Genomic DNA, 144,179 nt, shown 5'->3' on the forward strand with positions numbered 1-144,179 from the left:
ATACACTCTAAGTGTTAAGAAGCGTCGTTCTTCCTCTCCCTATCACCATGCTAGGTCTTTAAATCACTACGCAGCGTTAAATACTGTCTCATATACGAAGCATCCATTCCATCTCGTTCAAAATTAGCGCATCCGTGATGTATTACAGTTACTCTGAATTTTTTTCCATCCGAATACTTTTCGAAAAACAATTCTGCTCCTCCACCCAACGCAGATACTTCACTGGCGACTAGTTAAAACCGCGTTTCGATTTTATGCCGACGAAAATTGAAGATCGAGAGAGCAAATGAAAAGTTGTGGGAATAACCATGAATAATAATGTTACTGAATATATTGAGCGCGTATTGAATAGTATCTCATTTAAAAATGAAAATTCTCCTATTTTCATCTTATAGCCGATCATCATAGATAATCTAGTTTGTCTCCTGGAAAATTATAAAATTTATAGTATGCATCATCTCACGGGGATGATCGAGTTGATCGACATTTCCAAGTCGCACTAGACAAGTAGTCTTACCTACTCACTTTGTACCGACTCAATCTCAATCTTTCATACCCTCACTACTTCGGCTGCTACGAATGTAAGTGCGAGCTCGTTAGGTAGAGTCGATAGAGCAGAACCCTCTTACGCTCCCAGGTCCACCTGGGCCCACCTGCCCGCCGAAAAATTGTCACAAAAATTCATCTAGGGGCATCAGTCTTTATGTTCTTCAGTCAACGAGCGATATGATAAGTTCCGCGAGTCCCGTGTAGTTACTACCTACTGCCCCTCCAGGGAATGATGACATCGACGAGTGTCAGATCAATGAAAATTATACAAACAGTTCTGACTTCTGTTTTAAACACTTGTGTAAAACTGGAAAGTTATTGTCTGAACCATGCCAGAGTTATTTTACTATTAATTCGTCCTGATTTTACTTTTGTTTTCCGCAAGATTCAATGTGAAATCACAAAAAATTAGAAATACTGTAGCCTCGGAATAGTTGAGATAATCGCTTTCAAATTCTACACAGGTGTTTAAAATAAAAGTGAGAATAGTTTGTATAATTTTCATTAACCTGGTACGATTTCGACCTACACGCCTGTACATTCCTAAAGGAATGTGTCAAACCGGAAGTCATCTGGTCAAAAGGAGTGACATGGGTAAGATCACTATCTAGACTCCAGAGTTTGCGCAGTCAGTGCGGGTCGAATATCTTTGTTCACTTTAATTTTGTGGTTCGCGGTATTTCAACGCGCGTGTCTGACTGTTGTCAATAGTGTTGTCAGTGACGTATGGTGACAAAACTGAACTAACAAAACTCGGTGTTCGCTGTCACATGAGCTAGGTGCATTAGAGCGAAATTTTGAATCTATTCATCAATTCCGTCCGAGGTTAGAGTTCGAACCGGCGTTGTTATTCGTGAATAAATTACGCGTAGAATATTCTAATCGAAATGATTAGTGCGGCCTGAAGCTGATGAAACGGAGCTCGACACCAAAGATCAAAAACCTGGCAGTAGACGGGTGTTCTCCGAAAATGCTACGGAGGGTCCACGGCCTTGCTAATCATCATTAAATCAATCGATCAAGGTCAGTGACTATCGATTGATCGGCTGATTTGCGCCCGCGGAGATCAAACTGGTGCAAAATGTCGTCGGAAAGCTCGCCCGAGGAGACATCGAACGCCATGACGAGGCTTAATATCCGCTCGGACAGCGAAGAGGCCGAGGAACAACAATCCGCCGATGGTGGGGCAGAGCCGGCGGTTGAGTCGCCTCAGAACATGCAATCGTCCGGAGGCATCGCCTACTCGCGGACGCGCCGGGCCCTCGCGAGGATTGTTTGCGAAGAGGACCAGCCGTCTACTTCAGTCTCAATCCCTCAGGTCAGGTGCTCAGAGCCTTCGACCTCCGCCGGTCCCTCTGACAGGTCAGTTCCTCGACGAAGGTACGTCTCCCCCGTTCTTTTCTACTCGGTATCGCTATTCGCATCTGATCGTTGGCCAATTTTCACCTTCAACGCTTAACGACGAGGGTCCTGCATTGATTGCAAGGAATTCCAAATGTGAAAAGTGTTGTCGCTTGACGTGGCCGAGTGTCTGAGAATCGTTATGAACTGTTTGTTTTGTTTTTGATTTGTCATTTCTGCAGCAGACCACCCAGCAATTCTGTGAATTCATTCCACCTTGAAGCTCGACCACAAGGCAGTGTTGTATTGGAATCAGCTTCTCTTCATCGACCTCCTGTGACTACTTACAACTGGCAGGGAACAAAAACCACAATGCGCGAGCGATTTTCTTTCTTGTTTAACAATGAGATATTATCGGATGTGTCTTTCCTGGTTGGCCGGGGGGCTCAGCAGCAACGAATTCCTGCACACAAGCTGGTATTAGCTGCAGGCAGTGCCGTCTTCGATGCAATGTTCAACGGTACCTTGGCCACTTCTGCATCTGAGATAGAAGTACCAGATATTGAACCAGCTGCATTTTTGGCTGTTCTGCTCTTCCTATACACTGATGAAATACAAATTGATCCGGAGACTGTTATGACGACCCTCTACACTGCTAAGAAATACGCCGTCTCACCGCTAGAGAAACACTGTGTTGATTTTCTCAGGAATAATCTAACCAGTGATAATGCCTTCCTTTTACTCACGCAGGCTCGATTATTCGACGAACCTCAGCTTGCTGCAGTATGCCTCGACACTATCGACAAGTTTACCACAGATGCTTTCAATGCGGATGGATTCACTGATGTCGATATTGATACACTCATGGTTGTGCTAGAAAGAGACACCCTTCGCATCAGGGAATCCAAGATTTTTCATGCCGTTGTTAGGTGAGTATCATTTCTGTGTACTGTAAAAGTTGTATTCAATCAGCTGGCAATGCTGTGAATAGTTATCAAAAAATTATATCAGAAACTTTGATAAATTCGCTTTATCTTGAGTAAGAACCCTAACACTTTAAAAACAGCTCACAGTTAAGTGTGAGAACTACATAGTTTAAAAGTTGAGATTGTGGTTTCTGAGTTCTACATTATATGGAACAAAGAATTTTTCATCCTTTGTACACTTGTTTTTAGTGTACATATTCAAAGAAATGACTTTTCAAATATGCGACCAAAACTATTATTTCAATTTTCACTACTATCAATCCTTATGTTCAATGCATATCCACATCCTGTGTAAAAAAACAGGATAAAACATGGCAACTTATGAAAATTAATTTACATATAGTTGAGTGTGCTCTTATTTTACACTATTCCAACATTATAGTAGAACAATCGAATTTCTGGGGTTAGTTCATCTGCCCTAAAGGAAATCTTGGCTTAATATCTAACATCTGTGTCGTTTGCAGGTGGTCAGAGGCAGAGTGTGCTCGGCAGCAGCTTCCAATCACACCAGAGAATCAACGCTCTGTTTTGGGCAGAGCGCTGTCATTAGTTCGATTTCCTTTGATGTCAGTGGAGGAGTTTGCCGGTGGTCCTGCACAGTCCGGTCTTCTCACCGATCGAGAGGTGAGGAACATACTGTGCTTAACATAATTAATGATAGATACTTTTATTCATTATTCCTTACCCATGCAATATCATGTTCCACAGGTAGTTTCGGTATTTTTATACTTTACTGTTAATCCCAAACCTTCGGTTGGATTTGAGGCCATGCCTCGTTGCTGCATGATGGGAAAGGAGCAGACGGTATGCAGATTTCAACAAACTGAGAAAAGATGGGGATACAGTGGGACCAGCGACAGAGTCAGGTGCTATTCTCGATTCTTATTTGGTATTTTGAAATCTCCGCTGTGTTAAATTATCAAAATGATCGACACTACTGCAATGTTGCAACGAATTTTTTCATACCCAGTAATCAGGGAAGAGTAGAGGAACTTTTAATCTGTGAAAGTGAAATATTTACCAACTCGTCAAAGAATGTCGCCTCAGTTCCACAAAACTTGTTCGTATCCTGTTCTGATGCGTAAGAATAAAGTCCGGCGTCGTGCGAGCTCTGACTCACTGATATAAATAATTCTTTTGCAGTCGAGTACGAATGTAATATAAGTATGTATATGTATACACACATTTCTTCTCTTCATTTTATCATTATATTGTATGGAAATCACGGAAAAATTCCACTGTAACCGTGTGAAAGTAATGATAATTTGTGACAAACCTGAAAATGGCACGTTTTTTTCTCAGATTCAGCGTTGATAGGCGAATATTCCTAGTCGGTTATGGAGTCTACGGAAGTATTCACGGGCCTGCAGAATACGATGTTAAGATTGAACTGATACACACAGCTTCAACCAAAGTTATCGCGACAAATCATACCAGCTTCAGTTGCGACGGGTCGAGGTACACCTATAGGCTCATGTTCAAAGAGCCGGCGGAAATTTTGCCCAACACTATTTATACAGCCTCTGCGATGTTTAAGGTTTGACTATTATTATCTAGGAATTGTATTTTTTCAGAATTTCATTATTTTGAGTGGATCTTCGTGTGAAGTACTTTTGTTACAGCTGCTACCTAGACGTTCATTTTTTGGCAGATCCAAATCTTTGTCAGAATAAACGCAGTTTCAATCAATCATTGATTTTAACTTTGTGATAGAGAAAATTAAGACCCAGATAATAAGGATTTTTTTTTTCGAGAAAATTGGCGACCGGTCAGTTACTGTACCAAAATTCTATTGCTAAATTTTCTCCTCAGACGGTTGGGGCCATTATATTAAGGAAATAAATTTTCAGGGGCCAGATTCTCATTACGGTTGTAAGGGGCTTCGAAAAGTGGATGTAGACTGTGGCAATGGCGACGGTAAAGTAAGGTTCCAATTCAGCTACGCGGCTGGTAATAACAACGGTACATCCGTTGAGGACGGACAGATACCAGAATTGATATTCTACACGTAAGCTACGATAATTATAAGCGATTTCTAGCCGAATCATCTGCTTGTCAGGGTGATTTCATCGATCTTATTTAGCATCGATGTTTTTTGGTTTTGTCAAGATAAGCATTTTCAATTGCGGGTATTTAATTGTTCGATTGATTGGAAAAAAGGAATAAAATGGTGAACTAACGAATCCCAGTATTTCGGGAAGTGTTAATCGAGTAAGGATTCCTGGTTTTTCTTAAATGACACGAGATCAGTGTAATATTTGATATTCTGGCGAAAGAAGGGGTAAAATTTTCATTTTTTGAAAGACCACTAATTACATCCCCACAAATTATTCTTCCACTTGAAAACATTCTTTTTATTTGTATGAGTACGTTTGACATGTGCTTGCATATACCTGGAAATTTGAATTTTGTTGCGTATACTGCGTAGATGCATACTTTCAAAGAAAAATCCCCACTTTATTGATATATTATTTTTGGACACATTGCAGCTTGAATTTCGATTTGTTTTACCAATAAATTTTTGATAACTAGAGAAATAATTGACGCTTCAAGTTAATATTTAGATTGTCCATTTATCTTGGCGTGAACGGAGAACATCCAAGTATTTAGCCAAATCGATAGAGCTGTTATGAAATGCAGTCGATCCAGCTTAGAATAGCCTTATCAGCGTTGCTGCCGTAATTCCACTGCATTCCTTCGTACAGGATACGAAGATTCAACGAATCTTGAGCAATCAGCAAATATTTCCGCATGCAGATCGGTTCCGGAAATTTTTCCATGTACTTTTGCATTGTTTAAGAAGTTTCACGTGTCAGAACTCATTGCTGATAAGTTCGTGTAACTTTAGGGAACAATTCGCAATATCAATATGTTCTTGTACGTCGTTTTTAATATATGGTATTTTTAATTCAGCTTCTTATGCGTATGCTGTTATGGGCAACGTAACGCTAAATCCCATTAACAACAATAAATTGGCCCGTTGAAAAGCTGAAGGTTGAACAAAGACTGTAAACAGATAATCGTAATAAATCGTAATTTAATAAGACCTGTACAAAATTTGCAGCAGTCTTGTGCGGTGTTTGCGAATAGTTTCCATTTCCTGGCTAGTGAGACTCCTTAATTGTAGTATTATTAACACATATTATGCTTTCTATGTATTATAAATTAAGTTACCTTATATTATTTCTCAATTAATTACGATCAATAAATTGTGTGAAAAAATTCGCACCAATTCAGCGTATTCACGTTTCTGTATAATCCTACTAACCGTCGCTGCTTAGGCAAATTCGAGAAATTCACCGTGTCAAGGATGTTCGGTTTTTCTTTTTTCTATGCCGTAAAAGGAAATTTATTCTAAAGCGTGTCCGGAGGAAGCCGGACGCATCAAGCACATTAGCAGATTAGCGTCACTCGCAAACAAGTCGTTTGCATGCGCACCGCGGTCTTGTCACTGTAACCACAAACCTTATTATGCTATAATTAAAAAATACCAGAAGCTGCACGCGTCACGAAGAGCGATCTTATCGAGCTGTATGTATGTAAATAGGTATTTCCATTCTTATGTATCAGGGGATATTCTGCTCGCCGAGAGTTTGATGCGCAGACCATTTCTTTTTTTCAGTAAATACAAAGTATTTGCTTTTGAATTTGTATCTCATTCATTTGACAAATCGTGACCTGGGACAAAGGTGTCAAATATCCATTTTAAATAAAAAAATGTCTGACTAAAGCGTTTCAATCGTTACATACCGTCCATACCGTCATATTACAATTCATCGAAACACGTTGCTTGTTTTTACTCGAATCCAGTCTCAACACGTCATTTTATCCGCTAACTGATTAAACCATAAACTGCGATGTGGGTAATTTTAGTTGGTAAGGAAGATTCACTCGCCATTGATTTTTGTAAAATCTCAGTTTCTGAGCTTCTCGCGAAGAAGAAAACATAACTGACGATAAACTGTATTCTTGCAGTTACAGAGGAGACCCGGTTAACTAGCTAATGCTGGGAAAGATCGTATCTGCAAACTGAACTCTGAGGTCACATTTGTTTCGTCCCAACACTTGAATATTTCAAACTGAATGTTTTTCACGTCTTCGCCCTATTCGCCAAACACTCTATCGGTAAGGTCGTTTTTGGCAATTTACTCGTGTCTGTGTACGCGATGTATTTTCCACGTTTAGGGTTTAATGGGGTAAAGTAAGTTTGCTGTACCTTAATCTTCAACATGGGCATGGCTGCGACTCGTGAGACTCCTGAGGTAGATAGCATAATATTGGAAAACTGAGAATACTCGGGCTCCCAGAAAAAGGAGCAAACTTCAAAGAGCGCTGACGGCGCGTCAGCTGCCCAAGAATTTCGTTGTCTGTGCCGCTGTCTGCTTTCCAGTAGAACCCTCGAAAGAGATTCATTCCCATAAACATTCGTAAAGCTTATTAAAAACATTGAATTCTACTTTGCATGGGACAGGAAATATCTTTTGAAAAATAAGTTTGAGAAACGGGTATTACAAATTATTTAACTCTGTACTACAGCTGTGCGAATAATGGAGTATAATCGTAGATGACTTTCGTATAATTGCGTTGATTTCCCAAACTGATCGATTAACCGATAAAACGATTACCCAACATTTCGATGAAACGATTAATCGCACAGCCCCCTATTATTCTACAAGCTAATCCTAGATTTTTGGATGTGCCATCGATTGTGTTTTCTTTGAATGTGCACGTTGACGCTGTTAGTCAGACACGGGAGGAAATGAGGGTGATTCTGAAAGCTTCCGGCGTCCCCAATTTCACAATTAGCCCGAATCTGATGTACAGACGGTCAGGACAAAGGAAACTGTTTTCTGAGGTCGTCGGACATGTTGTTTGAAAAAATTTTACTTCGCATAGGCTCTTTGCCAAGAAACCGAAAGAGGAAATATGGACAATTAATTAAAGTGGAAACCACAACGGATGAAGGAAAAGACGTACAACTTATCACCAAACACACACGGCCCTTGCGCATTCTGATTTATTTTACGAATGATATAATGTGCAATAACATTACATACACAATACACATTCGTAAAAAGCAAACGCCTTGCTATTTTTGTTTTATTACATATTACCTCAGGCACCAGGATGTGGTAATAATTATATCGTTGGGCGCGTTACGAGTTTTGCATTAAATTAATATACGCTTTCGTTCCCACCATGGAACAACTTGTTTTCCGAAGCGAAGAAAATATTGCGTATTTCACCTTTCAACGTCGAGAAAGGGGCGTATCACAGTTGTAATTGTCTTCCTAATATGCTAATTTTCGGCTGTGCGTTTTGCGTCGATGAATGTTTTCTTTGAAAATGAAATCCAAATTTGTAAATGTTCATTTTTCAGACTTGTTTTTATTGATTTACCATCGTATTCGATCATGTAGCGAATTGGACGGGTAAAATGCTCGTGGTTGCAGACGGAATAAGTTTATGTCATAGGGAATGACTCGCAACTATTGAATACGTTTCCGCGATTAAAAAGAATGCAAATAATAAACAACGAAACTATTTACAAATTACACGAAGTGTTGCAGGTTTAGTGACATCGTGGTAGTTTTTTTTCAGAATAGCGTTGTGTAATTGATGGAGAAAAATCATAGTACTATAGCTAAGGAGGCGCTTGTAAAACTCACCCATTATTGCCACGCCAGCTTCAGTAGTAAAGCTCAGTCGGAGATCAGCCTGCTCCAACAGGCTAGAGATCCACTCAAGTCGTACTTGCCGGTGTGCTCATCATCAGTCAGAATTCAACAGCCAAAGTGGTGAATACCGGCTAAGCCAGACCGCGGTAAGAGAGATGTCAAAGTAGTATAATCCCATTTCAGTCAGACTGCGACGAGCGGTTGGAGCTGTCGAGTAGACGTAAAGCTCCGTTCAAGGCAGCTTGCAGCTATATAACGAGAATCGTTCAAGTCAGTCTATGTGCAATGTAATAATCTCTTGAGATCCGCATAATTACCAGACTAATCAGTCGCTTTCTCGTGTCAAAATGTGTGTAAAGCATAAAGGAGCGGCGAGCTAAGCCCCGCAACACTCTAACTAATAATCTATTTGCCTTTATAAATTGAAAAAACATCTTGAAAGAAAACTGCGGATTTAAATTATACAGAAAAAATTACAGATATAGGTTTTGAAAGAAAGTTTGTAAATATTCGTGAATCTTCCCAAAACTTTCTTGAGTCTTGTCTAAAATTTCTTTTTATCGTGATTCCAATCTTTTCACTCGAGATTTTTCCGTCCCCTTGTCGTTCGAAAAATTCATATCATTATCAGGGCGAGTTGCTAAACAGATTTTTGATCGTGGAAGAAGCTATATGATGAGTTTTATTGATAATTGATTCGTTCATATAAATTCAGTATATGTAGATTGATTCTATTGAATTGTACTTAAAACAACTAAGAAGGAGAGTATCAGACCTCCGAATCACGGATTCTACTGAAATTGCCAGGGATGTTTCGTTGTCCCAAAATATGGAGTTTCTGATGTGTAGATACAATCATTAGGCCGTTTTACGCTCCAATTAAGATTGATTATAATAGTACTTGAATGAGTGGAATGCCCTAATGTACAATGCCTGTTGTATATTTTTGCCTGAAATATTTATTTTCATTGTCGTCTTTTGAAGTTGCGATGATAGCTTCTCGTATATTCAACAGCAAACGGATATATTATTATTTCAGAGGCATAGTAAGTATTAACTCCGAACTTCTGGCAAGCTAATATATTGTAAATCGAGCGAAGGAAAGCCCAATGAGTGGAGCTACGTATCAGAAGCTCCTATTGGTTATCTTGAGCCAAAGAAATACCTCTAGATATATCAGCAGAATACGTGGTCTGAAAGTCCGATACACTTCTTGTAATTTCACCTTTTCGGAATCTGAGAAATCGCCTAAAATGCCGAGACGATCATTCGTAAAAAGCGAGATTTTTTTCTCATCGTCAGATTCGATTACAGAAAATCTCTTCCAGAGATACGTTTAAATTTGTGGCGTGTAAGCAGAAAAAAAAAAAAAAAAAAACACCAACTAAAATTTTATACACATCGTATAAAATTTCGAAGGAATTTGAAAGCTTTTCCTTTGAAGAAGGTAACAAAAGTAAGGAAATAAATGTGAAAAATTTATATATTGGGAAGAGGAGAAAAAAAAAAAAAAAAAATGAATAAATAAAAATGCGCAGCTGTATCCGAAAAACAAAAAAGAAAATTATGCTCTGTAAATAATCAGCGACGGTGTTTGCGGAGTCTTTTGCGTTTTTAAGATCAAGAAAAAAAACTATCGATATTCTCTCTGTTACGATAAGAAGTTTAGATACTTTGATTGCAAGCGGCGGGTTGTCTGCTGTTTTTGAATTAGGCAACCTGCCTGTATCGTAGATCCGATCAAGCGAGCTTTTTGAAGGGGTAGGGGTAGACCACGAAGCCTCACCGTCAAAGCAAAAGCCCTACCGAGCCTAAAGGATGAAGAGTTCTGCCGTGGGGCGAATTGCCCTCCTCGCGCAAAGCAGAAGATGCGTGATGCTGAGTCGGGGGCGATTGCGGGGAGGGTTAGATACGGCCGTGTGCGCGCGCTCTTCCCGGTATCAGCCCCCCCACCCCCCTCTACCCTCCCGCCCCTCATCCCGTCATCCCCACCATCCCTCCTCCCCTCTCCGCGGCCTCGTCGGTTCGTCGCAAGCTCGTCGCTCACCGTTACTCGGATTCGGAGCACAGGCACGTCGCGAGCGCAAAGTTGACGAGCACCGCGACGATGGGATCAGAGAAGAACTCGGCTAACGGTCGATTCCGAAAATCATGGGAAAAAGCCGTCGTAACGCCTGCGAAATCGCTTCCCTCGTCCAGTTTTTAGTTTTTAAGTTAGAATTTCCCACCATCGCTTGGAACCCGGCACGCTGGTTCTCTTGAAATCGCAACAGACGAACCGAAAACAAACGTAAACATATAACGAAATACTAGAAACAAACAAAAAACAAACAAACACGTGTATAAAAAACCGTACGAGAAAAAAAACAAATTTCATCAGGGGTGTTAAAGCTTTCGGATGCAATTACGGTTCTGACTGTTGAGTTTCTCTGTACTTTGTAATTGTTTTTTTTTTTTTTTTTTATCTTTCTCTCCAACGTTACATTCTTCGATCGTTCGTACAACGTTCGCTTTGTAAAAGCTCACCGGCAACGAGTATTTGGCGGGAGAATGAATCAGACGACGGGGAGTAAAGTTGGCTTGAAATTCTGTGCCGGGAAATTGAAAGAAGGAGGACTGAGATCGAAGTGAATGACGAAGGGGCCGGGGAGAAGAAAACGTAAACAAACAAACGAGCAGGATAAACAGCGTTTGATCGACGCGTACGATGTCCGTGGGAGCTTTCGCTGAGCGTTCGAAAACTTTGACAAGTTAATCACTGACTGATAAATAAATCGATCGATTGATCCGAGTGAGAATTGTAGAATAAAATGAGCCCGGAGAACTACAGCGACTAACGATGCTCAGTCCAAAGATGCAACGGACCGGTGAGTATGTAAAAAGCACAAATTGTGTACCTGCCGCACTATTTACGCGTGTGTCTTTTTGTTTTTAATTTTTCTTCTCTTATTTACGCTCGAAACGGCAACGCGATTCTTGTCAGCGCCATATTCGTGAAACGACAAGAGAATGAAAGTAACACCCATTGAAATATTCACATCGCTCTTTGACAAATTGCCTTCGCTTCTGGCTGTCGCTAGTTTGTCGAATGAATTTTTGAGAGAGTTGTAATTTCACCGAGACCTCCGTACCTGCTTGTTTTTGTGCTCGAGCCTCTTAGGGGTGTAATATTATTCGGCCTTGAGTGTACGATATGTTTCGATAAGCGATTACCGTCCAGAGAGATAATGACGAGTCGGTGTCCGAAGTTTTATTTGACTAATGCAGCAAGTCACATAATGTCTGCGTTTTTTAATTGCAGAAAAAATATTCAGTCGCATGTACGTCGTTGAGAAAAGTGTGCGTTATTTTATTTCGTCTGTATCGGGCTGCGAACGTGAAAACACTTCCGATAATCCATCTTAGGATACAAATATTTTTTCTTCGTGTATTTATACAGCGAACCGTAGAAAAGTCATTTGTTTTAACACGGAAATTTCGTTTATATTTAATCAAATCCTGAATTTTAAAGTTTATCGTTTAAGGTAAATCGATCAAACAACAGACCATTTTATCATCGCCGGTGATTTTTTTTACTGATCACGACGATGAAAACTTTGTGGTAGTAATATGAAAAGGAATTTTCTAATTAATCATGTAATCCAAGGTTACGCGGGTAAAAATAATTTGATATTCAATTTATAACATTTGTATGAAATGCCGCTGCGTAGTCGTACATATGTGCCAAGTTAATATCAAACATCCGAACAAATATTTGTCAACTTCGAACCAATTTTTCTTCTCTGCACTCATTTCTCATTTCTTACAGTTACTACAAAATTCTAGTAAAATCGGTATCGCTACAACAGCGGTTTGAATATTGTTGGAATTACATGAAATTCTACTACAAGTGACTGTTTAGTATGATTTCGGTTGTCAATACTACATTTTCAAGTATAATTGCGAAGTTGCTTCAATTTAACTACATTTTTCACTGGAATAAAACCTTAACATCAATTTCTTGTTGCAAATTGAGAATATCAATATATTCAAACTATTGCTGTAGTTACAAGAAAATATAGTACGAGTGACCATAATCAAAAAGATTAGTTACCCGTAATTATACATATCTTGGTTGCAGTTACAAAACTCATATTAATTCCATAACCTTAACAATGTTTTTCATCTATGTCAATGAGTGAGAACGTATCGATGACTACAACGTAGTAAAAAAAACTAAAAATTTCTCTCGATACGATAATTCTAATCGAAGACAACTCTCCGAACTTTCACAGCAGTTTTGAGTAATGAAGCGGAATGTTTTACTCACCTGGAGTGTAAATACTGTATAAAAAGTACAGAAGAGTCCGCAAAAGAGTGGAAAATTATTCTCGGGGAAGACGATGCGATTCTGATCGAATGAAGAAGCCTTTCCGTTCGACGTAAGATTACACGGATAGAAGCGAGGGAGCGGATAAGGACGAAAAAAAGGACGCGGGGTTAAGTGATCGGGGAAAACGTTAATCGGAAATTAAGGACCGGTATTTTAGCGACAAGTTGCGAATTCACAGGGTCCGACTGGCTCGACGCGAAGCCATCGGCCTTTCCGTCGGTCCGCAAACGGGACAGGTTCGTTTAATTAGAGTATTCAAGGGAGGGACAAAACGGTGATTACCGTAGCGCCAGTCGGTCGAGTATTTCAAGTTTCGCATTACCTGGCAGCTCACTCGCGTCTCATTTAGTCCATTAGCGTTAATCTGCGAAAAAGGCAACCGTGACGCCTGGAAACTTGATTTAGATTCGAGGCAGCTCTGAATCGCGGACCTCGAGGAGATTACTTTGCATTTATATCGAGAGAGATTTACCATCGTGGTTACTGAACGGCCTTTGGCTATTACATATCATTCCTTGGCGCGGCTGAAGAACTGCACTAGTGATTTGGATAAAAATTAAAAATATCAGTTTTGTCTAGGTTTGATCAGAAAATTCATAAAGATATTTGTCACTATTCTTTTTCATTGTTAAAAATTCCTATACGGAACCTCCCCCGCTGTATTGGAAGTTTAGAAATGTATTCACCGTACGTTTACTGTCAATTTACAAATTCGAATCACTTTTTTGTATTTTTATTACGAAGGGCGTAGCCGAGTAAGCATGCCAAAAGTGTTATTATTACTGTACATTATGATGAATTACCTGTACAAAATTTTAACCTTCTTATTCCATTTTTCTCGAAAATATCGCAAAAAATATGATTGTCAGTTTTTTCGCGAGAATTCTGTTATTTCTAGCCGCATCTTTTTTTTTTAAAATCACATATCGAGGAATTATCCAGATTTTTCGGGAGCATACTCGACCTTATAAAATTTTCTGAACAATTAGATCACCGTTTTCCGGTGGATTTTCAAGAGGTACCACCTTATTTTTTCACAGTACGAACACTTGCTTTCATATAATTTTCCGTAATTTTTTTCAGATTTTTTCAAATGGTGCGTCATTGTCAAAAAAATCAAAAACTGACACGTTAAACATACTTTTTCACCAAATGATTCGCGGACGTCGTTTTATTCCGAAGCAAGTGATGTACATATTTTTGCATGTATTTTGATCACGTCTTCTTTTGACAATTTTTTTGAGGCCATAGCTCTGTCGTTAATACGGGAAAAACTGTATCAAACTTCTTTCTTTCGTTGATTTTTCAATTGTTTCATTTGGATTAACATTTATTTTAGCTTAAATCACAATACATTAGGATGGTCCTTATTTGGGAGTCGGAAAATTTTTTGTTGGGACGTTTCCCAGATCTGTTCTAAATCATTCCTAAAAAATCAGTGTAAAATTTCAATCCGTTATGTCAACTGGAACACGTGTCGCTGAGCTCTGCAACTGTTAAATTTAAAATACACGTAGTTTTTATAAACAGTTATTCAGTTTTGTATAACTTTGATATAAATTGAGAGACCGATTTGAAATTTGGCAGAGTTGTTGCTTATAATCATGGATGCAAACTCTGAAAATTCCAAAATTTTATAATTATTTTTCCGATTTATATAATAAAAGTAATGTTACTAAACGTATATATGAAAAGAAATCCATTATAAAATGATGATAAAATTTTGGAAATTTTGAGAGCTTGGTTCTGTCATTATAAGAAATAACTCTGCCAAGTTTCAAATCGCTCCCTCAATTTATACCAAAGTCATACAAAACTAAATAACTGGTTATAAAAAACTACATGTATTTTTCATTTCAAACTTTCAGACCTTGGCGGCACGTTTGCCGGTTGACGTAAAAACTTTACACAGATTTTTATTCAATGATTTGGAACAGATCTGGGGGGCTCTTGCAATGAAAATCTTTCCAACCGTCAAAGAAGCACGAACCTAATGTACTGTAATTTAAGCTAAAATAAATGGTAATCCAAATAAAAAAATTGAAAAATCAACAAAAGAAATAGTTTGATACATTTTTCCCATATTAGCTATTGTGCTATGGCCTCAAAAAAAAAAAAAGTTCTCAAAAGAGGAGGCGATCAAAATACATGCAAAAATATATGTATCACTTACTTCGGAATAAAACGACATCCGCGAATCATTTGGTGAGAGGGCACTTTTGACATGTCAGTTTTTTACTTTTTTCACAATGACGCACTATTTGGAAAAATCTGAAAAAATGACGGAAAATCGTGTGAAAGTAGATGTTCATACGGTAAAATAAAGCAGATGATACTTCTTCAAATTCCATCGGAAACCCGTGTAATCTAAATGTTCAAAAAATTTTACAAGGTCGAGGCTACTACAAAAAATCTGGAAGAATTTGAAAACTGCAAAATACTGAAAATTACATTTTTTGCGATATCTGCGAGAAAAATGGAGTTAGAAGGCTAACATTTGGTATAGATCAGTCAGTTACCAACAAAAAACAGTTGGTCACCAGCAGAATTCGTTTCGAGAAAGGGAACTTTTGGCGTGCATACTCGCCTATGCCTTTTCATCAAAATCAAAAACTGTCAGGGTAAACTTAAGAAATATGCATGGTAATTAGGTAATTTACGTCACTGCGCGAAATTTGTAAATTTGCAACCTGATTTCTTAAATTGAAAATTCTTCTTCACAGTAAATGTGTAGTAAATTTACAATCATTTTTAATAGTGCTTATTATCGTCACTCGTAACATATTTTCTTAAAACTATTGCGACAATTCAATGCTGGTAGACCAATAAATTGATGATAAGACCAAATTTAAATCAAAAAATGTAGGAAACTGGAAAAAAAACGAATCAATTTTACAATAACCAGAAAATTCATTATCGAGAACCTTGCATGTAATTACATGCCGAATATTTGTCTTATTTTGATGTAATTTCAACAATATTTAGACCGTCGTTGAAACGATATCCATTTAACCAGAACTTCCTGGTAACTGTAACAAATAATAATTTTTTCTGGAATTCAGCGTACCTTTTTTCTGGAGGACTAGTTTACTCATGCATCGTAATCATGACCGATTTCTATTTACAGTTGCAAAATTAACCATTTTGTTAGCTGTCTGGAATTTGACTTGCAGAAAAATGATTTTGTCGAATGTGAAAATTTCTTTGGGGAAAGGGTGAAAAGATTTTAGTGAAGAGTACGAAACTTGTGAATATTATTAATTAAATTCGTTCATTTATTTCACCGCAATGTTGCAGGGATTCCAGATTACATTTTTTCGTTCTTTTCAATAAATCTTTTTTTTTTTTATTTTACGTGGTTAATCCATTTAGTAATATGAACATGAGACTGAAACGTGTGGCATTCCTTTTGTATTACATTTTTCTATCTCCAGATAGCATAAATCCGAAAAATTTAATTACGGAGATTTGCTAGAGAAATCCAATGGACCTGTTTCTTCGAATTATAGTCCTCTTAAAGTAAGATTCAAGCTCAATTCGAAACTGAATCCCATCTACCTCTCTTCGGACTTTTCATTTTTCACTTGCTAAAACCGTTTAATTTCATCCCCCTTTTTAAGGGTAGCTGAAAGCGTGGTTACTTCTCATTCGGAATGATGCACTGGAAATGCGCGACTTCCAATGTAACTGCACTTAATCCATAATCCGCTTTAATAACTCCAAGGAGCCCTCCTTTGCTGTTTAAATTATGGCACTAATCTGATTCAGCTTCTCTTTTCTGCTTTGAAATGAGAGATTAGAAAAGAGGGAGCAATGCGGTTAATCCGAACAGACTTATTGTTAACTGTATTGACCTATTCGATTATTATCTAATCTCTGACGATTTTCTTTGTCAATACAAAAATTTGAATTACATTTAACTTTGCACTTCTGAAAGATTTACTGATATTATTTGTGATAAAGGGTACATCGCAACATCGCGGAAGCTTTCGTAATAAAAATTGTCTACTTTTTTATTCAGTTCAATCCAAGATTTGATACGTAATTTCGTAGTATTTCTTTTCTATGGTTCACTACCTTAAATCGAGAGACACGTATTTTTTCAAAAGTGCCGATATTGACGCCGAACAATTTTTCACATAAACTTTTGCGTAAGAAGTGACAATTTCGGAACTCTGAACGATCGTCTTTAATTATAGATTCTTTTTTCAATTATACTTTAATGATGCAGAATATGGTTGTTATTTTTAATTTTTCAACATAAACATGAATTGTAACAAAAGTGTTTTCACGACATAATTAATCTAAGAGAAATTGCACTATTCGAAAATAATTACAACAGGCATGCAAATTCAGTGATTTAAAGTTTGTAGCTAAAAGATTGCTGGAGCCTTAAAGTTGGTAAGAAATTGACGATCTATCGAACATGAAATCGGTTGGCGATTTAATTCAACGTGTGACCTGAATAAAGGCATCTGTCGGAAAAAGGGGGAAGGAAAAATTCAAGCAGACTGAATGTATTCATGAAATGATTAATCTTTAACTGGTTCATTTCCATTTTGAAGGGAAGAATTTCACGCGCATTTTTCGCGTAAATTGAATACGTAATTATTCTTCCCAGTATATATCTGTATGTACATACGTACATAACTTTACTACCGCCCGAGGTAATATGTTGAAATATTTCTCTGCATTAGATACTTTGCAAAATATGTACTAAAACCGTTACAGTGAGAGTTCTGTTAATTGCGAGACTGTAAACTGAAATGACTAATATATTTTTAGATATTCTAAGCAGACTTCTAAAATTTCCCGTTCATTAGTATAAATTTCCCTGGAGAATTTATGGAGTTATAAAAATTTACTGAATTCTTGTGTGTGATTTGAAAAACTCCATCGATCATTTTCCAGAAATATAAGTTTAGCTTGTGCGAGATTTGTTGCTCGAAATAAATTCACTAAATTGTGTAGCGAATAAAGTTACCGCGATAAAAACTGGCTAATAATAACACTAATCAATGTTAATAAAATATTTTCAAATTTGGCAGAGAAATGAAATGATATTCTTTGGAAAACTTTCTAGAGGAAAGTTCCACCATGTCAAAGAGTAATTAAAAAAAAAAAAGAACAAACTGAAGTCATCTTTTTTTTTTTTTTTTTCCTCGTCAACTTTTTCGATTTTAGCTAGTAGCAAATTGCAGTATCGAAAGATTTTCGTAGCGAACCGTAATTTGTGTGTCACATAATTTTGAATCGAGCGAAGAGTCGTTCTGTATTTGCATCGTAAATATTGTCGTACGTCCGACAGGTTAATTGATACGAAACAAATCGATATCATTGCTTTTCCTAGTGAGGGTGAACGATGCCCAACTGGTGATGTTGTCGGAGAGGGCACATTTCGACCACTCGCTTGCCGGACACCTTCACAAGCGCACCGCCGATTCCGCCAAATGGCAGCTGCGATGGTTCGTCCTTTATCAGGTAAGCAATTAGCAGATAGACCACTCACTCACTCACTCACTCACTCACTCACTCACTCACTCACTCACTCACTCACTCACTCACTCACTCACTCACTCATTCGACCGGGAGAAAATATTGCAGGGCGTGTCACGTGCGAAGGGGACTTTTTTTTTTTCTTTCTCCCAGAACACGGGTTCGTTCGAAAAAAATTCCATTTCTATTCCCAACAGAACCGAACAGATCGTGTGCAATTTAACTGTCTGTATGGAATAAGGTGTGTTAGCCAAATGAAACATGTGCGTGAATAATGAATCAGTGATTTTAGCTGTGGAGTTTACTTTACGTAACGCGAGGATGTTTTACGCGTCATGCGTGTTTTCCGTGCACAAAGTATCCGTTTCTGTGGCGGTAGAGTGAGTTTGCGAATGCGCATGCGCGGAGTACCGAAAAAACAACTTTTCAGTCTTAGGAGATAAAAGTTGTCTTTCTTGTACTGCGCGCACGCGCTGGTGCAAACAAGTCTGACGTTACGCGATCCTAACCTCAATTTCGCGCTTCGTGAATAAACGCGTAACATACCCTTGTTATGTAAAGAATCGTGTGTAACAAGCGGGCAACGGTCTTTTCGCCTCGCGTGTTTGCAATATTTGCCTTTGGCTCGCCTGCGACTCATATTGTAAACTTACGCTCGGCTCGAAAAGACCGAGTTTGCCTCTTTGTTGCACAGTAGGTACACTAATGTGCTTGAGAAGGTACACGTGAGTATTCAAGAAATGTTCCGATGCTAGTTTTCGGACCAATCCCGAACGGAATAATGGATTAGATTTGAGTTTTGACATTCAACGACTTGCAACTGAAAATCAAAATATCGAGCTTGATATAGGAATTAGCAAATATTGAAAACACTTATCGCACAATAGTATATAAACGGCGTATTTTTACAGTGTTATAATCGAATATGTGTATTCAGCAGCCGTCATTCTATAATATCTAAATTGTGGATCAGTGAGAAACAAATTCCATTTCATTCTTTAGTTCCGGAATAATTATCCGAAAACCTGAAATCTTGATAATTTACTCGAGTACAGTATCGTTATTCATTGTGAAAGTAATCGTCGCTTCAGAAAGGAATATTAAAAAACTTTAGAAAGTCAAGCGTCTCCTAAGTACAGTCTAGCCAAAAAAGTCCCAGAATAATACCAAGAAAACGTATGAAAGAAAGTGTAATTAGTAAAATCAAAGTCAGGGATTTTTAGAATATTATTCGTTCTGTTTCAAAATCTCTTACTTTGTAATCTCGCATATCTCTCTTCATTTCTCACAGTCAACGCGAAGTCATTGAACTTCGTTGAATTTTTCTCTGTGGTTTAAAATAAGAGATCGGTATCCAAGCTGTCGTCTTTGAGTAGAAAGACAAGAAGAGTTCTGTCCCGCTGTCAACCTGCGCATGCGCAACCGCGGAAAATTTGAAATCCGTGATGATGTCACAGCGATTGACCCGAAGGTTAAAAATGTTCAGGAATGTTCTGGTTAACCTTGAGCCGCTTCCGGTGCGATATCAACCACCCTATATTCCACAATTAATGGTTCCGAGCATTGCTTTCGTCAAACCGGATGCTGGTGTGACATCAACCGCGAGACATTCTTTTCCCATGATATCAACCACAAAGCACTTTTTCCCCCCCCACCAGGTCAAAACGGGAAACTTCAGCATTAGTCCGAAGCTGTTCTTCCTGCAAATGAAAAGTACTTGCCAACTGCGTTAATTAAAGAAGCGACTAGAACTGTTATTCAAAAATATTGAAAAAGCGAAACGCCTACTGCGAATCAAATCTGAACTGAATCGTCTCACAAGAGAATTTGGTCAGATACATAGTAACCATTAGAATCATGGATTTCTTGAAATTGAACGAAGTGGCACGGTTCGAGACGATTCTTCCTTTGAAGAAGCTTGCAGATCTTGAAGTCTACTTTGATTATCGAGTGAGCGGAATTCGTCAAGTTAAGACGGAATTCGGTGAAAAAACGGTGACGGATCGGGAGGACGCGTTTACGGTTTTGATCCCAAATCGGTTAGTGAAAGCCTTGGGAAAAGACGAAGGGTTGTTCAAGAGGACGATGACGGCTAGCAGCGACAGTCGGTTGCATCCGCGCTGTCTGAGTGGATCGTACAACAACTTGAATTCGTTTACGAGTGAAAAATTTCAAAAAACCTTACACAACAAATTTTCCACTTGATACTTCTGATATCAAATAAAAACGATAAAAATTGTAAGTGTTTTTCACTTGGCGTTAAACCATCCATCCACCGTTATCTTACCACATGTATCAGTAAATCAACGATCCGAAATCTATGCAGGTTCTATTTCGTGAAATAAATTTAACTCCAAATTGAGTTTTAAATCTACGAAAGTATTAACAGCTAAGGTAAGGTGAGAAATTAATTCATGAATATTTTTGAAAAAAAGCTTTATTGCAAAATATTTTAGGATTCAGCTGAAATGACTTGATAACATGAATATAATAAGCTTGTTTCACTCAACACTATCGTAACCTGCTTCTGCACAATTACATCAATCGCTCAGCATCGCCCTCCCAACAGCATGTTAATTCGGTAACCAATTTTAAAGTAAGATAGCGTTTTGAGCTGCACAGCTTGAGTTGGGTATTGTAAGCTCATCGCATCGTACAGGTGCAGCTGAATTGGCTTGCATGGCTTGGAGCGATGAATAGCCCAAGTCCAGCAAATCGATGTTTCGAACTTTGGGTACAATTTTGTGCAGCCAATCTCTTTTCTCTGCTCATTTCACGCACACAGTGTGAGCTTTGCACAGCTCGTATTCAATTGTCCAGGCGACTTTCTCGAACGGTATATTTCCACAGCTTCGAAGGAGACCGTGAGAATTGCATCGCAGGCATGAATCTTGGGTTTTATATTTAACGTGTAGACAATCCTATTCGTAAGTTGGCTTGAAAGGAAACGTCGAAGGTTGTACATCCGAGTCGAGTGAAATTACAGTCAATTCTTTCAACGCAAAGGTGTTGTTATTGGGTCTACGGAAGCCTTGTACGTAGACGATAAGCTCCATCTTTGAACTCTATGAGATTGCAAGAATGGGCCAGCTTTTCTAAACGTTAGTAAATCTTTCGTAAACCTTTTCGGATCTTTTTATGACTTTTTAAAACTTATGAATTTTTTGGAACTTTTGAAAACTTCCGCATTACCGAATTATCATGTTGTTGGGAGGGCGATGCTGAGCGATTGATGTAATTGTGCAGAAGCTGGTTACGATAGTGTTGAGTAAAACAAACTTATTGTATTCACGTTATCGAGTAATTTCAGCTGAATCCTAAAATATTTTTCGATAAAGCTTTTTTTCAAAAATATTCATGAATTAATTCCTCACCTTACCTTAGCTGTTAATACTTTCGTAGATTTAAAACTCAATTTGGAGTTAAATTTATTTCACGAAATAGTACCTGCATAGATTTCGGGTCGTTGATTTACTGATACATGTGGTAAGATAACGGTGGACTGGATGGTTTAACGCCAAGTGACAAACACTTACAATTTTTATCGTTTTTATTTGATATCAGAAGTATCAAGTGGAAAATTTGTTGGGTAAGGTTTTTTGAAATTTTTCACACGTAAACGAATTCAAGGTGTTGTACTATCCACTCAGACAGCGCGGATGCAACCGACTGTCGCTGCTAGCCGTCATCGTCCTCTTGAACAACCCTTCGTCTTTTTCCAAGGCTTTCACTAACCGATTTGGGATCAAAACTGTAAACGCGTCCTCCCGATCCGTCACCGTTTTTTCCCCAAATTCCGTCTTAACTCGACGAATTCCGCTCACTCGATAATCAAAGTAGACTTCAAGATCTGCAAGCTTCTTCAAAGGAAGAATCGTCTCGAACCGTGCCACTTCGTTCAATTTCAAGAAATCCATGATTCTAATGGTTACTATGTATCCGACCAAATTCTCTTGTGAGACGATTCAGTTCAAGTTTGATTCGCAGTAGGCGTTTCGCTTTTTCAATATTTTTGAATAACAGTTCTAGTCGCTTCTTTAATTAACGCAGTTGGCAAGTACTTTTCATTCGCAGGAAGAACAGCTTCGGACTAACGCTGAAGTTTCCAGTTTCGACTTTAATAACATCCTCACCCCATGTATTTGAAACCTGGTGGAGGGAATCTATACCAGGAATATCACTTAGTTGATATCACATCGGGCTTTCGACTCAGAAACAGTTCTTGGAATTAAGAGGCGTAGGAACATAATCTGGTGTTGTTGATATCAGACCAGCATCCGGTTCGTCGAAAACAATTCTCGGAACCATCGATCGTGGAATATAGGGTGGTTGATGCCGCACCGAAAGCCGCTCAAGATTAACCAGAACATTTCTGAACATTATTGACATTCGGGTCGATCGCTGTGACGTCACTACGGATTTCAAATTTCCCGCGCATGCACGGTAGGTCGAGAGTGGACCAGAACTCCCCTTGTATTTCTACTTCTATAATTTTAGTACGTGTTATTTTTGTACGTTTGTAGAAATCATTCTGGATTACGAATGTGTCGATTCGTTGAATTCTTAATCCGTGATTGTCTTGCGGTAAAATTAATAAAACGCGTCGATTTTTGCTTCCACTCTCGTCCTGCTCATTTCTTGAAAATTTTCTCCATCGCGAAACTGGCAGTGGATAAATCGGGGTATCTAATTCGCGGTTATAAATTTCCGCGAACATATTTGGCACGTCAAGGTATCTGGAGAGAAAGAGTTACGATTACTGCATTAGAGTGGGCAGGGGGGGGGGGATAGAAACCACTGCTGAAACCGAAGCTCGGATGAGAAGGGAAAGTTTGACGCACTAGTTACACATGGAGCACACACGTATATAACGGTATAATACCGAGATATTCCACAATGGGAAAAGTTGCTGACGTGTTTCAAAGGCATTCATATTGTCCCTTTGGAACGAAGTCGAACCGCGGACTGAGAACGTTATGATCCACGCTTCCACTCCATAGTCCTTAGAACTAAGCGGTAATAGTGGTTTCACTGCGGACTCCAACATCGTGGATGTGAGACCGCAAACGATCGTTAAACACCGAACAATTCGGTCAGAGGTAACTCGAGGTAACGGAAACGGCATTGACAGAGAGAGTGAAAACCACTCGTGTTTTTTTTTCCCCCTTCTTTCATGCTGGTATGCAAAGAACGTGCTTTTGAATTACGCACAATTTCCATTTAAAAAAATTATGCAATTATTGCGCGATAAACGAATGAATTAATCATGAATCAAGTCGCTTGTGTAAAATTGTGTAGTAAAATTTCCATTACGCCTGGTTGAATATCTGTCGAATTAATTAACCAACTGACCTCGAATATTTGGCAAACTGATCAGAATGTCGTTGGTAATATAGAACGTGGGTGGTATCGTTCACCGAAGAATTAAACACCATATGCATCGTGATGATGGCTGGGTAAGGGAACCAGCAAATGGACACTCGAAGCAGAAGTCAATTCCCAGTTAATTAACATAAAGGATTTTGCGGTGAGTGTAGGTACAGGAATGTTTGTTCACTGCTCGGTGTTCATTTACCGCAGCCCTTATTCGACCGTGTCTCAGATGAAATATTCGAGTGATCGTGGTTGGAGATTTAGCACACCTGGCTGCTTCAGCTCCGTAATTGTTATTCAAAATTCAAGTATAAACAGCGTACTTCATCCCGTTGTCTCCTCGTCGTTATGCTTTACAAGTTCGCGAGTTTTCTATCTACTGCTTTTTATTGGCAGATATTTTTACTTCAAACGGCAGATATAGCCGGTTCTGGCAGAACCTCGTAAAATTACACTGGTCTGCAAAAAAATTTTTATTCCATTCGCATGGGATGTTTTTGGTAAATATTACACTCTTACAAAATGGTTTTCGAATGTGCTGAATATAAAAATGACTTCCATTTCCCTCCGTCGCGTACAGTATTTTTGTAAAATAGAAAGTGTTTGCGTAAGAGGAGCGTAACAATAATGAAAAAACCAAGATTTCATTACAACGAACTGTGGAATATTTCTTATAAAATTAAACTAACAATTTCGCCGTGAAACGTACATAACATTCCGTGTTTATTCCTTTTGCCTATGAAACCTTTTCTTCTTCTCTTTGATACTTCTACGAACACGTTTAACTTTCCATTTTCTGCTCCACTGTTTGCATTTATTCTTGAGTCCTACTCTGACGCATATTAAATGAAAGTAAGAAATCGCATTTGCATAGGATTTTCAGGATCAAGAACAGGATACCATATTTCGAGTTAAACGGGAGTTTCACTCTAAATGATACTATAAATTTATAAGAGTTCAAGAAAAAACCTGACGTGATGGCATTTCTTGAGGATTTTTTCCCGGATTCAATGAGTGAAAACTTAAAATAAACAGTACAAAAAACCTGTGCAGTTTTTTGGTTGCAGATCTGTATTATTTTCAGAAATTTTTCCAAATAGCGAGAGAAAGAGAAAGAAAAAAAAAAAGAAAGAAATCTACATTGCAGCGAAGATTCAAGAATTTCCAATATCTCTTAAAATTATAGGAGGAAAAAACTCGATTGTATCGTTAGAACATAGCAAAGTTTACTTTTTTAATTCAATCAAGCTGGTATTCAATTTTTACGAAATGCGAGAAAACGTTATTCACATTACTCGATCACGCCGTAAGAAATTGAAAGTGTTTTATAAAAGCTGATTCCGTAGTCACCATCTTGGAACAAAGGACAATTTCAGGGGTTCATGGACGATTCATTTCCATTTTTTTTCATAAGACGGTCGGGTCCAATGATATTTATAGTTCTTGAATTTATATTATGAAGTATAACAGTATTATCTTCGTGATTTATCATAGAATGGAAGTCATTGTTGATTCAGCAACCCTTGATTAAGCTGTTCTCTGTAACTTCTTTTTCCCCTTTAATTCTAGTGGTGGGTGCGGGTCAAAATTCAGTTCGATCATAATGACTTCGAATTTTGTTTATCCGAAGGGTCAAAACTCCGAATGCTTTTAATTAGTTAGAAAAGTTTGCGTAACGCGTGAAGAGTGTGGAATTTTCGTGAAATTTAAAAAAATTGGAGCTTCGATCATTCGGAATTTGGATAAACCGCGCACGTGAGATTTGGCATCGTGGTCAGTTTTAGTTGAAAAAAGAATCGTTATTTTCGATGCGAGTGGGGTACAAAAATGCAAAACACCAAAAAGTCGACGGTATGAAATCCCGAAAGTCAGATTACCGATAATTAAAAACACAGAAAGATCGTAAATACGAAAAGTTGTCGTGTACAGAAATAAGAGTTGAGAATGCAAAAATGTATGAATAAATTTATATCGATTTTGTCATTCGAAAACGGGCAAGACTGCGAAGTTCAAAATATTGAATTGCAAAATTACCGAACAGGCAGAAAGTCGAATTTTCAAACGTCAGGCTCGGGCCTTTTTATAAAATTCACGAATCCGAATTTAGCAATAACGAATGAACAAAGACTCGAAAGGTTGAAATTCCGAAACCCACTAATTGTAAGACAGAATGGACAAAATACCGAAAGCTTGCAAGGCGTTAGAAACACATTTATTCTTTCCATCGTCACCAGTTGCAGCTTGTCAAGTGACACGAGGGCGCGTACGTGAATGTGGAAGAGGATTTAATGTAATGATGTCTCGAATAAATTGAACGTACGGGAAAAAGATGTACTGTATGAATATTATTAAAAATATGTTGCCTATTCCTTTGCGTTCTTGTTTTCTTCGATGACATTGACGATTGTTTAGACAATACAATGAGATAATTTTGATAAAACTAGCATCGAGTTGAAGAATTTTACAAATTCGAAATTTTCAGTAGATTCGGTATTTCGTCTTTTCGAAATTCTGGTCCTTCAGCATTTTAGGAATCGAAATTCTGCTCGTTCTGAACTCTAATTTTCGACAAGTAATTTTTGCGGTTTTTTTGTCTGTTTGTAGTATCAGCCGCACTAAATTTTTCATTTCGAAACTTACATTTTTCCATGTCTTGACATTCGGCGCTTTGTTCATTCGGAATGCAGATTGTTCTAAAAATACTTGTTCGGTTGAAAGAGCGTTTGGTTTCTATAAATTTTCAGGAAAACAGTTATTCCACTTGTTAATTTATCGAGAATCTCAATTTCCACACGCCGATCATTCGTTATTTCAAAAATCGTATATCAAGAATTTCGGTTTTGGACCGGTCAAATTTTTGCTATTTTATAATTTCCACCCCCACCCTTCGATGCCTCGGCTGCCGCGTTTTCTGCCAATCCGCATCTTGATTATAACTTACAGAAAAATGTCGCGTCTGTCGGGTTTCATCATCCACAGTATTTTCAATCGGATGATCGACGTCCCTCCATTTGACCACCGGTAAAACAACCACTCGTGTTTCGCGTCCGGATTGTTTCGGCTCGGACAACCGTGCGCGAGGCACTCGTGCCTATTTTTGTTTAGAAATTTTTCCCCAGGGGTCGTGACCCGTGCAAAGCGAGGGTGACGTAGGCGCGTATGTAAGCGCCTGACGTGTGCGGGGATTTCAAAAAGCGTTCTCCCGATGTATTCAGCCGTCTTTAGGGGCGAATATGGATCCCCTGAATGGCGGAGCACGGAGCGAGCGGATTTCTTCGGCACAAAGCCGACCGTCAAGCCTCTGCCTCAGGCCCGGATTACGGGGGCTGTTCTACAAAAAAATGCCGAATGTCGGTCCTGCAATATAGTTCAATAGGTTAGGTTTGAAAAGTGTTGACGGAAAATTATATATTATATAGTTGGGAAACATATTTTCTATTACGACATTGTGTAATTACATTTCATATTTTTTTTTTATTTTCTCACCTCAACGTTGACAAAATCATCCCCTAAATTTTCATAATAAATTCAGGGAAAAAATTACGCGATTTTGTGATATTTTCTACACGTGTGTACAAAGTTTTCGAACTTTGTACAGGAAATTTTTTCGAATGGGATTGCAGAGAGACATTGATATTTATTCGATCCCTTATCGGTAAAGATAACGAGTTCGTATATCAGAATTTTGGTAAATTTAAGCGGTATTTTGAGAAATATGATTTTGATAATTGAAGACCCTTTTCACCCAACGCGAAAACGTCCACGCCTTCTTACCGCTCCTGCAGGACGTGCTCTACACATTTTGGCGCATAATTAAGAACGATGGGACGTAGAGTCGGGTCGAAAAAATGGGTGAAACGAAATTAGGACAAAAGAAAGGCTTAGAAAGTCTTACTTGAGCTAATCTCATTACGTTAATGACTAAAAAAAATTCTGGGACGCAGGGAAAACTATCTGAAACGTTGTAATGTGAGCTGAAATACGTTATTTTTATTTTTATTTCTCATAATATATAATTTTACAACATTGCACTGATATTGACGTAGTATATTGTATCACGAGTGCGGAAAGTCGGCGATTTCGGACGAGTTCTGTATTCACACGAGACAGATATCGCGCATATGCGCGTGTGCACAGGATACTTTTTCCAACACCTGTAAAGGAACGTTTTATTTGGGAAGCAAACTAATGTGATATAATAATTAAAATAGAGTAGATCAAGGGAAATCAAGAGAGCCAGAGGCATAGGCTTTGACGAAACTGAACCTAAATGCGCAAACTTTAGATCGAACTCAATGACGCCATTCGCTGTAAATAAAGTCCGAGCGTAAAAGTAAGTTATTGGAACGTGCGCATGCGTCAAGGAAGCTCTAGTGCGTAAAATTGAGAATTTGAGCCAAGCGCATACGCTAGCGTCGTTTTACCGCACTGTTCAGAAACGGGGCATTTTGCTTCGAGAATTCAACGTACTAAACAGGTGTTAAAAAAAATCTGCTTCAGTGAGTTTGTCGAAAATAGTCTTCCGAATAAAACGACCCGTCGTGGATATGAAATAGAACAAATTTACTATATCCCAAAGAATTTTGAAGTGTTTCGGAATGAAGCATCGGTATCCAAGCTTTTGTTTATTATTTCGGTACTATCTATTTTTACATATTTAAAGCGATTTTCGAGTCTCGCGAATACAATAGTCTTGTAGATATTTAATATACGACTATCTCGTGATGAAATTAATAAAGTTTATCGATTTTTGTCCCACCAGCCTCCTTAATATATCCTTATTAACGGGCTACGGAGCAAAGCGTGCAGTTTTAATTCTCCCTGTAGCTTTTCCTCGCAAATTTCCACTAGCGTAATTTGACGAGCGTCAGCTTGCAGCTTACGGGTCGCCCTAGCTTCGAGGGGGGCAAACGGGGCAAGTTCACGACCTTGGGGAAATTCAGCTCCTTTGAGTAAGATGATGCTCGTACTCCAGAAATTTGTTTCTCGTCGTATGTTCATATGGCAACGAAGATCTGAAACTTCAAATTACTTGATCCTTGCGGTGTTTCCTTCCGAGCGAGCAAGTCAGATTCGAAACTAGTTTATAATGATTGACTACATATAAGATTAGGTACTGTAAAAGTTTTCTAAAGTGATATTTTTTTGTAAATATGTGACACGGTTTTTTATTTCTATAATTCTGTCACCATTTTTACCGCGCTTAGTTAATAAGTTTGTCAAGAAATTAGTCAAATGATTTCGATTTTTCTTAAAGTCTTTTTTTCGTAAATAACAGGTCTATTATTCTAATTTTTTTTTTTTTTTTTGTGAAATTTTGTTCCGTGACCGGATACGCGTTTTTCTTGATATTTACACTGAATTTGGAATTGAAATCGTACAGTCAAAAAATACCGTCTCAAAGTTTCTCCAGGAAAACTTCTTTCCGTCCTAACTTGGTTTCCAACCTACCTCCCTTATTTTCATAACGTTTTTTCGCATCCGCGTACTTCTCTCACATCTTGTTCTTCTTTTCCTTCTCACCCATTTTAGCAAACCTCATTTCCCAGAGACTTTCCTCCGTGAGGCGGCACCGGCTAGTCATGCAACTTCCGCCGTCGTCCCATAAGCGATTTGCCGAAATTTATTCACGTGCGTTTATTCCTCTTCACCTTGCAGAATCTCCTCTTCTACTACGAGAGCGAAAGCTGCTCACGACCCAGCGGCGTCGTTCTCCTCGAAGGATGTTACTGCGAACGTCTTATCACAGCCAAAGGAAAGGAACCGGATAAACAGGTAAGTTCGTTGCAGTTTCACGTACTTTGGAAGGCGGTTAAGGGATACGTGCGAGCGTACACTCCGGTAAAAAATAAATCGTACCCCAACATTTCATACGACCAATTATCAAAACGATACGACAAAGGAATGAGTTGTAAACTAGCAAATTGGAACAGAGAATGTTCGGCTCTCGAATTGTTCGTAATACGTCCTTTGTATTTTCAAAACTGTGATTTGCTCTTGTAATTCTGATGGATCTGGGTTGATTTCGTTTTATCAATTACTCCAAATCACTTTAATCGAATTGTCACTTTTCTGTTTGGCAAAACCTAATTTTTATCAAATATAACCTACGCAATATTTGGTATTAAATGTGAGTGCACGGTACTTTATAATCTGTTGATTGTTTGAAAGAAAAAAAATTATCTATGGCAATTTTATTTCAATTCAAGTTCAAAAAGGACAGCGACAGTTTTTGAATTATTGTTTCGTCTATTCTGTTCTGGTTCGGTACCATTTTTGTTCCGACTGTACGCCGGGGATACATCTTGAAGCCCATCGAATAGAATCGCGTGCGTGACAAGTAAAACGTCGATAACGAGCTGCGTGTGGCTCACATTACTGGATTTCAGCCACGATACGTGACCACTTGATGTGTTTACAAGATCCTGGAAAAGACGTGCCGAAGTCGGTTTCTCAAGAAAAATTTGCGGGATAGTGTTGATTTTTTTTTTTTATCCCAGACACAGAGAAACGGTTCGTTTACTTTGGTAAATATGGCCAAAGAAGTGTATTCTTGATTCAGAGAAACGTCATCCTCTAAAATCAATTACAACCAAATGCATTTTAATCGATAGACATTTTCTTGCACACATTTTTTCCAGTCACTTTATTACCTCTTCGGCGAAACATCCTGTTTCACTGGCCAATTTCTTCTGTAAGATACTTTTTTACATCGTAAATACGTCCTCGATTTATTGTTAGTCATTTTTTCCGAAATAATCGCTCTTGTAGACAGAATTAATTGAAATACACTTTTCAATTAACTCGGATCCCTTTGATCGTAGGAAAGTGTACAAGGAACCTATAGAATGTTGTCAAAAAATTGTGAATGCGGTAAAATCAGAAAGATAATTAAAATCGTAGAGAAATCGGCATTTGTTTTTTTTTTCTTTTGTTTTTTTCTATACCTCGTTATCGACAATTCCAGAAAGCTTTTCGATTATCTTTGGGATTTTTCTCTTCGATACTTTTAATTCGTTACCAAAGTTCTTTGAAAAGTATTTTGCATAACTCCGTACGCGGATGAATTTTACGAGAGGAAAAAACTTTATCACCTTTCCTTTGAAGACGGAAGTGTAGGACAGGCGAGAGAAAAAGGATGAAATTACGAATTGAAAAGAAATTTTGCAGCAGGTATTATACGCACGTGATATTCTTCGTCGCGTAAGAGCTTTCGCAAAATTCTACCACGGCTTTGCGATGCGATGGTTTTAGTTGATGAATATTACTCGTCGAATAAGAGAGGAAAAGAGACGGAGAGTGAGACGGGAACGAGAGGAAGAATGATAACTTTCTCGGGTACATCCAACTAATTTACTTAGGAAAGTTTGCTCCGACTTGTTGAAAACTTTTACATCGTGCTTGCCTTATATCGTATATAACCTTGTGGTCGGTGACATCCGTCGTTGCGGTAGCGTTATACGCGTGTATATATGTACATATATATATATCTTAATTTTTAATTTTTAATTTTCAAAGAAAAAGAAAAAACATACCTAAATGAAATTTGTTTGGCTATATACGTAATCATGTAATGGGTATGTGATGGCATATACACAATAACCGAGCAGAGAATTTGGACTAAAGAGGGAAGATTTTAACGTAACTTCAATTTGGAATAACTGTATTTAAGGGGGTTTGGTGGTTTGATGGTTTATTGAGATCTTTCCCATGGCAATGTTGGGAAATAACAAAAAAAAGTATACAAAGTTCAGCTGTATTCAGAGTCTCAAATCCAAAAACTTGGCCTAGTTTGATATCTAGTGTAAAGAGGAGCACAGAATAAAGACAGAGAACTACGACATAGACAGGAGTAGAAATATAGAGATAGAAGGATACAAAAATTGGAAGAGTGAAAGACGGCGAAGACAATGTTAGAAAAAAAAAACAAATAGAATAAAAAATAGAATATATAATTTGGGGTCGATGCCCAAAATTCGATGCTTTTTATTGATTTTACATATGACACGAGATAGTGTCATGTTGAGGACTCGTCAAATTTTTGTGTTCGTCAGCTGAAAAAATCTCTTCGAAAATACTGAAATTAGGTACAAGCAAAAGTTCAGATACCGATACTCCGTTTCAAATTGTTTGAAAATTGTCAAAAATCAGGCAGATTCCTTCGAATCTTTTCTACGATGACTGATTTTATTCTGCTGAAGATTATTCTGTCGATAGTCAGTGGAATGGATTTTTTTTTATTTCGATAATAAATGCGATATCGCTATTTTTTGATAGAATAAACTTTTGGCGGGGTGTTGTGAAATTGAATATTCAACAATGTTAACGTATTGAAAAAAAGCGTTTCAGTGATTTTGCAGAAAATAGTAGTCTGAATAAGACGAACCGTTGTACAGTGAAATCGAACGGATTCAATTAATTTCTAAGCATTTGTTTGTAACTTCAAAACTATAGATATTTTACATTTTCAAAGAGATCTTCGTAGCTTACGAATACAATATTTTAATCAACACGCAACGTACGACTATATTTCTATATTAAATTTCGAAATTTCCAGTATGTTGAATAATCATGATCTAGCATTGTAAAGGAAAAGTGTTTTCCGAAATAAACCGTCGGAACGAAACAAAAGTTTTACCCGGAAATATTAGCAAATAAATGTGAGAACAGTTCTCTTGGTCAGTACTTTTGAATAATTCAATTTTTTCTTCACTTAAATTGGAGCGCAAAAATGATGGTAGAGTAAAAAATGTGACGTTTCAACAAACGTGCAGATTCATCCTCTCGAACTTCCGTCCCTGGGGATGTAAATCGAATATTCTCTTTGGGGGAAAACGGTGTCTGGAATCGCACAGGTACTTGAATGTCTGAGCTTAAGGGCATTGGGAGAACACGATATTACGATCTTTCCGTATTTATAATACAACTCGTCCTTCGGTCTGAGATACTGGGAGCTGTAGGCAGGCCAGGCATACATATAGGCAACACATACATCGCTACACGTTTATTATATCCGTCTGTACGTTGCCAGGGGCGAAGAAGCAACGATAGCTGAACACGGGGATGAAAATTGGGAATCAATTCTTTCCCGGGACAAAGCCGAGACGAATGATATATTTTTATACCCCGTATCTCGACTCCATTCTTGATACTTATTTTATATTTTTTCGAAAGAAATATTTCGTTATTTTCATACTGCAACAGCTATTATACATGCTATTAACCACGACGAATGCTCGAGGGTAAGAAATCCGAGTCGGTTCAGTATAAATCAGCTGGTACAACAGCTAATTAGCAGCGTTATAAAGTTAACGTTAGAAGGTAATTGGCGTAGGAAAACCTAAAATTGTAGCTGGAGAAATATCGAATCACTCATGTGTATGAAAGCTTGAAAGTTCGAACTGTACAAATTTGAAAAGGGTATAATTTCAATAAAGGCACATTTAAACAAAGTTTAGACACATTTAATTCGGTTCGAAATAAACCAGAAATTTTAGAAGTTGAAATTTGTAATCTTGTAATGTGACAGAATTAGTTGAGAGTCAGAGTAAAAATAAAGTAGGCCGGCTGATACGTAAAATTTCATTATGAAGCAAAATATTAAAGAATGGTAAGAATTCGGAATGGTAGTAGATAAAAAAAAAAAATATAAAGAGACAAGGATCTAAAATATCCAATTTCATAAAATGAATCCAAACGTTCTAAAAGTGAGCGTATCATCGACATGCCTATAATTGTAGATAGATTGATAAGAAGATAGCCTTCCACCATTTTTCGTTATTCGAAATTTGTTCGTAATACTGATATTTTACAATATGAATACATGATCACACCTGCAGTGACTATTCGACTATATCGATCTCTCAAAAATTCTAAGTGCACAATTTTATAGTAGTTAAATTATATAACTACGGCGTTTCTGAGATCAGGAAGTCTGGATATCGTAAATTCCGCTATTTTCCTCTATTCCAAGCAACGTGAGGTACAAAAAAAAAAAAACCGAAGCGGCGCATGAAATAAGAATAATGGAAATCCAGTGGTATGAAGGTTGAACTCGCTCTGATTTTACACAGCGATTTACGCCGCTCCATAGGACGAAAAGATGCGGCACGACGCTCATAACATGTATATGAGGTATTCCATACCACTTCGACCTGGGTCTGACCCTCGACCCCTCAAATCTGGTTCCCGATTTTTTCTATCATTACTCTCACTCTGTCAAGCAATTACAATTTTTTTCAGATTTTTCAAAATAAATTTGAGCGCGTCATGAATTTTTGAATTTTTATTTGGAACACCTCGATGGCCGTGATCGAAAAATCTGAAAAAATTCCCAAAAATACAGTGTCAGATATAAAAAATATTGGTGCAAAATTCATAATGTCTGGGCTTTTGCTTCAACCTGTTTCTTAGGGTTTTTGTCAACCGTGATAAAAAAAAAAAATTCGAAAATTAAAATATACACTTTAGAAAAATCGGAGAAAATTTTTTTTAAATCTCGTACTATGCATACAAAATTTCAAGCAACAGTCTATAGTAAATTGACCTCTGCTTTTATTTTTTTACATTTATTTTTGCTTAAAAAGCTAAAAAACAGGTTGAAGCAAAAGCCCAGACATTACGAATCTTGCACCAATATTTTTCATATCTGACACTGTATTTTTGGGAATTTTGTCAGATTTTTCGATCACGGCCATCGAGGTGTTCCAAAAAAAAATTCAAAAATTCATGACGCGCTCAAATTCATTTTGAAAAATTTGAAAAAATTTGTAATTGCTCGACAGAGTGAGAGTAATGATAGGAAAAATCGGGAACCAGATTTGAGGGGTCGAGGGTCAGACCCAGGTCGAAATGGTATGGAATACCTCATATCATATACTCCCGAGTCTCGGGGTTGTAATTTCAACTCCTTCATTTCCCGGACGGCGTGCATGACAATTTTTTAATGAAACTTCATCTCGCTCTCGAGTCAACCGGGATAACAGGGAGGAGCGATTCGACGCTATCACATCCGCACCCGGTTCAATTATTCAGCTGGAGCCGAGTGGCAGTCTGTGCGGCGCAACTCGTCGGCCTACTTGTTGTCACTCGGAGACGTTGGGTAACTCGATTTTCCCTCAATTCCCTCAACGAGAACCACTACATTGAATTAACGGCGTCTCTTCCTCAGATATGCTCGCGGGGCTCACGGATTAACCTGTCGAAGCGGGAAATAAGCCAGCCGAGAGCCATTGCGATGTCAACTTGAATTTCAGGCCGTGTATCGATGGGTTTTTTTTTGTTTTTTGTTTTTTTTTTTTAAATAAATTCCGCACATTCGGTTACATGTAACTTCTTCTTTTACGGTAAACGTTGTAGTGTGGAAAGATACAAGAAAATAGAGGTTTACGATAAATAGAATTTTCCGAAGAGGCGGAAATAGCTGTTTCATCGAATATCGTAATACAAATGTGTCACTTCTGACAATTTTATACTTTGACTTTTTGTACCTCGATCTTTCTTCATTTCGACTTTTCTTCACATCGACTTTATGGATTTCTAAATCCTGTGGAATAAATTCCCGTACCTTTGAAAATCTGGTATTGTGACCCTTCTATTGTACAGCCCTTCTATTTTTTTTATACCGCACGAAAATTTTTGTTTCGAACGTATCAATTTTTTGATAGGGAGATTTGCATTTGAATTTATTTCTTTTCTGGGGGATATCACGATATCCGTGATCGTAAGAAAAGAGAGATCGAAATACAAAAAGCCGGAGTATAAAATTGTCAGAAGTCTGACACATTCGTATTCCGATATTCGATGAAACAGATTTCCGCGTCTTCGGAAAATTCGATGTATCGTAAACCTCTATTTTCTTATATCTTTCTATGCAATTACTGTTTTTCGTCCAAGTGTTCAAAGGTTTGAAAAAGTAAATTTCAGTGTACAAGTGAAGTCTGAAATCCGTGAGGTGAGATGTAAGAAAGCTTTGCAACGAAATAATATTAATTCGGCATTACAGGCTAAAACGTGAATTAAAGCTCTATTAGGTATCCAAATGTCCGCTTATTAACCTCTAGTACAACTCCACCATTAGAAATCTCGTCGATTTTGTGGCGAAGAAATTTGGATCTCCAATGGATGTCCTTTCCGTCCGTTGTATTCATGTGCACCTCGATCTTATCCACGCGGAAAATTTACCTCCAGTGGAAATATCTTGAAAAATATTAGAAACTAACTGTTGCACATTTTCTTCTGTCCCAGATAAAAAGTCCAGGGCCTAGGTAATATAGATTCGGCAGTCAATAACGAACCAAGTACGTGGATACTGGACGAAATTTGGAGTAGTCGAAAGGACTGAATCGCTGGGGATTTGTATAATTTCGGTTTCTCTCTCGGAGCTTTCTTTTGTGGCGAGAAAGGTATTTGTCTTATTTATTTGTCTTATTTTCGACATGATTTTTATACCGTTGCATTGTTACGCGCAATTGAACATTCATTTTTCTGAGATCTTTTCAAATTCTACATAAATCACTAAAATCTCTCGGGATATGAGAGTAAAAACAAAAGGAGACGGTACGAAGGAAAGACTTTAAGACCTTTTACGAAATTGGCAACTTTTTTCGTTGTCTGAAAGAGATATTTGCATGATTTATTCTTTTAGAGATCCAGTTAGAGTTTATTCTGAAGTTTGTAGACTTCAAATAAACAAGTTCTATATATTTTTCACCTTCGATCAAAGTTTGGTGATGATAAAATTTTTTTTTAACTAATCTGAACTTCTGGCTAAGCTGTGACACATTGTACTCAAATGTGTCTGTGCATTTGAAATCCGATCCGCGGAAGTAATTGAAACGAGATCTCTTAGCTTTGTAAAATTATTGGATTGCAGTCATTTTAAATCAGGTGAAAGCTTCCGTATTTACATGGAATAATTTTAAATTCTTTGAAATCTACGTAAGTCGCGGAGAAGCTGTTAAAATTTATTCCAATTCCGTGAAACATTCGAAATTCGACGAAATCAGTGTTTTCACGTGAGGTTTACAGAAATTTCATGAATTATGCGAGTATCTTCTGCAACGTTTGAAAATTCCCTGAAATGTTCCACGGCATGAATCCTCGAAATACTGAAACATCGATACTGAAATCACTGCAGAAAATATGGAAAACATGGCATGGACGTTTTTTTAAAACATTTTTCAAAATCATTGCAAAGTCTGAAATCATGTAAAATAATTTGAAAATCTATGAAAATTTGCGATACTTCAACGAGATACGTTGATCATTGATCATATTATTATATTCGTATGTAACAAAGATGTTTGCAGGAATACAAAAATACAAATTACGGCAATTATTAACAAAAGCTTAGATATCAATGCTTTATTTGAAATGGATTTAAAATTGTTAAAAATCTAGTAAATAATGCATTCGATTTTATTAGTGTACGATAGCTCATTCTATTTAGAAGACTATCTTTTACAAATTCACTGACACGTTTCTTATTTAACATTTAGTGTCGTTAAGTATTCAACTTTACAACATTGCTCCCCGATATCGATTATGATGGTCAAATACGAGTAGCAGTATGGAATTGACTACCGAAAATAAAGAGAATCCGTTACATAGCAATTGCGGAAAATAGTGTCCTAAATAAAATTAACTCTCGTAGCGAGAGATCTAACGGATCTAATAAATTTCCAAACAGACTCACAAGAAAATTAATGAAAAGTAGGGATATTTGGCCGATCAACCTCTAAAACTGGCGGACATGAAAGAATTGGTAATTTGCAGTTCCGTTCTCCAGTCTCCCGTCTCTTTGTAAACTTGCCAAGTTATCAAATGTGCGCTTAAGGTCACGGAGTACTCCTATCCACCTTACCGACGGAGCAAACCGCTCCTCGTTCTTTCCAGAATAGCCTAAAGTATCTCAGCTATGTAATTTTTGGCCTGCGAAATGCGTGAAATGTGGGAATAGTAACACGCGTCAAAAAACGGCACATTTTTTTTTGACGATTCACGGGATTTGAGTAACTTTCCTGAATTCCGCTGATAAACTAAAAAGTGATTCGCCGCCGTAATTTCAACCCTTTCCTTTCGTTTGCTCATTTAATATAGAAACAAAGAGGGTGAATTTGCTCGGTCGGTAAAGGTGGGAGTATTAGACGACCTTAACGTGTTGCTCTGACAACGAGTGCCGCAACGGAGAAGTTCTAGGCGAACATATGTGCCCGGAGGAACAAACGAACCTCGGGTAGTTAAAACTGTACGGATTATTAGCGAGAGAGACGATGCCATTACGCGGAGCTTAGAAATTCTGAAACTTTGCTGCCCCCCTTCGGCGTTGTGGAGCCAGAGAGTGGTTGATCGAGGAAAGTGAGGTAAAAGTGTTGGTTTAAGAAACAAAACTGTCGGCGAACGAGCGAACACCAGGCTAAACAAAAAGTAATCTCAAAGTAAAGCTGCAGGCTCTCCGCCAGACGGTTATTTTACACCGCTTTAGATCCGTCCGCTGATTTTCGAGAGAGAATTTGTTCGCAATCGCGCTTGCGGAATTCCGAGCAGTCTGTTTTTTATGTTCAAAACTTCGCAGGACTCGGAATGTTGATGTTGGAATAATTTTTCCAAACGATTCAAAGACATCCGGAATTGGAAAACAAATCTTTTAGATCAATGGTCTAGATTTATAGGAAGGAAAAACTGATACTCATAGTTTTACTCTATTTTACAAATGTTTAAAAAATTCCATTAAATCACGATTCAGTTTGAAAATCATCGTCTGCGATTCATTGATACTGTTTTTGTACAAAAGATATTTTTACATGTAACAGGAAGTCTGAGGAATAATCGGTCAAAAAAATATAATCTGAAAAAATAGAACAGATGAATATCCTCGAATATCTGTAGCTACCTACAAACGTATTCGTATTTTCGTCGAAAATAAGAATTTACTTTAAAAATCTCTTCACCAAAGTAGGTTTATTATATCATACATTATATGTATGCATAGCCGGTGTCGGAAACAAAATTTAACATTACGTGGCCATAATCTCAATTTTGTGTTCTGTGTAAAAACGCGTAACAAACTCTTGTTACATAAAGAATCATGTGCAGCAAGAAGGCAACGGTCTTTTCGCCTTGCATTATATTTGCAATATTCGTTTTTGGCTCCCATACGACTCATGTTGCAAACTTATGCTCGGCCCGAAAAGACCGAGTTTGCCTCCTTGTTACATAATCTACTATTATTAAATCATTGGGAGAGGAAAAGCTTAGTAATGGAGATTGATTAAAAGAAGGACGAATGAAGACAAGGGTAGCTGGGAGGATTTTTTTTTTTATTTACAAATATTTTGCAGCTGCAGAGTGCCGTTAGAGGATTTTTCCTCCTCGCCTGAGAGGCGCTTGTATCTTAAGTCACGTTAACGCCGTTGTATTGTAACTTTTTCCTTAGTTAATCTTCCTAATATTTACCGAAGCAGAAATTCCCATCAGGCTTGTCGATATAAATCTGAAGAGGGATGCGGAAGTAACGTGGGGGAATGGCTGCTTCAGAGTAGGTTATATATTTCTTCTTCGTGACTGTATTTGTTTAATTTTCTCTTGGTACCAATCCGAAAGAAACACTTTTGAGTCTACGGAGGCTCCCGTTTTTCGCTCGTGAGTCCGAAGAAGGGATGGAAGAGACTTGAACACTGACGAATTTTGTACCTTATCCGGGATCGGACTTCTCATTGTCGCTCTGATAAGAGTTTTCTCTAAGCTATGTATTACAGTAATAGTTACTATAGATATATAGTTAGAACCAAAAAGAATAGTAACACCTATTACATCTTCTGCAGGTTGAAGCTAGAAACCTCACATTCATTTTCGACCAAGAACTACGTTTTTCGGTAATGCAAAAAATAAAAAGGATTCAAATCTCTCCACGCGTGTTCGAGGCAAGCTCATCGGCATTTTCTTTTCCGGTAGATCTTAATGGCTCTTGGAAGATAATTCATTAAGGAACGACGAACCGCTCTGAACGAATTGGAAATTTCGTTTCGGCCTCGAGAATTGGCTCATTTTCGCCAAAGGGTTGCCTTTCTCTCTCTCTCTCTCTTTTCGCGTTAATGTAAAATTCGACTTCGGGGTCTGAAATAGAACCGAGGGTCTGACGCTTTGAAAAACTTGACTTTACCGACTGACGAGAAAATTTAACGACATTGATGAAGGACCTATTCATCCTCTGGTGAGAGAAATTCGTTTCCATGTTTCTTCCCTCAGACTCGACTTACTGCCATATTTTTCAACACAAGCCAAGTTCGAAATACAGAATAAATTGACCGAGGAGAAAATGAATGTTACATCGAGGTTAATTGGTTTGATCACCAAGTTAATTAGCTGCTGTAAAATCGATGATAAAAATATGATCCTAACGATAAAGATGAAATATTGATGCCCAATGACAGAGAATTTTGTTTCGCACACATTTCTGTTGTTTTTTCATCCGAGTGTTATTTTATACACCGAATCGGTGGAATTTTCTGCCCCACTTTGTTACTTTGATTACGGAAACTCCGAAGGATAAAACGAATCTGTAACCAGAAACCGCCGTCACGTGTAGCGAAAAAAGAACTCACTGTTTCATTCCCTCTAATTTCAAACACCGTATCTGATGTATCTCGCTTCGCTGGCAGTTCGTACATTTTAACAGTAATACCCAAGTCTCGACTCAAACTTCAAATGCGAATTCCCTGCAAACCTTTTCAGTGTCGACAGAAACATCCCTCCTTTACTGATTTGATTTCGTTTTCTCCGTAATATAATAATATGCACTGCAGATGTGTGTATTATACCCGATTATAATATCATACAATATATTATACGGGTATGTAGCAAAATTTTATACAATAAAGAGACGCGTCGACTTGAAACGTTCCGAAATCGTCTAATTCCGAATTATTTGACGGCGAAATTTGAGGTAAAGAAATCAAGCTTTTACGAAAAAACAAAGTCGGGATGGTCGGAAAATGAAGTAAAAAAATCAAATAGAGCAAAATTCCGAAAATTAATGTATACTCATACAGCGAAGCTTACTCAACGAGTAGGTGTAAAAAATCAGAGCAATCGAAAATTACAATGACCAGGATTCCGAACGTGAAAATATCGAAAATCCGAAATAAAGAAAAATCGAAATGGAGAAATTTTATCAAGCCAGAAATTCGCAGAACTGAAAATCATTTATCATTCAGAATTTCGATGTCTGAGGTTTAGATTTTTAAATTTTCTTATTCTCGCACTTTCGGAAATTTGACTTGTCGGAGTTAACGCCCTTTTGGCATTTTATTCTTTCGGAATTTTTGCCTTTCGGAACTTTACACTTTCAAACCCTTGAGTTTCGACCCTTTAAGAATTTTGACGTTTCGTCAAACTTTGGTTTCTTTACCTTCGATTTCGCCACCAAAACATTCGAAATTCGCGGTTTCCTTATTCCAGTGTCAAAAACACATGTGTTGACGTCTATCTGTTCGAAATTGCATGTAGAATGGCGCTCTTATGCCCCATTCCGGGTGAAAGATGCCTGGACTCAGATCCTAATGAACACACATGACACGCCCACATTTTAATATTAACACGATGTAAAATATCATCGATTTCGACCGATTTTACAATTTCATTGGATTCTATTCCTCAAGAGACCTGCAAAGCCGCAGGGACAAACGATTTGGAAAAGAAATTTTTAGTTTCCGTTACCGCTCAGTCCTTAACTAATTTCAATTCCTACCACAATCGAAAAATATAGTTCTAGGTAGAATATGAAAATTAGTTTTCTAGCTGTTACCAGAAAGTCTAGTACCCGTTACTATTTTTTCTCATTACGATCACCGTTACTATATTTTCTTGTATAACTGTTGCGAAAATTTAACGCTTGTGCAACAATAAATTGAAATAATTGAATTGGCAAAATGGTGACGCGTATCTCGTTTTTCGTAATCCCAACAATATTCGAACACTTTTTTTAACGACACCTGTTTTACTGAATTTTTCTAGTTACCGTAACAAATGAAATTTTTCTCAGTGCACCGTTTCGGTGATACTCGAAAAAATTGTGGGCCAGTAATTTTCGAGCCTGACACCCTCCTAATTGGTACGCTTCGGGCGATGAGCCAGGTGCGATATCCCAGAGGCAAATTTCAGGTACAGGGATCGCGATTCCAAATTTTCGGATGGCAGGCGAGGTTTTGCACAGACACGAGTTCATGGCCTTGACGTTTAGCGGCTGAGTGCCTCTCTAGGCGGTGTTAATTAACAACCCCAGCACGAAATCGTACGAGTCCTTTACTGTTACGCGTTAATTACACATTGTAGCGATTGTGTCTTCTGTGTTGTGCGAGGTCAGCCAGTGACCGGTGGCTCTTTTGTTCTCTGTTCTTTGTTGCAGATCGAGCTTTGTTCCTCGCCGTTCGTTCGACAATGAGAATGATTTCTCGAACGCAATTTTCCCTTCCCAGATAATCGTAATACACTCTGAGTTTCCTGCAGTGATCGTGGAAAGAATTTCATTTGTTTTCGTTGCTGGAGAATTCTGATAAAATTAGTATCGTTAAAGCAATGGTTTGAATTTTGTCAGAATTTGACAGTTGTGGAGATGGTAAATTTTCATCTTCAATTTTCGATAAATAAACGGTCATTGTCAGTATTTTATGCAATGAGATTTATGGTTAAAAATTTGAAATTGTAGTAGTTGGGAAATTCGAAGTGCGCAACGCAAATTGTCAACAATTGAATGATTAAATCTGCGTTTGAGATGTTCAGTGAGAATATTGGAAAATTCGTAGATTGTTATAATAAAAATCTTTAGAAATTTTCTGTAATGTTTAAAGAATCGAAAATTTTGAAACCTGTCAATGGTTATCAAAAAACTTTTCTACGTTTTGAATATAAATTGGAAATCAGATTACAAGCATGAAAGCAAGAAAATGGTAACGGAAAAAAAAATCATGCAGAATTCAAAATTATTGTTACAGAACGCGCAGATTCTAATCGTTGTATTAATAAAATATCTTATGTAATATTGAGAAGTATGTAATATTGTTCTCGAAATTTTTGTACAAGTCTTCTATTGATAACATAATTCATTTATATCGTCGTTGTGTACATATTTGTTTTCAGTGATGCTAAATTTTTTAAGTAAAACAAAAAAAAAAAAAAATAGAAAATATTTGGCGCGTTTCTTTCCAAAGTAATTAGAAAAACTGAAAAGGAGAAGTACGTAGAAAAAGACTGAAAATCTATGGCTATAAACAGGGTTCTTTTCCGAATGTGAGAGAACGAGGATATTTCGTGTTGAACGCGTAACAGCTTCAAGCATTTGTTGCGTGTATAAGGTCCTCGAAACAGTCCTCAAGAGAATTTCAATCAACGTTATAACAAACCGGTATGAAATTGCTCCGCGAACATTTCCACGTTTCCGGAATTCCGAGAAGTTGTCATGCGAATACGCAATTAACGTGTATCCGGCGTAAACGATGCACCTTGATATTTCGTATTTATGCCTGAATAATTGCCTAACTCCGTTTCCCATTTTTTATGCGATAGCTGCAAGCGCCGAAACTGCACTGAGAAAAATTTCATTTGTTACAGTAACTAGAAAAATTCAGTAAGACAGGTATCGTTTAAAAAACTCTTTGAATATTGTTGGAATTACGAAAAACGAGGTGATCGTGACCATTTTGCGCTATTCTCGATCCTTTTTTGGCAATTGCAACGACAAATCAGTTTGTTAGGTTTACTCTACTTTTTTGGCTAAACAAGGTTTTAACGTCAATTTATCGTTGCACAAGCGTTAAATTGTGGTAAAAAAGTGAAAATATTCAAAGACTGAGCGGTAACCGGAACTAAAAATTTCTTTCAGCGTGCGGGAAGAATAAGATAGGAATATTCTTACTGAAACGAAAGAAGTTTAGAATTTGTCGGAAAGGGAAATACATAGAAAATTGGATAAAGTAAATAAGTTCTTGGGGAAAACACTTTCTGCAAACGAATTGATCGATTTGAAGCAAAAATTGAAAAGGAATTAACGATGTGATGTACTGAGCGGCGAAAAAGCGAAAATTAAACTCACGTTAGTCAATTTTGAACTGAACAAGAGTATAACGATATGAAATCTCCGATATTTACCAAATTCTTAAAAAAAATTCAGGCAATGTTATTGCGTAAGCCGGATGTATCATTAATTAGAAAACAGAGCAAATTCTATGCCTGGAATCGGCACCAATATAATATCGCTGCTGAATCAACGGAATTTGAAGGTTCATTAGGTGAACAAACATATTTCAACCTAAAAATAATCCTCGAATAACAAACTATTTGAATAATGTATTGGATTTGTAATACAGCTGTGAACTAAGCATAAATTTCATGTTCGAACGATATTGTGTGAGTGATTTGAAAAAAATGGATAGTGGGAAAAATGGAAAGCTTTTAGTTGGAAAGTATTAACGTGTAATGCATCAATATTGACCCAAGCATCAGAAACGAACACGTCTGCGTGTTGTATTTTCATGTTTTTTTAACAGTTGGATATTACCCTTGAATCAATGCTGTTTATCCTCCGTCTCGTGACTTTTTTTTATAAAAACTTTAGTTCGATCAGCCTTGTTTCACTGGCTGGATTCCCATTTTCAGTTACACAAGCGAGACCCTTTAATTACAACTTATCCACTGTACACGTATTGAATGATCTTTCTTACCGATACCAAATCAATTTTATTTGCGTTAAAAAACTGTCTCTTTATCGGAGAGAATGAATAGAATGAAAATAAGACGAGTAATAAAAGCAAAAAAGTGTAAACTTGCCGGCAGCAGCGAGATGGATGCTGAGGAATCATTCGTTTCTTGGATTTCAATGAAACGTAACAAAGACAGGAGGGAAAGTGATGGTGGTACGTTTTCAAGGGTGGCTGCATTTTCACCCTATGGTAAGAAAACTTCCGGAAAATGTTCATGGCCAGCTTTGGAATGTGGGTTATAGGCACTCAGAATCAGGGATCTGTGCGTGCTTTGAACCCAGGTGCAGAATAGCGAAGAGAAAGGAGAGTGAGGAAAGAAAAAGAAGGGACAGACCAGAAGGAAAGGAAAGAGAAACGCGATCGAGACTAGAAAAAGCAAAAGGAAATTCCCCGTTGAGAAGCGAAGAATGAGAGAGTTGAAGTTCTGCGAAAACTCCGAACTTGACTCGATGCTACGGACGGGAATATGAAATAACAAACTTTTTATAAAAGTATGAAATGTTTCGCAGAAGCTCTTGACATTCCGTTTGAATTCATTGTATTCAATACGTGTTCTCGGACATAATACAGATATAATAATAATGTTCAACATATTGACGGTTTTTGGATTTCAACATTTTTATACTTCAGTCTTATAATTATTTCACTTAATTAATTGATTTCTTGGGACTTTGTGGGATTCTCAAAGATTTTCCATCACGTGTGTTCGAGATGTTGCTGAAGATTCGATCTCATTTGGATAGGTCTTACAATAGTTCGAGAAATTTTACCTTGTTTCAATCTAAGATTTCTAAGATTTCAGGTGATTTTTTTGGGACGAGATTTTGAAATGCTTCCAAAAGATTTTGTGTGTTTTGAAGAGGTTTAACGAGACTTTAAAAGATTTCAACAATTATACGCATTTCAGAAGATTTGATAAAACTGCTTACGGTTCAATTAGTCGATTCCAAAAGATTTCGTACGATTTCAAATGATCTTCATATTCTTCGACATTCCGGATGGTGCTTGGAAGGTCTAATGCGATTTCAAAGGATTACTCATGGGATTTAAAGAAATGTTTCTTTCGCGTAATTATTCATTTTTAAACTCATTTCTACAAGTACTTAAAAATTTGTTGAAATTTTACAGTTTGGGTGCCATAATCTGCGATTAAGATGTGGCGATTGTAGTTGTATTTTTCGAGTTACACTTTCGACGCTGTTAAAAAACGAGCACATTTGTAACCCTGAACAAGATAAATCCTACTGTAAAATTAAAGAAGGGAAAATTCTTTATGTCAGAAAAGGCCAATTTTTATCAACGCAAAATATTCAAATCAAAAACTAGTTGAGTAATCGGTTAAATTTTAGAACATATTAATCAGTCAGTGCAAATGAATCGGAGTTCAATAAAAATTCCATCGATTATACTGTTGATTAATTTTATTGCAAGATATCCGTATATCAAGTATTCATCAAATCATTACATTCCTAAGTTACAGAAAACTCTTTATAAACACAAAAATATAAAATACTGTAATTTTAACCAAAAGCTGTAATATCGATGTTTCATTTCAAATCGCCTTAAAATAGTTAAGAATGATTCGTTTTATTTTGAAAACCATTTTGTTATACAAAGTCACTTGAGCAGATTTTCTTTTTTTCACTGTCAATTCAATACCGCTATTTGTTGATCAAAATAAATATCGATGCGACAGTGTCCAGTCTTGAAATAAAATTAAATATCCAACGATGCCAAAATGGGAAAGAAACGTGCCTAATCGAATTCATAAAGAATAGTATTCAGAATGAAAATAACCAGCATAGACGAATTTTGTAAACGTTTAACAATTTCGAAGTGACTTGAAATCAAGTGCTGATATATCCGAGCTTTTGCTCACATTTTCAATATTTTTTATTTTCGTATTTCTCAGGAGATCTTGATCGTGGTTTCGAGCACAATAATATCACAATAAATACTCAACATGCGACTATCCGGTAACAAAATTATTAAAAAGTATCGATCAACCAACTTCCTTAGAGCTCGAGCGAGCGAGATTATCTATTTTAGGAGCGAAGAATTAATCAAATCAGGCGTGCGGAAGGCTATAGCTACTGAAATATTCGGGCGTTGGTTGGTAACGTCGCGGTGACGTGACGGGGATAAACTCTGACGGCGCGGTGATAACACCATAGCGATAAGAGAGCGCCCGGCAGTGGGAACGACAAACGGCGATAGCGACGCTCTGGTGGTTTTAATTCGCCGTATCGTAACGTGAAAATGATTGTCCCGGCTGTCGCTTGGTATTCTCACAGATCCGATCATTGATCGCGGCCGAATTTTTTTTACCGATTTTATCTCTCCCTTTCTCTCTTTCTCGACCGCCTATTTTTCCTCCTGCCGCACGAATCGACATCCCCATATTTTTCTTCGACTATTCATCAAACGTGAAAGAAATAAACGTTAAACGGTCACACGGATCAGGGCTCGCTAACAAAGGTTGTATTTTCTCGGGGATGCTTCAAGTCCGGTAATTAGAGGAACGAAAAAAAATTGGTGTCGATTTTTCTCTAGCTTCGCATTGCGACGAAGGTTGCAAGGAGCAAGTTATCGATGAGATAACTTTAAAACCCTGAGAACTGAAATCAGACCAACGTTCGAGTTGGAAATTGTCGATTTGTTTATTCTCACGCTGTTATTTTTATCATCGATTCTTTCCTCTTCCAGACCCTCAAAATTTGATTTTCTGATACAGAATTTCAGTGCGATTGAATCTGTTGGCGATTTCCACACGCATAAAACTTGACCGATAGTTTATTCTGCGCATCAAAATTTGAACGGTGCTTAAACAAAAAAAAAAAAAAAAAAAACAAAATTCAACTGCCTGTTAATTTCTCTTTCGATTCGTTTGCAGGATCGATGATATCACGCTAAGAAATAACGATAACGATGAAAACAGCAATGATAATTTCTATGGACAGTAATTAATTTCCCTTAAGTATGAGGGCCACCGGAGATAATTATTTGGAAATAACGAAACAAGTGACGTACGAAATAATACCGCGCAGCGTATTACTCAGCGTATACGAAAATTTCCTACGTATGAAACGATGTGATTGATGATTTGCGAGATACGTCAGTGCATACGAACGGTACACCTAGGTAATAGATAACAATAATAAACGATCGTTTAACGAATCAGCCCTGAACAAATTTTACCAATTTCCCAGAATTTTTCATATCATATTGAACAGGTATATCTGGGCAATGAATTACAGGCGTTTAATATCCATTTCATTTATGGTTAGTTTTCAATATTTTTTCCTGACCGACGGAGAGCGCTTATATAACGATGGACCTTTCAAATCGGACGAACACTTGAAATAACGAGGTGACACCATCACGGCGCCGGAATTTCGTTTCATTTACTTTTAATCTTCCGTCGCGGTAAATGAATTCCTATTTTTGTTCCGCCCTGCAGTCAGGGATTAAAAAGGTAGTCAGGATAGCTTATGTTTTGCTCTCCCAGCAATCTCGATCGCGTTCCTCTCTGTCTTGAAATTCACCAACGGTGAGTAAATACCTTTTTTTTTGTCTCAAACGGAACTAAATCCTCAGTAGCGTTTCACGGATTGCAATTCAAACACAAAAGTTTCTGATTCAACGTTCCGGCGTCCGATGGCGCTAAGCGATCGATTCTCTCGCGATAGAAGGGGTTTCCCCTACTATCATAATGTGTGTCAGATCGATAAAACAGAAATCTCTCTTTCCAGCTGTACAGAAATCAAAGTTTTTCGACAAGTTTTCCGGTTTTCCACTTTTCAATTTGCGGATTCGATGTACGTCCGATATGCAATAACCGTTAATAAAGGAGAATAATTCACGATGCCTGTAGAATCAGGGTCAGTCCTTTTCACAGCGTTAGGCGGGGGTCCGTTGGATCAACTTTTGAGCGGAGCTTCTCGTATTGAATTCTCGAGGTAGTGGGCGTTAACAGTTGGCACAGTGGCAAGGTGTTGCTCTGATTTGATTGAATACACGGTCCTGGACGATTTGCAGAAGCCGAGCACTCTCGGTTTGCCGGCACGTGCTGAGCACGTTTCCATCCTGATTGATCGACGAACTTTCGGGGCTGACAGGTGGCTCTCGCTCAGCTGGACCCGTTCTTCTGGTATGTATGTATATATTGTACGTACGTATGTTTTCAGCGGTTTCGTGACTCTAAATGATTCCGGGCCATTTCACGTAATTTATATCGCGTTATATATGGAATAACTACGCGTCTCCGAAACTCTCTGCGGTTACCTACCCACATTACACGGGGGTCCCTGTACCTTGTATAATATATATATACATACATACATACATACATACATACATATATATATATATTATACATATACGTGTATAAAAGTGACATAGAGAAGGGGGAAAAAATGCGACGAGGGAGTGAAACCGGAGGAGGAGAAGCTTTTCTACCCCGGATTGACCGTAATGCCTGTCGTTTTCTCCATCGTTTGTTCGGGCAATTTTCTTTACTGTTTGCGTACGCGTTTGCAGGAACGAATCGCCGAGCGGAATACCTGCGTTATACGTAGTATATTACAAAGACTTGCGAAAGTGAAATATGTTGATTTAAAGGTAATTTTTTCATTTGGTACATGGTATTGGGTGTGTTTTTTTTTCTATTTTTTTACTTTATATTTGTTCTTTTTCCGGGTTTTATACTGAATTGTTGACGTTTCATAGATATTCCGAAATTTGGTAAAATTAAAATGGTAAAATGACAGTCTTAGCACTTGATGTTATGTATAATATTGGGAATGATAAATCACGTGTGGAGCTGAACAACCCTTTCATATTCCTACCTTTAACCCTAGTCATTTACACATATGGAAAATTCCACATTAATGACACGGGGTTGCCCAGATCCCAGCCAATTTTGGAACGTTATGACTGTACACATTACGTTATGCGTAATTCTGACTTGAACAAAATTCCGAGACAATATTTACCCATTCAGAAATAGACTGCAATCTTAGTTTTAGCAAAACACGATGTAGGATGTGGGAAAAATTCGTGAAGCAAAAAAGTTAAACAATATGCAATCGTACACAGGGTCTATGAGACCCCAAAGTTTGTTCAAGCATTCTTCATTTTGATTGCACAAACAACCCTGATTCAAGCACGCTGACTTTAAAATTGTACGTCAAAATCGGTTCTGGGGTCAACTGAACCCCTTGTTAGTGACCAGGAACTTGGAATTTCTACCATCTTGAAATTGTGTATGTAGATCGAAATAATGATACATACAATATAACAATGATGAACTAGATATTCAAAAAATCAACAATTTGTTCTGAATTTTCGACGAATCTTCGTAGAGTTTCAGGGCTTCGGGGTAAACCTTTATTGAAATTGGGATGGGGTGATGAATTGTTCACTTACTGGAAGAGGGTGTTATAAGAATCAGCGTTCTGACAAATTTAGAAGTGTTGTGAAGTTATTTGAATCTGAATAAAGTAAGGAAATATTATATACCTCAGTTATGGTCATAAAACGTTCCGAAAAAATACCACGTATAAGTACAACTCAGCATTTTAGTGAAATTGAATATGATGGATTTTGTAACTTCAAGCAACAAAAAGAATAAAACTACACGGTGATATTGAAATCCTTAGTGATCTGAACATTCAAAATCTTCAATAAATTTTGCAATTCGTGCGCACATCTCATTTTCTAGGAGTTGGAGGAAAAAATGATATAAATAAAATGTTTGAAAGCTGGCAAAGATTTGAGTTTTACGCTCAGCTTGTGCCGAAGTTGAGCAAAGTTCAGTGAATTCTATTGAAAATACATAATCAGAAATGTAGCATAGATTGTTTGAAATGATACGATGGAAAAGATTAAAACTTGTCTGGAGTACCTACAGACATCACGAAATTTCTAAAACAATACTATCTAACAAAGCCAAGTTCAGGTCATATGATTTTCCTTGTCATTTTATATTTTCTGAATCGTTCCACAATATTTCAGGGGTTACGGGGTTTCAAACGTAGGATTTATCATTACTCTGAATCTCACCAGTCAACGGAATGCTCGATACAGTTTGATGAAGCTAAAGGTTGTGTTGCTGCAACAGTCGTGACTATTCGGAGATGTTAGAGGATTTGGTGGATCTCGCCTTTCAGGTTTGCACTCAGGCAACGAAATTAACACTTTTTTGGGTGGAGCATATATCTGAAACGTAAGCAGTTGCCTATCTCTTGGCGTTGTGCGGTGAGATTCACCGAATCTGTTTTATAGAATGTCAATGTGGGTATTAGCCATAATCGACTCGATGATTTTCGATTCCATACACTTTGCCAGTAGATAGGCAACCGAAGTTAGATTCCAGGTCCGCACTGCCATTTCTGTAAAGATATCTCTCATATCCGATTCGGATTCCGCTAACCTCTGTTTGATGTATAACCTGACCTAAAAAATTGGATGGATTGAAAATAGCAAGAAAACTACCGGAGCGTCGAGTCAGAGTCCCTTTATATTTGAGAATTTCCCTGCTGCATCCGATTTGCAGAAAGCCATATACTCCTATAATCCCGTGGGGCATATCTCGGTTGTTACTGACGCAAAAGAGTCAAAGCTCACACAGCCGCCGGCAGCCTAGTTTTAACATTTCCGCACCGCGTTCTCAACCAGCGGGCTCGCTCAGCCGTGGATTTATAGTCCACTAGCTGATCGCGAGGCATCAACCGACAGGGTTAATCCCGGCACCGGGCGGGGGCAGGGACGGATCGGGGTCACGGGGTTGCGAGGTCACGAGGGGATCCCGCTCCCGGGTCGGAAAGTGCTGCGCCTGTTGCGCGGCCACCCCACTGCAGGATTCCGCGGGGTTCCCGCCAGCGCGGGTTTCGGTCTTGCAGGCGCGCTGCGGGCTTCGGGTGGCGAATCGATTCCACGTTTCGCTCTAAAAATAGCCCATCGCTCGACGGAGATGCGTGCCTAGCACCTGGACCGGCGGAAGAATCGCCGCCTCGAAGAGGGTGAGTGTCGAGATGCGTCCAGCCTCGGCCTCCGTTACGTATCGTTCAATTTTCACCTGATTCGCACACTCTTATCTTTGTTCAATGGGTCGAAATCACGGCTCGGCTTATCGGCGGTCTTTAAATTTGTCAACACCCAGCGAGAACCGAAAGTCCCGATCTAGATCCATTGCCCAGCCAACGCGATATTCATCTCAAACCTTCAAGACGTCTCACAGCCAATTATATTGGTCACAGACGATTTCGGGTAAGCTGGGATAAATTGCTTTCATTTTTCGCTCTTCTATGTTATAGCTACTCATTCATCGTTCAATGTTATCCTTCGCGCCGTTCAACTAGTTCAAAGGCCATTAAAGCCTGCAGAAAATGTTTAGATACGCAATGAGTATAACGTTAACGTATCGAAAAATTTAGAGGATATCACATTTCGACATTTAAGAATCGATTTCAGGTAGTTGAGATTTCGAAATATGAGTATTTTTTGACTGAATTTCAGATAATCCGAAGGTAATAAAATGACGACTTGCCTGAAAATTGCATTGTGACACTGAAGTTGCGAACGCCGACATCTTAATTTTCGTCTAATTTTCTTACGGTGCCTAGACTAGGTTTTTTGTACCAGAATTGGATTAGGCTTGCAAACGTAGATCCAATATTTGGCTGGACGATAGGCTGATGCGAAGCACAAATTCTGATTTCAGCGCATCTAGATAATTGTTGGTATTCTTTTGTCTTGTTATTTTTCATCGAATGCAAGTTTTTTTATAATATATTGTTTCTTGTTTTCGCACATATCAGTATAGTATCAGTTGATTATTACTTGCAAAGCTTCACGCAGTCTATGACAGTTCCCAAAATATTTGCAACTTGAATGAATACATCAATAAAAATGTCAATAAGACAAAGTAGGTATACGAAATAACAATAATTTGACAATTACAAGCTTTATCATACATAAATGTTCTTATAGGATCAGGTGTCAGATATTTTTTTATTACATCCGAAACGATTTTACGAGTACCGTGAAAACGTATCGAAATCTGATGCTTGACAAATCGTCCGAAGAACGTCCTATGCTACAACTACATAGATAGTAATATTGTATTGTAAACAGTAAATTTTGTCCGGTAGAAGCAGCTGGGTAGTTTCTTATAATGCAGGTTTCTATCTAGCACCAGAATGTCTCTAAAGCTTCTATCAAGCTCTCCCGAATAAAAAAGAAAAGAAAATACAAATTGATCGTAAGATGTCGAGTTTCTTTTAACCAAATTTCTGTCTAAGATATTTCCCACAGAATGATTGTTAAAACCAATCCATTGAATATGTTTATTTCAATCGAGTTCTATCGCATCTCGGGCAGAAGCGTTCGATCAACATAATTTGATCGTATAAAATTCAGGAACCTCCCCGATAACCGTCAACCCCTATTGATTCTGAATGGATCCAATTGTAGCAAATAGGATTTCCACTTGTTTTCATCAGTTTCGACCGTTTTTCGTTATATTTTTTTTTCCACGCCAATAAGATTCTCCCACGACGAAGGTCGGGGCTCAGCTTTTCCGACTTGGAAAACTATAGGAATATCCAAATCAAGGGCTGCAGGGATCAGGGCGTGAATAGGGTCAGAAATGGAAAAGGGTTGGGTGGTCCTGCAGGTGTGCGCGGGTGTGCAGGGGGGCTTTTTCCCGGGCAGGTTTGGGTGGCCAATAAACAATCGCGGAAGGGAAGAGAGAGAGAGAGAGAGAGAGAGTGGCCTTGGCCGTTTAACCTCGGCTTTGGCCCCGGCGCAGGGATCTGCAGGAGATGGTGGTCGTGGCGGTGGTCTTTGCCACGTGTTCCTGCCTCCGACCATCCGCCCCCTCCCCTAATTTGCTGGTATCTCGCTGACGTCACCAGCCCAGACTGAATCACATCCTATCCCCCCCCTCTCTCTTCTCATAGGCAATTATTATATCTTAGATTTTCACGATACTCGGCCAATAATCGTTTCAACGTATTTTATTATGGGGATCTCTACGTGTCGTGGAAATTGATGGTTATAGGATGCAAATAACAATTTTTTTTTCTATCGAGCAATTCAAATGCTGAAGTATTCGTTGGTTACGTTTGTTGTTTGAACATTGAAAACCATATTTTTCGTAATTAGCTCATAGACATTATATAGAAAAGTGCTTTCCGAAGTTAAATTGAATTATGCGTGTAACTTTAACTGTACGACAATCATTTGGTTTTGCTGAAAAATGGAGCTATCAGCTAACCTATGTACCGTCTATGAATCTATCGCATGAACTTTAGTAATTTATGTTTAAACAGCGAACAATAACCATGAATTTTTAGGAACTGCCAGAAGTTATATGATTCAGATAAAAAACGGTATCCGTATCCCATAATAATCAGTTTGTGCGACATACTGGTTCCCTTAATCCTGGAGGGGTATGGAATGATTTATTCAAGCTCGGCTGCTGTACTAAAATAAAATGTATTCATTTGAATATACAAAGCATTGAACATTTTTTCGCAATGTATGTGGGGCATTCCACGTCAAACCAACGGATCATAGGCCTGACTTTTTGGGATTCTGATGTCCAATGTATTTTTTTTTTTTTTGTTTTTTTTCGACTCAAAATGATATTTATAATTTTTTGATATTTTTTCGCCATTTTGTGAAAACGGGGCAACCTGAAATATCATCGACGTGAATATGGACATTTTTGTAAAATCAGGGATTCGAAAAAATCTTTTTGTCATGATTTTTACACTTATGTTGCATGGTTCATTTATGGGTTGGATATAAGACGATGTAACGAAATTTAAAGATCGGGTGGAAATGACAAGAAGCGGTTTCAAAATTGAAGCTCTTATATACCAAGCTGCTTCATGTTTTATTTATTCTTCCAGAAAGTTTCTGGGCTATTTTCTTGGTGAAGTGATTTGGTAATTCGAAAAAGCTATTTGGCTGACATCAAGAACCACCCAAAGAGTATCCGTTTTCTTGATGGTATTTTCGTAAATCTCTTTGGCTCTTTCGAAAAAATTATTCGACACTTTTTGAAAGATATTTTAGGATTTCCAAAAAAAATTTACTTACCTATGTATAAAACAGAGGTATTTTAGTGGTATAAAAAACTACTTATTGTCTAACATAGGTCTCCATGAAAGTATCTGCTTATTTGAATTTATGAAAGCTGCTTGGCTGATCCAAGAAGAAAAAGCTTTCGGGTAGTAGATTCCCCTATCGACCCTTTGTTGAAACGTGCTTTATATTTTTTTTACTAGATCCCGTTGTCTTCCACCTTTCAATATTGGGGCTTCTGCTGCGACCTCATTACTACGGAGTTGTTGTATTTTTCATGGTATTTTTGACATAACTTGAGGCGACTTACAATTAGAAAATTAACGAGAAAGAGAAACCCATGTACCCATCCTTTTATCAAAGTTTTAGCAAACTGAGAAGCTTACAGTTCTCGCGGAGTTTCACGGGGCAGAAGCTGTTGTTGCGGACGGAATGTGAGTTCATCAACTATTCGAAAGGGTCGTTTCAGAAATGGCCGTTACACCGCGGTCTTCCACACTTCTCTGATATCTGGTATCCCAACTGCGATTTGCCATTTTGACCTGAAGACCATTTTCGATAAAAATCTGCATTTGGTCAATTCCTAATTTTTTCCTTCCCTACATTGTTGATCGCACCGTTGCAACATGTATAATTTCTACTTACAAGGTTATTGTAAACAAACAAAAGATATACGACAGCTGTGATTTTGCATGAGAGATCTTTGTCATCCAGTCAATTACAAGCAAAATTCTACAACCACATGAAATTTTCTATTGGCGTTGATTTCCTTAAATGAAAAGAGAAATTCAAGACTTTCAATATTCCGCTTGACTTCAACTCAAGTCTTCAATCGGCAACATATATTCATTGATCTCAAACGATGCGATTCTCCTTAACTCAGAACTGATTATATTTTAGATTCCATCGTTCCAGGCACTTTCGAGTAATTTGATTGAGAAAATTTGGGCAAACGGAAGAATTTATTTAATCAAGTTTTCTTAGCCCGGAACGGTTTTAAACAAGAAATTCTTAAGCCAACTCGTCAAAGTCAAGCGAATCAACTGTTCGTTATGATCGAGGTGAAACCTAATTGAGCCCCGACCGGATGTGAGATGAGAATTCACGAGGGACGAGCGCTGGATCCATAAATCATTTCTTATTCGGGAAGCTCGGTCTGAAGATGCGTCCTGTTATATCCGAGGAGCACCTCTCGTGGGACTCCATCAAATTTAATTGTCACATCTAGGCCCAGTATCGTGTGGCACACTTGTCGTGTTTCGACACGGCTCGGAAGATGCCAGCAAGCACTTGATCGGGGGATCAAACGTGCCAGGCATCAACCCTTGGCTGGAATTGCGGCTGTTGGTCTTTCCCGTGTCGCTTCGTCCTCGTCCCCCCTGAGTGGTCAAAGCGAAGCCTGAAAGCTCCTTCGTTAGGATATTATCACAGAAGGCGGATATGCCGCTTGTAATTACTCGACGACCGAGAGATACCTCAACTTACTCAAAATTATTGTATTCGTATGCCACGAACAGGTCTTATCAAATACAAAAATATAAAATACATATCGGAATTATGAACGAAAACTTAGATACCGATCGATGCTTCATTCTACACCGTGTTTCAAAATGATTACGAATATTGTAGATCATTCGATTTCACTCTGCGAAGTCTCATTTTATCCGGAAGAATATTTTCTATCAAGTAACTGAAACAAATTTTTTTTTTGTTATCCCAGTGGTTAATTCAATATTGATATTTGTCAATCCTAATCAATATTCGTGTACTGTAAAATTTAACATTCAACGATGCCAACGTGATGAAAAAAGTGTTTCAATGAATTTGTGTGAAACAGTTATTTGGATAAAATTCACTTTTATGGAATAAAATAGAGCGAATCTACTAATCTACATTTTTTTTTAAACGGATCGCTGAAGATTGAAAATATAACAAAAATATGAATTGGAAGATTATTCCATTTTTTGCTTGATAACTGTATTTATTTCTGGCACATTATATAATTGTCGACAAAAACAAAGCATTTGTATAAACATGCCAATAATATATTCTAATTTGAGAGCAATATCCTCTTAATTCCGATGGAATCAATCGAATCATGTTTCCTTCATTTGAGATTGAGAATTTCAAAGTCTTATAGTCTCCACTTTCTTATTACCAAAACCTTTTCAATTTGTAACTCTTCAATTTCGTATGTTGGAAAAGCGAAGAAGAATAAAACAATTCAGTTCTCTTAAAAATTCATACATCAAGCCAAAGTTATAAAACTTTATGTAACTAAATATATATATACGTTTTCTTCTCAGCTGTGAGATGTTTGTTCGAGGATTTCTCGAAAGGTTTCCCGAGGAAACTGAGAGAACCAGTTTCAACGGCACTCACGTTTATTAAACTGTGTACCCTGGGGATATTATTTTCCACGTCGGCATTGGAAATTGTGCCAATTTTAGAAACCTCCAATTTCGGTAAATATCCGCGCATCTGTTTCCAAAATTACTCACCATTGTTCATCAATGTTTGTCGTAACGAACATAACGTTGAATTGATTCGCGACGCGTTGAACGGTATTAAAAAACATTTCCATTCAAGATACTGGGAAAAAATTAGGGGTGAAACAAGAAATAAAAAATTGTTCGATTCAGACAAAGAGTGCCAAAATGTTTGTAATTATTAGCTGGAAAATTGTTGTGTGATTAAAAATATCCCCTCAACAAGACTTAACAATTTTTTAATAACGATCTGCTGTTAATCACTCAAGGCTGATTTTTGATACATCACAAATCAGCTGTTGAGAAAAAATCCGTCTGAGAATTACAGTGAATAATTTGAGCGGCATACATCGAAACCATACTTCGTTACCAAAACCTATGGGAATACAGGAGGTGATTTTTCAGCGTGTCTTGTACATGCCATTAGAGCCGGAGAATTATTGCGCAAGCGAGAAGCGAGTCTCCTTCGAGAGTTGAGGGCCATGTCCGTAATTCCGTCGCTAACCATTATAGATTCTAATTAATTACGGGTATCCGAAAAGATGAGAAAATTGGAAAGTAAAATTCCCGCGGGTTGAGGCATCCTGCCAATTACTTTTCTTCCTTCGGTTCCCTACGCCCAAGGGAATGTTATACATGTAGCCGATTTGCGCGTTCCTCTTAAATTCTTAAAGCTTTCAAAGTTACGTCGCGAGTTTCGCCGTCCAGGGAAAAGGCACTAATTAATTCGTAGATAATATACTTGCCACGCGGAGATAATTATCCGCAGGGTTGTGTACGGAACGTATGGTTGGGAATCCGTAACTCTCTGGAACTACCGGATATTGTACACTTCTCAACCCCAGTCTCGTAGTTGTTTGCTAAATATTCACACGGTGCCTCGACTGCAGACATCTATCATATGTTTCGCTGAATAATTTACTTCATCGGCACTGTTTATTGTCAGATTCGTGTTGCGCGATTAAATTTTCATCAAAATCAAGACTGATTGATGAGGTTGCGACATGTCGAATAAAAACAAAAAAGCCCCGAGGGGATTTCCTCTGCGAATTCAATTAGGGCGGGCTTGTTAATCAGGACAGAAATGTATTTCGTGGTTGGTAGATACATTCGATATTATACAGAGGGAATTCCTAACCAATGCATGGCCCGTTGTTTGATAAAATTCAATGCTCACGTACTGGAATCAGAGTGCGGTTGTTCACCAGGGCGCACCAACGGTCATAAACGTAACTTGATAAATTTTCACAGTTTTTGTTCGCAGTTGCGTCGAACAACGTAAATTGTTAAAATTTTTGTGGTTACATATTGGGACAATCTCTTGAAACTTGAAAATCAACTGCGCATGCGCGAGTTTTATCGGCTGTTCGCGCAGGCTGGCCATCCCGAGTTTTCAGCCGTCAAACTGTTTCTGGCGGCGATGTAGTTGATACGAATCTTCGAGGTTAGAATCTCAAATAATTGAGGCAGTGACTCGAAAAGGTTTGGGAAGCATTTGTTATCGGGTCGGAAAGTTGATTCTTCAAAGAACGGTCGGAATTTAATGCTTATGCTCTTTGAAAATTCAATCGTACACATTTTGTGTACGTTGGCTCGCCTGCATCGCAGACAAGAATATCGCTGCGGAAAGATTTCGCTGACCAATGAGATTGAATTGTTTGGCGCATGCGCGGTTGATTTCCAAGTTTCAAGAGATTGTCTCGGTATATACAGCGGTGACCTGTCCTCTGAATTTATAACGGTTGGTCCTCCTGGCAAAACACAGCTCTCAGATTGTAACGCGTGCGCATTAAATTTTATCAAACAAAGGAACGTGCAGTCGTTACAACATCACTCTGTATACATGAATTGATTGGATCAATACATGTGTACTTTTTTTTTATTGAAAATTACAAGTTTTGAAGCCTCTCATCTTTACTTTTGTTCTAAAAATGAAAAATTGAATATAATGTGTTTTCAACTAATATGTGAAATTTGATTTCGATCTTAAATTAATTGGTTGTAAGTGTTTTTTTAATTTCTTGAAAATACTTAAGTTGGTAAATAAAAAATTAAGTTGTGGGATATTCGAACTGACGGAAGTTTGAAATGTATTTCTTGAGTTTAATTTATACTGCTTGTATAATTTATTACCTGAAGTAAGCAGCAGTGCGGCAAGCAGTTTATTTTTCAAATATAGGTTTGTATATATATATTTTAGGAGAAAATTAGTTTTGAATTTTTAATAGGTTGCTACTCAATAAATTTGCCTACATCGATTTTTACTGCCTTTGCATTAAAATGTTTTCGTCAGTCATCTTCAAACTACAAAATATTCACGATTCATCATACGAAATGAAAAACTTGGATGTGTATAAAAACAGGATATCCATGTATTCAATTAATCAGAATTCAAATTTGGCGAAAAGCATGATAAATAGGCCTTGACGTAATTACACCGTGCGTTGAAAAGAAAAAAAATTTATCAAAGTGATGAAAATTTGTCTGTAAAACGGTAAAGTTGACGTCACATGGCGATTTAAATGTACACAATGTTTTGTTAATTGCATAATTCCCACCAACTAAAAAATCGAGACCAATTTTTCTATCTACTTTCTTTTTTCTATCAATTTTCATCGATTATTGTTTTAATTGTCATTTCTCTTCTTTATTCAGTTTTTATCAATCAACTCTGCACAACGTTTCGTATGAAAAAAAATTCACCGATCAAAAGTTTAGAGTGGCAAAATTACTATAATTTCGTTACTAAACGTTGCAGCTGTCAAAAGTTACGATCAGAAATTGAGTTGATATTTTGTTTTAGATTTTATCCGTGTGTAAAGTCTGTATAGATTTAATTTAACTTGTGTAAAGTTAAATTGAGACCGCGTCGATTTATGACTAGAAAGTTTTTCTGCGATGATTTATTTACTTTGCAGGAGGTTCGATGTAGGCGTAGAGTGTAATCGATTCGAATAATTGAGGCTTCCAGGCAAATTGGGAAAAGGCAGATTCGGTAACTTTTATGATTATTTCACAAGCAGGCGATTCTCCGGCAGAGAAAATGAAAAAATACATCGGACTCGTCAGAACAATTTTGTCACACAAAAGTCATTTCAAACTTCCAACTCAGTGCATGGTAGGTAATAAATTCTTACCATACAAACGTTTTATTTTTTGGTGCGAACATTTCCGAGAGAACGAAAATCTTTTCTGGATATATTTCTAACGGTATATTGCGCAATAAGAAGGCAAACTCGGTTTTTTCGGACCGAGTGTATGTTTGCAATATGAGTCGTAGTTGAGTCGAAGACGAATATTGCAAATACGTGAGGCAGTAAGTATGTTACACGTTATTTCACGAAATTGAGATTAGGATCGCGTAATGTCAGATTTCTGTTCGATAGCGCATGCGCGCAGTGCAGAAAGTACCACTTTCAACTCCTAGGACTTAAAAGTAGGCTTTTCTGTATTCCGCGCATGCGCAATCGCAGATTCACTCGACCGTCATAGAAACGGGTGCTTTGTGTACGGGAAGGAAGCATGGAAAAATGCTTAAAATATACTCACGTTGTATAAACGTCTTTGCCGACATTTTCCAGGGCTGGTTAGTCCTGCTAATACTGGTAGCCCTTAGGGCTCCGTAGGGATCAGTTTAGCTCATTTAATTCTTGTAAACGCACGTGCCTCCTCCAGATGTACGTTTAGCCTCAAGGTATACAACGTATGGGTCGTTCTGCTAATTTTCGGTAAATGACCCGGCATACAAATTTCTATTTACCTCTTTGACTTTGACAAGTTTTATCATGCCCCGAGAGTATCGGAGTTGAATGTAAACACCGAATTTCTCATTCTTTCCGATTACAAGAATTGCGAGAAGATTTGTAAATTGAAACCCGGAACTCAGTGTTTCAATTCAGATCAATGCTTTCAGGGATTCAATTTTTTGTGTTTTGGTTCAGCAGATCATTTAGTTGACTAATTTTTATTACCCATTGGAATTCGATTATAGATGAGATCGGGCTGTTTGATTAAAATTTAAGCGCCTGTCTCACTTTTCAAAAACCTTGGTACTAAAATCGCGTAATGCTTATTGTCGTTTTCCTCTCTTCTACAATTTTCACGCAATTAATTGACGAAAGAACTGCAGAACCTCCTGTTTTTATTTTTTTTTTTTAATTACTAGAATCTGTTTAAAAAACAAAGATTGAAACTATCTACCAGAAAAATCTTGGCATGGAATTTTTTTAACGCGAAATTTATTGCTAGAAAATTCTCAACTTGAAATTTGATCTCTTCTTGAATTGTCGGTAATGAATGACGATGAAGATTTGAAACTTGTCAAACTCACGAAACGGATCAGATAGATTTCTAAATTCCAGATAATTTACAATCAATCTCGGTAGTTTTCTGAGAGTATCAGAAACGTTTTCATAGATCAACGTCACGCGAATAAATCTTTTTACTTTGTAACGGTTGCAAAAATATCAGTACTAAATTAAATTTTGAAACAAAACCGAAGCAAATAAATATATGCGTATATGTGCAGATTCGTGATCGCATAAAAAGCTCGAAACACACAGCTTTCGAAGAGTTAAAATCGACGAGGATCTCATCGAAGCACTTGCTCAAAATTTAGGCAAATTGGCTGAAATAGCTGGAGTCAAAATTTTTGCTTTTTTCAAAAATCTCGGTCCTGAAATTTTAAGGAATCGCCTATACGAAGGTAGAGATTTGAACGTAATATATTATGCAGTCGAAGCCTCTCTGTATCCGCCGCGTTGCTCGTGCCTCTGTTTCTCCATATTTTATTGGTTCTGGTTGCGTTCGGCCAATTCCCTCGAACATTCCATGAACATCACTGCGGGTAATGGGAAAAATAATCGTTGACTTCACGGCCTTTGGGTGGAAACTGTGAAATAATGCATCGTTTCAATTCCCACCTGCAGTGATTTTGGTTATCAGCCAGCCGCTGGATATTCCTGGCGAATTTCACGTCGGTTTTCCACCGTTTCGCGTTAAGCAGAAATATCGCTGCCTGACAAAAATCAAAGTTGACGGAGGTTGACGGAAATCGGTCGTGAAGGCATTTCAACGCTCGAAATTGGCGGAAATTGAAAGAGTTATTGTTGAAAAGTTATTTCCTCGACGCTGTCAATTCCGAGCAGAAAATTCTGCGCTTTCAGAAAAGGTTGGTCTCCGTATTTGGAGTTTGATTGGTTTACTATTTACGAAGTCAATATTAGCTCATCACTTCCGATACCGTTATATTGAAAATGTTGTTTATTGATAATATCAGCATTAGTTTCATTTCGCTTTTAATTACTGTAATTTTGTTCACATTAATTGCCGTATTTGACGTAGCGACTTACGATTAGTATCTTTGATAATTACTCATACCGTTGATTTAGTGCCAATTAATTTAATTTAATAATTGCCAATAATTCAATCACAGTGGTTAGAGAACATATTTGAAACAGACAGGCGCTGATGTAAATTACAATTTTCACAGTATCGATGTCACCGTCACATCGTATTAACATTTATACAGAGATATCAAAGGGGCGAAACAGACCTTTTACTTCAACGTGTACAATGTACATACTCCCGTTTCATTGGCAAAACGTTGTATACGTTTAAAATACTCCGCTCAATGGGTGGAAGGGGTAAACAAATTTTCCATACTAAATGGAAACACCCAGCGTAATTGGATCGGTCGAATCTCCGACGGTGTGCAGATCGCTGTTTTGCTTTTACTGCCGATTGTTGTAAAAATTAAATAATACGGTGAATAAATGTGTTTTGAAAATGTTATTTTTTCATGATCAAAAAGCGTGGATCAAAGACTGAACCTTTGAATCGACTGCTAGGCTAATATTTTGTTAAACAAATTGGAAGAGAATAATTAATGAGAATGCACGCAGAGTACCAGAATCGTTGCTGCAAATATAAATTTTTCCGCGGGTGGTTTAAATTGTTTTCGAAACCGTAGGATGAACTTTGAAGAAAAATAACGGATGTCGAGGAATCGGATCTGGTTAAGTTAACACACACAGCTTCTCGTATTATTCAAACATATTGGGGGAAGTAATAGCCGAGTAGGCCAATTAATAAACTCGTTTACAGGTAGCGAAAAGTGAACCTGCAAATATCAGGCTTCAATATAGATTATTTGCATCGTTGCAGGTAAATTTGACTCGCAATTGTAGCGGCGGAGTCGCGTGTGATTTTAATTAACGCATAATTCTTTGGTTAATAACTAAGCAGGCGCAGCTGCTCCGACAGGTGGGAGATAATTGCCTGGATGCAGTTGCATCACATGCGTGTGAATACAATGCACTTTGACGATGTTACCTCGACGCGATACGGACAGACCTGCGATTCATAAACAACAAAACAACTGCTTGGCTCATTTAAAGTGGTTTTTGATTTTCAATCCAATGAGCGTTGGTTGCTGAGATTTTGCGATTTGAAATTTTTGGATTTTCGGGCGGGTTTTGGCTCGTGTTTAGAGAATGTGGAGCAGAGCGATTGGGAAAAGGGCCTGTTTTTCAGATTTCGCTCTTATCCGAGGTTCTTAAACTTTTCTACTAAAAAATGGCTCACGCAAGAAGGCTGGGTTAAATTTTTTTATTTCTCTCTTCTTGTAATAATAATTTGATGAGACGGTATTTAATATTGGATCACATTCCTCCGCTTCCGCGTGAGTTCTTATTCACTATGAAGCTACAAGAGTAATAAAGAGAAGTGAAAATTTTCGCTTTAGCCAATTGCATAGTTCAAAGTCCACAGTTTTCGGTTTTGAAATGAACAGAATTATGCGTCATGTTTTCAAACGTAAAATTAAGATTTATTCTGATATTCTGACCTTGTTGGACTCTTTTTTCCCTTTTCCGTACTACTAGAACTTTTTTCAAAAATTACTTCATCACCCGAAGAAATTTTTGGCGCGTGCACAAACCTGTAAGTGTAAGTAAAGTTTGAAAATAGAACTTATATGACTAAAAAACAACTCAATTTAGTATTCCAATAATTACTATTCAGGTCACTTGACACAGCCGACAAAATTAGGTAGTACTAGTAAATTCGCAAATTCCGGTAAACTTTTTATATCCTATTACAATGGCGCAGGTACTCAAGATATTTTCTGGCGTTGTACCAATTATGCAAGCCATTGCTTTGAAAGGATCGCTGTAATACCGTTACTCACTTTCAGTAACTTTCCTTGAAAAAATGGGAACTTTGAATAACGTCTTTTCAAATACAGTGTAATTTATTTTAAAGCTCACAATCCGCATGCGGTGTTATTGAAAACCGAAGCAACCTGCAATCTTCGCAAAAAATTTCACCTCCCAATTTTTGCTGCTCATTCGAAGCAGACCGACGTTTTGTCGATTCTTTTTAAAAAGCACAAACTCTTTTGGCTCATCACTGATCTAATTGGCCGCTGGTTTAAATTTTGAAGAATGTACAGATTCTTTTCACCGGAAAATAAATGGAACACTTCTCTTCAATACCTTAGCGAAATAACTCAGCCTTCCGAATTATTGTGAAATTTGATTTGGGAATTTAGATGGCTTAGCAACATACAATATATATAATGTAAGTCTGGTAATCCAGATACCTGCCTCCTATTTTTACTTTCACTTTTTGGACCATCCTTGTAAAGTTTTTTTCTTCTCCCCCTTGCCGGGACAGAGATTGTTGAATAATGAAACGCTAACAGAGGATAAAGGAAGCGTCGGAAAAGCTCCTTGCGCTTCGATCACATCGCTGAATTATTCACCCGCCCTTCGAGGAATGTAAAACAATGACTTCGGACCCGAGGATAAGTATAATATTCGAAGACGTCTTTTCCGCTGATTTTTTGGTAATTCTTTTCATTCTCCGCTTTGTCCTTGTGACGATGTAAACTTACGTGCAAAACGAGTACTCGTTCAGTAACCATGTTACGTTAGTATCTTTTCATAAATTTGGGCCGAGGGATTTACAATGAGGGTTTGAATTTATAATTTGTTTGAAGTTTAGGTATTTTGTCTTTTGGTATAACTTGACTAAGCGGGGGTTAAAAAATGATATATCTTGTAAACTTTGACATTTCAGTAGCCCACGGAAACGCGATCGGAACAGAAAAAAATGGACAAGTTAAAATTTAGGAATAATAAATTCCTCCGATGACGGATTATATGTTACGAAGGCGACAAGTATTTCATTTGCATATTCTGTTCGATACACGATCTGCGTCACTCGGATTTTCCGCGCGATTTTCACCTTGTTGAATCGCCTCTCTCGAAATTGGATCACAGCATCGAATTTCGGGCTTTACTCCTGCAGTCCGGTATAATTATTTTATATATGACGTGCCGACGATGCGGAAATCGCTTCGAATTTTCTCGGATCATTATCCCTCGTGTCGAAATAATTTTTCGATAAACCATCGACGCGTATTCGACGGTGGATATTTATTAAAGGAAAATTTTGAATTATTTCTGAACTTGGCAAAAGAACGTTTCGTCAAATATTTTCCGATTTTACACCCGGAATCAAACGAACATCCGCAATAGATTCGCAATTTACGGTGTGCGATATTAAAAGCCGAATGAAAGGCTTTTCTGATTGGAAAATTTCAATCTCGTCATATTCATCACAGTTCCGCACAAACGAACAGTAATTTTAGCACAAAAATTATATTGGAAAAAAGTTATTTCTTCTCTTTTTAAATTCTATTCTGACAATTTGGCGGATAGTTTTTTCTTCAAATCTTTCACTCTTCCTACAATAAACAGAGCACAATAAAAATAATTATCGTTCATTAATGAGAAATTTTTAGAAAATATTGAAAGTGTGGTGGTTTCGTTTTCGATCAACGTCACTACAGAACTTGTAAAGAAAAGTTTTTCTGTGTGAAAAAAGCGTTTTGTATTTTATACAAACTTCGAAAGTGTTACAAGTTAATGGTTCATGTTGTAGAAAAACGATTAAATGAAAGGTATTAATTTTGGAACGGATAAACTCGCTTCCAAAAACTCAACAGTTTGTCGCTGAACCAAGCTTGAAATGTGTTAAAGCTACAAAAATTTACAATATGGCGATAACCTTATTTCACATTTTATTATTTTTTCGACGTTATTCCGAAAGCATTTTTCATTCGTGTAAGGATAAAAAAATAAATCTTTTTCTCGATGCATAAAGTCTGTAGATTTATGTACAAAATACAAGAAATATAGTTGTTAAAGGTTTCGTGCAATTTCAGATGTAACTTTTTCTTTTATAAATTCTTGAGTTCATACAACATTTTTTAGATTTTGCATTAATAAGGTGGTGTGAAATTTGAAAAATTTTGGCTCGTTTTGAGTCGAATTCAACAATACCTCGAACATTTTTAACCACTTGCGTGGTAAATATTAAAATGATGTAAGATATTCGCAGATATTCTTACGGTTCGCTAATTTGAACGAAAATTGATTCTTCATTTATTATGTTTGATTTTGTTTCTTTATTTTTTATATTTATGTCGTTCTTTTTTATTATTACTTGGAATACTTCATCATTCTCGTGTGTAATTATCTTCTATTCAATTATAACATTTTTTTTTTTTTTACCAAAATGCAGATAGTGTGAGAAATCAATTTGAATTTTAGTGACTCTTATTTATTCGTACATTTCTCAGTATTCACGTTTGACATTTTGTCTTGATTTTATACAGTTAAGAATAACAGAAAAGAAAAGACTCAAGTTGTTACATGCAGCCAGAAGGCAATGTGCTCGAGATGTCAAATTGAACCCCATCGAATCCCTAAAAATGAGATAAATTGAAAATTTCGCCTAAAATTTTTCCATATACGGTAAGGATGAATAATCAATTTTTTCAAATTTCAATCCAAATAACGAATTTCCTCCCAATTAAATATTCGCTTATTCAAATCTTTTTAACAGATAAAACAGCATATTTGCACAGCAAAATTTTTTTCTTGATCTTGATATTTGCATTAGAGCGCAAGGCGTATGTACGATTAAAAATGAAATCTTACTCTTAGCTTTTACGCTGCCTATTTCCTGTAAAAGTAGAGGGGTGACGGAGCCGAGGTTGCACTGATCTGAGATGCAGATACCCTTGGCCTGGATGCTCGAGAAGACTTCGCTGCTCGCGTTCTCGTCAAAAGCGAGATCGAAATCCCCTGTGAATAGCCCCGCGCATCGTGGAATAAGTCTCTTGAGTCGCTCTCTCTTTCTTCAACATTCTGGGTAAAAAAGCGCTACCGCGGCCTCTTCACTCACTTAACTGATACCGAAGCGGCAAGGAATGTATTCTGAATGATTTAACACCGCAAACGAGGTCCGGGGGATGCAGGAAATTTCGTTTTTAGGGGTCTAATACCAGGAAAAGCATGATTTTTTCAATCGTTGTGCTGTTTTTAACCTTCGAAACATTATACAAGCTTGCAGGTCTCGGAAGATTTTCGTCTCGGAGAAGAGTTGAGATTTTTAATTTCAAGTTCTAAATCATCGATGTGTGAAAACTCCATATTGATTTTGCCGTCTTCGATCCCGTAGAAAAGTTTTCAACTTCGCTATCAGAGAAATTTTCAGGTTTCAGACAATTTTGTCGAACTTTTACATTAGCGATCTTGGAAAATACAAATTTTTTCGCCCAATGCTTTTGAAAAGAATTCAGAAATCCTTTTGAGTACATTTCGCGCAAAAAAAGACATAGTCTCGGAAAAGAAGTATAAGTACTTTGTTTTTAATCTAGGTCGATCTACAAAAACGTTTCTGAAATCTGTACGAACTTTCAAGAGCAGATTGTGTTATATTGGCATCAGGTAGAGTTGGATTGACATCAGATAGTGTTAGAATGACATCCTGTTACAGTAATAAATCGATATCAAACGGAGAGTCTACCGTATGAGGTTGACATCGAATTACAGTGTTAGATCGATGTAATATAATACCAGATTTACATTAGATCGCGTTACATTTGTGAGACTGATAACAGATAGTGTCAGGTTGGCATCAGATCGTGTTAAATTGACATCAGATTAAAGTCTTATATCGTTACAACAGATAGTATCATATTAACATCAGTCGGTCGTGTATTTACATAAAATAGTATCATAATTAATGGATTGGCTCTAAATAATGGATAACAAAAGTTGACGCCGCACGTTTTTCTTGCAGTGTAAGAACGATAAACGAAGTGTCAGCATTAAATATCTGTATGAATTCTTCTGATTCCAGCACTGTTTCGCCATCTCGTATCGTCGAGAAAATCAGCGTCAATACGAGCTTCGGGCAGCCACGGAAACGGATTGCCGTTTGTGGATAGACGCCATCCGTGAAGCAAGGTAAGGGGATCTTGAGGTGTTTACCACGTTGCGGCGTACACGTGAACTCAGAATCCGTGTGTAAGCACATCATATTCGATCTGTAAAGCTTGTTCACCCATCAGAGAATCCGCCTTGAATTTGTTGTGTCTCGCTGCTCAATTCGGTAGAAAAAAAACAGTCCCTTTTCGTTCCCATGGCTCGAGAAGCTCTGTTAAGCTGGAATAGAAACCGTAATGCCTTTATTTTCTTTGTTCCGTGGAGGCAGACGGTCGACCCGATATAAGAGAAAAAAAAAAGAAAAAAAAACGAAAAAGGACAGAAGCGGGCTAAACATTTTGTCGAAACAATTCACTCTCTGTTTCAGTCTGAACAAATCTTTCCCGACTATTCCCGCGATTTGTGTGCAGCTTTGCGTGCGCATTCGTCGATCCCACATTATATTCATCCGATTGGCCTCAGGCTGTATTGAAACTGGTTTGTTGTATATAATATTAAAACAAAATAGCGCCTCGTACCGGCCTGGTTAATTACTTCATTAAATTGCGAGCGTGATCAAAATTCGCAGTATTCGGTAATTGAACGGTTTTCATGATTGTTTAAGCGGAGAACAGAAAATTGTCGAATCGAATTACCCTGGTCTCAGAACGAGGGCTGGTTGATTGCTAATTACGATATTTCACGGTGGCAATTAATATTGTCGAAATATCGGGATGAGCTATGGTCCAATTCAAAATTTACTGTAATTGGTACGATTATTTTTGTGACGGTCCAATTTGCAATCCGCCGTGAACTGCGTACCGTAATGCACAGGTTTCTCGTACAGCCCTAATTCGCGAAGCGTTCTCGATGATCATGATAATGAAACTTCAAGAAGGTGGATAGTTCAGGCTTTCGCGGCTGAAGATACGAAGTGTTGTGCCAAGTAGTTCGTGTACAAGGCTCGGACGCGCCTTCTTTGTATCTACACAGAGCCTAGTCGTCAAAAATGTTCAACGACATTCTACGATACGATGTCTAATCATCGTTTTATCAACTTTTGTAAAAACAAACATATTTACTTGGAAAACTTGGTAGATTTTATTTTATTTATCTTACTAGAACTTTGAATTTTGCATTTTCATCGTTTCATCGTTGAAAAAAAATGTTCTACGAGCTTCTATAGTGTTCATTTTTGGAGTTAGTTGATAACGTTTAATGCGATGGGTGTCAAACGACGGCTACTTTTTTCGCACTACGACTGTGTCCAATTTCAATTCAGTGTATCTATTCACTCTAAACTCAGTTTATCTCTAGCGTTGAAAAATAGTATACACGCAAAAGTACTTTTCGATCAGGGTGCTTGAAACTGTGAAATCGAAACTCCTGTTCGGAACCGCGACGCCAAGTGAGTGGAGACGTGCTTTCAGCTTGAAGAAGAAGCCTTTGCCATCCAGCCAAACTATAAGTTACACGAAATTTCGAAGAGGCCGTTAAAGCTAGCACTCGCAGTGACTCTGGGAAGGCACTTTGAGTTTGTACTGGCGTCGCAACCACGTATAAAGCATAACGTCCAATATCCATGGAGCATTATTTTGGGGGTGGCCTAAATAATGTACGTACACGTAAAGCGTGCTTTATAGGCTTCCATGGAAATTGGTCTGGTGTGGCTGTTCTCTGAATCCCAAGCTACACCTTGCGGTTCCCATGAAATTCCGGCATTCAATACTTGGGCTTCCAAGCTACGTGTGGCTTGTAGTGTACCGGGAGGAATCGGAGAAACTTAGCAAACCGAGTTACCGACTGAGCATGCGCAGAATAATTGAGCTTTATTGGGCGGTGAGATCGCGCGCCGGTTAATATCTTCGTATGCAAAGCAGGGCAGCCAACTTACTCAAAACAGAGTATGAGACGTCAAACCCACTAGCGTCGAGTAGCGAATTGGAATTATGTTGTCATGGTGATGCGTAGCAGTCATCAGTCGTCAGTTCGTTGACAATAACAGTTTGCCAAGCTTTCTCGAATTACTCCATCAACCGTTCGAGATCTGCCTTCGGTAAAAAAATGATAGCATCACTTTCATAACCTTTACAAGACGCGTTTGACGGCTGATGCGTGAGTTGGTCAGCCTGCATCGAAATTCGACAAGGCTCGCGCATGCGCAGTCGAACGCTCAGTCTGCTAGATTCTGCTCTTGATTGTTCCCCTTTGGTATAATGCGCTTAATTCATGCGCTTTCGAATATCAAAATATTTCACTGCTGTTAATTCTCTTGTTGCTTTAAAGTGAACAAGAGCTCATACAAAACTGGAGGAATGTGAGCCGATATTAAATACTGTCACATCGATTTATTATTAGAAGAAGAGAGAAATATTTTAATATTTGGAAGTTAAAAGAATCAGTTCTTACGAATATTCGACATATATTTTTCGGTAGTAAAAAGAATCACACACATCTTAAGTTTTACAAAAACTTTTGTTACGTCGTACAAAACACAGCCACCGACGGATTTGAGGATATCTCAATTTTAAAGTTCCCAAACCTAGAATGTTTGGAAATTTCAACGTCGTTAAGATCGTAGTAAAAATGTTTACAGCCCAGCCCTACGAGTGTACTATATTTTAGTGGAAAAGTGTAATAATCTCGGAGAAGAGCGAAATCTAAGACAAAGACCCTTTTCTGAACTGCCCTACTCCACATACTCTAAGCGTGAGCCGAAACCCGCACGAAAATCCAAAAATTTCAAATCGAGATATCTATCTATTGTAAGTAGTTTTTTACTTTAGTACTTTGGACTTGAAAAGTAAAAATCACTGGTCATAGAAAGTGGTTAATTTTTTCACTCCTACTGATAGTATGAAGACAAAAATTCGTTCTAGACAAATTGTAATCTCATCAATGAATCCATTATTGATATGAATCAATTATTTTCAGCCGTAACAACGAAAGTCGTAATGAGTAGGATTATTTTTTTGTTTTCCAGTATTCAACATGATTTGATCGACCGTAAAATATACCAAATAACGATCAAGTCAAATGTTTCACAAATTCACAGTTAAAAATCAATCACTTGTGATATTTCAATACGATTTTCTTTAACTGATTCTATTTTGGACAGTAATCGCTTTTCATCGTATTTTTTGTTTATTGAAACGAATTTGAATTCATAAAAAAACGTTTGCTTTTGTTCAAAATTCAAATTAGGCTCATTCCATGTTTGTAAAAGATCAATTTAATACTCGTGCTTAATTGTGACATTTATTTTTTTAAACGTGATATGTAATATACGTGCGTTTTTTTAATGATGGCCCCAATGGTCGATTCGAAGCGCTGAAAAATACGCTGTACAGATTCTCAATTTTCCAGTGGCTTCGTTTAGAGAAGAAAAAAGGAGAAAAAGCGAAGCATAACCTTGTCAACTTGTTGAGCATTCTCACGTGTAAAATGCGTAAAATTCTTTGCGTTAAATATGCTAAAAATAGAACCGCAGGGGGAAGGTGAATTCAATTTGCGACTCCGTTTTTAGTTACACGAGACAGCTAACAAGGGATGCGGGTGTTTCCCGATAATTAATAATTTATCGTGACAGAGTGTCTTTAAAAAAAATTAAAAAAATACCTCCGTTAGTTGTGGTCGACATGCTTTGACGAGGAAACAGATATTTGAAAGAATCAAATAATAACTGACTGCAATGTATCACGATACAGTATTTGAATACACGTGACAATTGACCGTAAGTTTTCTGACTTACGTTTCTAAAGGTTCTGTATTCAAGCTTAATTTCAGTGCACGCTTAATTTTTCACCATTATTGGTATTCCGCACATTAAAAGAATAGACAATTACGGAAATCGAAAACGGAACTTGTCCAAATCGACAATTTCTATCAACATTCTGGTATAAAATAAACAAAAACAAAACATAATATATAAGACATGCACTGTCAATTTTCGTCCAAGTCGTCCCGAGGGAAAAATACCATAGCAAATATTTCAGTACCTCCTTTCTCCCCTCGCATTTAAAAGTCGATTATTCGCGCATCTTTTCGAATCGAAAGAACAAAGGCGCTAGTCTCTCTGTTTAGTTTTTCGCTTAAATTGTCTGGTCTTTTTTATCTAGTTATATTTATTTTTATTTAGTTTTACTTATTTATTTATTCATTTATGCAATTTTTCTTTCTTTTACTTATTTTTTCACCCACTTAACAACTCGTCGATGCATTCATCTATTCATTTATTTTTTATTTCTCATTTTTATTTTTCATTTTATCCATTCATTTATTTAGTTACTTATTTATTTCTCTTCTATTATACTTTAGTTTTACTTTATTCTATTCGTACTTGTCATCTTTCTCTGTTGTAACATTCTACTTTTCCTTTACGTGTTCACACTTTCGATGTCATTTAGATTCACCTCTTTTTATGTCCTGTTACTACTTTACTTGTGTTTCTGCTTTTTGTCCAACATTGCCATGGGCATAATAAACCTTATCCATCTATCTATCCATCTCTCCGAGATATGATTCGATTCTGAGCATTTCAATGTCGGGACATCAGCTCGTTTGACGGCTATCACTTACCGCCGACGCTTGTCACATCCTCGGGCGAGTTTCGAATGGGATTTACTTCCCTAACAGTAATCAATTCTGTTGCGGACGTTGATTTTTCGATATAATCAGACGTAGGCATGGGGCTGGAAGCCTACAGGATGAAAGTGTACCGTTCGAATAGTTTTTACGAATTATGAATTCAAATTGCGTTGAATGAATTTTATTCCGTTGTAAAATCATTGTTATGGGTACTTATCGATGAAATGAGGCTTCGCTGATAAAGGTATTAACGGCATGGAAATTAATTTAGAACTGATTTGTAGAGAAATTGATCTATTCACAAAAAAGAGACAGTCTCAGATATGTCGAAATTGGACAAACTACGCGATCGTGACATGTAAAAGAACGCGATATAAACGTGATACTTTTGAATTTATCAAAACTCGAACTTGCGAGTTTGAATTGCGATCTTTACAAATATTTAGATGCTTCACGGTATAAAATTCAACTCAATTCAACCAACTTCATTTTCATTTTTCAAACTCTGATTTCATATTATTTTTGCTTCATACAATGTATTCTTTGTATGACTCCTGACGTGATTTTAAGGGGTTTTATACCCAATCAAGAGGGCGAAAACAAGCGACTTTTCAAGGATTTTTCACGAAGAGACATTTCAATTTATTGATATAAAAATTTATATACATATTAGGGTAACATTGAATTTCATTCTGATGTTTTTTATTTTAACAAAGCTGATCTACGGGAGGGAACAAAAAAATTTAGTTAATATAAGGTATTATCTGGTCTTTAATCGAAGGAATAAGTTTCAAAAGCACTTTATACCTACGCTGCAGGGCGTCTCTGCGAATGTGCGCGCAACTTCGAGAATATTTGCTGGATCGTCATGAAATTTTCTGTGTATATACTCGAATGTATGTTTATTACGGAAATGTAATTAAAAAATCGATTTTTGAAAATTGAATAAAAATATTGGAAATTCAATAAGTTAGCATTTTTTGAGTAGAATGATTCATTTTCTGGTATTTTGTTGTTTAACGATTTTTTTTTCGTATTCAAATTTTCATTCTTCTAAAGATAACTAATTTGCCTTGAAATGTAATAGTTTAAGTGCACCCCGGAATTCCTTCTTTGTCTTCAGCAATCTCGGTGCTACACCAGTGTTATACACAGGAGATGGGCAGCGTAAGGGTTAAATTGAAACTGCCATTTTCATTCCAAATTATCAGAGTTCAGTGCCCAAGCCTCAGATAGTTAATTAAAAATCTGAGAAACGGGTTGATTCCTTATTTTCGCAATACAGTTGGTCGAATCTTCCGCGCGACGAATTTTCCCGAGCTTGTTTTTCCCTTGAGGAAAACTGGCTAGTTCTAAGAGTTCACGCACGAACCCTGCAAACTTTTCCACACGGCTCAGTGTCTTTATTTTCGTTTTTGATAAGTTAACTGCTCACAGTGTTCCTTCTACCTGCTCAAGGAAACTGGTCTCAAAGTTTCAACGAAGTTCGAGCAACGATTGCTACTCCCAATGAATTTCATATCGTATCGCGAAACTCGTTATATCTTCATCCTTTTCCGATTTCAAACTACGAGCAACAATTAATTGCCAACAGCGAGTTAATTTCTCGCTATGGTTTTCCCTCGTCTGCGGGTTGGAATTGTGCAATACTGGCGTATAATAGCTACGAGCCATCAAAGTGGCGTTCAGGCTCAATTACACCTGAGCTATTCTATCGTTAATTGACGTAAATCGTCTATTGACCCGCGAGCCACTCTATGGATTCGAGGGTAACGCTGCAGGTAATTAATTTCATCCCAGTTAGAACCCAGTGTATTGCCCCTACGGTTTGATATAAAAATGTATATACATATATACAGGGTGTTTTCGAGTAAACATGGCATTATATTTGGTTGCCTAACACTGAGGGGAACAAATATCGGTACGTTAGGTAGCGCGTTTAAAGTCCTCGCGACTTAACTGAAACTGCCCGTTGTTGGCGACCCATACCGATACATAGACAGAAAACAACAGCTGAAACTAGTGCTTTATGACCTATAATTTCGTAATCGGCCGTTGCCACAGACCCATTATTGCCCCATGTGATTATTAAATTATAATTCGATGTTTAACGCGATCTCAACTTGAGAATGTGTGAAAAATTAAGAAGTGTACTCAATAACACTACAGTTTGGACGAGCATTACTTGAAAACATGTGTAATAACAGAGAGGTATGGTGAGGCGAGGGGATGAACGACCGCTATAGATCAGCTAGAGATTAGTAAGGGGACAGAATGTATTATAATACTACGATGTGTGTGTCAATGAATCCAAGTACGCTAATCTCACGCACACTACGGCGAGTGGTCAACAAGACAACACGGTCCAAAGTTCTCAAAATCACCGCGAGAGCAAGCGAGACGAGAATACGGAGAAGAATCCAAAACCAGATCAGTATTAGTCGAAACTCGGAAGTGAAAACACGTGAGTCTTGTTGACAGTAGCTCGTTATGTGTGCGTGAGTGATACAGTGAACTGTGTGAACGTGGGGATATCAACTCGACGAATCGAGGCTCTTAATGATCGAGTTGATTATTAAATGACGTTGGATCGTGTTTCTAATGTACCAGTGATCGTCACGTCATCCTGGAGCCTACTCCGGTTCTTTGAATTGAACAGATGATGTGGTAAAGTTGAAATTTTGGTCTAGGATTCTTTACCAATAATTGAACAGTAGAATTAAATACGGCTGTGAGTTACAAATACAATTTCTTTGAACTTGGCACGCACATAATTTCTGAAGAAAAATTGTCGAAAAAATGGCACTTATAGCGTTTTTCAATTCTCCTCTTCGATTGCTGTAATATGATTTTTAATATTTCATGATCTAGGGCTCAACACCAAAATCGATCGACTCAGTTTTTTTTCTTCAGCCGCTTAGAATTGATGAAAAATAAACACTGTAAGTATTACAGTGGGAAGCGACAGGTTGTAAGCGATAAGCTTTATTGGAAAAACCGTGATCTTCACCGAAAACGTGTTTGCGAAGATTTATGAATAATTGCGATCAACAAACGAGACGAGCTGCACGGACTTTTCTTTTTTTATCTCTCCAAAATCGAAAAGAGTTTTCATCCTAGGCTCCAAAAAATTGAGTTTCTTGGAAAATGCTTTCAGCTTTCCCCAGTAACTCAATTTTGTTCGTATCAGTTTCCTCATTAGGGGTTTTGGTAACGCTATAAAAACGCCTAATGACGCATGTGTGCGTCGCTTGCAATTGTACCGAAGTCTGTAATAAATTGCGTCTTATTAGTTGTAACTCCTACAGTTACAAGGGGAGAATTCGAAGCTTGTATTTTCATCCGCGAATTCCCAGGCGAGGGTTTCTACCGGCGGTAAATCTACTGGAATTTTCTCCTTAATTTTCCACCGTTTTTCTTTCTCTTCTATTTTCTGTTCATACATCCTCGTCTGTTTTATTCAGCCCACGTGTTTTTCTTCCCCGAGGCTTACAAGTAATGAATCTTTTTTCACCAACATAATTGTGGCGATGCTGTCCAATTATAGTTAACGTTCGTTGTTGTTCGTAGTCTTTACTTTTCTACCTTTTTACCCGGATGTCCGGAACTCGTCGAGAGCCAATTAGCATCATATGTCGTACTTGAGAGATCAATTACGTATTCCGGTTGACCGTTCTTGTATTCGCATAAAAATATTGACTCTCAATTCAAATCATATCTTCTTGTACAGCTTCAACAAGCTGCTTTTGCAAAAGGAGGAACTCGAACAGAAGCATCTCCATCTGCTGCAGATCGTAGAGAGCGAGAAAACTGCAAAGTGGCAATACACTCAACAGTGCGAAGAGCTCGCTTCAGAGATCAAGAAACTGAGGGCTGAGGTACGTGCATTTTCACAAGAAACATTATCTCTATCAATTTTTTTTTCCTCACAAACCTGAATCAAAATTTTATAACTTTGACGTCTTTTGAAGGATTCTTGGATTTTTCGCTCTTCGAAATTTCATATACTTCTCTTACTCACCATCTGTAAAATCATCGATAAGTTCCTTTAATAATTTTTGCTCGTGGAATATGGAAATGTTGAAAGTAAATTGATCAGATATCAAATTCAACCTATATTTTCCTACACTAAGTTTCAAAGAATTAGTCGGATTTACCAAAAATGTCGATCAAATATGACGATAGAAATATTCTTTCGATTCGACAAAATCCTATTTGATCGTACGAATCATTGAACAGACCTGTGATTCGTGTTATCAATTGAAACCAAATTTATTTCAATTAACATAACATTTTTTTCATCGTATTTGATCGCCATACTTGGTAAATTCGATAGATTTTCTAGCGTGTATTTTTACAGTCCTAAAAACAAAGCATTAAATAAGCTTCGATTGTTTTTTCTGTTTTGAATCGACCTACACTGCATTTTCATGGATAATTACCTGGAACCTTGAATCAATGATGTTTGAATCGACAAATATTTTTAAGAGTTTAATGTCATTCTGGGAAAAGAATCGAGGGTAATTACGCAACAAAATGTATTGGGTAATTATAAAACGTACAGATCAATTTCCTCAGTGTTCACACCCACGCTTAAGCCTTGTAAATTAGTGAATGGGAGTAATTAGGCATTAAAAATGTTAAGGGTTTCTTCTTGTTCTAACGAATCACCTTCAAACTGCTAATCTTATCCTATTTTTAAACAAAGGAAAAAGTTTTTTTTACAGAAAATCAGACTTGCTATTAGAACTGAAAAAAATAGATTTTTTAGAAAGGGATTGTAGCAGAAAATAAATATTTATATTGTAAATGGTTTTATTCGAAATCGCATGACGATCAAACAAGTAACGATTTCATCGAAAGAATTTAACTCTTGCATTAAAAATACGTTGGTATAAGGGAATATAAAAATTTTCGTCTCGTTATTGGCTCGTACCCATTATAAATACAATCTACATTTACTGGATAAGATCTTTTGAAATCAACTGGATCAATAGAATAAAAATGAAGAAAAGTCATATTTAATTTACTTAGAATGATAAATAAATATAAATTTTTGGAATGGGTGTTTAATCTTGTTCGGAAAAATGTTAAAAAAATTTGAAAAACCGAAAGTTTGTTTCTGATATCTGAAGCTGACTTCAATAAGGGCCCTTCAAAAAAATTAAATCTGAGATCGTTTGTTGAGAACAATTTAATTTGTTATAGGTATTAGAAAATTCCAGTAAAATCGCACAACGTTACAACAACGTTTTAAATTTTGTTGCAATTGCAAAAAAATCATGGTCAAAGTAGCTGTTTGGTGTCGTTATGGTTCGTCTACTACATTTTCTGGTTATTGCAACGTTAAATATGTTAGTCTGTTTATTTTTCATTTGAATAAAGTATTAACATCGATTTACTGTAGCGCCAACATTGGATCATCGCAATAGTTAAAAGAATAAATATATAGTAATCATAAGTGTAATAAAAATGGATCATAACAGATAATAGATTTTCTGGTTATAACTGCCAGTAACCTGCACGAATGGGAATTTCTCTAGCAGTAGGATCGAATCTCATCTTCAGTCGAGTTTCCAGCAGGCCGCGATGCTGGTCTCCGTAATGAGTCAGGCTCACCGAACCATAAGCTTCGTTACAACATAACGCGGGTACAATGTCGGTTAATCAAAACTGTTATGGCCTCTAAATTAGAAAAGTCCCTCGTTGTGGCGGTGCGGTCAGCGCTCGTCCTTAAATTACGTAAAGTTATCCAGGGGAATATTGTTTCATGAGTATTCACCATCTCTTTAGACTTTGCGGAGTGAAATGTCACGCTTATCCAGTGAAAACCGTACCATTTGGATATTAGCGAGATTTTACTCTAGAGAATTTAGAGTGCCGAGTAAAATTTCTCTCCTACTGGAGTGGCTCCATTTTCACTTCACAAAATTAACGGAGATACAAGTAGGTAGCAAAGGCCGGTTCTGGACATAGATTCCTATACTGATATTAAGAAAACATTCCAGAAAAAGGTTTGCGCCTTGGCTAATTGTCGGTAAAATGTCGGTATGGGAATCTGCGTCCAGAAACGACTTGATCGACCTAATTTCACATCTCTTCCTAACTTTCAATTCAATTATACTTATGTCACTTGAAGTTCCTCACGTCCCTCGTTTGCGTTATAAAATTCACTCAGCTCCATCCCTAATCCAGATAAACCCAACAAGCTGGGCGCAGATCGAATCAATCGAACGGTACTTCATACCTCCGCACGTCTGTTTAATGTTGACCCTCCGGAGGCCGGAAACCCAGTTGAGGGCGCAATCGAATCATGATTGATTATCGTTGAAACGGGTGACGTCCGACACCTCGGTTCACGTCTGGTGCTCGGGGAACCCCGCATCAATTTAACATCACTCACGAGTGACACCAGTGCCAGTCTAAATTTAAGATCCGGATGAAGGAAAGACTGAAACATGGAAGGTCATGATTGACGGCTGTTTATTTGCTTCCGAATTTTTGAACTTGTCAAATTATCGTTTCAGGAATCCGCTCGAAATTTAGTTACTTGTGAGAATTATCAATTACTTATGGTATACTTGCGGATGAAATCAGAACTCTTATAAATTGGAGCAGGAAAAATGTATTGATCAGTTTCTTCGAGTTAAGCAAATATAAGTATAACTCGTGGTGATAGTTGAGTTGTTGTGGCGTGTGATCGCCTGGTTTTTAGGTGCGAATACAAAGTTTTTCTCACAAAATGATGCAGGAGAATTGAGAGGTCGTATTGCCTCATTAGTTTATGATGGAAGCGCAGACAGAGATATTTACGAAGAAAGTAGGTGTAAAAGTGTGAAAAAAAAAACGACATGCCATATTTTATATACGTCCTGTTGCAATGCATCTAAATTACTCCACAAAACATTTTTCGGAGAAGTTGTACAAATTTTCTATGAAAAATTGTTTCTCGTTACGGGGTTTTGCTGTAGATGAAAATTCGCACATCGTGTTTGCGTCGCAGAACGTCTCGTATGTTATTGTTGTGCAATTTATTGCGCCATGCGCATAACAAATTGCTCGTGATATTCCCCGATCACAAAGTGCGAAATAACGAGGGGTGAGAAATGGGTAAAAACGGGCGAGTACATTTTTGCAGCTTGTTTCCCTAATCGTGAATCGATAGTTGACGTGAGGGATGGCAGGACAATTGCATTCGATTTCAAACGAAACATTTGAGCTTCTGTACTGCAAAATTGAATCGTAATTGAGCCAAGATTCCGCGAACCGTAAAGCTTTGTAAGAAACCTTACGCACGTGTACACGAGGCGCGTATAACGTGAGCCTGGACGATCCTGAAGTTTATTCTCAGCTTGAATTGCCTTTTCACGTGCGAGTAACTCTGCTGTAGTCAATTGGCACAACGAGAGAAATTTCTAGACGTGGTTACTATGCAGTCTTTGACTATTCTTATTCTGTGCCATAACCGAAAAAGGAAAGCAGTTTTTAAACTGTAAACAGAAAACCCAATCTGTGTTACGATTTCATTTGATTGTGGTTACTCGTATCATATTTTCTTGTAATTGTTGGCACGAATTGATGTTGGTGCGATAATAAATTGAAGTTAAGATCTTGTTTAATAAAAAACTTGCGGTCAATCAAACGAAATGCAGTGCTGTAACAAAGAGATAATTTTATATTGTAGTATACCTAGCAATGCGTTGCGAATTGTTTAAAAACCATCCCGACAGTGACAAAAAGATTTTGTTACCTGCAAATGGCTATAACTATTTGTAATTTATTCAGTCACGTGAGAACTGAAAATTTGAATCAGTAGTTCCTATTGTTTCTTCACAGTCGTTTTATCCTAGTTAAATACTAGAAGAGACTACGAATCGAAAATATAAGACGTCGAATAAAAATTCAACATTGAAAGCGCTATCGATCATTTTTTTATCACGTATTTCGACTAATAACATTTTTTTTCGATTTTCTTTCGCCGCTAAATAAGTAAGGCAGCGTGGATGTAAATACAAGGGATTGATTAACGTCTCGACGAAAAGTTTCGGAAGGAGTGTAGCTGCTAATTATTGCCGTTGAACAGTTACTTATAAAGCGTTTAGCTAAGCTTGGCGATAAGGGAGGTACGAACGGGAGTTAAGAGCGAGTTGCGTGTTTATTTTTCCCACTCCCCCGTAGTCGCTGGTTGCCTTTTGCTCAAGACTTGAAACTTGAGTCACATTTTTTTTACCTCCAACATCGCGCCACCTAATTATCCGGTTGATTAAAAATTCAGCGTCGCCTAGTGCCTCGGCCACTTTCGCGGACGCTAAAAAATTCAGCTCATTTCTCCTTTTAGACGCTGTTCAGTTGCCGAGAATTCCTGAAACTCGTTTCAGCTCATTAATCTCGCAAATTGTTGTTCACCGTCTTCAAATTATCAATATTTAACTAACCTTCTGCGAAGTCATCCGTTTGTATTAAAGGTCGAATTGAGGAAACTTGGATGGCAGAGTTTTGGCAAACAGTATGTTTCAGTTTTAATGTAAAAAATATACAAGATACGAAATAACGAAGAAGAATCTCACTTTCTCGATGCGACAACCTGCCAAAAAAATGTTCGATCCATATTTCTGTTCGTGTTTTTGCGGAAAGTGAAGATTGACTATTAAGATCAGGCCTATTTCTAAATTTTAAACCTCAAGAAAACAAACATTTTTGCGTCGAAGAATCGTCGCTAGTTTGTTTTTGTGCCGTCAGTCCGTGAATGATTTTTTTCAATAGAACCCTAGTCAGTCACAGAAATTTTGCACTCAAAGTCGTGAAATTCGATTATATAAATAGGTTACATAAATTAACGAACGTATGTTTTATTAAAACACATATTGCCGATATTGAAAATTAATTCCAGTCAATTGGTACAGAATGTATGTATAATATTCGTAAGCAAAGTTGGTCTTAAGCCATCATAGCATTAAAAACAGTATGATTTTAGCATTGAAAAAATTAGAAAACAAAACGTTCGTTCTGAAGGCATGCGAATTTTCTTTGATTTAATTTGTGCCGGTGAACGTTTTCTACTTAAATCGAGAGATTTTTCTTTGTTCATATCACATCAGTCAATTACAGTTCAACGTTTTGAGCTTTCGTTGCATCATTTTTTTGCGCAAATTCATTTGTCGATAAATTTTAGCCAGTTCATCCTCCAAATCGTTATTTATATCCTCTCGGAATCGGAACGTGTGTATCATGCGATTCTCCCGCATTGCGTGCCGAAAACTTTCCGAAAGGATTTTGTTACATCACGAAATAAGAGCTTTCACGCGAATCGCGAGGGTTTTGGTACGGAGATGGATACATGGATATAGACAGATGGATAGACGTGCCCAGATGGCGATATACTAAAGAAAGTGGTCGATAGAGCGCAAGAATCGATCGAAACGCAGTGAAAAAGCCATGTTTGATTCAACGGCATCAGTTGAAGTTCCAAATTTGAAAAGTTCCGACAGCGCTTAATTCCAAATTATTTGGTGGTGAAACTTGAACGTAGAGAAATCAAACTTTTACGAATCAACAAAGTTTCGTATGGGTGGAAACTCGATGGCTCAAGGTTCCGAAATACAAAATTCCGAAAATTCAAGTAACGATAGAAAATAGTTCAAAAAAATAGAGTTTCGATAGAGTAAAATTCCGAAAATTACAATATACTCACGCGTCGTAGTTTCTTCAACAAGTGGGTGTAAAAAATTAAAAAAACCGAAAACCAGAATGACCAGGATTCCGAATGTAAAAATATCAAAAATCAAAAACAAAGAAACTTTGATGTTTCGTCAAAGTTTGATTTCTTGACTTTAAGTTTCACCACCAAAACATTCGGAATTTGTCGCTTTCGGAATGTTAACCACATCTCCGAAATGTTTTAGCTGAACCAACGCAATGACTCTGTAGTAAGTATCAAACACTGTCTAGCTTGATCAGTTGAAAAATAAATTGCAATGTATTTGTTAAATAGAGTGGCCACTTCAATTGGTTTTCGAAACTCATTATGTTTTCCCTGAATTCGTTGCTCGAGGCATATGGCATTTCGCAAGAATTTTTTATAAATTTTTAAATTTGCTGAAATTTAATAGTTCATTAGTAAATATACAAAAAAAAAACAAAAAATGAAATAAATAACAGAAGACTGGAAGTACTATTAAATATAAATATTGAAATTAACATTGATAAAAACCCAGGCACTTAGGCGCAGTAAATGAAATAAGAATTTAAATAATATTGGAGCCAGCATAATGATCAAGAAATATTGTTAACAGCTAGTTCAAATTATGAGTATAACACTTAACAAAATCGAGAGATCATATACAACCCTATATTTCGCAGAACTTTTTACAAGACTGCAAATTATATGTTTGATAAAACTTCTAGATCCATATAGTGAATATTGCTTCCTCTGACAGCTTCTTGCCTTTTTCGTGCCGAACAAAGTTCTCTGACATTCCCCGTTTTTCTAGACGATTTTCTAGGCCAATGTGAAAAAATTGGTTTTTTTTCCATATTTATAAAAATAAAACTCTATAAGACTTGCTCGAGAACCCAAATAACGCGTTTACCACACTTAAGAAAAACTTTGTGTGATATTTATGACGCTGTCTGCACTTCCGGCGATTGTTTCCAAATTATCAAAAAAGCTCTGTCCTTGAAAAATGTTCACAAATCAACTCAAACATTGCAGCTATGCGCTCTGAAGAGGGAGTTGCGTCCGGCGACAGTCGCAGCTCCGACTTATGTCGGGTCCAGCGAAATTGCCGCGGGACTTCGAGCACTCGCAGGATGCGGAAGTGGCGTCGGAGGGTCAGGGCCGGCTGCATCCGGGGCCGCATTGGGGTCCGGGGGTGATTCGAGGGGCGGCGAAGCTTCGGAGGAATCTGTTGAAGTACGGAAGATCCTGAAGGTTCAGAGCTTCTTCAGGGGTTGGCTTTGCCGCAGGAGGTGGAAGCAGATCGTCGAACAGTATATAAAGAGTCCCCACGCAGAGAGCATGCGGAAGAGAAACAGGTGCGTCCTTTAAATATTGAGGGAGGTGCAAGTTGTCTCAGAAGTAATAACCCGGAAGAAAATAACACGTGTGAAATTTAATTTTATTGAATTGAATATTTTCTCGATTCTTTTCTCATGGGTTATTTTTGTATTTTTCTTTAAGGCTGCTCACAGAGAAGGATTATTTTTACGGTTGCATCAAAACGCGATTTTCCGTTGAGTGAAATACTGCGTAGTTTTTTTGCTCTTTGAAACTAGATGACTACAACGTGGAAGCGAACACGCGAACTTTCATTTGAGTAATGTTGGAGGGTCATGTTGTCTGGATGATAAATTGGGCTGGAAATGAGATAATAATTACGCGGAGCAAGAGGCTGAAATTGTGGTTAAATTTGATTAGAAAAATTTCTCCTTGATACCGGGAAAGACTGAAGAACCGCGAATTTAAAGTGGAAAAGTTTCGATATTAACGATTGTAAGAAAGTGACTTTCTTCCCAGGTGAAATCTTGTTTACCGGAGTGTAGGCAATTCTTGAAAAAATTATGCGCACAAGTTGACTGAAAATTGTGCCGAGGAGTTTGGAAGGTAAAAATATTCACCATGGTTGAATTGATATTTTTTAGCATGTAACGTACAAAACTTGTGACAAATGAAGTTCTAAATACTTTCGCTTCATTATGGATGTATCTTGTATTCTAAACGGCAATCATTTCGTATTCGGCCAAAGAAAACGATTCCAACTTGATCAAAAAACTGAAAATGCATAAAAAGCTGTTTTTTAATAATCGTTGATAAATTCACATATTTCAGCCCCAACATACAATTTTTTTTCGCCATCAACTTCGCATGAGCAAAACGTGACCAGAAATTAATTTCGTTTAGAACTCAGCGGCGAGCTTGAAAATTCTTTTTTTTCTCTTGCAATTTTTGAACGGCGATTATTTTTCTCAGCTGATGTTTTTTATTGTATTCGATGCGCCAGATTTGAGAAAAAATTTCCTGTTTTTTTCCTAAATTATATTTTTTGCTATGAACTATTTATTCCTGTATTATATTATACATTTCGCGACGATCCGAACACGGAGATTCAGCTGTCGTACCGGTTTCATTGCACATTCAATAAAAATTACTGTTCAAGGATTAACGACTTGCCCAAGGATTAAACTCGCGCTCCCTGATTTCGCATACGATTCAAACAAACATTGGGACGAGTTGTTGCGATTACAGATTACGTTTCGAACAACGTGTGCAGAATATATGAGGCATTCCCCATGTAATCGACACACGTGAATTTATTTACTGGGCTGAATTTAATTTAGAAGCTTTGAATTTTTCTCTATCATAATTTTTGTAAAAATTCTCACGTCACGTCACGTTGTCATCAAATCGTACGAAATAGTTCTAAAACATAAATGTTAATTTATTGCATTGCATAATTTTATTTTATATTGTATACTTAACATTTTATAGGCACCTGTGTGACAATATTACACTGGTAATGTTTGCAAAAATCTAACGAACTGAGATCGTTTGCATTCTTCCTCGACTTTCAGGGGCATTGAATGTTCTTTCGATACTATAACTTCAAAATTCGTTAAAAACTCAACCTTTTTTACCCCCAAATTTTCTTCTCATGATTCATAATTTTCAATCTACATTTATTTAAAACTCGGCAATTGCAGATTTTCGCACACATTTTATCAACCCTTCGCATTTAATCTTCTTTGAATAAAAATCTATAAAAAATCACCCACAATTTTATGAACTGACAAAAAAAAAAAAAATAGTATACAAAGTATGTACCGGTTTTGAGCGGGTCATTGCTTCGGTCCGGTAACTGATTACACGCGGAATGTCTCATATATGTATACCACAAATAATTACCAATTATATTTTCCGATCTTGCGATTAATTTTCAGAACTAGTTTCGAAAAATTTAGTCTCTTTTGTTTTGTTTTTCGCACAGGCAGAATTGAATCGGCACGTTGAACTCGACACGCGTGAAAACCGGCACGGAAATCCTGTGAAAAATGAATCCTGCTTAATACTTGGAAACCCCGTTTCGCGTTAATCTTGCACTCGCGGGAAATCACACTTCACGGGGTGAAAGTTGCGCAAGAGTTGTCATTTGCCCTATTTGTACGCCTTATTCGGAGACTTGTTCTACTTCTGCAGTTTATTTGCACCCCGATTCGCAATATAAGCTTCGCGTTATACGTGTGAAAACTTTTTCCTTTAACGTCACAAGTTGCAAACTGTTTTACCGATATACTTATGGATGCTGTACTCTTCTAACAATTCTCGTAATTTTCACATTTTTCAGCACCTGATAGTATAAGACGCTATACCGTAAAAAATGTCCAGTTCATACTTGCGGAAGATTCTCGGGATGGTTTAACTTTTCTCAAAATCGATTTCGGGCATTTCTTCATGGGATCGTAAATTCTGTACTATTTTTCTATAGTTTATATGCTTGTTTTTTATCCGTTTCATAAAAAGAAATCCTCTGTCTTACCTTCGAATTTGAACTTTTGCCTTATTTGCGAAGGGATAAAAAATTGAAACCTGTTTCCAGAGGATAACTAAAATCTTTGAATGTCGCTAACGGTGTTCTGAAATGAACTTATTAATCCCCACGGTGGAAGCCATCAATGACGTTGAGGTTGTTAAACGTAATCCTGGTTACAATTTGCCTTCAGAAACCTTAAGAGAAGGGCCAAGACGTTTACTTTGAAATTTTTTTTTAAAGACTTCGAAAAATTATTGTCGGTCAAGAATTCACAGCATTATTCGGAAAACCAAGTATCCTTAAATTCCTGAAACAAAATTTCAGTAAAATTCAAAACTTTTCAAGATTTATAAAATAATTACCGAGACAACTTGAGAAGTGGTAAAATAAATAAATGAACTAAAAACTTTCCGATAAAAATTAGTATCTTCATTTTTTTCAGTATCTGTAGTCGATGTTGTCTCGAACTTTTTCTTGATTAGTGGCACATGGACACATGAACTTCTACAATCCATGAAATAAGGGTTATGAGAGTGGATGGGAGAATTCAATTTGTAAACTGAAGATTGAAAAGTTGATTTGAGAATTTTCACAATTCATTTGACGTGTTCATTCTTGAATTAAGTGTGGGTTTCCATGCGCTCAGTCCTGCTGGGCCAATGTGCCCGGGCCGTTAGGGCACTCTAAAGTGTAAGAAAAGACGTGAGGCCAGGCAGCTTGGCAAACTGAAGCAACCTGCTTACCCCTATTTTCGCGACTTTCTCCTTGCCGGTGTAACTGGCCCCAAGGGCTTCTTTGGGGGGGTCCTCGAGTTCATCATGCCGCGTGATCAGGTGGGATGAAGTCTTATGCTCTTCTCCACATCTCAAGCACTGGGACTTTGTTCTGAGCCCCAGGTACTCATAGAAGGCTCGCGGGATTGTCTTGTGCCAGCTGTGTTAGTAAAGTAACGCAGTTCCATGCCAGCACTAATCTTATGACGTATGCGTCCGAGGATTGTAAGTGCAGACGGGCTGTCACTACAAATGTATATGTGCTCGCCTTTGCAGCCTCTGCTCAGGATATCCCTGGCACAGGCTATTAAAGCATACACTTCGGCTTGAAGTACTGAGGCCATGGGTCCCAGGGCGAGCGAAATATTCAGCCTGGGTCCCCCGCACCAGATGCCGGCCCCAATGTCCGTTTCTGATTTGGACCCTTCTGTGTACCACTCGAGTTCATTTGGTGAGACTAATTCGTCTGGATTGTTCATCTAGGTCTCTCTGTGGGGGTAGGTTTCTCTAAAAGTTTGGGCAAATGGGAATCTGCTGGGGCAGCGGTCCTCGCTCATGGCCAGGATAGTCCGTGGTGCCCCTATCCGGTATGGTACTACCTGTGCCCTAAACCGATGTATCTCCAAGGCCCTAGATGCTAGTGACAGGTCCAGAAGAGCTCCCATGGTAATTGTGTGTGTGGTCCGAAGAGTCCCGTGCTGCCTAGGATCGCCATCCTTTAGATTCGGTTACATGCCTTGTGTGTGTACCTAGAGAGGGTCAGTCTTGACCGGAAGATCTCGATACGTCCCATCGTAAGGTTGCATCTTCGGTGAAGAGTACCATGTCGGTTTTACTGGAATTAATCCTTAGCAACTGAGATGTGCAAGAATTCTGAACAAAGTCAAGGGCTTTCTGCATCTTGATTGTCATGGAAGGGAGATGGTCGCCTGGCAGTATGAGGCCATCTAGTCGGTGGCCTCCGTTTTTGATCTTTTGATCAGTTTCTTGTACGCTTTTTGGGTAGCCTTGTAGGCCGTCCAGTCCGAAGCCTCGTTTGTCTGAAGGGCCCTGTTTAAGAGTTTACGGGAACTGAATCTGAGTTTGTTCAGCTCTCTACTCCACCAGGAAACCTTGGACTTGCTGATCTTGAGCGTCGCGGGACACGCTGCCTCGAAGGCCTGAATTATGGAGGATCGTAAGTGTGTTACCTCACTCTACACCAGGCTTGTGCTGCTCAGACGGCTACAGGGTCCTTGGAGCCTCCAGTCAAGGTACTCCTTGTAGGAGGGCCAGCCTGTAGCCTTAGGGTTCCAGGACATCCATGTCGGTTTCACCTCAGAATCTGTGGCAAGGGAGAACGTGATGCACCTGTGGTCTGAGAGTGTATTCTTTCTGCACCCGCCAGTTGTGAATTAAGTTCATCAGCCTGGGGCTGCAGAGTGTCAAGTTGAGCACTTCCTGCCTGTGGTGGGTGACGAAGGTTTGTCTTGAGCCCTTATTGAGTATATCTACCTTGACTGTTCGTAGGTAATCCAGCAGAGCTGTTCCCCACTTGTTGGTTTCGGAGCTCCCCCAGACGGTGTGGTACGAATTAGTATCGCAACCAATCACCAGGAGCAGTTTCCTGTCGGTACAGTACCTAATTAGCTTCCTGGATTCCTTCGTGGGTGATGGTTCCACGGAATCCTAGGGGAGGCAGGCCGAACACACGACGAGATCAATAGTCCTACCCTTCATCCGTCTCAGTTTGATCGATGCAGCTGCTAGGTCTCTGCTACAGAACTGACTGAGCCTTAGTGCGCGATCCTTGTTGTTTATGTAGACCGCAGCCCTGAGGGTAGGTCCAGCCGTGCCTTCCTTGTACACCAGTACGCCGTTCCTTCAGTCTAGTCTTCAAACAAGTCCCTTGTTAATCCATGGTGCATGTATGATTGTTACGTCTGTTTGCTCTACCGCTAAATGTCAATACCGTCCGACGCAGCCAAGTTAGAGCCCCTTGTTGGAGCACGAGACCCACAGGACGCCCTGGTCGCACCGGTACTGATCGAAGCCAGGAATCTCTTCCCCTTCCGAGATGGAATTCATCACTTCTTTCAGCATCCATACCATCAGGTCACCCTGCTCAGAGCTGAGAGTGTCTGCGGGGCAGCCAGTGGGTGTAATAACGACCCTCCGGCCCCCCCGTAGCTCCTAGATCTGAGCACTTCCCGGTTCCTTTTCGGGGCCGAATAGACTACCGGGAGCCTGCTGTTGAAGGGCTTGAGTCTTTTCAGACCCATTCCCTCCGCTGGTGTCTGGCCACTTATCTGTCGCACTTCACTGGCAGTTGCTCAGTAATTGAGCCCCCCTTCACGGAGTGCGCGAGAGTGGAAGAAGGCTTCGCCTCAGGGTTCGTCTCGGAGGAGGTCTCCGAGACCAGTTTAGTCTTCCTAGCCCTCCTTCTCGACGTCCCACTACGGTGGGCCCTGCCTCCTGTTGCTGTCGGAGGGACGACAGGAATAAAAGTCGACTTTACGCCCTTGTTACATAATGTACTGTTATTCACGAAAAGGGATGATAAAGATGCGAGGGTAACTTCTTACTAACGATTATGTACAAGTATCTGTAGAAAATTTGTATTCTTAGCCTGGTATTCCAAATGGTCGAGGCTGAGGAAGAATACATGGAACAAATGGAGGCATTAGTCAGCTGCTTTTTGCGCCCCTTCAAAATGGCCGCAAGCTCCAAGAAGCCACCGTGCAGTCACGAAGACGTCAATAGCATCTTCCTGAACAGCGAGACAGTCCTTTTCCTCCATCAGATATTCCTCAAGGGTCTCACCTCTCGAATGGAGAGTTGGCCCACCCTCGTCTTAGGTAAGTAGAAACGCTTATTGTCCGCGAAGACAAAGAGGCTTTGCTTTTTTGAAGGAAGCCCGGTACATAACATTAATGGAATGAATTATTCCAAAACCCTGCACAACTAGAAAAATTTAGTACTTGAGATAATTATATTTTTAGTTGTATCGTACGAAGCTACTAAACATGAAATGACAGTCAAGAAATGTGCTGAGTCAACTTTTATAACGTGATAATATTCTATGGTTTTTGGGATCGCTGATAACGGATCAGAAATCGGATTTAAAGAATTCCAGATCGTGGGTTCAATGTTGCAGATAAAAATTTCAAATTTGACCAAATACGATAAAAAAACTTTATGTAAGGGTTTTCGGGGTCATTGATTAGATTCGCCATACTAAATTTTAAAAATCTGATTTATATTCGTAATCAGCGATGCCAAGAACTTATAATTTATTTTTACGTGTAGAGGGGTAACTTTCTCGGAAATCAATTATACCTTCAATTTTCACAATTTTTTTTAATCAATTTATTTCAACAATAATAATTTGCATAATATTGCAATAATTACTCTTGAGTATTGAAAACTTGCTAGTGTACTACTAGAAATAGCAAAAAATCACAAAGAAACATGTTGAAAAATTCTCTAAATATACAAAAAATGGATTTAAAATCGGTGGTAATACTTACCGTTATGACTCAAAGGGTTAAAGTAGGTTTATACGTATACAGGTCATATTTACTTACTTCGAGATTTTATTTACTGGGTATCTGTCTCTTGTAATTAATTAATCCGATACGTATAATTTTCTTTTTGAGATTTATCTCAATCCACTGAAGAGCTTCGTCGTTTTGAATACGGCCGAAAACCAATATTGAAATAATCGTAAAGGGTGTCGATTAGTGCTCAGAAATCACGTGACAATTCTTTGGAAATTTGTTAAAAATCGTTGATTACAGATTTCGAATATTTTAGCCACCCACGCATCATTTTGCCGCCAGAAATTGCAGAAAATTGAACTTCACTATTAACTAAAATTTTGTTCGGGTCGATTAAACCATTTGTCTGTTATTCAAAATATACGTAATAATCAATTTTGGCAGTTGAGGCATTTTACATTTTATTATAACCGAAATTGATGTAACAGCATTGCAGCATTGAGAATTCTCCTGAGTAATAATATTTGTTTAGTGAGTCATTTTGCATCCAAATTCGTCCTAATCGGTGTATAAGTTTTTTTTTTTTCAAATATTCATAGAAATTCATTGATGGATATGCAACAATTTTTTCCAAACTTTTGACACATTAGGGGGGGGGGACTTGGACGGTCTAAAGTCATATCTATTTTTAGGATTTTTTTTTTTGAAAGAAAATGAAAACAGTTGGAGCAATTCGAGTGTCAGGGCTTTACTAATTATAGTTTCAAGAACATTTTAGCATTTATTCATTAAAATTAATAACAAAATGTCGGTATGGCTCATATAAGTAGCGAACAACTCCGAACTTAAAGGTTTTTGCAGTCGTGCATCTCCTGACGTCACTGTCCATCTTGTAAGCAATTGAAAAAATTTTACGAGCTAAAAATACGTTTGCGGGATTAAGCTCGTGGCCGTAATGTTTTCAAAAATAGTTAAATATATACGATTGTGAACAAAAAATTTCATTATTCGACGAAAAAACTGTTCAACTATTAATTTCAATGAAGAACTTCTAATATATTCTTGAAACTATAAATAATAAAGCCCTTGAACTTAAATTGTTCTAAGTGTACCCGCCACCTTAAGAAAAGAACAATATCATATTCAGTTTACTTATTAGAATTTCCCCTCCCATATGCAGTGGGACTTTTCGCAACAGAGGAAAATATTGCTGATATTGCTTAAAATTATACCTGTGTACGTTAAAAGAGCTGCGATGGCGGAAAAAATTTCGGCGGCTTTTATGATGTTACTTTTGGCGAAAGCAGGAGAATTCCGTTCTTTTTCACCCGTGGAATACGAGTTTCGAGTTGGGGTCGCATACAAGAGCTTCTCATGCTAATCATATGTACACAGAGAATAGCATATGCGATATGTATATACAGGGCGTGTGTCTGTTTTTATTTCATACCTCTTGAATTGGAGGTGAAAGCGAGTTTTGAATGGAATGCGTATGCGCTTAAACTCGGCGAAATTTGGAGTCTAGCTTCTTATTTGACGCCTCGAAGTGGCGTTTTCTTACACGCAAAATATTACACTCCGTATCAAATCAACTCGCAAAATTGGGTGGCTGAATATATTATTGCGGGTGTCGATGAAGGGTGGAATGTAGGTCAGAAAATATTCTGCTGAGATGAGTGTAAAGAATTCTGTGCGCTTTTCTAAAATTGGAAAAATTAACAATGAACGGTATTTTAGCAACGCAATCATTTCATTCGCTCAAATGATGGATAATACGTTTAACGAATTAAAGAGAACATTTAAAAGAAGCTGTAGGTGCCATTTGTTTGTTTTTTTTTGCATATTTAAAAAACGCTTCCATCTCTTTCAACAATTCACACAATTAATCGATGTTTAATAAAACGATGTATTGTATTATCAAACAAATTGTAAAATAATTTTGCCGATATACAGACAAATTTCTTTTCTGATACAGCAAGCCCGTCGTTTTATACCCCAAGAAAAATTTAATACGTTGGTCATACATGAGGCAATAGTTATGTATTGTATAACAAGGAGGTAAATAATAGTAGATCTCGAAACGAGTACGGATACGGTTTTTTAATGAGACGTGAGTCAGAAAATCTTACTCGCACGAGTTTCGATCCGTCATTTTTATCACGCAAGGTCAGAGCGCTAAAAATTCATTTCTGCTAAGTGTGTATTATAATTCGCGAGATTTTTCTTCACCAGAGAATCCTTCTCACCGTCTGTTACGCGTAGCTGCATAATTTCGTTATTGAATATTGAAATTACTCGGTGTACAGGGGATTTGTTCAACATGCTGCTACCCATGCTGTCCATCTATCAAGAGTACGTTCGCAACCATCACTACAGTCTGCAGGTTCTCACCGAATGCAAACAGTCGTCGCCCTCCTTTGCAGCTCTCCTTGCGAGATTGGAGAACAAACCGTCCTGCCACGGTCGATCTCTTGAAACTTTTCTCACCTACCCGATGCATCAGGTAGTGATTCTCCCACAAAGTAGAATTTGGTACCTCGATCGTCATTTTTCGTAGAGTCAAATGCTTTCACAAACGCTTTCTACGACTGGTACTATTTTTTAAAAAATTATTCCTGTACTTTAAAGTTCTTGGGAAGTGAAATTTTTTATATTTTTATGATTAATAAGTAGAAGGACAATTTCAGACTTCATCATAAAAATGAGTAATTTATCGACCAAATGTTTCTGCTATCGATTTAACGTAAATGAGATATAAGTCAGGACAGTAATCTTGTTTTCAAAAATTGAATCACAATATTATGTTTAAATCGATTTTTTTGCACAAAAATTTTCATTCCATATTTCTTTTGCCTCTTCATACATTTTCCATGATCAAATAATCTCAGCTACTTTGAAATTTTTTCCATTATTCTCCGTTATAGAAATTATTTGTCACAAAATTTGTTTGTATTTCTTAAATTTACCGAACGAACGTAAGATTTCGTAAATTATCGTCCCAAATATTGCTGCTTACGTCGAGAAATTCGCATGCAAAAATTTAATCAGTCTGAATTTCTTTCAATTCACGTGTTTTATGATTCCGCTTCGTAATTGATCACAGATTCCGAGGTATATCATCACGCTGCACGAGTTACTGGCTCACACGCCCCACGATCACGTGGAGCGAAAGAGTTTGCAGAATGCTAGACAACAGCTGGAGGATTTATCGCGACAGATGCATGACGAGGTTGGGACCAAATTCATCGAATGATTATTGAACGATTTTTACCGTCAGTCTTTTCTTCTCCTTTTCGCGATATTCGCTCCCGAATAGGTGGCGAAAATTTATTATTTACGCAGTTGACTAATCGTTGTTTCATTTTCCAGGTGAGCGAGACCGAGAATCTGCGCAAGAACTTGGCAGTGGAAAGAATGATCGTCGAAGGTTGCGACATTCTACTGGACGTCAATCAAGTTTTCGTTAGACAGGGTGAGTCTTCACTGGTTAATTCTTCAAGTCGGGGGTGGAGGAAGCTCTGGATTTAAAGAGCTCTTGTATGTATGAAGAGAATTTTATGATATGCTGGTTTTACTGCCACGTAGTTCGCTACTTTTTTTAAAGCACCCACAAATACGTTAAAGTTGGGACTTTTATGGGGTGTAACCCCCTCCGCAACGTTACACTTCGATCGAAATAGAACCAATCGGCGAGCGAAATTGGGTTCAAGTCTCGAAAATTAGCGAGGTCTTATGCGGAAAATTTACAACTTCAATTATTCGGTGCTAGATTTGATACATTGACGATTCAGAAATTATGCATAGAAAGATGATAAAAAGGTGTCAAAGTAATGTTTCCATATACGCGGGAAAATTCTGATACCCAGTTGTACATATCAATCGAAATTGGGAAAGTAAAAATATATGCATGTGATTCGTAAAGTAAAATCGAAGTTTTTTCCATCGTAAAGTTTTGGAACTTGAAACGACGTTACTGCACAGTCACACAAATCTGATTGTTGCATTAATGAGATATAAAAGACGGAGCACATTCTGCTATAGGGCCATTTAGCGTTTTACGACTCGCCAAAGTACCGTTTCAAGCATTTTTAGAGCAGTTAAATTATTAACAAGCGAGTGAAACTTCTGGGGAAAATCAGAAAATTTTAAATACCAAGATCCCTGTCCAGAATGATGAAATTCGTCGTCCGAATTTCTAGTCCAGAGATATACTTAGTTCTCAATTTTCTCCAAGCAACGATCATGCTCCAAAAACTTGAATGGGAATTTTAAATAAACGAAGCTTTTTTAAACAGTGAGAACTCAAGCGTTTACAAAAGAAAGCAAGCAGTCTTCGAAATAGACTATCTGAGGAATGAAAACTTAAAAATTTTGATTTTCATGCAATTATGTTTTACTGTGTTATTCTTCATAGAATTCTAAGCGACTCGTGTTTTTGTTTTATCGGCGGGAAAACGATTTAAACGAGTGAAATCAACCCTCATACAAATCTACATACAACATCCCTAGTGTTAGTTAAAATATAAGCAATAGTTTTCTAGTAATATATAATTAGTAACTTTCCACCCCTATAATTTTTCACCATTCAGCCCCATCGTAATCGGACATAATGCATTTTTCCTTATTCACCATGAGAATTGTCCTCCAATTGGTTTTATTCAAATATCTAACCTGAAAGCATGCGACACTGCGAAACTACCACTGGGCATGCGCAAATTTGGGGGTTGATTTCACCCCTTCAAACGGTTTTACCGCCGATAAAAAAAAAAAAAATACGTACTGCTCAGATTTCGATGAAGAATATCTTATTCTGAAATGAACGAAATCGGGGGGAGACACCTTAACACCTTAATACCTTTCCTTGTAAGACTGTCGTAAATCCTAATCATCTGAAAATATGAATAAAGGGCTTTAGAGTAATCTAAAAAGATTGCAATAGATTGAGTTTATCGCACGAAGTAGAATAACTGCAAATCATTTTCCTCGACGATGTTCAAATTCAGATTTGATTGTATTTTATGTTGTAAAATATTTCGTATATCTAACGGCAATCTATAGAAAAATTCGGAAGAACAATGGTTACTATACTGCTCAAAGATTCATTAGGCATGTAGCAGTTTCGTAAGGAAAAAATAGTACAATCAAGGTTGAAAAAGTATAACTAAAGTTGTTTGAGTTGAACTGTGTTGGGCAAATATTTCCTGTTCATGTCGAAACATATTGAAACATTTAATTCAATAGAAAAAGTTCAATTGTTTGTCATTTTCAGAAAAGTTAGTAAATTTGAAAATGGATACTTACGACTTTCGTGAAATATACTTTCATTAAGAAGTTAGTTTACTTTCCGTTAAAGCCTGCATAATAATTTTGCATGCAACGTCTTTATTATTAGGTCAAGTCTTACGAAAAATAGTCGTCGGACTTGAATTAAGGTAGGCCGTATGTCATTGAAATTTGTCGAAGAATTATATTTTGATCTAATAACTCCAATTAGCGATAAATAATAAAAGTTTCTTAATCGGAATTCTTGTCTTTCAAATTTTTCTCTACGTTAAGGAGGATCTGTTTTCAATCATATTGAGCTAGATTGACCTTGGTCGCAGCTTTTGTACATCATTTCACCGTATTTTCAACATTAATTTGTCTTGACTACAACTTCGACGAATCCTTCAGGCACTAGCAAAAGGATTTGGTTGAAAAAACCATATCGATTTTCCAAATATTGTTTTACGTGAGTATTAGACGGACAAAGCCGGATTTTTACACGAAGTTAATACAAAGTTTTCTAAAGTTTGATTTTTTTTTTATTAAACAATATTTACAAGACTTATTGTTAATACTAAAAAGATATTCGGTCACGGTGTGTATCAACGACTTGAATCGAATCTCAAAATCTATTCGTCCGATTGACTTGAAATTTGGCCATATCTTTGATTATAACATGTTCAATAAAATGACCGGCTGCTATAAAAAGAAAAAAAGATTGTAATTGGAAAAATGATCACTCGGCGAAAGAAAAGTTCGATTTTTATCGTTTGTTATCAACGAATAAATCAACATTTTTTATAATCATTCGGCCTTTGCCCAATCAAATTTCTTCATTCGAAGCGTTACAAATACCTTGACCCTCAGAACGAGGTCAATGTAACAAAGAACGTTGCACCCTGACGTTCAACCTCCGAAGTTCACCCCCAACTTCGCCGAAGGCGTCGCGATATCGAGGCGACGTACCGGAGGTGCAAAATTCTGTTTTAGCAACAGTCGGTAACCGTTTTTCAATTTCGTACAACTCGAAGGCGGGACAGAAGTGCGTTTGCGCAAATCTCGCTGTGCCTCGTTCAAATCGATGGTGTTTCTCGCAGGCGCACTCGACTCGCCATCCGCGTCGGCGCCGCGGGTTCGTTTCCTCTTGGACGCGTGATCGCGCGTCACATGGCTTCCATGCAAACGTCAGGCGCCTATCTGCCCTTGAAAAAAACTCGCATCGTGTCAAGTTTCGGGGTTTTAATTTTTCGCCGAAATTTACCCCAGCCGATCGCATCCCTCGATTTGAAAACCGGTAACTTCGAATCGGCGCGCGGTTGAGTCGTTTTACGGCGAACTTCAAACGTCTGGGTTCGAACCGAGCGTCTGGGTGGCTGGCAGACAAAAACAACGCCTTGACTTAGTTGCCATTTTGATACTTAATCATTATCGTGATATGTACGTTACATTGTGATATCGCCGGGAGTGTGTTTTTCACCTCGGGCCAACACCGAGGAGACCTCGTTTATTTAGCGTTTCGGAAAAGGACCGTACCGTCACGTTCTTCACAGTGCTTTGAATAGCAACATACTGGGACCAAATACCGAAGGACCACTTATGGTTCGCGGGATCAACTTCCAAGCCGTTGTGGTCAGGCCAAATTGAACACCGTTTTTAACAGTGGGTTTGAATCACATCTCCTCAGGATTTGTCACTATTTGAGACCAGAGCATCGTCCTCCACTCCACGAAACCTTGACTATGGACTCTTTAAAATCATTTCTAGTCCCGATGAAGCTAATTAATTGGCGGCACTGACGCCATATTTTTGCCAGTCTACCCCGTCGGTAGACTTGATCCACCGCATTTAACAACCGCTCCGGTGACCCTGATCGGAGGAACGCGAAAGAACGTATGCAATTTGCGTTTTGTATGGTGACGAAGATTCGAAGTACCAATTTGTGGCCTTCCAAAACGCGAAACCAACATTACTTTAGATTTCTCGCTTCACTCGTGGCTCGCAGATATTGTGGTTTACCGTTTTCTCTGTTTGTCAACAAACTGACTGGAATGAGTCCGGATTTCTAATCGTGAGTCGGCGTCTTGCAGGCTCCCTAGTCCAGATACTGGGCGAGAAGCCACGTGGGGCACGGAGTAGGCTGAGCACGACCTTCGGAGGGAATTGGGGTGGCGGCGACAAGGAGGCTCTCAGACAGTGTTTCCTGTTCTCGAATCACCTGATCCTCACCACGCGCCAGTCCAGCGGCGGACGTCTTCATCTCGTACCTGAAGTCGGCAAGATTCCACTTGCCGATGCTCTTCTAATAGAGGACCCGAGCGACCAGGGTGTCGTCGACGATGACGGTGAGCTGACATGACAGAAATCCTGCTCTTGAAGGTGCTCTAAATGTCTTTCAAAACTCTTTCGTATTCGTGATATTTTCATTACTCTAGACCAATCTTGAGGGAAAAGAATTTTGGTTTATTGTAGTTTTCAGAAGCAGATTGGAATGATGTTTTAATGTATGATGATCCGTTTTTGAAGTAATCAAAACACTATCGTCTAACGTGATTAGAGAATGGTACCAAATAATTGAGGCAAGGTGGTCACCTTGCACGTTTGATTTTTGAGGGAAATATACTAGTATAAGATGCCTCAATAAATAGGTGACTTTTAAAAGTAGATAACTCAACAATCCATTATTCTATTTGATTGAGGTTCGTTTTATTCAAAAGAATTAATTAGAGGTTTGGATGTCGATATACTTTGCTGTGCTCATGACATCTCGAAAATAATTCAGATTCACTAGAAAATTTGAAAACAACATGCTTGGATAGTTTATCCTCTTTCCCATGATCCATTTTTTTTCCTACTAAATGGTGATTGTTTGAACCTGAAATTTGACTTTCGGTTCAAAATTCATTCAACTAACCAGGTGGTCAACCTATCGAGGTGTCGTGGCAGAGAGGGTAAATTACCCAAGAATAGTATTTCCAAATTTGAAGAAAATTGTTTTAGACATTTTCGAGAAAACGTGGGCACCGTTATTAAATATGTCTTCGAGTAAAATCGTTGACGTCATGGTAGAAAAGAATGCTTCTGTTAATTTATTCTGATGAAAAAATATACAAGTGAAGCTGAATTTAAATTTTTTTAGTAACATAAGTCCCAATCAAATTGAACAATTGGTTGTGAAGATATAAATTTCCAAAAGTTACCAAATTTTTCAGCCGTTTACTCGTATTTCATCCGCTCATGAGGTTGATAATTTCAATGAAAATATTCCAAAATATTTTTGAATCTATAAATAATAAAGCCCTGAAACTCAAATTCCTTCAAGTATTTCATTATGTTGAAAAAAAATCCTAAAAATAGGTGTGATTTTAGACTGTCCAAGCTGTACCCCCTCCCTTAATACCTATCGCAAAGTTTGCAAGCTCAAGACTGTGAGCACCGTTATTTCATTACCTATTGGCCACTGTTCTCCGAACTTTGGAACGATTCGCATAACGTTCATTTTCCGAAACAGAGTCGTCGGTGTGTTCGATCTCGAGCCTGTCCAGTGGCATCAGTGAGAGTAGCTGCAGTGGCAGCGGAAGCGGTAGCTCACAGCTCCAAACTCGAGACTTCAAGATCATTCTGGACGTAAAATCCGGTGGACCGGAGGTTTCGGTTCACTTGATAGCGCCTACTATGCAGGTAAGGTTTGAATTGCCGCTGGTCCCGATGAATTGAATTCCATCGACGATTCCCTCTGAAACGACTAACGCCGCTGCCTTGCTTTCTTCACCATTTCAGGAAAAGGCCGCCTGGATAACGGACATCAGCCAATGCATGGATAACGTCCATTTCAATGACCTGCTCCACGGTTCGTTGTCGGACACAAGTTCCGTCACGATGCCGCAGTCGATACGGAACGACCCGAAGCTCTTCAAGGACGACGTTGACATCCGGTTCAGCCGGACCCTCAACTCCTGCAAGGTTCCTCAGATACGTTACGCCACTCCGGAACGTCTTCTGCAACGACTAACCGACCTCAGATTCCTCAGCATTGATTTCCTCAACACCTTCCTCCTCACCTATCGCGTCTTCACCGACGGCGTCACTGTTCTCGAGGCCCTGAAGAAGGTCTTCTACAACAGCGAGCCGCCCGAATGTCAGATTGGAACCGGATCCGTCATGTAAGTTCCTACCTTCAATTCTTTATGCTTGATCCTTCGAGGCAAATGATCTTTTATCTCCTGTAAAATCTGAACAATATTCGAACAGTTGAATTTCAATTCCTCTTCCAAGCAATAATGCGGTCCTGATATTTCAAGAAATCGCTTTAGATTTATTTATTGGCGTTCTTGAAACTTTTCAAGATCAGGAATCGCGAATAGTTTTTTAATCCATCAACGAAAACGGATCAATTTAAATGATGATTTTTCTTCACGAATGTGTCCCAATTTCCCGAAAACCATTTCCGAAAGGTTTTTCGATTGGTCGATTACAAATTTTGAAAAGAATGAATTCTCAATATTTTCAAAATTCTAAATGACAGGCTTAACGACTGATTAAAATAACCAGAAGTAGGCAACTATTCGTAAAAATTGGATTTGGAGATATTTGGGTTAATTTAATCGTCAAAAGTTATTAAAAGACGTGGAATTGTATATAAGACAGTGAATTCAACACGGGGATTAAAAATTGTGAAAAATTGGTATGTTTTCATGAAAATCTATTGACGGAGGATCTTTTTTGCTCTCCACTTTCGACTAATCAGGAAAATAGTGGATTTGAAGTCGAAGATACTATCAGGCAACTTGTGAATCGTTTCTGGAAAATAATTATCTTCCAATGTACGAATGAATATCCGAAACGCAAAGAGTTTAGGAAATCATGTGCAAATGCAAAAGCAACCAGCACTGCTCGGCGACTTTGTTGCAACGTTGCAAATGATTCTTTTTATCAATGTTTTAAACCTTTCACGTAAAATATCGATACTTGAATATTTAAACCTAAAAAAACCGTAAAAATTTCGACGCGATCATTTTACTTTTGATTGTTGTTTTAAGAATAGAAGTCCATGTTCCAAATAAGAAACTTTTGCCTTATTCCAGGTCTCTGGATGTCCTGGGCAGCACTTCGGGAGATTCGCCTCTTCAGCCTCTCGACGAACGTCGACGAAACAGCGTCAGTCCAAGACGCACAAGCGGTGCAAGCTCAGTATCCGGTAAGATAATCTCGTGTGGCTCGGTGACTGATCTCTGTACCTCGGGTAAATCGTTTCATTTTGCGAAACGCGCGTTATTAACGCTTTTGCGTAAAGACCGAATTACAGATACATTCTCGCATGGTGGCCAGAGGCTGAAGAACATCTGCCAGTATGTGAATTCTCTATAATGGAAGCCAGGAACATACTGATTGGATTTCTGATCTGAGTGCTTGCCACAATCAATCCATTTATAGTACGTATAAGTTACGTGAGGAATTCTGAAAGTATTAGTCTCTGGATTTTACAAAAAGTTGTTTTGACTGTTCATCACCTATGTTGATGTTAGAAAGTTATTAGTTTTGGTTGAAAATCACTTTTTCTAAGTTTTCGGGTCACTTATATCCGTAAAACAGGTTCTTAGAAAGATGTCCAGTCTGTCTGTTCCGTGATAATTCTGGAAAAAATCTGAAATTTACTGGACTCTGCACATCACAGGCATGAAAAATCTCCGTAGCTATAGTTTTTATAGAAAAACCTCGATCAACGTTATGCCGCTACAAAACCATGCAAAGACATAGCGAAGTATCAGTGCATTGTCGGTTTCGATGAATTAATGAGTCAAATTGTAGAATTCGTACAGCAGTTAAAATTTCCAAACATTACAGACACCTTACAATTGAACTCGTACATTTATCGATTAAAACAAGAACTTTTACACAGTTTTTACAACGATAGCAAAAAATTTTTTAAGGATTATTACATGATTAAAAGGATTATACACTTTTGGAATACCAGGCTTACAATTAAAGTTTTTCGAGGAGAATGTCTTTCAGATACCAATGGCCGCCATGCTCCACAGCTCGATGAGTCCTGACGATTGTTTTATACCGTTTTCCTTTATGTCTCTCGAGTTTTGTGTAATTCCGCACCGTGTATACGTGTGTAGGGTACGGGTCTGAGGTGAGTGATAGCCAAGGGGCGCGGGGCCACATCCTCCACGATTCCAACCTAGGAGGCCTTAATTCCAACACAAAGGCCTACTGGCGGTCTGGCTACCGAAAGCGTGAGCTCCCTCTCATCGCCCTCATTTTAAATTTGTTTTTTAGAAATTATGCATTATTATGTTCGTTTCGTATCGAACCACGTTGGTGCAATGTACCTATTCCGGCAACACAGGTTGACAAAATACAAATTCTTTACAATCATCCGAAGAACGATTTGAACGTTTGGTAGATTTTTTGACGCAGGATTTGAATGATTTCAAGTGCGTCTTAATTGGTTCTTCATAAATGGAGTTTGAAATTACGAGACATGCATCCCTGTTTTCAAAATTATTCAGGAATGACGCAAATTACACAATTCCAACAAGGTTCAAGTCGCAAAAAATTCTGTTTTTGACTGTTTTTGAGAGACTATAACTATGGAGAATAAAAGAGGAATGATGTTTGTTTTAATCTTGAAATTTACATTATGATTGAGGGCAAAATTTGAGGTTTATTTGAAATCGTTATTAAAATACTGGGTCCAATTACAGTCTATGAAACAATTCATAGATCGTATTTTTTTCGGATTTCAAACTAAATTGTAAAGAAGAGTTAAAGCTTCAAGTAGTTCTCACGGTCGGATTCGGATACGGTGGCTAAATTTTATTCAAGGATACCTGTGCTTGATTTTGGGATGATTTTTGGTTGTTGGCCTGTGTAATAATGATTTGCACGTGGTCCGAACGGCATCGCATTGTAAACAATCATACCATTTCGTCATGATCGCTACACCTCACCTCGGTCGTAGTCCCTTTCTAGTTTCCCTCGAAAACGCCGAAGGAGCATTTTCATTAAAGGATATTTATAGTTAATTTTGCATTCATCGGCGAGTTCGCGTGAACAGGATCAATCAATATCTAACCAAGTTTTCAGAAATTGCCCGAAACGAATTTTGCGATGAACTTATTTTAAACGAAGTGTTAAATTTTTTGGAATATCTGATATTTTCTCTGGTCATCGAGTGAATAAACGCTTGATTTAGAATAATATTCGTTGCAGAATCGAATACTTGTGAAATTTGCAAACTACTTGGTGGACTTTAGTAGACCGTAAGAAGGATCCCTTTTCATCAAAATGAGAATGTTAAGAATCTTAATCTAAACGCAAAATTGACAAAATTTCTTTGAACACGCAGGGTATTAATCACAATAAATTAATATCAAAAAAATGTACCAATCCTTCTCGAAATTTTAATTCCGTTTCTCGAGTACAATATTGCAAGGGCTGCGAGCGAATTTCGTCACATTATTCGTCAAATTGCATATATGGATATTCTCATGAATTACACTAAAGCAACCGCATACCCATAGCGGGAAGAACTATCGGCAGTGCGAAAAGTCCTTTCTAAAGTACGGGATAGCACTTTAAACTGAAACAGCTAAAATAGTTTTTAAAAGCCTTCAGCATTGCGGATAGTTTTTCTTTGCTGTGAGGGTGATTTCGTCCTATCATTTTTTTTTTTCTCACGGACGTTCAATCCGGCGGCAACTTGGCCGATCGTTACCTCAATTCTTACTGTCCAGTCGAAGACGACCAACACCTGGGACTCATCTCGGAAGCTCCACCGATAATCAGACGCAGTCCCACCCTGCAATCCCCCGGACCTTCGTCTGGCAGGCAATCCCCGGCAACCCCACGCAGGGTCAGCGTACGCGTGGATACCAATCCCGAAGACGACAGGAGTCACCTAACGATTCCGAAAGTCATCGCCGTCTCGTCTAGCGCAGAGACCCTGACAGGTTGGTGTTGTGAGAATATATTGATATTTAAAATTATTTTTAATTAACGAATAAACATCACGCATATTTCATAAAGTACGACGAACGGGGAGCACAAATCCTTTTATATATCGATATATAAAACACGAGCCGTTCTTAAGTTTAAAATTTATTCGTTCATCCATTCCATCATTCGTTCATTCCGTGTGCAAATTCTTGAAAATGGTGTATATTGTTGAAATTGTAAGTAATTATCTTTCATCGGTGCACTTTACTCTTGGATTTCACTTGGTTTATTTTGTTTCTTCCTTTTAAATCGTCTCTCTCTCTGAGTTTGATATGTATTTTGGAGTTTTTAGTGTTTGAGTTTTAAATATCTATTTTTATGGTAACTTTGCTTTGATAAGACGTTCGTCGATCTTCGGTATCTCACGTTCGATCATGGGACACGGGAACCTTTGTACCTCCTTCCTCCAAGAGACTCCTTGACCAAGAGCTCTGCTTCTTATGAATATATTCGAAATTGGTGAAGACACACACCACGTGTCCCACACTCCATGAGTCAATTCTCATCTGCTCTCGTTGTGTTTATTTAGCGGGTGTATTCGAATCATTACAGTGTTGAGAACGGAATTTGGTTTGGTGAAGAAGGAATGAAGTGGTTCTTTAACACATTAAAGATTGACCTTGCAGTTAGGAAAGTTCTTTCCATTTGTGAAACATTTCAAGAATGCCCGTTACATTGTCTTTGGGATCAATGAGCCAACCATTTGAATCAAAAGTTAGGATAACAGAAGAAACGTTACGATTATAAAACCTTTTCTCAAATTATCGATATCTTGGTTTGTGTTATTCGAAATTGCTCAGATTCGTTTCAATATTACATGGTAGGAATGTTGTTTGATTAATGTCCACCATCATTGGCAGGAATAGTATTTTTCGAGAATTTTTAAAGTGGTTTCTTCTCTTTTTCTAACTATCGAGTCATACGGTGTGAACCATTCATCATGGAGTACCCGAGGCATAATTGTCGGAACATTCTGTCGAGACATGAAATAAAAAATGTTCATCCTCATTTAATTCATGTTCGTTTTATTGATGTTAAGACTGTTCCCTGGTTTGTTCGCATTCAACATTGAACAATGATCGCACGTTTCAGACATCACGGTGATCAGCGCACCGTCCTCCCCGAGCAACCTTAGTTCCGTTACTCTTGTGGGATCAACGGGGTCAGGATCTGGTTCAGGTTCGGACCCAAGTTCCCACGAGGGTGGAATGTACTCTCGGGGAGTGTCAGAGGAGACGGACACTCCGGTGGCATCGGAGTCATGCTCAAAAAATGGTGAGTGATTCGAATAATTCCGATAGAATTGTGCCGTCACGACAATTTAAACGATGGCCGAGCAGTGGAAACAAGTGTTGAGTATACCCCAAAACGTAAAAATTCGAGGGACGCACAATTTATTCACTTCTCATCCAGTAATTTTGATTCGCAACTTTCGGAGCTTGAAACAAAATGAATGTTAAAGAAATGTTTTCAAATTAAATCTACCGGTCGAACTTTACAGCAATGATTTCGAGTTATGACACGGAAATGGTTTTGGATTCTTCGACAGATGAATTCGTTGTACATACAGTAACTAGAAAAATTCAGTAACACAAGTATCGTTGAAAAAACTGTTTGAATATTGTTGGAATTGCGAAAAACGAGGCACGCGCAAACATTTTGCGCTATTGTCGATCTTTTTTTGGTTCTTGCAACGCAAAATCAGTTCTACTTTTTTAATTAAACAAGGCTTTAACATCAATTTATCGTTGCACAAGCGTTAAATTTTCTCAACAGTTATAAGAAAATATAGTAACGGTGATCGTAATGAGAAAGCATAGTAACGGATACTAGACTTTCCGGTAACAGCTAGAAAACTAATTTTCATTTTGTACCTAGAACTATATTTTTCGATTGTGGTAAAAAATGAACATAGTTAAGGACTGAGCGGTAACCGGGACTAAAAATTTCTCTCAGCGTACTAATTGACGTTCCGGGAATGTACAAAATATTGAAATCCGTCAATTTCACAGAGGTACAATTCACCTACGACGATCCTCCGCCACCGTCGCCGAAATCATCAATGCGGTCCGAGTGTCCCTCAAAATCCCCAAAGTCTCCGAGAGGCAGACGGTTCTGCTTGGAAAAAGACGACTCAAACTGGACTGACGAAGAGTCGACCCCTCCGGCTGATCTTTATCAACACCACTGTCAGCATAACAATCATCACAATCATCACAGTCATCACTACTCGGAACACCGGGCGTCGATCGCCTCCGCACCTCCGGCTTCGATGCGGAGTGGATCTATTTCGACGATTACAGGGGCGAGTTTGACATTTGTTGCTCATTTGTTATTTCAATTTGCATCGTACTGTTCTTATTGGATGTTCATATCTATTTTCAATTCGAATCCTAGTCCTTTCAGATTTTAAAATTTTCTTTTTTTGTGTTGATAATTATGAGGTCATCAAAATCAAATGTATCATGAAATCATCATATCAGTCAAAATACTCACAATATATTGTGGATTTCGAGAAAATACTCGGAAGAACGGTTTCGATCTGTTCGTTTGATTTTGCCTTATCACTTTCGAGAGGTTGATCAGTTAATCTTATCTCGTTGTTCCTAAATCTGCTTTCAGAATTATCTCATGGGGAGGCGATCGATACAGGATAACGAAATGGGTTCGGGATCCCAGAGGCCGAGTTTCCAGCACGACAGTCAGCAGATTTCGAGCAAGGCGGGAGTTGTGATTACTAGTTTTCGGAAGAGCCAACGAAGGTTGGTCGCATTGTCTCCTATCAGCTCTTTATCCTCTCGGGAATATTTGCAGAAGAATTTGAACCAAAAATAAGAGGATACATTATCGCAATCGTCGTGTTTCCTCGGTTAATTCTAATGTCATTTGGTCCTTGTGAGGTGATTGGAAACACAGATTCGCGTTAAAAAAACAATATCGCCGTTACCGCCGTAAAGAATTGCGATCGTTTGAGGAAAGCTTTGACCGAATATTGCGATTTTCGAGTATAACTTATGACGACAAAAACGTGACTAACGCTTTTGCTTTAGTAGAGCAGGCCGGATGAACACGAACACAATTAGGGGCTGTCTGTTCAGTTACAAGATTTAACGCTGATATTTTGCTATGCAGTTTTAATTATCGAAACAGAATTTTGGAAGTTAATACGTCTAAATCTGAGTAAAGTTGAACGAAGAACACCGCGAAGATGAATGTTTTAGATCCGCGCTTGTTTGTTGAAAGTGAAAAATTTTTCAGGAGCGTTACAAGGCGGGTTTTTCTCGTGAACTTAAACAGTGCTGAAATGTATAATAGTTTAGTTGTTGAATATATGTTCCTTTTTTTGCGCAACATTTGTTAAACTGCCATCAGTAAATTCTAAATATTCCATTTTATTTGCTAGGATAATTCGAAAACTATAACGTGCAGCGTAAAAAAAAAGAAAATACCATGCAGGAGTTTTGAAATCGTGATCGTGCCTACTCGACTTATACTGCTTGAAAATAGACCGCAGTTTACAAAGTGACTATTCGCATTGCAATACATATAATATACATCCATACGCGGTGGAATAAAAGAAAATTTTGCCAGTTTTTAACTCGCTACTAAATGTTGAATGTCGTAAAGAGTTGACCCAACTGTCGAGCATGGATGATTTGTGTCCGTTGTTTAAAATTCTATACTACCTATCATTATATATCTCTACACTGCCGTCTTTATATATTCACATATTATTATATACTGTATTATTATTACGATAACGATTACTATCACTACTATTATTGTTATACTGTTACATACACGTACAGAATCACCATCGTAGCTTTTTGTTGGCTTATTTACGAGTTCTTGCGTTTTCTCTGTGGCAGAAGATGTATAAGAAACCGTTATTCTTCCGAGGCTTAGTGCCTCAAGTGCATCACGCATATTGTGACATAAGTGTGCAAAATTTTGGTGAACGTGTGAATTATTTTTCTTCTTCTAAATTTATAACAACCAACCGCAATCCGGTAAATACTATTAACCGATACCGATATATACGAATGATTTTCGATGTTCTTTACTATTAAACTGTATATTCGTGTGTTGTGTTTTGCGTCATTCATAGCATTGGACACGAACCTTTGTGGTAAGTAATCTCATTCGAAATGTCATTAATACTATTTTCATCTCGCACGTTTGTAACTCTGCATGATTACGGACCCTGGACTTCTTCTGCAGTATGTATTCAATGTCAAGATCGTTAAGCCTACTCAACCACGCGTAAGCGTACAGCATCAACGAAGGTTGGATTCAATCGAAACGATGATTTTCTGCGGTAAAGATATTGAGTGAAAAAATGCACCCCTTAAACGATACGATGAAGTCATTAGAAATTGATGGGTATTCGAGTTGTTTCCACGCCGAGGAAAAATTCATTCGACAAGACTCAAATCGATCAATCTCAGCTTCACGTTCTGAACCCTGATTCTACGTTTTTTCATTCCCGTATAATTTTCCACTGAGCTGTACACTTGACGCGTTCCGAAGATGATATCCTCAAAATAGCGAAGCATCTCTGCCTGATCGTCGCGATTTTTGCACGAGCTGAGAATGACGCCTGTCTGTATTATCGCATCGTCGTGATGGAGATAGACTAGAATTACGGAAACAGCATATGGGGAATATGATTAAGAAATTAGATATTTATGGGAACCTGAATCAGTTGATGAAAATAAGGAGAATGTCAGCATTTTTGAAAACGATCGAATATGTTTGATAGAAGAATTGATCGATGAAAATTGTAGAGATATAATCGTGAACTAAATTGTATACAAATAAATGGTACGTATGTGGTAGCGAACGTAGAGGATGCAACTTATGCTAGTATATAGATTAGGGTGGTTCTTACTCGCCCGATGTTCTCATTTTTATGGTGCCAACCCCTTATTTGTTTCTAAATAAAAAAAAAAAAATTTTTGAGCAAAATATAAATGTCCTATGTAACTTCATTTTTACTATCCACTGTAACGACGCGAAGTTTTCAATTTAGAATAGACGTGATGTTTTATCCTCTGCTGTTATTATTTTACTAAAACATCTAATCTTTGACGAAATAAATTAATTTTATATGGAATTGACGAGGATTGATAGTACTTTCGACGGGAAAATACATAAAAATGCATTGGCCATTCTAAGACAATTTTATTATCCTTATTTCAATATTTTTCTTTGTTTTAATTGAGAATAGTGAGAAAAAAGCGAGATATCAGTCATATCTGACGCTTATTACGTATTCAGGTTATCCAGAAATATAATATGAAGAATTTTAGGTTTCAACGAAGTCACCAAAAAGATATTTAGGTAACAATCATCCGCTTTTAATTTGAAAAAAGTGAAATATTCAATTAAGCTGGTTAAAAATGCCTTAGGACGGACAATACATGTTTTCTTTTTTTTCCCCCTTGAAAGTACCCTGTAAATTATACAGAAAATTAATTTTTTTCGTCAAAGATTAAATGTTTCAGTAAAATAATAACATCAGAACACATGAAAATCACGTGTATTTTCAATGGAAAACTTCCCGTAGTTACAGCGGATAGTAAAGATCAAGTTAGAACAATCGTATTCACTTCGTTATTTTCGTTTTTTTATTCAGAAACAAATGAGGGGCGGTATAATTGAAATTCCGACATCGGTCAAATGAGAACCATCCTAATATAGCTAGATTGATAAATAAATAGATCGTATCAGTATTTTGGGTGTTATTCGCAATGTAGGTTGATTTTTGCTGAAAAACTTATTCGAAATATCCTGAGTTCGAATCTTCAGAACGGTTTTCTTTAATTGTTCGCTTCCAAAAGTCCAGTTATATAAACTCTGGTGAAAGTTTCCTCCAACAAAAAAAAAAAAAAGAAGAAAATAATCCAGTACAAAATATCTGTTGGAGATTTAAAAAGAGAAACTTATAAATATACGATTGACATTCATTCTTTCTGAGATATTCAATAATTTTTTTGCTTAGTTCAACAGTTTTGAATCATTTCGATAAACGTTAACCTGTGCGGAAAAAATATCAGATATCTTTGCTGGAATCTTTATTTCAACGTTTAGTAATTCTTTGATTTTTTCTGTCAGCACTTGACTTGCCGAAGAGTCTAACTTTGCAAGAATATTTTTTACAGACGATTTGCTTTCACCAAGTTTCAATTGAAATAAAAGAAACAAACTGGTTAATTCATTCTGTAAAGAAAATTAACATTTCTTCAAAATTTTGAAATACAGAGATTCGCATCTTTCGTGCAGTTTTTTCGCATCCCCCAGGCTTCCAGTTTACAATTGTTTAATTTCAATCATTTTTTAACCTGCAGTTCTTGAGGCCGAAACATCTTTAAACGTATCAAACTGGGTCAGAAGTTCGTTTTTAGTCAGTGATTACAACGGACGCACGATGTGTCCAAGTGACGTGATCAAGGTGACCCTGGTTCACTGGTCACTGAGGGTTTGAAACAAAGTAGCCTTTCGATAATAGCCTACTTTTGGGGCTGTAAAGTTGGTTACCGCTGATCTGGCTTATAATAAATTCCTTAATAACGAGGATCGGAAAAATAACAAGCTCGAAAACAACGAGCAGGCTAATATCGATGTATATGTATATATTATTATTATTATTATTATTATTATTATTGTTGAACAATTGATCCAAGGTCAAATAGTCTGGTTATTAGAATGATACGTTATAGAACCCGACCCATAAACGCTTGCGGTTTTAGTGTTACCATGCTTGCTTGGTCGCTGGGCTCGTTTATTGGATGAAGAATGACGAAAAGCCTGGTACATCTTGGAAAGAATGAAGTAGCTACCTATATCGAATAAGTTGAAAGAACGAGCAAACGGAAGAACAAGAGTAGATAAACAACTAATTGAACAAGTATATAAAATCGTCGAAAGATGAAGACCCCTCACCTCAACCGTATTAACTCACCCATCAATCAATGATCTTGCATAACAGGAGCAGCACTTCAACGGCGGCCGCGGCTTTCGCGATCGCTACTTCAGCATCAAGCAACCCACCTGATAAGGCGCCGGGACGCTGTAGCGTCGGTGACGTAAGCGTCAGAAGCGGGTCTTGCCGTGAGACGAATAGACGCAAGGAGTCCGTCATGTCGACGGCGGCGACGATGCGCGTCCTCAACGTCCTCAGGCACTGGGTCTCCAAGCACGCCCAGGACTTCGAGCTCGACCAGCGACTGAAGGACCTGACCATCGAGTTCCTCGACGACATTACTTACAGCCCAAACCTTCTGCCCGCCGAGCACAAGGCTGCCAGTCAACTACTCAGGCTCATCACCAAGGAGGAACCCGAGAGCAGCAAAGTCAATTTGGAGAAGCTGCTCGCACCACCGAAGGTGCGTGAATTTGGATGGATTAAGACGTGCCTGTTTCGTTCTGCGGCATGCTTTGCTGGGTCCTAAATATCTCACGAACAGCTCAAGCGAGTTACATCTAATTTAGTTCAGCATTCTTGGCTAGTTTATTCTCTCTACCACTATCCCCATTCCATTTAATGATTAAATTTTTTCGTTCATTTGAACAAAAATGTTGTACATTGGCTTGAAATCAGAGAGACGAATCTGTTTCGGTCCGATTACAATCCTGGATGGACTTATTACAGAGAAAATGATGTTTCTTAGCCACTTGGCAGGTTTTTTTCCTCTTAATTTCTGCTTTCTGTTTTCAGAGACCAAGTGAAGAGAGTATCGAGACCCTGTCGGCGCTGGAAATAGCCGAACAGATGACGTACCTGGACCATCAGATCTTTGTCGCGATTGCAAGCGAGTAAGCATCGAGTCAAAAGTACATTCGAAAAAACGAATAACCTGGTTCCTAATCAACGAAAAATCGTTGCAGGGAATTCTTGGGCCAGGCTTGGATGAAGACTGACAAAGCGACGCGGGCACCGCACATCATCCTGATGACCAGACGGTTCAACAAATTTTCCCAGCTCGTCGTGTCCGAGATCATTCGGCGGTCCAGCATGGCCTCCAGGGTTGCGGCCATCGAGAAATGGGCCGCTGTTGCCGACATTAGCAGGGTCCTTCACAATTACAATGGAGTCCTTCAGATATGCGCAGCGTTCACCAACAGCAGTGTTTATAGGCTCAAAAAGACCTGGGAGAAGGTCTCAAAGACGGTAAGGCGAGAAAATTTCTGGTCACCGAGCAAAGCGAGCTTGAGACACCTTTTGATAACATTTTCAAATCCTGACTTTCAATGAACGATGCAACAAAATAACTATATGTTTGAATCGTACCGAGCTTGAACGAGTCTGTCTCAGTCCCGTCACGAATCACAACCATTGTTCAACGAATTTCTTCCATTGAATTTCCGTGAGCCCTGCACCAATTTTCAGACGAAGCAAACCATCGAGCGACTTCAGGCCATCGTCTCTTCGGATGGCCGGTTCAGAAACCTCCGAGACGCCTTGCATCGTTGCGATCCACCCTGCATCCCTTACTTGGGCCTTTACTTGACAGATCTGTCCTTCATCGAGGAGGGAACGCCGAACTTCACCGAAGACGGTCTTCTGAATTTCTCGAAGATGCGAATGGTGGGTAAACAGAGGTCAAATATCGGGCATTCCATGCCAACTTAACGAAAGATTGAACTTTATGCCGTTGTTATATTCTACGACAATGATGTGAAGCGATGCACGGTATATTTTCTTGGGTTCCAATTCGTCGCTGTTTCTGATGTGAATTACAAATTGGTCGAATACTTTTTCGCAGATCGCTCACGTTATCCGCGAGATACGACACTTCCAGCAGACGCCGTACAAGATCGAGGTGATCACGAAGGTGACCAACTACCTGTTAGACCCATCTCTGCTCCTCGAAGAGGAGGACATGTATCGAATGTCCCTTGAGATCGAGCCCCGCACCTCGAGGCTCAGCAGCTCCACTTTCGTCGGGCTCCCATCGTCTCTAAGCCAGACCCCGCCAAAGAATTAATTCGGCTTCAACCAGCCCTCGGCATTCCATTTTCTACTTACCTCTCGTTATCACTATTATCTGCTAATTCGTCCTGCACTTTTATCCTAGATTCAACGTGTCGACGGTTCTCGAAGTGGGAGAATCAGGAGCCACGATAGAAACAAGATATATTACAATGTAAAATGTATTTTCTCAGGGCGTGATCGGTCGATGATCGGATCTGTTTTTTTTTTATTTTTTCTTTTTGTTTTTATTTTATCCATTGCTGCAGGTTACTCTTCAGTAATTTTTTTTTTTCAGCAGCTGAGAGTATCCTGATGAAAATTAGTTCAGTCAAATTCTCCGCAGGATATCTCGCAAAAGATTTATGAATTTCTCAACGGTATTATTAATCGAGTTATTCAGACAAGTATTTTCGCCTCTTCTGCCAATATTTGTGATAAAAATCTATAGTTTTTAATGTATTTTTTTTCCTGAATTCGTAACGAACGATTTGAGTGATTCAGAAATCTTGTGCGAGTTTCTCGTCGAAGCGTAATTTGGTCATAAAATTCTGAAAGTTTCCACCGTGATAAATAAATTGAATTTCTTCCGAGAAATAACCGAGTTCAGAATTTTTTTTAAGAGATGATCAAATGACGGGCAGTTCCACTTCGAGTGAGCGTACGACAATCATATACTAGATGTACATACATAGGTAAAGTAGGTACAGTTTCTCGAGCATGATTTTATAACCAGCTTGATCAGCCGTAAAATTAAACTTGGTTAAAACTGATCGGGAGATTCCCGCGAGACGTATTCTAACGCATTAAAATCAGGGCGTTGTTTTTCGTACAAAATAATTATTTTCCATAATTAATCGATTAATTGATTGTCTGTGATTTTCAATATACCTGTACTTACATGCGTATAACTTTTACTCGCTATACATTATAATATAAGATACAAATAATAAACAATAAAAATTTGCCGCGATCACTCGCGGTGGGATCAAAGATTTGAGAAGAGTTATTACGGAGCAAAAGCAAAGGGAGCTACAGAAGACGCGGTTAGAATTCGTATTTTCAATTATGGTTAAAATTTATCGACGTGGGTATTCGCAGTAAATATGCCCGGTTTGTTCCAAGTAAACTTAAGTATAAATTCAAGGTAATCGTGTTAAGGGGATATCCAAAAATGCCTGATTATTATGTGGGGCACGTAAGATAATTCAAACGTTGAATTCGTAGCCATTAATTCAGGGGTAGAATTATAGAGACATTCTGCAAGGCGGAGAAATTTCACACTTTTTCCATCTATCATAGATATAGGGATTTTAATGTGAAAAAACAAAAACGTTACATGTAAAGACGACTTTAATTCTTAGTGTGAGTGTTGTTTAAACACTATTCCTAACAATTCGTATAATATCGGATTGAAGAATACTACAAAGCGTAAATATTTTCATCGCTTATCACTCAAACTTTGTTTAACTTGTTCGAAATTCAAGATTACTCCGACATTTGACCGTATTTCCCATCATTTTTAGTCAGAACGAATGCTGGATTGAAAAAAACAAAACCAAAAAAAAAAAAAAAAAAGAAAAACGGGAACAGCATTGAAGTTTTTTTCCGAATTATAAGGGTTGTTTCGCACAAGAGGAGAATGGCTATACAACTGTTACAGTTGGTAGTGATTCGACTCAGTGTCTTGAAATCGTTAGGAAATTTTAGAGAAGATTGCCGATAGAAAAATGTGAGAATATTCTGGTACATACAAGTTACGAGATTGGCCAGTCACTGCAATAAGACAAACCTTTATTAATTCAATGATATTTCAAACAGTGGACGATTTTTGAACAAGGTTCGATAACGATTATTTTCAATCTCTGCCAAGCTTGAAAATAAGATTAAAAATGATGGAAAAAATGCAGGGAAAGCGTGGTCTGTGTTTTCGATCTCTGTAGAACAGTTGTTAAAATGTAAACTTTCGGATTCAAATAAATTGATCATTGTAATTGGAAGGAATTTCTCCGTCGCAGAGTGAGAGCAACTATTATAGGTGTGTAATATCTCGCGATTTAACGTATTTTCGATCAATAGGTATTCGAAAATTATCTGTAATGAATGATACACATTTACGTCGTATACACTATGAAAAAAAATTTGCGGGGGTTACCTCATATATGTGCATCAGAGGAAAGTCCTTTGTTTGGGGTCGGAAATTTTTTTATCACTGACACAGCTCAAATTTATTGCAAATATGAAAAAATACACGTTTTATTTGTATAAAGCAAATTTCAAAGAAGTGGTTTCTTCATGCCATCGCGCCATCGTGTTCTGCAGAAGAGATTGTTCAAAAACCGTGGAAAGAAAAAAATTTCAGTCTCAAATTGATTTTATTTTGGAATAAAAAATTTAAATTCTTACGACATTCTCGTGGAATTTTTTTTCCACAGAAAGAAATGTTACTCATATCACAGTTATTTTTTTACGCTAGAATCAGCTTCTCCGATAGTGAATTGTTTTGCGTGAGAGAAAGAATCCAAGCTTTTCTTCAACGCGTTTTCATCGACAGAAGATCCTGAAACTTTGGATGTGTTTTTTTTAAATTATTTGCAATCAGTTTGGGATGCTTCAAGTTGAAGTTTTTTTTGGACACGAGATTAACGACCACCCTAATATACATACCGTTAAGGATATGATATGAATTATATTACGCGTCTTGATAATATATATCGTGTTTGAATAATTTACGTGGTTTGCGTGGAGTGTAGACGTAAGCATATATGTAGATTAAGCAGAGTGATTTCCTAACTACTGCACGTATCGCAGTTTGGTAAAATTTAATACGCACGTGCTACAGTCCGAGAGCAGTTTGCCAGGGTGACCAACCGTTACAAATTCAAAGGACAGTTCGTCGCGACGTACGTAACCTTAAAAATTTTGACAGTTGTCGGTTATCAGCATAATTACCAGCGAAAGTTGAAAAATTTGCGAGTTTACGCTTATGAGGGTTGGTCATCATGGCAAACAACTGCTCTCAGATTGCAGCGCATGCGTATTAAGCTATAGCTGACGACGGAACATGCAGTCGTCAGGAATTTATTCTGTATCAAATTACTCAAAGTCGGAATATTTCCACTGGTTTTCAGTTAACAGTAGCTCAACTGACAGTATTATTACACGAGTTATATATACGAAGATATACGTATGAATATGCAGAGTTATTATCTAAGGACGGAATGGTCCGTCGTCTGCTGTGGTTGAATTGGCATGCGCTACAATCTGAGAGCAGTTGTTTACCAGGGTGACCAACCGTCATAAATTTAGATGATAGTTCACCGCGACGTATGTAACCTCAAAAATTTTGACAACTGTCAGTATTGAACGCAACTGCCAGCGGTAATTGTTAACATTTCTGAGATTATGTTCACGACTGTTGATCGCCCTGGCAAATAACTGCTTTAGGATTGTAACGCATGTGCATTAAACTGTAGCAGATGACGGAACATTCTGTCGTTAGATATTCACTCTGTATATGGGTAATTCCATGCGAAATCCACCAACTTCCGATTCTCATTATTTCCGATTGTGTTTAAAACTTTTTCTGTAATTGTCCCAACTCTGATACAGTACCCGGAATTGTTTCAGATTTCTTTATTCAACTGCTTAATTACTTACAAATATTTAAAGCAATTTTGACGAGGAATTTCTTTTAAATTCTTGAAACGTTCTCAGAAACTGTATTTTATATTTTAAACATTTCAAGACTTGAATTCCCATTTCTCCCATTTTTTCCCATTTGTTTCTAACACTTTTAATCTTTTTGCTTAGCTGCGACATTGTTTGAACGGTCTGAAAATTTCCCAAAAAATTCTTGGAACTTTTATTTTTCACTTATTGTTAGAAATTTTCTAGACATTTTTCAATATGGAGCGGTTTTTGTCTCTTTTTTGGCGCATTGAACTTTTCTCATCACCTTCATAATGAAACCGGTCTAGAAATGTTCTAACTGAAAAATAAAAGTTTTGAGAATTTCCAGAGAATTTTCAAACCGTTCAAACAACGTTTTAGTTGATCAAGAAATTGAATGTGCTAAAAGAAAAAACAAAAAAAATTAACAAGGAATCAGTCCATCACGGGCCCAGTCTTGAGATATTTGGAAAGGAAAATACAGTTTTTGCAAATTTTTTGATAATTTTAAACAAGGTCCTTTTCAAAGTCACTCTCAGTATTTATAAATAATCAATCAGTTCATTAAAAAATCCGAAAAAATTCAAGGTATTGTTTCAGATTTGTGAAAATTGCTGAAATTATTTTGAAGTAAATCAAAAATGGTGAGGGTCAGATGTTGGTAGGGTTTCGCATTGAATTCCCTACATATACAGATACATATATAAAACAAATAGAAATATACATATATATATATATATATATATATATATATATATATATATATATATATATATATACATATGTATATATATGTGTGTATATATAGGTGTATATTTATCCGGAAGTATATACGTAGTGTATGTATATATACGTAACATACTGAAGTTATAACAATAAGACTAATCGAATAAAAAACAGAAAAATACTAAAAAAAAAAGCGGAGATTGTGTTTGACAATCGATTATGTGTACGGCTTGACAAAGACGGCGTACACGTAGAAAAATCTCCTCACTCTAGTCACTCTTTCGCGAATGCTATTGCAGAAGAAAAAAAAAAGAATTGAGAATAAACGAAACAAAAACAACCATACACAAAAACACATATTGTATTAAAAAGAAGTAACGATCAAAAGAAATTAAGGAATTTGAAACTGTCATCGCGAAGCAAATATAGCTTCTACTAGAATTTATAATCGCATTATTCGCACCTGTTCAAATAATAATTGAAAACCGTATAATCTAGTTGGACTGCGATGACCGTTATTAAAACATATCAAATTTTGTCTGACAATTCGACACATATATAGATAAATAATATTTAAATTACTGACGGTGTGTAACATGTTTGAAAAAAAAAAGTATATTTATATATTATACATATATGGTATACATGGACATAAGTATGTTTTAATGTATATATTTACGAATGTCGTACCCATGCAGTTACGGCTAACATAACGTGTGTAAATGAAATTATGTATTAAGATGATAATATAAATTCCTAAATTCGCCACAAATCTTACATTATACATACATTATACAAGCATAAATATCCATGTATATTTCATTGCTGGTATCGTCTGCTGTTTGTACATCTTATAATTAGTTTTCTGCAATTACGATGATCAATTTAACAGCTGATGAATCAGGAATATGTAAGATATTAGATACGGCTTTAGTACGGCCTGCCTTCATCTTGTCTTCAATCCTTCATGCAACAGCAGAGAATTGACGACAGTTGGCAGTAGTGATTATGAAACGGAGTGAAGAAATGAAAACACAGTGATTACAATATCCTCGACGAGTTCTTTACGTTGGCACGGCAGAATCAGACTGCAGCGCCACCGCTTGTCGGTTACAAAACAGGTTTCAGGCTCAATATTTGTAAATGTGATGTACTCTATAACTGTCGAATCTAACCAAAAAATACAAAATTCGATTACACGTGTATGAAACAGAGAAAACATTTTATTAATCTAAGTCAAAAATAAAAAATTTGTAAGTCATATGTTATGTTTACAATGATTCAGATAGTTTCGCGGTCGGCCGGCGGTGGCGCTGCGGACTGATTATGCATTGCCAACTTAACCGACTCGTAGAAAAAATTAGACGTCTCAGAATCACTGCGGCCGAGTGTATCCGTAACGAATTCGCGTTCTTAGAGGTGAGGAGCTAGTTTACGTTCAAACGGCAGACAGATGGAATCTGTAATTACAGCTAGACGAAAGAGAAAACCGAAGAATATTTTCCTAAACTTGTCTTTTCTTAAATAAGAATGTAAAAAATAGAAAAAAAAAAAACACGACAAAGAAATACGTAATCAAATGAATTTGTACAATTGCGTAATACGTTATGCATCCAGCAGTAGGCCGTACTATATTTTACTGTCTAAAAATAACTGAGGAGATTTTTGAGATAAGTAATCGAAACTGTTGCGGGTCAATGGAATGGAGTTGGTGTACAATTTGAAAATATAAAAAGTTGATTTCACAATTTGTGCAAGAATTAGTGAACTCAATAGTAATTTGTAATTTTTAAAAGAGTTAACGCATAACGGAGATGAAAAATCAAAACCTGTTTTCCGTGTTCATTCGATTGAATTTTCTGAAAAGAATATTTTCTGAACAACGAGAGAGAAAAAAAATGAAATGGACAACTGCAAATACAATTATACCGAAAGTTTAAGTACTGATAACTTTTCGGAAATCAAATTGAAACAAGGAGACAATGATCCAATTGCTCTGGAATTATTGCTCATCTGGCTTAGCAATTTAAATTTTGTTGATTGGAGCTTTTTTTTTTTTTTTGTACCAGTTGAAAGGATACAAGTTTAAATCAAGTTCTACATAATTGACTTGTGATCTTAGGTTTTTAATTTTAGCTAACACTAGAACTACCAGACCAATAAAAATGACTGCTTTTACAATTTCATTTCAAAATTCCTATTTCATGTTAGATTTTAACTCGGTAGTTCTAGTGTTAAATAGATTATATCAAGGTAAAATCAATTTTCGCAAACGCCTACAGGATACGTTAAGTCCTACCCGTGTGATTGAAAAAATTGTAAAAAGGTGAGAAGGAACAGGAAAAAATAAATAGTTAATACCAAGAAAAAAAAAAACACGTACACACGACAAACATAATCATAGACAGAAAATTATTCTTATTTGTACATATAAAATATATTATCGAATGATTATACGTATAGTATATATACATATATATATATATATATATATATATACCGTTGTTGATCCTTTTCAGAGCACGCATTATACATATATACTTATAAAAACTATAACTAACTATTATAGTACATAAAAAAGAGAACAATTATTAACGTTACGCCCGTATAAAATGCTGTATCGTGGCATTTAGAGATTTTAGAATACGTAATTAGGGAATTCATCTTGCTGGTTACACTATAGTGTTACAATATTTAATTTATTTTTTTTTTGAATAGGCAAAAAGAGAGGAACTTTTCTTAGATCAGAATATATTTCGTGCCTATTGAAATTCGGTTCGCAGGACGTACAGAATCAAAGTAAAAAAAAAAAACAAAAAACTTGGATCAGATTTACAGAAAATCACGGTACAATTATGAATAAACTGAATCGTATTACAAACTTGTACAACAAAAACAATTTTTTTTTAATACATCGCGTCGCGTCGTTGGATCATCGACATTATAAGAATGTGTAAATTAAGATATCGGGATATATTATTTTATTTAATTTCGATTTTCTAAGATTGATTTTCAAACATTGTAACGTGCACGAGAAACGGCTTTGATCATTAAAAACACGCGAGCCTAGTGATATAATCTCGTAATCGTTTGTCGTATGTGAAAATTCAAGCGGAATGTGCAGTATGCAAATACATGAATATACAAGTACTGGCGCCGAGCGATTCGTAATCCTGCCAGACATCTGCAGCGTCGATCCGACGCCACTCGCATCGGTTTGCAAAAACGCGTTGTGGGAAATGATCCTGCTGGTCAATAAGTCTATTGCAAAATTCGTGAAGGAGACTTTCATCCAACTTTCAAATTTTCTTTGTTTTTAACTTCATCGACTTTTGGGAAATTGACAGAAAAAACGTCGACGATTGAGCATGATAACTTCATCCGCGCGCGTAGGAAAAAAAACGCAAGGTTTTCAATTAAATTTAAACTCATCAATAATTTTTAGCGGAATTGAAAAATTCATAGAAAATCGATTCAGGTACAAAAAAAGAATTCAAAACTCAACCCAGCTGTTTTCAGAACAAGTTTCTCAGTAATTCCTACAGAAACTCCGTGAGCGTTAATGGGAATGGATTATTCTACGATTACTTCATTAAGAATTGATTATGATGTTAAACTCGTTACTGAATTTATAGAAAAAAAAATCAAATCACTTTGAACAAAAAAAAAAAACAAAAAAAAAAAACAATAATGAACGTTGGGTGTAACAAGTTGGAACGTTACGATTGGTGTAATTTCTTCGTCGTGAAAAATTTTCACAATGTAAGTTTAATCTCGTCAATATTGTTAATGACATGAATTTGTGAATCGAATTCAGCAGCTTCAAAAGCTTCTTCAATGGTACTCATTAAATTAGTTCGATCGCATATTTTAATCCTGCAATTTGCGATTTCTTATTCGGAGTCTTCTTCTTATCGTTAGTTTGTCTAACTTCATCTTCGTGTGACCTTGTAATTCGCGCCATACAAAATCCACCCTCATTTTCGCGGAGCTTATTGTCAACGCGGTAATGTACGTAAGGCAGTTACCGTTAACGAGTTATTTCACGGCTCGCAATATCCGTTTTATAGGTACGTGCCGCACTTTGGAAACACGTGGCTTTGGAAGTAAGCCAGTGGAACCATATCCGCAAAATTACCGAACCCCTAAAGTCGTGTTTTGGGGAGCGCGACTAACGTGAACGTCGATTTATCACATTGACATACTTAATTTTTCAACTTGTTTGCCACGATTCTGAGGAAATTTGCAAACTGAACATCTTTAATTATACGTTCTTAAGCACGAATTTTCGACGGTTCGCAACGAGCTCGAAATTTTACAAAATTTAAAGGCTCTCGGATTCAGCAGCCAAATCTCAGACCGCGGTTAAAGTTCACACACGCACACACACACACACCTAATTACTGTTGAAATATAAAATTAAAACTAAGCGTTGTTGGGAAATCACCATTTTACGCTGTAATATTTAATATAACTATTACCGCTACACAAGTAAGATTATATGTGTATAAATGTCAGAAGAGAAGGAAAAAAAAAAAAAAAAAAATTCATCTGTGCATGTGTCGGTTTTTTCATTATAGCCGTTAAAGAAAATAGATATCACAAATCATCAGCTGGTTGTGAATAAATGTTAATATAATAAAAATTGAAGGGAAAAACGATGAAAAAAAAAAATAAAAAAAAAAAAATAGAAAAGAAAATTACGATCGAGAGGATAAAGAAATGTCTATATTATATTTACGAGGCAAATACGAATGCCGGTTGATTCTGGCACGCGGGGCGGTGAAAACTTTTAAAAATTTTGCCAAAAATGGGTAAAACATTCATTAAACACCAAACTTGTCTCGTATTGGTATTTCTATATGGAATATTTTGATGGGAATTTTTTCGCCTATGAACATACATAAAATTACGAACATACAAAAGTATTGAAAAGCGTTTCTGATTCTCGGAATTATTTAAAAGTGATACGAAGTGATATAAAAATAAAAGAATAGAATATTTTTAATAAGATTTTAATTTTTATTTTGAATAATCTCACGTGCCAGGCGCAAATGTCGTGTCTTGTCCCATAAATACTTCCTCGGCATGCAATATTATAGCTATTATTGTTATCTATTTTGATTATCATTTCTATTGTAACGAGGTGTCATTATTATGCGAGGATGATATCGATCGTCATCGTGCCACCGTCTTTATAATTGAATAACATAGCTAAGTATAATGTGTACTATACCTAATGCCATTATTGCCCATATAATACGACCCATTGAATTTTCACCGTGCACCCAGGTTATCGTGATTGTCATAATTATAATTATACAACGGTTACTTCATCGTTATGATTACATTACTGGACGATAAATATATACAATATATGTATAATACCACTGCTGACCTCGTCCGGAACAAATTAAAACTGAATAAACTAAGGGTCAAGGAATTGAAAATAGTTTGGTGATTTATTATATATACGAATATGAGACAGAGGGTTTTGAAAATCGTAATAAATGTTACACATGCTATACACACACACACACACATATATATATATATGTGGCATTCCACGCCAACTCAGTAAACGGTTGACCATAACATGTTTTAATTTCACCAAGAATTTTTCCTACGTTACTAAGACCCTTGAAAATTTTCCCCAAAAGTTTTCAAATATTTGTAATCACTAGTCTTTACCTTACGATTTTTTAAACCCATCCCAAGTTTCCCCCATCGATGTTTTTTTTTTTTTTTGTTTCATAAAAATCGATCAGAGTATTTTTGAGATGGGTTTAAAAAATCATCAGGTAAAGACGATTGATTACAAATATTTGAACATTTTTTTGGAAGCTCTTCAGGAGTAACGTTGGAAAAATCCTTGATGAAATTTTTAAATGTGTCATGGTCAACTATTTCCTGAATTGGCGTGGAATGTCTCATATATACATATATGTGTGTGTGTATATATATACATATAATATATAAATAATTATATAATATCGAAGCAAAAAGTTGAATGTTACATAAGGATTTTAGAATAATTATAAGGAGACTTTAAAAAAAATATACAAACACATAAAAGCTATAAACACAGACACACAGATGCATGCATAAAAACATGATATACGTATACATACGTACTTGACATACTTTAAGGTATATTTCATTGTATCTATCACTCTTTTAATATGTATATACACACACACACGCACACACAGTGATACACATACATACACACACACGCATAAATGAAATATGCTATTATAACAATAAAATATTCTGTTAAATCTACGCGAAGCTGTACACTATACATATATATATGTATATACACATATGCATATACATATGCATATATATACAACGACTAATAGCGATAACACTATATCGTCAATACTGTCGTCTATTGTCTATTACCTATCAAACGTTTTATATTTCTCGTCTGTATAAATTTAATAGAAAATATTCTTCTGTATAATTCCGGTGTTTTACGTTACAACGTCACGCTACCCTGTCAATACCTGTCTCGTTTGAATTGCCCAAACCCACCCTTCACTATTCCTGCACGCTATTGAAAACTGAAAATTGAGGGAAAAAAAAAATGATTTTGATGAAAGTAACAACAACATTGACGATGCATAATTTCTAAGCTAATTCCGCACAGGACGAATCACCAGCTGAATATTTATTCAGCCGTGCGTTCGATCCTTGATTAGTTAAGACTGTAACTGAAGAGGCATCTGGGGTGTGTTTTGGAAAGGGTACGACGAGCATTCGAAGAGTCGGTAACAAGTCGATGCTGCGAACGAGCATCTGCCAGGCATGCATTCGGAAGAACAATGGTTGAACGCAATAGAAATCCTCGACACCCTTTCAAGTGGCTTGTGAAAAAAACACAGCAACCGCGGTCCCTAGACGAGATATGCTTTTAAAGTTATTAAAACAATCCATTTACCCGAGAGTGGTTCAATGCATCAGGCTCCACTCAGTATCTTTTGCAGTATGGGATATACGAGAAGAGTGAGTCTCTGCAGGCTGTTACCAAGGCCCGAATCATTTTCCGCACGCGTTCCAACCGCGCGCATTGTTTCCCCTTACGAGGTACGTTTTCATTATGGATGTGTACCTCGTACCCGGGACAATCGACTATCTCGTTATTACGACACGACCTCGTTGGGTATCAAAAGAACCCTTTAAGACTGCCAAGAGACAACGCAAAACTGTCGACTCCCTGATTCTCGGCTTTGTCCTCCTGGACTGACTTGTAACTTGTCTTCCGATCTACACTATCTAGGGACATTCGATGTACCGAAGCTGTCGGCAGACTTTATATCCGAGTTACTAATGATGCGTCGTGTTGGACGGTGGAACGGTGCTGACGCCGAATGTCAATTATCTACCTTCGTGAATTTGCTAATCACTTCCAAAATACATATTGTGATGTCAGTGCCGAAACAGTAACTGCTGTGAAGGGTGTTCAACACTCTTTATTCTCACGTATTGCATCTATTGTACTATTTCTCTGATATATGTCGCGAATCTAGAGTGACACAATCTTGAACTGGCATTTAATCAAAGCACGAGTCGACACCATCGACAGTTGACAGGTTCTCTTCAGAAACCGGATTCTTCCACAGAAAAACACATGAATTATTGTAACGATATGAAACATTTCTAGAATCATTCGTTCTAAGTTATTCTTTTCCTCAAAAAACTTGAGCGAATATGAGAGAGATGTGAGGTTCGTGAATGTGTATGGAACAATATTGACGATGAATTCTTACCACTGCGTTAAGAGATTGGATCCTGTGTTGTCCATGTAAAAAAGGTAATTCAATAAGAAACTAGCCGAGACGTACATCATGGATTTCCTTAATTCTATGATATGTTGAACTACATTAAGGGGGGAGCCTGCTTTAGAGGCTTCAAAAAATCTATTTTTTTTTTTTTTTGCACAAATGTCTTCCCAAACTATCCAAGAATGTGTCCCTAAAATTTCAGACGAAAATTCGAAATATTTTCGGAGTTACAGAAGAAATAGTGAGCAAGCGTCGAGCAGGTATACGATCGGTTTTTTGAAGTTTTTTGAAGTTTTGAACCAGTTTTTTGAAGAGTCTGAACCAGTTGTTTGAAGAGTCTTAAGGGCAACTCTATGGACCAGGAATCGCTGATTAGCATATTAATGCGGTAAGTTCAAGAAAATTACGATTTTTTATGTGCGAAAACTTTGACGCACGATTTCTCCATTTTTCATTTTTACGCTTTTTCCTATTTGGCGGGAAAGATAGGGAAAAAACTAAACATCCTATCGAAACGAGACAAATTGCATTGTACTCGGGATGAAATTCTCTTCTAGTTGAACCTAAAAAACCTTAAGAAAGTTGAGATTAACCCACTTTTTGAACAATCTAAAGTGAATTCTTTTCCCAAGAAAAATGAATTTTTTTTTAATTTGCGAAAAATTGTTGAATTTTTCACTTTTTGTGGAATTTTCTTGGTTTAACTAGAAGCTATACTATTGAGAAGTGAAAATTTTTTTGGTTTCTTTGTTTCAGATGAAAATTGCGACCTGCACCTTTCCCGCCGCACGACAAATGCATACTCGAGACGCCTCGGTGAAATGCATGTACCAGGCATAATATGACATGTATCCTAATGAAAAAATTCGAGAAGACTGTTGAAATATAATTTCCAATTGCCAATTTACCCATTTCAGGTTCAAGGTCCCCGCCCCTGAAATTTACCCCTATAAATCAATTTCTAAAACACTTTTTCTGTAAAACCAATCACATGTTATTCACTGTTAACACAGGATAACATGCGCAGTGCTTTTACCCCGAGTGGTAGCATCCCTCAGTATTGGAGGTTAAACTTTAGGGGTAAAACGATATGAGTCTTTTTTTTTTCATATAATACAACATATCAGAGAGTGAAGAAAATTGATGAGGTATATCTCGAGTACTTTCCTTGTCAGTGCTCACTCGATTCAGAAGTTGAAGACAGTGTATACTTGCCAAAGGTGACAACGAGTGTTATTCGGTGAATAAAGTTACATCCCATCTTATCCCCCACTTTGTCCCGCGCAGGCTACGATAACGCGAAGTGCTTTCGCGGTGTGAGAGAAAGAAAAAACAATCTTGTTTCAAGAACCTCACGACCGAATCGAAAGTTTCTCCAAAGAAAAAGTTGTTGCAAGAGACCATGAATTATTTCTACTTCAAAGCACAGGTGTTTTGAATTTTCTTTTGCTTAGCAAAAGACTTTGAACCCGAAGGGCGACGTGATCGTTGGCTCTGGGCGACGGATGTGACGGTGAGAGCGATTTTCCACCCCCCATGTCGTGGTAGTGAACCTCATTTTCCGCCGGCGTTCCCGCCAGATGATGGCTCTTCCGATGCAACGGGTGCCGCAGAGATCTTCAGAATGTGTGACTGAGCCGTTCGGCCAGCTCCCGCGGTGTTGGTTCGGTTGAATAATTTCGCAATATCCGGTGGGGGGCGGGTCATTGTAATTCACCCGGTAGTACAAGATCGAATTATTTCCGGTCAAGCTGACCGTTGCTCGCCGGGCAGCCGGCCCAATTTCCTAAAACGATTCGTACGCGATGACCGGCAGTCCGTTGCCCCGACGGACGCGTGGCTTACTCCGTCTGCGAGAAACAGCCCCCGATCGAGAAAATATCCGCAAACCCTGGGGCGACGCAGCTCTCGAACGATTCCAGACAACAGAACAAATTGATGCTGCTCGGATCAGGCGGTAGATTGGAAATACTGAGGGGACGTCTATTAATTGGAGGTGGAATCGGTCGGGCCTGAACCACCCCAACTTCCTTCCTTCTCAACCCAGTCAACCCCCAGCTGACGTTTGTCAATCCCACGCTAGGCTCCGCTAATTGATCTCTCCGCAATCCTTACCCCATCGCTCTTCTCCCACCAATCAATAGTTATGTGCCGAAAACTCTGCCGCTACCTGATATCCTGATTCTGTAACCGAGGCTCGCTTAGACTCTCAAGAAAATAACCTTGAATCGTTTTTTGCCGCCGGGACATTTTTCTCAACACCCAACGAGCACGGAGAAAAATATCTCTAGTTACGTGCTCAACGCTCAGTCTTTGAATATTTCTTTTTTTTTTACAATAACCGAGGGACGCAGTTCCGTTGTAAATTTATTTTCATTTTTGTAATTTGATAAATGATCTGTAATAATTAACCGTTCAAGTTATGACACCTTTGACAGATAACAGAATTTTTGATGAATTTTCACTTTTCACGCTATTGTAATGTCGTTCATTATCGACACTGATTACTTCGTATCAGAACAGAATGTGTACCGAATATCAAAATCGTTCGAACGGATTCGTAATTATCTGGTAAAAGGTGTTGAGAAATGTCCTTTCAAGTATAACGAGCGCATTCGAACAGTTTCGTACCATTTTTCAAAATTCAAACTTATAATTTTTGGATATTTGCAGACCTTCCCATATTTACAGCAGCTATTAAACGTTAATTTGAAAATTAAGTGCTGTTGGGTGACGGTGACCTCATTGAAGACACATTTCTAAAATATCTAGGCAAATTCTGTCGAATAATTCTGTGATAATATTCGATTGAAAATAACCGTAAAAAGTTTTTCCTACGTTAAACGCGAAGGTATTTTGTAAGAGACATTGAATCGCGTGTTTCATGGAGACATTTCGAAAGAAAGTTACCTTCGTTTTATAACGACTTCGATAATATCGTTTCGCATCACCTGCCAGCAATTCTCACGAGAATTTGAGCCATTCGAGGTAATATTTCGGTCCATTGTGGATAAGCGATGCGGTGGAGGATGTTCAGATACGCGAATCTTGTCCATTTAACCCTCCGCAATTGTTCGAACGGCCGTGAACATATAGCGGGTGGAACAACGTCGAGTATAACAACTGTGCAAGGTATTGTTGGCCGGAATTGAGCCCTCGAGCGTAACCTCCATTATAATTCATACCCGAAGCGTTGCATTTGCTCATTAACGGAGCCGATCCGTATTTCCTCCGCAGCATCCACTTTGCCTGGTCGAAGAGTTGGGGTTAAACTTTGCACCTTGACAGGTACGTACTCGCGTATTTAGTTGTCGTGTAATTGAATAAGACATTCAAGTCCACCCCAATTGACCGCACATACCTATGTATATTATTGTCACGAATGAATAATTTCAAACTCTATGTGGTCGAGGTATAATTGTACCATTCAGTCCCGCTTTTGCTTCGCAAATAATATTCTATGCGTGTACCGTGTGGCGGTGAATTAAATTCTCCCATGCTAGTTTGTGGGGGATTCCGAGTTTGTGCTCAACTCTGAAATGTATCGTTGTTATATTGTTGGCTTTGAGTGATAAATGATAAAACGAAGGTATGTTCGTGTATGATTTAAATAATTTATAGATTAACTGTTTACAGTTCATTTTGTCCCCCGATAAAATTATTCACGTATCGTCTGACTTGAATTTTTTTTCTTACAGATGCTCAATTACAGAAACCTGTTACGGAAGATTTGTGATAAACTTATTTACGAATTGAACTGGCTGTTGTTTATTGAAATTGGTCGAGCGATTCGGTCTAGGAGATGAAAAATCATTCAATAATGTGTTCCCTGTCTGAAGTTAACGATGAATGAGCTTTTAGTCATTTCAAATTGGTGATTTTTTAATTTTTCATGCACAAATTTCCATTAAATTGATTCTTTTTGATCGAAGGATAGCGCTCAATTATCTCCAAAGGGGCTTAGCTTTTTCGACAATAATGATAAAAAAAAATTTTTTCATTAGTCTTAATGATATATGAAGTTATCGTTGAAGTTTTATGGTTTTTCGGAAGCTCCGTGGAGAGTAAATCGAATTTAAAACTCTTTGTGTCGGAGTTAGAGAAGTTTCTCTGCCATGGGAATACGTGTAGTACAATTTCAAAAGTTTCACAACTTTCAACTTAACTTCGTGAATGCTTAAAAAGATATGCGGCAACCCTAAATTACTGATCGCAGACCTGATATAACTTTTTTTTTTGTAATTTTCGTTTCTTGTGTTTTCTAACGATAAGATTATTCATTATGTCGAATTGATTCGACAGAACAAAAAGCCTCTGGTTTTACGTAAATAAAAAGTACAATTACATTTGTTTTCGAACATTATCCACGACCCCAAATGTCCCTGTAATAATCATCATACATCATACATAGTATTAATATTAAAGGTTGCAACCAAAGTTTGGATGTTCGGATGGTCCCATGTTCAGAAAGTGACGTCACCCAAAATTTTTTTCTCTTGACGCCATCGATCTAGAATCAGCTAGCCGAATTCCTCAGTCTGGAAACAACCGTGCAGTAGAGAAGACGTATGAGAATCGCGCTTCGCAGATTTCGAGTATCGGGTTCTCTACCTCCTGGATCCTGCGCTACGGGTCCGATTCCTGGTGCCACTTGACTTCCAGGACAAGCGCTCCGTAGTTCTGGCTGTCCAGGGCCTTGACCTGATGTCTTTTGACCTTCCGGACTAATTTTCAAGTTTACAAGTTTGATTATTGAAAACGTAATGTTTTGTACTATCAAATTAAATATGGATGTTCAGATAACATTTTGAATCGGAAAAAATAACCGAACGACCAGGATCAACAAATTGAAATTGGTGAGTAGTTGGCATTGTATACATAGGAATACATGACAACAACGTCGGTCAATTAGAGCTAAAATTGATGTGCGTAGTGTTTCAAATCTGTCAGAACTTAGCTGATTGTTCTGTGGTATTTTTTGACGAGATTTATTATCATAAAATCTCAATACGTTATACTTACATGCATGTGTAAACGCGATTTGTAGCATTATATAGAAAAAATCTTACGAGAAGATTCGGTTTGCGTCACATGCGCAAAGACAGTGTTCATTCTGTATACTGTGAAGCAAATGCCACAATTTTTTGGAGAGTCATCGTGTCCCAGTCCCACCTATAACTGTGTCATCTGGTAAAACACTGACAACGAGTAAGCCAGCGCACGAACACAAAATCCAGTTACACTAGGCATCCGACCCGGAGCGAGTGTTTTAAAACTAGTGATATTTTAATTTCAATTCTTCTGCTGAGGTCTAAAGAGAAATTGACAGCATTTGTTTCCCATAGAATGAATGCACTTTAGTTCTGCAGGCATCCTCTGAAATCCCGAATTGGCACTAATTTCTATTCCGCGAATCGACGATTAAGATCTGATTTGCTTGGATTGAGATGCAACGGTTGAGGGTTACAACTTAATAGTGCAGCCAATCGGACTAAGTTTGCAACTTGGCTGTTTATTAGTCTACGATTTGTGACGAATCGTCGTGAAACTTTCCAACAATGATCGGAAACCCAAGTTTTACCTGACCAAGGAACTTAGAGACAACTCTCTAGTTTATAGTATCGCTATTCACACCGCTTAGATGAACGGAAAAAGGTGTCTGACCGTTTGTCCGATACCAAAAACGTTATGGTACGTACTCCCTGTTCTTCAAACTCCAATTTCGGCGATGCATGAATATGTTAGTTAGTTCAACTCTGCACTGTGGATTGCTGTCCACCTCGTTGTCACACCTGTTTGAGTATTTGTACTTTTGTTTCCTGTAATTCCATTCAGCGAAAAGGCAGACATCATTCAAGTAATAGCATTAGGTCCTTGCCGAGCACTAGCACGATGAATTGCGGATGGAATGACCCGTCCTAACAGTCAAAGTCTAGGTGCGTTTCAATTACGATTTCGCAAGTCAGTTTAAACCGTCTAGCACTTCGTCCTGGCAGAGCATTCGCTGCATGGTCAGCGAGTGTGTTGGATGTGTCTGAGGTCATGGCTGTCAGGATTCCCAGTCGTAGCATCCTCTAATAAACGTAGTTCGAACTGTACATACGAGCATCCGCATCCCGGCCCGAAGAGCTGCCTGTTTGGAATCGGGGTGAAATATCGATCCCTGTCTCTCTGACCCCGCGCGAATCTTCCTATCCATCCATTCAGCCTTTTTCGTCGCTTGGAATTGAATAAAACTGGTTTTGCAGTGCCTGAGACAAGCCTCTGGATCTACGGTGCGGGGATATAGATCAAAGCGACGCTTGGGAACATCTCCGAAATTTGAGCCCATAATCATACCTGGCCTCAGTATGGATTTCCGGCATCTAAAGCAAGCCAAAATGTTGTAACGGAAAGTTGAGTGTAGAAACATTTAGAAGTTGAAGGCTCTGGTCTGCTGTATCCCACCGCGAATACCAATATCGTAATATTATACCGCGTCGCTGAACGTATGAGGATGGGAAGTCGATACCAGAGGTGAATTATCATTCAGGCCTCAGCTGCGACGAATGGATTTAGTTCATTCATGCAAGTAGGTACTAACAGTGTAGGACATTTGTCTTGATTCTGACTCTTACACAACTTGGCACCTTGTCATTTTATGACTGGTTGTGTTTTGATTGATTGTAACCTTTATTAGGCTGGATGATGAGTTGTTGTCTGTACGATACAACTTGACACAGTCTATTAAAGTCGTAATGTGACCACATTAAAAATTTGACTAAGAATTGGCAAAATGTTGGCAAGATGGTGAATTTTCAATGTTATGGCCATAAATGTATCTAATAATGTCGAGATCAAGACGGATAGAAGAAACAAAAGCAACCAAATTTCGCACGCAACTCGCCGTAGAGAAAGTAAAAGGATCGACAAATTCTGTTGATCATGTAAATGTCAAAGAATCAACTGACTACCTTTTAACAATGCCAAGTCAGTGTGCAATCAATTTGTCAACTCTTGGTTGTATAAATTGACAACCCAGTAGACATTTGCGAATGTAATAAAAAATTGGCTTTAAACACACCCTTTCCACAGATCTCCGATGGATGGATTTCATTTCCAACTGGCAGTCATTCAAATATGCATGTAATATCATACGAGTCGCTCAATCGCAGCTTGATTACAACAGATTCGATCCATCAGTTTCACATACCGAAACTCCATGTCACGAGTGACAACCCTGCGCATCTGCAAATCCCAGATTCGATTCTAGACCTAGGCCACGACCTAGTCTGTAGGTGTAAAAACAGCACCAGGTCGCAGCTGAGCGGAGGTTCAAAGAGGGGTTGATTCAATTTGGCACCGGACCAACCTATCACTGATGGAATGCCTCGCGATGTAGGCTGAAAGCACGACGTTATTTTGGACGTTGAGAAGATCATGATGATCAAGATCATCGTGATGTTATGTTACGGAACAAGAAGTGAATTGTCTTTGCCCAACACGGAGCCTGGGGGTATTGCGTTACGATGTAACGCGATTCGTTATCCGGGGTTGCTCGGCGGGACGCGGGGTGAAGGTACGTTTAACATTACCTGTGCCTCAGAAGTGTGTCAGCTCCGGCATTTTGCGGTTGTGAAATTAGAACCGCTCCGAGGCTAGCGTAGGGTGCCAGAGGTTTCCACAAAGCTCTATCCTCCGGTGAATATCTCAACGTGTTAAATCCATTGTTAACTAGACAAGAGTAAAGTCCACCTGAAGAGATTTATCGATTCTCCGAAGTGGAAGGATGCGTGTCTCCTGCTTTTCCGGTTTCAGTCAACTTCCGACCGGAAATAAAGCTCGTTCCTGTATTCTGGTAGTCTTGGACCGAACACTGGAAACTGATCGGCAAAACGAGATCCGAGCCAATTGTTGGGGATTCAGGTTTTTAGGAAATTCAACTTTTTTGCAATTTTAAAATTTCTCAAGTGCTTCTGTAAAATTCGACTGTCGGGAATCGCCGGTAAATTGCTATACCGAGACGAAATTTTATTTCATCGATACATATGCCGTTTAACATTATCGTGGAGTTTTCATTGTGAATTACCATCACCCTTAACCGCTTTCCCAATTCCCCAATTGGGGTGGCCACAAGCTCAACGTAGTAAATATCAATAATTAAATGGCAAAAATCTCATTTGCGAAATCGCCGGTCGTTGCAAAGCAATATCGTAATTTGTTAATAAAAATCGAGGGTGCGTATAAAAACGGAGGCTTTTTCGATGGGTTGAGGGTTCGAAAAAAACGAGCAAAGAATGCCCGTGCTAATTAGCATTTAGAAAGGGTTTTTAATAAAGAGTTTCCAACGCGTGCCTCGGGCGTTCTGTAGTTGAATGCCCGGAAAGTTTGCCATAGGTTACATATACATATACTCGTTCAGCTTTGAGCACCACGAAGATACACCTGCAGGTATCCCCCTCGGATCCAGTTCATTGCATCAGGAAGAGTGGAAAAAAATGTTGTGAAACAAAATGAATTGCCAGTATAAGTTAAAATGAACTGATAATTTTTTTTCTCTATCTACGTTACGTTCAAAAATTCAATGAGGCAATCGACTTTATCAAAATTAATTTTGATAAAAAAAACATGAAATTTTTATTCGAAATTCGGTACAAAAACTATCCACCGCCAAAATTTGTTGATATGTTCAGTTTGGAAAATCTCTGCTTTCGTAATCAGCGTTGATAGTTGTGAGGTTAAGAAATAGTTAATAATACATTATCTCCCGAATTTTGATGGAATCATTTGTTGTATTGAAGTGTAAATAAAATTTTGATCGATATCTTTGCACTGACGAATAAAAATAATCAACACCATACATTAACGCATTTTCAGAGGTCAGTTCAAGAAAATTTCTAAAATCTGACAAACTTGAAATTTCTTTATTCAAACAATATTGTGTATCTACGCAACTTCGATCCAAAAATGATTTTTCCGACTGTACAATAGAACCCTTTGCATTTCTTCAGTTCAAAATGGAGGCTCATCCATTAATTGATCCATCGAATCCCACGCTGTTGCGAAAAAGCCAAAATGCAGTTCACCGAGAAACCGATGCCCGCAGCAAAGGATGCGGTGAGTCTGCGGGACGTGTTAGAATTAGAGAAACGTTTCCGTAGCTCGAGAATTTCCCATTAACTTTTTCACCGTAAAAGTTGTTGGTAGAAAGAAGCTACGCCACGGTGTTTATCTTCCCCGGTCCAAGCGGTGCTACCACCTCCCCTTACCCCCGCACCTCTCGTTAATTTAACGCCGCGAACAGCATCCGGCGAATAAGCTTTTTCCCACCCGTTTCCTCGATCTCTTCCCGCTTTCCTCGCCTCGGGAACCAGGTGCAATCCTTTTGATGCCTCGGTAAGGTTCCACCGGGATTCAAGTCTCGACCAAATGACGTGGCGTCCCGATTGAAGGCAACAATTTTAAATTCTATAACGGGCCGATCAATCATCAATCATCAAGCCTTCGAAACGTGTGAGATGAAAAACGGGAGTCTAACGCCACTGATTCGACGCCTAAGCCAAGTAACTGAATAATTGACACAACGAAGTTTCATTTTCAACAGAACTACTTTCCAGCGACTCGTTTTGCATGTTTTATATAAGGTCGTTAGACAGCCAGCCATTGATCACGAAGCACGGTTTTTATCGGCTTCATTTACCGAATACAGTACTCCATGGGATTCACTCGCCAGCTCACTTTAATGCGGTGAGTACTGAAAATATAATACATAAAAACGATGTTCACACGCTAACGTCGTTTCAGAGAACAATGAACGTGTCCAAAAGATGTCCGAAAAGAGTTTTGTCTAAGTTTTAGGACATGTCAAAGGACTCGATTGAAAAACCTTAATCTTCTTTTATTGACCTAAGCCTTAAGCATCCTTCACGGGAATCCTGACACAAACTCGACGAAAACGCTTCAAAACTTTACATAAATGTCTTTTGAGTATAATCTGGGTAAGTTTTTAATTCATTCAAGTGGGTGAAATTTAAGAAATAAACGGATCGCTTAGATATGTGTATAACCTATTAAAAAGTTCAGGTTTACTCAGTTAAAACATGTTTGAAAAAAAAACCATGCGATGCTTGCAGATGAAAGTTTTACCAATCTTTTTTGTAATTGGATTTACTTTTTATACGGGCGACTTTACATCGTGGGTTCTCGAAAAAACACGGGTTTCAAAATCGTTTCCAATCGAACCTTGCCAAGTCGTTTTCCATTACGTAATACCGCATGAAACGAGAATTCCGCCTAAATGGAGAAGACCCGCAGGGAGTGAGAAATAAATACACCGGAAAAACTGTTTTTCGCGATACTTTTCATCAGCTTGAAAAGGTAAGAGTTTGTCGGTCTGTTCGACGAACTTCCACGATGATCTCGAAAACGGCCGAGTGAAAAATCAGAAACTGATAGTACTTGGCAGCCAAATGAGAAAGTTTCGAATGTAAAATTGAAAAAATAAACGTTTCAAATCAAGCTTTCCGTATTTTTTTAAACAATAAATATATAAACTGAGAAAAACGTGATTGTTCATTCAGAAAAAGTATAAGTTTGTCGGTTAAACATTGAGAATCGATTAATTTTCGGTTGAACCGGATTTCAAATTAAACGCGATATGTAAATTTTTCACGTCCATCCCTTGATTGTGAAATGCTGTTAGTTTCAAATTTTTTCAACTATTCATTTCCGAGATCATCGCGAGAGTTTGTCGATCAGACCAACAGACCGACATTTAAAAACCTGTTTTTCGGATTCTCGAGGTTCGAAAACGTAGAAATTCGTTGAAATTATAAAAAGTGATTTTCCAACGAAAGCCATACTACTCTTACATCGCCAAGGGCGATGAAAAGTGAAACCAGACCAAGGTCCGAATCAGTTGGATAATCGGATGCAGATCCGATCGAAGTTACATATCAATTACTCGATATCCGTCGTTGCGAAGTATTCAGATGGGCAGATTGGATCGCGGAAGTCGTAGCTGCGGGGGGCATGGCGTAACGAGTGGAACTTCCGGGAAGAAGGGATCGAGCCCTGTTCATCGAGCGAAGGGCGTAGTGGATCGGAAAGACGGAGCGAGGCGAAGGAGCAATGAAATGTATCTGGTCACCCGGATTATGGGGCGAATTAAGGGTCGAGCAATAAAGGAAAGAGAAATGTTAAACGGGCCGAGGCGAACGGCCGATTTCGAATCTCAACCCCCGGCGGCTCATCCGGACTTTTCGACCCTTCGGCGACGCAGCTTGACGATCAGGAGACCAGGAAGTCGGCGGGTGAAGAGACGACGAGCGGAGCTGAGCTTGCGTTTCGAAAGCTCGCATTGTCATGCACGTCGCACGCGGAATTGTGGGATTTACCCAGGTGCGTACCATCCCCTGATATAATTACAACCACCTGCCTATTCCGAGGCTACGCTCAGTGTCAGTCGGCTAGACGTTTCCCCGTGCAGCCCACTTACCAACTCTGTGCTTGATTTTGCCCACAGTGGAAAGACGTGCCTCCATGGAGCCTGGGAGAGGCTTGGATGGAGTCACGAAATCGCGCCTCTCTCAACGGAGACGGTTAATGGACTGGAATATGAATTTCACGAGGTTTCAGGAGTCTTCGTATATTGAAATGAATTGCCTTTTGCAGTGGTTACTTTACGGCAGACCTTTATTTCCGGTCTGCGTTTGTGGTTGTGGAACTTCTCGCGTGGAAATTACTAATCAGAAGGGGTTTGTCACTTAGGAAAAAGTCACGCACCGTGATTGCGTATTTCATAACTGATTACATTTTATAGAGCGATTATCAGAGATTACTTGTCAAGTAATGTGACTGTTATCAGATGATGTATCACGATTTATAAAATTTCATGTAATCTTAGATGATTTCTCATGACTACCGATGATTACTAATCCAGAATTTTATTTTAATATTGCTGATTGTGGTACGATTTTGAAGTTTACGAAATCACTTCGAATAATACGAGTACCATGTTTCCTTGAGTTAAACAGCCCTTTATATGGCAAAAAACCTCAACGCCTATCTTTGTTGTAATACGTAATTATTTCGTATGGTTCTCGTTTCTCTGAAACAATATTCTAAATTATTTTAGAATGTTGGGAATTTTTTCAACTGCAAAATTACGCACCTGTCAACTGCTGTGAAGGTATTTACAAAAATTTTAAAACCTGAGGCCAAACATTTTTCAATAAAACTTAATAAATAGGAATAAAACTAAAATAAAATTTAAAAAACTCTTACCGACTTTAACTTTGTTGCTAAATGATTGTCTTGGATCATATAATTTTGGAGAATTTTTAAAGACAGTCGGTGAAGGTGCAATTTGGAACATGAAGAAAATTAGGATTCTAAAGTTATCAGCAGGCACGATGCTGATTTCAAAAATGCAAGTTACTCTATCAATACATTGAATATGGTGAAAAAAAATTAATTTTCTATTTTCCATTTACATCTTTCTAGCAAGTCGTTTGTTCGAGACATTTCAAAGTAATTCTTTAATAAAAAAACTTAGTTTTTTCACAATCCTCTGATTTTTTTTTCACTAACCAATATGATAGGTGTATTTTTATTTTATTTCTCTTGATAATGTATTCTATAAAAAATTCAACTGTATTGTTTTTTTCTATTCATCACTTTCTGTGATGTACAAATAAATTGACGAACCCTCTGGTGAACTGTTTTGATTATTGGTCATTACTGGTAAATACAATTACGATAAATAGGATGAATTATGAGATTAAGAATGAAATTTAGTTTTCGAAAGAAAAGTATATGAATCAACATATGTGTTTACAATCGTATTATATGAAAAGTTTTTACGTATAAAACTGTATTGACTAATTTTGTAGTTCTCGTAGCTCTTTGCTTTTAACACAGATCTTACCAATGCTTCATTTGTATTGAAGCCTAACGCCAATTCTTTCCACGTCAATTGTAATTCCTTGCGTTATTTTATGAGGCTCAAATTCTTCCGCCTTCATACTGTTTGTTAATGTAATTTCAATAATAAAAAGGACAAAGAAACGAGTAATTACCACACTAGCATTTACTTAAACGATGATGTGTTTGAGTATTTCGCTTCGTAGGATTACTATCATTCTTTTCCGTGAACATTATACGAAGTATGTAAGACGATCATTAACGTCTCGTTTGCGCTATCGAAGGAATTAGACTGCCGAGCGTTGAGCGAGGCGTAATAACGATCCCCTGAAGTTTAACGAGCGTCAATATTCCCTCGAGGATACGAGATAATTAATGAATCGTCGACGGTACAACATATGTAGAGGAAAAGAAAGTGAGATAGCGAATAGCAGCGGTGAGATTTGACATCGAAGCACACCGTTCGTATAATCCAGTCGGAATGTACGTGACTTACATCGAGAAAGAACGCATCTCTGAAACTTTTTTTTATAGGTAAATTGGATGGCCAGGAAGGTATCCTGAAGTTTTCTACAAAAGTTAGGTCGGGGTTTGAACACTAAGTATCATTAAAAATTGAAAAAGCGGTGAATCAGCGAATTTTTTTTTCCTTAGGTCTCAGAGACTAATGGTTCCCACAAGAGTCTTGCGCCGTGTTCTCTTCTACAAGATAAAGTCTCGACAAAAATCACGTAGCATTGTTAGTTTAACCGTAAACTCCAAGTAAACAAAAGAATCGATTGTTTTCTTTATTGTAAGTGATTGGGTCAATAATTAACGCATTGTCTTTTACCCGGAAAACGTGCTCAATGTTTCCGCACCTACGCCACATAGTTTAGCAACCATAAGTGATCTGCGAAAATCCGCTCTTCCTCGATCGCTACTGATCTGTAAGTCCCACAGGCTGCTAAAAAATTACGGTAAGAGTTTTAAATACTCATTTTCAAAATGTACTGTACAAAAAGTTTCAAAGATGTTTGTGATTTTTTCTTAGACCTTCCCTACCCTCCCCCTCCCCCCCTCCTTCCGGCAAACTCGACTACAAACAAGTGAAAAACAATTCCCTGAAAGTTTCAGACTTCAATCCTGACTCGTGATGATGTCCCACGAGGTTTTCGTTCTACCCTAGAAATAACATGGGATTTTATGATTACTTTACACTTTATTTTGTTTTTCTGCCGCAATTTTCGTGTGACAGATTTTAATCGAATGAAGATATATCAAGTATAAAGTGAAAGGCCAATTCTAGGATTTTTTTCTTGATGATGGATCGACTGTTTAATCATTTCCAGTGGATTTTGACTTGAAAATTTTTTAAATCGTGTTTGAAATATACGAAGCAAACGGTATAGATAATTCAATTATGATAAAAAAGAAATACTTGCAAGATGTTTACCATGATCGCGATCATTTTTGGTGAAATAAATTTCTTATGATGCGACTGTGTAAACAAATTCTCCGAAAATCTATTTCACATTAATGTTATTCGGTATGTTTACCATATATACTGCGAAATTCACGATCATGAATATGTTGTCTTATGGTGTTATAGCATAAGGACTTGGAATAGAGTTTGGGAATCTGCAGGAATTTTATTTTAATTATTTGGATTCGATTTTTGGGAGAGGGGCTTAGGAAAAAAACTTGAACGACTCGTTTAAGGACCACCTTTGTATGCATAAATCAACCGTTCGAATTTATTCCCCCCGAACAATCCGGCAGAAAGTTTGAAGTACGCGTATACCTGGATGTGTATAATTCGATGGGGAATTCCCACAAGCCGTGGATGCTTGATGTTTGCAAATTTCAATTTATATCTAACCAGTAAGTAAAAAATTGCACAATTCTTGCGACGAGAAGCGTGACTCGTCATTTGAATTACGTGCCTCTTCAATTTTTATACACGAGCTATGGTATTCTCCTGGGTATGCAGATAAGCGGCGGGCTGGAAAATGGCGGGAGAAAGTCTTCACCGCAAAATCCTACGACGAAGAACTGCTATCAACCGATAACAGGCTTAGCGCGAATCTACAATGCGCTGATCCGGTGTGACTGCATATTACGCAACTGGTCAAAAGGATGAGAAAGAGCGGCACGAATTCCGGAGTAAAAGAGACGATCATTTCGCGATGAAATAGAACAATTTGCAAAAATTGATGCTTGTTGAATGTTTAATACATTAGGTGGACGTAAAATTTATGTATCGTAAAGATGGAAGGGATGAGGTTTAATTGCTCTTGAAATTCGAAGATTAATGAAATCTGGGAAGTTATCTGAAATGAGCGAAATCCGATTGAAGTTTATCAAGTCCAAAGTTTCACTTCCGTAAAATGAAAATGAAATATTCATATTGATTTACGTCGATCACAATTTCCCTGAAAACTTGACGACATGATAATATGTGAAATTCAGCGTTTGTTTCAATGCTCATCTGTTATCCAGTTTCTAACCTATATTAGAATTATATTGCCTTAGATCTATTTTGGTTTGAATTACAAAATGGTTCGAAACTGACTCATTCTACACAGCTTTGGAGAAAAGAACCGGCGTTATTCAACCATTATTCCTATTTTATATATTATGCGTATAGATGTTTCTTTTTTGGCGCACATGAGGCTTCACTGAGTCTAGGAAAGAGCGTACAAATCAAACCCAAGGAAAATGATTTTGATTTTTAGAATGCGAACGACGTAAGGCCTGGTTTTTTCAGATTTTGAAAATTGTTGGAATCAGTTCATGCGGGCACTATTTCGACGTAATTTTGCGACAGAAATGGGTTGCGGACAGTCGATACACGCTGCAACAAACGGATCAAAAGTTGCAGCCATGAACGAGAGAAAAAATTCCTCGATTTTCGGCTGCTGCTCTTTTCTTCGTGATTGTTCCGCTATTCAATTTAAGTTCCTGGTAATCATCATCACGAAGAGAAAGGGTAATGAAAATCCATTCTAAGTCGAAAAATTTTTTGCACGGAAAGAATGTAAGATTGTCCCGATTGCGAGTTTTGCGGAAATTCAAAGATTCTGAAGAGTGACAAAATACATTATTTGATGAACTGTTCCTATGTAATTTTCCGAGAGAAATCGATTGGGAGCAGTTCCAATACGCTGCGATCAACTGATCAAAAGTTACAGCCGAAACACGAAAGATTTCTCTCCTCATCTTTCTGCTGTTGGTCTCATGCACTTTCCGGGCGTTTTCTGACATCCTTAGGGTCCAATAAGACAGGAAAGGGTCATACAAATCGAATCTGAGACCCAAAATTTTTTGCCCCGAAAAAGGTAAGGCTAAAAAAAAAAAAAAAAAATGTAATCATACGGATTGATTTTAAAACAGGGCATAATTTACCACAATAGCCTAAACATCATATGAAAATGAAGCAGGATTGTGAACAAGATGAGAATATATAAATATGATGACGAAACAGAAAGTAGAAAAGAAAAAAAAACAGTTTAGTGAGTAACGAACTGAGTTATACATGAGTAGTGGAGAGACAATACATATATAAGTGTAATGTAAGGACAAAACGCACACATGAAACTATGATGTAAATCTTAGGCTATGATTTGCTATTGGTAGAAAATTTTGATATGATAGAAAATGAAAAAAAAACGACTCCATTAAACACAGACATACCTATAAATGTTCAGAAATGAAGAACTGTCGAAATCATTGAAAAAAAATAACATACAATGTATAAGGCAAAAGTAAGAATGATGTTTTACATAAATCTGAATCTAATCCCTTTCCATTTCTGTCGAAAATTTGCGAGATTTTGAAAAGTGCTGGAACGAACTCTTTGCCGCACTATTCCGACGTGATTTTGCAAGAGAAATCGATTTAGGTTCTTCCGCTCAGGGACTTATTACGTGGGTGCCCACCATGGGCTCAATGTCAAATTGAGACTTAACGCATAATTCTCACTAAATCGATACGAATATGAACTATAAATATGTTATGAATAATATTGTACTCAGTATTTCTGAATTCGACAAACAAAAATTGTCATATAAAATTGGTCTTGTTTTATGCGTTGATTCGTTCCTGGGAAGTGAGAAATGTGGCAGCCTTGCCATCTTCCTTCTCCGTCTGAACACCTGATTTATATCTGTTCAGTTTGTATGCGTTGTTTACGTCGTGGAAATTGTATTTTTGGTAGAAGTAATATTGTATTTATCATGGAATAAAAATGTTATTTTATCCTAGAAGCCATTTAATGAGCACGTTTGCCCCATCGCCACGCGGAACACGAAATCTCGTGACACTGTCATCCTTCCCTATGCACGTCTCCTGAAGCTAATACGTTGGCTGAGGAATATAAAGATAAAGTCCTAATGTGCTTGAGTGTGACAACGGAAATTTGTCGTGAGCTTGCGCCCCCTGAGATGATCCGACGGAAGAGTTGAGAGCTTACTGCAGAACATCAGAGAGTTACCAATTTCGACGTGATGCTGTCTGAATTCACGATCCGAGAAACACAGTCTTCGCAATTGTGTCAGTACTTAGCCCGTGTGTACTTACCGACTTGTCGGCGATACTTGAAGTTATTGATTAGAATAAATTTCTTTCAAACTTCGTAGCAGGACAGTGATTTGATTGAAGTATCGGTACCCGAGAAATGAATGTATACATACAGCATAAATAATAATCAGATGTAACACTGATACAGAGACCAAAGAGTGTATATGTATATGCGGTCCATGTATGATATATATATATATATATACCTATTTGATGCATTCCCGTTTACTACGTGATGCATACTATAAATTTTATAATTGTTCGAGGTACAAACTAGATTATCTACAATGATACAGCTGTAATATGAAAATAGGAGAAATATTCATATCGAAATGGAATTCTATTCGAAACGCGCTCGATGTATCCCATAACATTATTATTCATAACAATTCCAACAACTTTTCATTTGCGCTCTCGATCTTGAATTTTCGCAGGCATATAATCGGAACGCTGTTTTAGTTAGTCGCAAGTGAAGTATCTACGTTGGGGACGGAAGCAGAATTGTTTTTCGAAAAGTGTTCGTATGGAATAAAATTCGGAGTGACTGTAATACATCACGGATGCGCTAATTTTGATCGAGATGGAATGGATGCTCCGTATATGAGACAGTATTTAGCGCACTGTCCTGATTCGAAGACCTAGAAAGGTAATCGTCGGCGATTTTCGTTTTTTTTATTATCGGGAGAGATAGAACGAAGCTTCTTGAGACTTCGTGTATATTTTAACACACATTCGGAAGGTACGAGCGAAAAGTTCATCATCCAACTGTCGGAGAACGGTAGCGTTATGAGCTGACCCGTTAACTGAAGAATATATCTTTAGTCAACATCTGACTATCGGAGGGCCTGGCCGCTTGAGTCTGGCATCGACAGCAAAGATGAAGTTCGTATTTCTTGTGTGTAATGTGAGATCTGCAATCATAATACATCATGTATCATCGTACATCATAGATCATACATCATACATCATCATACATAGTATTAAAGGTCCAAACCAAAGTTTGGATGTCGGATGTTCAGAAAGTGACGTCACCAAATCAAAATCAGCTAGCCGAATTCCTCAGTCGGGAAACAACCGCGCAGTAGAGCGGACGTATGAGAGTCGCGCTCCGCAAATTTCGAGTACCGGGTTCTCAACCTCCCGGATCTCGCGCTTCGGGTCCGCTACGCATTTCGAGTGACGGGTTCTCAACCTCCCGGATCCCGCGCTTCGGGTCCGCTACGCGGTGAAACTCAACTTCCAGGATCAGCGCTCCGTGGTTCCTGGTTCATGTTTACAATAAATTATTTCAATTCGTTTTTCGCGCAATCCCAAATTCGGTGGCTGTCAGTCCGCTAATAAAATTTCTCGACTTCCAGGATAAGCGCTCCGTGGCTCCTCGTTCATGTTTACAATAAATTATTTCAATTCGTTTTTCGCGCAATCCCAAATTCGGTAGCTGTCAGTCCGCTAATAAAATTTCTCGACTTCCAGGATAAGCGCTCCGTGGTTCCTGGTTCATGT

The 144,179-nt window shown here is 37.9% G+C and overlaps 2 protein-coding genes across 5 annotated transcripts; both read left to right on the forward strand.

The window, feature by feature from the left end:
• Positions 1-1,216: 1,216 nt before the first annotated feature.
• Positions 1,217-6,117, forward strand: LOC124177814 (BTB/POZ domain-containing protein 1-like). Of its 4 annotated transcripts, none has more exons than XM_046560646.1 (6): positions 1,217-1,929; positions 2,133-2,819; positions 3,341-3,500; positions 3,585-3,742; positions 4,179-4,413; positions 4,727-6,117. In XM_046560646.1, the coding sequence occupies exons 1-6, from the start codon at positions 1,631-1,633 to the stop codon at positions 4,886-4,888; spliced, it is 1,701 nt and encodes a 566-aa protein (XP_046416602.1). In that variant the 5' UTR covers positions 1,217-1,630; the 3' UTR covers positions 4,889-6,117. The 4 variants fall into 4 exon arrangements, with proteins under 4 accessions (XP_046416602.1, XP_046416603.1, XP_046416604.1 ...); XM_046560647.1 differs by having other exon boundaries at positions 2,136-2,819; XM_046560648.1 differs by having other exon boundaries at positions 1,217-1,911.
• Positions 6,118-10,623: 4,506 nt separating this feature from the next.
• Positions 10,624-114,609, forward strand: LOC124177758 (ras-specific guanine nucleotide-releasing factor 2-like). Its single transcript, XM_046560528.1, has 26 exons — positions 10,624-10,844; positions 11,076-11,421; positions 18,277-18,407; positions 29,454-29,570; positions 68,353-68,459; positions 76,735-76,882; positions 83,716-84,038; positions 89,911-90,140; positions 93,089-93,285; positions 93,886-94,011; positions 94,152-94,254; positions 98,135-98,389; positions 99,556-99,725; positions 99,825-100,207; positions 101,129-101,241; positions 102,170-102,286; positions 103,790-104,005; positions 105,144-105,326; positions 106,064-106,356; positions 106,674-106,813; positions 108,160-108,180; positions 111,043-111,439; positions 111,772-111,869; positions 111,942-112,224; positions 112,444-112,641; positions 112,820-114,609. The coding sequence occupies exons 2-26, from the start codon at positions 11,394-11,396 to the stop codon at positions 113,039-113,041; spliced, it is 4,599 nt and encodes a 1,532-aa protein (XP_046416484.1). The 5' UTR covers positions 10,624-10,844; positions 11,076-11,393; the 3' UTR covers positions 113,042-114,609.
• The last annotated feature ends 29,570 nt before the right edge of the window (positions 114,610-144,179 follow it).

The sequence above is a fragment of the Neodiprion fabricii genome, chromosome 3 (assembly GCF_021155785.1).
Source record: "Neodiprion fabricii isolate iyNeoFabr1 chromosome 3, iyNeoFabr1.1, whole genome shotgun sequence".
NCBI lineage: Eukaryota > Metazoa > Arthropoda > Insecta > Hymenoptera > Diprionidae > Neodiprion > Neodiprion fabricii.

Bases quoted from the DNA above. Each gene is read 5' to 3' on its own strand.
- LOC124177758 (XM_046560528.1), top strand. From the start codon at position 11,394: ATGCTCAGTCCAAAGATGCAACGGACCG. The intron at 18,408-29,453 runs GTAAGCAATTAG...TTCACCTTGCAG, and splicing joins GATGGTTCGTCCTTTATCAG to AATCTCCTCTTCTACTACGA. The intron at 68,460-76,734 runs GTAAGGGGATCT...CTTCTTGTACAG, and splicing joins GACGCCATCCGTGAAGCAAG to CTTCAACAAGCTGCTTTTGC.
- LOC124177814 (XM_046560646.1), top strand. From the start codon at position 1,631: ATGTCGTCGGAAAGCTCGCCCGAGGAGACATCGAACGCCATGACGAGG. The intron at 2,820-3,340 runs GTGAGTATCATT...TGTCGTTTGCAG, and splicing joins ATTTTTCATGCCGTTGTTAG to GTGGTCAGAGGCAGAGTGTG. The intron at 3,743-4,178 runs GTGCTATTCTCG...TTTTTTTCTCAG, and splicing joins GGGACCAGCGACAGAGTCAG to ATTCAGCGTTGATAGGCGAA.